The 144,179-nt window shown below is 44.2% G+C and overlaps 6 protein-coding genes across 7 annotated transcripts in view; 4 read left to right on the plus strand and 2 right to left on the minus strand.

Moving 5' to 3' along the window:
* Nucleotides 1–793: 793 nt before the first annotated feature.
* On the minus strand, nt 794–4,209 carry tmem26b (transmembrane protein 26b). The gene is given in 9 exon segments (XM_035533528.1): nt 794–1,008; nt 1,011–1,040; nt 1,922–2,007; nt 2,461–2,465; nt 2,759–2,860; nt 3,106–3,217; nt 3,702–3,727; nt 3,729–3,876; nt 4,034–4,209. Coding segments are annotated over 9 exon segments (900 nt in total).
* Nucleotides 4,210–5,372: 1,163 nt separating this feature from the next.
* Nucleotides 5,373–17,721, plus strand: cabcoco1 (ciliary associated calcium binding coiled-coil 1). Of its 2 annotated transcripts, XM_027009388.2 has the most exons (8): nt 5,373–5,466; nt 5,772–5,866; nt 6,051–6,220; nt 6,381–6,528; nt 8,396–8,468; nt 10,528–10,641; nt 11,627–11,773; nt 13,271–17,721. In XM_027009388.2, exons 1-8 carry the CDS (start codon nt 5,380–5,382, stop codon nt 13,352–13,354), a joined length of 918 nt encoding a protein of 305 aa, XP_026865189.2. In that variant the 5' UTR covers nt 5,373–5,379; the 3' UTR covers nt 13,355–17,721. The 2 variants fall into 2 exon arrangements, with proteins under 2 accessions (XP_026865189.2, XP_026865190.2); XM_027009389.2 differs by lacking the exon at nt 10,528–10,641.
* Nucleotides 17,722–23,063: 5,342 nt separating this feature from the next.
* On the plus strand, nt 23,064–89,830 carry arid5b (AT-rich interaction domain 5B). The gene is made up of 10 exons (XM_027021639.2): nt 23,064–23,122; nt 23,409–23,663; nt 29,880–30,114; nt 44,091–44,321; nt 66,243–66,364; nt 67,403–67,604; nt 70,075–70,127; nt 72,804–72,901; nt 83,187–83,382; nt 85,830–89,830. Exons 1-10 carry the CDS (start codon nt 23,102–23,104, stop codon nt 87,972–87,974), a joined length of 3,558 nt encoding a protein of 1,185 aa, XP_026877440.2. The 5' UTR covers nt 23,064–23,101; the 3' UTR covers nt 87,975–89,830.
* A 24,796-nt stretch (nt 89,831–114,626) lies between these two features.
* On the plus strand, nt 114,627–116,046 carry adoa (2-aminoethanethiol (cysteamine) dioxygenase a). Its single transcript, XM_027021672.2, has one exon. It carries the CDS (start codon nt 114,895–114,897, stop codon nt 115,654–115,656), a length of 762 nt encoding a protein of 253 aa, XP_026877473.1. The 5' UTR covers nt 114,627–114,894; the 3' UTR covers nt 115,657–116,046.
* A 2,358-nt stretch (nt 116,047–118,404) lies between these two features.
* Nucleotides 118,405–120,983, minus strand: egr2b (early growth response 2b). The gene is made up of 2 exons (XM_027021680.2): nt 120,595–120,983; nt 118,405–120,275 (listed from the first exon to the last, which is right to left on the minus strand). Exons 1-2 carry the CDS (start codon nt 120,770–120,772, stop codon nt 119,203–119,205), a joined length of 1,251 nt encoding a protein of 416 aa, XP_026877481.2. The 5' UTR covers nt 120,773–120,983; the 3' UTR covers nt 118,405–119,202.
* Nucleotides 120,984–141,149: 20,166 nt separating this feature from the next.
* Nucleotides 141,150–144,179, plus strand: part of nrbf2b (nuclear receptor binding factor 2b) — a 3,556-nt gene continuing 526 nt past the window's right edge. The window contains exons 1-4 of the mRNA XM_027021682.2: nt 141,150–141,290; nt 141,922–142,006; nt 142,164–142,204; nt 142,493–144,179. The exon at nt 142,493–144,179 is cut by the window's right edge and continues 526 nt beyond it. Coding sequence (XP_026877483.1) covers nt 141,261–141,290; nt 141,922–142,006; nt 142,164–142,204; nt 142,493–143,122 — 786 coding nt within the window. The 5' untranslated portion in view covers nt 141,150–141,260 and the 3' untranslated portion in view covers nt 143,123–144,179. The remainder of the gene's footprint in view (nt 141,291–141,921; nt 142,007–142,163; nt 142,205–142,492) is intronic.

Genomic DNA, 144,179 nt, shown 5'->3' on the forward strand with positions numbered 1-144,179 from the left:
TCTGCTAGCATTTCGTTCCATACAGCCTGTGTCCTACCTGGAGGAGCTCAGTAAACAAGCTTTATTGGAATCCTGATTCAGGCACTTTATTGCTTCTGGCAAACTATAATCCAACAACAGTGTGTCATACAGTTTATACCAAACCTCCCACACACATATTAAGTGAAACATTAACTGCCAATTAAGTGTTACGATATAATCAAAGGTCTGTTTTCACCTGTGTTTCCTCAATGCAAAGAACCTTATAGCTCTTTATACACTTTACACCCCACTGTTAAACTATTTTATTTACTCTCCCTACAGCCAGCAGTAAAGTCAGTAAGAGGGGGGATTCTCTCTCTCTCTCTCTCTCTCTCTCTCTCTCTCTCTCTCTCTCTCTCTCTCTCTCTCTCTCTCTCTCTGTTTTTTGAAGTGGTAAAGGGGGTGACCTGCGGCAACACATGACAAAATGAAGCGAATGCAATAAAAACACAATACGTCTCAACAGACAGAAAGGTTCAGTCAAGCAGAGTACATTTTATTCTCAGTAGTAGAGATCAGCTACTACAAAGTAAAAGCACCTATTTCTGCTGCAGCAACAGCCACCAAAAGCAAAGCATATGAAGTCTGTGATCAAAGTAGTCAAACAATGAGAAGTTAAAGTAATTATATATCATGTATTTGACATCTTGCATTGTTCTACTTCTCTAACTTTCTCACTCTGTTCTCTGTCATAAAGAAGTAACCTACATCTCATTCCCATTTTATCACCAAGGGCTTTTGACAGAAGGACCTGAAGGTTCATCTTGGATACTCATCTTGAGTCCCAAAAAATTACCCACAGCCGGTACACGTTTAGGGCTACCACTATGAAGTTTTTGATGGTAAAGCAGACCAGCATTTGATGGAAAATTTGAAAACGGATCATGAGACTCAACCGGACGAATAAAAATGGGCCATCCTGAATGAACAGAGCCTCGGCAACACTCCAGAAGTCTGTTCTGTGTTTGGAGAGAAGAGAATCACTCTCTCTCTCTCATCTTTTGCTTTTGACTTCACCACTGTGGATAGAAAATGGGCAAACACAAAAAGCAGATGCATCAAAAAGCAACTGGGGTTGGTTAGCAAACTTTGTTTTTCACATAGACTGGAGACTTTAATCAGATGAGACTTTGTTTACAAAAGACTTACAGAAAATGTACAGTGAGACTTGACTTTGGATAAAATTAATATTCCCTCTCAGATTGAGATCATGTTAGCTAGCTAATTATCTAACAAAGTGAGCATGAGTTGTCTTAAAAAAAACAAAAAAACACAAAATTTCCACTAATCTCCGACCAGTATAAAAGAAAGTAAGCAGATACTTCTGAGACAATAGTTTACAACAGTGGTTGGCTTCAACTAACCTAAAGGCTGTCCTGGTCAGTGTGGTAGCAAGAGAGCTAATGTTATTTTATCACTGTATATTGTTAGCAGTTGATTTACTTCATTTGAGTGTCCTGCTCATTTTATTGACTGTAGTCCAAACAGTTACACGTCTTTTTCTCTTGTCTCAACATGTTTGTCCCTAAAAAAAACCCTGATGGAACTGAACTGGTCTGACTTGTTTGAGACTTGATTCAAGACTTAAAGGTTAAGAATTGAAATTTGTATTTTGTATGTAGGTGTGCCTCTTTCTAACATACATGTACTGAACATATTACTTACATTTATGTATTAAAATATGGCAGCGGAAGCTCAGTGGTTAAGGTAATTGGAAGGTTGCTGGTTCAAGCTGCCAAGTTGCCACTGTTGGGCCCCTGAGCAACACCCTTAACCCTCAGTTGTGCAAGTTGTACTCAGTCATAATTATAAATTGCTTTGGATAAAAGTGTCAGCTAAATGCCATAAATGTAAAATGTTATGGTGTAACTGAACATGCAGTATTTGCATGAGTACATACCTGTGAGGTGAAAGGGGAACTGTAACATACTCCATGTCCATACGGACAGAATTATGTAGACCAACTCTTGGTTATCATTTTTGTTACTGGGAGGATTAGAAGGGGTTAGAAGGTCATTAGTGAGACCTGCTATATGGTCTGCTTTTTTTAAGCCATAAGCTCAAATCATCTATCATGGAAAAAACTAACATTGAGACTTGAAAGGTGTGTTTTTATAAGGACAAGGTTACTGAGATTTTTTTATTGTAAAGTACTGCACTGACAAAGTATACTTTAAGCAGACTTTAAGCGGCAGGATGTAACAAAATACATCCGCAATATATGGGCATTAGAGTGAATCACGGCTTGGATTGAAATACTAAGTCCACATAAGAAACACTACATCCAGAAAACTACACAAATACTGTTCAAAGAAAATGGAAAATTAATTTGATTGGCTGGGTATGGATCTGATGGAGGGTCAGGATCCAGTTGCTGAGACATACCCATGAGAAGAGCCATATAAGGACCTGCAGAAAAATATGAGCAATTACACTTACAGGTCCTGAATACAACAGGGACACACAGTCACATCACCAAAATGTCTCCCACGGATGTTTGGTCAGTGCTAACCAAAAGGGGTCACTGTGTGAGACCAGAAGAGTGTCCCAGCAGCCACTAGCTGCTTTTACTGAATGGCTGGAGATTGAAATTACAGTCTGCAGTCATCATTTCAGAGCAAAGGGAAATAAACTTTGTTGCTGTATTTTACAATAGTCCCATACAACTACAGGAGATGCAAAAGCTAGTTTCAGAGTCTACACCAGTCTGTGAAAAATGTCTGCATAGTGAAGGCACCTTGAATGAAGGATCCAGTGTTCCATTTCCATTTCCATTTGATGAGTTGGTCAACTTATTAAAAATGTCCTTGATGCTCTCTGTTGAATCAAGGCTACTACACTGAAATGATATAAATAATGAAAAAAAAAAAATCTAACAATCTACCCCAATGCAGGAAAATGTCAGAATCACACTTTATAAAAAACAATACACAATATTGCATTTCACATGGTATATTCAGCAGTGTTAATTGCATATGTGAATGTTTTATACATACTACTGCTGGTGCAGATTTAATCTGCCAAGAACATATGATCTAATTAGTACATCTAAAAGAGAATTAATTTTGTTCTAGGAGATCGTACCTTCTCAGCAGTGGACTGAGTTTGCTGTTGATGCAGTTCAAAGTGATGGAGATCAAGAACCCAAATGGTGGGTATATTACTGACAAGGAACAGGAAGACTGAAGGAGAGAACCTGTATGGGTCCAAGTCACTTACAGCTAAACTGTCTTCCCCATTACCCAGCAAGGGCCCACATTCTCCTTTTTCATGCTTCTAACTACATACACTATACATTTGTTTCAGTGCAGTTAATGAACAATTTACTTTAGTTAATGAATATTATGCTATAAGATTAATGTGTAATTATAAACACATTACATTTTAGTCATTAGCATAAAGAAACAAAAGAATGCTCTGTGTTCACAAACAAAACTCACTTTAAGAGGCAATAAAGCTCTCATAGCTTTATTTATACAATAACTATTAATAAGGTAATCGATTATTTTTATGCATAACGTATCCCTTTACAAAGCCCATTGATTTGTTTATCCTACAGTTCTTTGTGTGTACTGTACCAGTACTAATGTAGTCTACACCAAATAACTTTATAAATCACAGTGTTTTTAATGTTTCACTATAAGAAAACTTTTTCTATCTGAGACTAGACTGCTACTTACCACTAATAGTTCTTCCCTTTTCTCCTGTCTCAAAGTTAAAATCAGATCCACTATGAGGGGGAGAAAAAGGATATTGAGAAGCCAGTACAGCTCATCCTTTTTTTTTAGCAGTGTCACTCTCCAGACACCAATGAGAGAGATTAAAATAAAGAGTGATCTAGTGATCACTGCACAAATTTACATACATGAGTGCACATAACAGGGGCAACTGACATGATTGTGCGCTAAATGTATAATGCAAGTTAATCTCTGTAAAACGCGTTAAATGTGCCACAAAAACTCAGAAATGAAGTACTGTGGGTTTTATTTTAGATTTAACCCCAGACCCCTACCCCATTCTCGTAGCGGGCAAGGGGCTGTTCCCTTTCATATGTATCCGGACATCCACGGACTCCAGAAGCCCTACGATGTCTCTCGGAGAAGCTTTCGGACTTGCCACCCTCAGCTCGGGATGACCTCCTCGCTCTGATTGAGAGATACCCCTCACTATTTTCTGATACTCTTTCATGTACTTTTGCTGTTCAGCACTATATAGATGTAGGCTCACACCTGCTGATAGAACAACATCCCTATCGAGTAAACCCCGGTAAGCTTGCTTTGTTGGAAAGAAAGCAACATATCTGCTTGATAATGGTTTATCCATCCACAGTAACAGCCCTTGTCTGCTGGTTACGAAACGTGACGGAACCTTTCGCTTTTGCACAGATTATCATAAAGTGAATGATATATACATTCCCCCTGCCTCGCATGGAGGATCTGCTAATTTCGTGATTGAGATTGACCTCCTACAGGGTTACTCCTCAGACACTTCAGCTTTTGCCACCCCTGATAAATTCCCACAGTACACGGTTATGCCTTTTGGTCTCAAAAATGCACCTTCAACCTTTCAGTGATTTAGGAATATTGTGCTGGGTGATGTGCCGAATAGTGAAGCCTACCTGGATGATATAGTGGTTTATACTCGTACGTGGGAACAACACCTGCAGACTTTAGAAATGTTTTTTTTGGAAAGTTGCGAGACACTTTGCATGTTTAAATCTAGACAAATGTGATTTGGTAAGGGCAAGGTAACATACTTGGGCAAACTGGCTGGCCATAGGATGGTTCGTCTTCTGGATGTCAAAGTCCAGTCAGTCTCGGAGGTTTTCTGGGTATGGCTGTTTTTACAGATGTTTTTGTAGAAATATTTCTGTAATTGCGACATCCCTAACAAATTTACTCTGTGAGAAAGTTCCCTTTGAGTGGTCCCCTATGTGTCAGGATGCTTTTGATGCTATTAAAGCATTATTATGCCATACTCCTGTTCTAGCTCGTCCCTTTATATTGGCGGTTGGTGCTAGTGTCGCAGGTGCTGGGGCTGTCCTCATGCAGGATACCCGAGGCTTACAGCACCCCGTGTGTTATTTCTCAAAGAAAGTTGTAAAACACCAATTAGCGTACAAAAAAGGAAGTGAGAATGTGGCATCTGATGCGCTGTCCCGGTCTTAGATTTATTTGGTGTTTTAGAATTGTTGTAGTTGTTAATGTATTTCTTAATGTGGAACTTCTGGGGAGGACTTTTGTTTTTGAAATTCTCCTGAAAACCAGCAGTTCCCAAATCAAACGCTCGATCCGGGTAGGTGCGTGGTGGCCCCGCCTAGTCGTTACCTGGGCAACTCTGGTTGCCAACATTTCTGCCATGGCTGGGCTTGAGAGGGCGAGAGAGAGAGTGAACTCAGCCGAAAACCCAAACATTGTTCCTGAAAAAAAGGATGTTCTGTCAAACGTACGTAAGCTTGATCTGAAGGACAAGTACAAGTGACGTTAATCGACTTAATGGCGCTGTTTCATTGACAGTAACAACAATGTCAATGCGAGTCAGTACCTGGGCAGCTAGCTAGCCATGGCCTAGTGAAAAGGCTTTCACATTAATCTGTGCTTTCAAACATGTAAACATTACAGTGGTTCATGGCAGAGCTTTTTTTTTTGGGAAGTATTGTATTTATTTGTATTTTTATTCGGCTAAAATGGTAAAAATGAAAAAAAGACAAGAGGTTAGTGTCTTTCTGGTGTAGCTGTTTTGTATTTCAGGAAAATGGAGCCGCTGAGATCCTTCCCCAGTGGACACTCTTGCCACAAGAACAAATCAGATTGCTGTGTGGAGTCTCCGTGGACGAGGTGCAGCTGTGAGTACAGTGTCCAACACATGTAAAGTCCTGTCCCGAGGGCTGCTCCAGATATACACCATGTAAGCTGTGTGTGTGGAATTTTAGGCCTAATCTGTAACACGAACTTTATGATTATCCAGTAGGCTTGTATTTGTTTAGTCAAAACGGTTTTCTAATGCAGTTTTATCTCTCTTGTATTTAGGCAATTTGAGGATGTACTCAATCTGAAAAAGCATCAGACGTGCTTACAGGAGGCAGCGTTGTTGGACTGCTTTGTTGCAGGATTTTGGTGGGCCAAAGAAATGAACTTCACTTGTCAGCAAATCTCATTTATCATGGCCGTGTTACAGCTGTTACTTGACAATATAAATGGTAAATTTAAAATTGTTAGAAGTTTAGATGAAGATTAATGTGATTTAATTAGAAAGTCCCAGTTATGTATTCTTGTAATGAAGTACAGTGTCACGTTGCAGTACAGACTCAGTCATCTCAGGGTTATTGGAACACATTTCCCTGTTTTGCTGTGTTTCAGATAAGCAGATGTCGTTTATTGAGAATTTCAAGGTGCTTACGCAGACACTGCTTGCCACCAGAAAGTCAACAGCTTCAGTAGACACTGATGTTAATCCATTATTTAACTCAGATCAAATCAGATCCATTACAGACTACTTCAGGATCGGGTAATATTTCTTTCTTAATAACACATCTCTTAATTTAGCATACTTCTGAATAGCCCGTAATTATCTTTAAGTTATGTGTTGGCATGATGAATATGAATGAGATCATTCTATTTTTCCTGCTCCCATAATTAATGTCTATAAGGTATTTTCTCCTTTGCTCCTATAGACAACAAGCAAATTGGATACTTTTTGTATCCTCCATAATTAATACTATGCATAATGCATAAACCAGAGAACTGGGAATCATAGAGCCAATGCATCACAAGACTGTCAGTTTTAGAAGCAAAACATGTTCCTGTAGCTCACCAGTTAGACCAGGTGGAGAGTGGTGCTAGTAACCCCAATATCATCAGTTCAAATCCCAGGGAACAGACATGCTGTCATATTGATAACAACGTACATCTTCCTGGATAATACTGTCTGCCAAATGCTGCATATGTAATTTGACTTTTCAACTTGTTTGAAAGCCTCAGGACACTGGTTTTATGTTCATCTAAAAGCACCCACTGGGTCATTCCTGCAGTGTCTTAATGCTGTCATTGTGCTCAATGAAATGGCCTGTTTGCTGTGCTGGCAGATGTTGAATGTAGATGAGAGACAGCACACGCCAGTTCTAGTCTTTTAGCAGACCTGCCATTAATTTGATATGCTGTGGACAGTATTACTGGACTTTTAAAGGGACCTAAAACATTTGGCCTTCTTAATTTTGACTAATTTGTTTTCTGTCTCTATAGTAATCATTTTGATTATTATAAACATGGCTAATTAATAATTTAATAGTAAATGGTTGTTTATTATGTGTTGTTCAAATATGAGTCATATTTTACATGTTTTGTAAGCTTTTAAAAAGATTTATATGCACCTGGAGAGGGAAATACTGTAGTGATTTTTACATGTTTTATTTACATTTCCAGGCAGAAAAAATTGTTGTGAGGGATATTCTCCCACTACATATAAGAAGCATTATATGTTCTGTTGCCCAGTTGGCCTAATTTGTAATATCTTCAAAAACTTTTACATTGAAGATTAGTTTAGTTAATATTAGCACTTCCTGAAAATCACTTCCTTTTCTGGTGGGTTAAAATACATAAGTATGAGCTCGCTAACTCTGTCAAGTTATTGTGATTTGACCCATCACATCAATGGAGAACATATTTCTGCAATATACATATTTCTGTAATATTAGCATCAAGTACAGGATTGCCTCACACAACTACACAACATGAGAGCTTCTTTATTAAACTAGGAATAAAAACAACAACAAATATAGGTGTACATATAGCATCTCTAGTTTGCATTTATATATATATATATATATATATATATATATATATATATATATATATATATATATATTAATATATATATATATATATATAAATATATAAATATTTATATATATATATATATATATATATATATATATATATATATATATATATTAATATATATATATATATATATATAAATATATGAATATATATATATATATATATATATATATATTAATATATATATATATATAAATATATAAATATTTATATATATATATATATATATATATATATATATATATATATATATATATATATATATTAATATATATATATATATATATAAATATATAAATATTTCAATCACTTCCATATTCTGAATAAGTGTATATATTATGCAGAGTATGGAAGTGATGGAAATTTTCTATTTATTTACAAATAAATATTTGCACAGCAATGTAACATTTTTTAAGTGTAGGTGCAGAAGAAAGCCTGCCTCCCAGTGGGCAAACCACAGAATTTATATACATTGTTATTTTTAACAAAATGTAAACGTTTCTGTAAAGTCCTTCTAATTATGTTTTGTGCTTTAGTGTTTTTCAGCACTACAAGCTGTATGAGTTCCTGTTCAATCACCCAAGAGATGAGATGCTCCTAGGAATGGAGGTCAGAAGTATGGTTTATAGTGTGTGTGTCTGTGTCTCTGTGTGTGTGTGTGTGTGTCTGTGTCTCTGTGTGTGTGTGTGTGTGTGTGTGTGTGTGTGTGCGCAGAATCCAGGATTCAAGCCATTTTTATTTTGCCTGCTTTTGTAGATCCTTTTATTTATGAATTTTATTCAGTTGATAAAAGTGCTCTGATGTTTGTTTTTGGTACATCAAGCACACTAATATGCCTAATGGAGTTATGAATTAATGCTTCTTCTTCTTCCACATTCATCGTGCATCCCCTCTGATCCAATAAAGAAAAAATCTAATCATTTCTAGCTAAACACTGTTATTACACTAGTATGAGGAAGTGTCCTATGAAGACAGGAACCTAAACAGAGTTAGTGGGAAGGGCAGTGACCTATGTAGAGAGAGACCAGCCTTTCCTGTGTTTGTTTCCAGTAATATGCTATCTCTCATCCACAGTCTAACGCAGCCCACTTACAAGGGCCTTCCTTTTCATTTAATTCATTTATTTTGTAATACTGGGTTGCCATGGGCTGCCTATGACACAAACCATTGCTGGAGTGCCCAAGATACGCACAGACTACAGGACAGGTTTGACTTTTATGGGAAAACGAGGAAAAGGTCACATGGGATTAAATAACTACATCCTCATTTCTTGGTTTTGGGGTAATTCACAGTGAAAAGTGGAATTATTCTTATATTGTTCAACTGCTTTGAATAAGGCTAGGTTTCTTTTTTGTTTGTTTTTATTATTTTATATTTTCTGTGCGTTTCAGCGCATATATAAACTGATAAACTATCTTAATTATGCCCAGTGAAATGGAGAGTGAGTCACGGGCCACCGATAAAATGGCTTGTTTGAGTTCATTTGTCATCATTTTAATCATCGTGCAGCCATTTAGGAACGAAGCCCCTTTTAGACGCTAAGCGTACTTGCCCATCGGTTACTTCTACAATAAGCCAGATGCTCTGTGGGAATTAAAGCAACAATCATTTCTTTTGCGTGTAGTCTCGGCATCAGAGTGCGCGCTGGCTCCGTCTCCTGCAGGTATTGAGCAGCATTACTGAGAGCTGTCATCGCGCGGGTTCTGCCTCGCAGCTCATTTGTGCACCCATTATTAACGCGCGATCATTATATTCCGTACACATTTTCAAAATGTAAGACAAGAGGAAAGCATATTGCTAATATTTTTTAGTCCACGTGTCCATTAATATTCATGTTGTACAGTTGCTGTCTGTCTCGTGGAACATGAAGTGGAAGCTTCTGAAATAGGGGAAACTCAGATCTGTTTAGCGACCGAATGGTGCTTTAAACCGCTGTGAGCAAATAATGATATTTGCTGTTGAGCATCCTGCAGTGAAACGGGATCAGAAACCAAATCTAGGTCAGGCACTGCACCACAGATAGAATGGGTCCCGAATGTCACATAACACAAGCGCTTTTTATTTGTTTTGATGGAGAGTTCAAAGCTCCGTATGAATATTAATGTACTCATTTCTCTCCCGCCCTCCTTCTCTCTTTGTCTTTATTGGAAACATTTTAGTGACTCAAGATGTTTAACAAATTACACAAAAGCAAAACAGAACAATGAGCCGCAGTGAGCGTTCTATTTTTGCCGCATTAAAGCGATGCCATTAACGTTAATTCATTTATTGCGGGAGATGAAAAAGCATGCATCATGTCAGCGGGAATAATGCGAAGCAGTGGTGTAATGAAGGAGCATTGTTCTTCCCCTCTCCCTCTGTTTGACATTGCAATTATCCCCAATATGTAAACCATACTGCCTTTGTTTTTCTTATTTAGCTGAGTTTGGGATCTTGCTGCCAAGTGAACTGTAAAAGCGTTCCAGCCAAATGATGAGAAAATGTAACTCGCCCTAATCCAGGCCTAAATCTCTCCCAGCATCCTCGACTAAAATAGTATTAGCGTAATAGAAAACGAACCTTCGGAACATCTTTATCCTTATGTTTCACGGCAGCGCGGACATGGTCGTGCTGCCGTATGGACTTGTGCTATTACTGATGTTCGCTGTCCGTGTGTCTGATATTGCAGAGAAACGTTGAAATATTTAATTGCACCGATTTTGCTGCTCCTCTAGAAGAGGGCATGCCGGCTGACGTGTACTTCCGTTACATAGCTCCGCCCCACACCACGCCCCCCGACCAGGTACGTTTTTTCCTCCCGTGAGGCTGCGCGAGCTCATGAATGTAGACATTGGAACGTGACGCCAGGTGGACCTCGCACTTGTAGTTAATGTTAATGTTTTTTTTTCGGGCTCGTGATATGAACAGTGAACGAGAAAATGTGTTTCACATGTGAATCATTTCGAAGAGGAAACATGAATTTGGTTCCAAGTATGAGTAACATTTTTTCCTTTTCGGCTCACACGGAGCGGTGATCCAGCTGTAAAGCACAGGCCGCGCGCTCCGTCGCGAGGGAAGAGAGGCACTGTACTTAACAAACAATCCGCTCTCTGTCCTCAGGCCAAAATTCCACTCAGCCCCCCCCCCCCCCCCCCCCCCCCCCTAAAAAGCCCTCTTTGATATATAAAAGTGTTTTGGTTTTTTGTTTTTTTTTAATATAAGAGGAAAATACTGTGTTGCACTCAGGAAAGGTCTAATATACAGCACGCACAAGCTGATTCTCCCGAAACAAGCATGTTATGAAAGGACACCTGAAGTACAAGCCACTGGAAACACTGTTCTGTTGTCCTTTGACGTGCAGTTTAAAGCAGGGCCACAAGTTGGTGCTCTACTTCCTTTAATGACTTTCTTATGAGATCTTACATTAGAACAGATTTTCTCCTGTGTCAATGCGGTATTTTCCTGTATTATTGCCTTGGGTGTAGTTTTTCATGGTTGTTCAGAATCTTATCCAGTAAAGCCACAAGTATGGTATGACATGCAAATGCTATTTTCCTAGTATCAAGTTAATATTCCCATAATAGATGGGATATTTACGTTATGTATTTCACACTTTATTGACCAGTTTTCCTGTATTATGGGAATGATTATAGTTTAAAGGTTAAATAAGTTGCAACATGTGTCAGGTGTGCATTATCACTTTTACATCCTTCTTTGTATGTTATTCACCATACATGGCCTTCAGCCTGGAGCTGTATGTAGTGTATAATGTAGTCAAATGCCTTCAGGGGCTGGACGATCGTCTAGAGAAGAACGAGGAAGATCCTGGTGAAGGCAAACAGGGCAAGATGTGTGAAACCCTGCAAGGCTTCGGCGCGGAAGATGTGCAAGAAGTGCTTGGGGAAGTAGCCAAAGAGATGCTGGCCAAGCTGCAGGTACTCTCTGTCATACAAGGAGACCCTTCTCAAATGAGTATAGTTCTCCTCCTGCTAAGTAACAGCTCCCATAATTACAGTAACGCGAGAAGCCTTGTCTATATATTTAAGATTGCTCTGGCACATGTTTCCTTCTGAACAAAGTATGCCAATGAAGAAGATCCTCAGATATCGGAGAGGATGTTATATAAAGGGAAAGGACCAAAGGGAGACACTGCAGGCTATGTACAAGCATGATATTACTGCCTATATCGGGTCTGAGCTCATAGCCTCCCACCAAGTGATTATGCCAAAAAAAATGTAATATTAAAACTTGAGTAATGTTCTCCATCTTAATATCATTGGTATTCTCCACATAACATGGACTACATTAGACAGCTCTTGGCAGATATTCTGATTAATTTTACGGTAGACTTAAGGTGGAATCGAATTACTGGGTGTGCTGCGTTGCAGAAAACAGCCCTGGTGGATTGCTCAATTGTGTCATCCCTATCGTGGGTTTTCACAAGCCAAACAATTTGGTTTAAGAGAGTATCACATAGGCAGGAAAAAAAGAGTGGGGGTGGTTCATTTTGACAGGATTAATGATTGTAGAGACACTTCATGGTTCATGAAGACCTTTCCCTCCCTCTGATAATGTATTTCATATGGTGGGCACTCTGTAATTCGAGAGGCCATTTGTAGCGTCTTGTGTCTGAATGATCTGCTGTAAGATTGGTGCTATTTCCATCAATTCTCCTGAGCTTACCCCACTTTAATGTCTGTGGAAGGTCAATTACATATTTCACTCAAAGCTAAATTTAGCCTTGTGCGAAACGACTGGTAAGACATCCCCCCCCCCCCCCCCCCCCCCGCTTAAGTAGATCACACTGGCTGGCTGTTGTGTTCTTTTTTGCTGTTCACATTTGTAGATTTTCTCTGGGGAAAGTGTTAAGTCATTGAACAGTGTGCTTAGTATCACAGTCTGCTCCATCTAGTCTGAAGCGTTTGATTTTGATGCGGATTAGATCTGCCACTAGAACAGCTCCTCTTTCTCTGTTGAGCGAAGTTTAATAACATCCGTTTTTTTTCCCCCTCTCTGGGATATTTTAGTTGCGAAAGTTCCCAGGGGTGTCATAACTCATGTGGATCTCATCATACCTTATATGGTAGAAACTCTGAAAAAGGCAATTGCTGGAAATGCTGTGGGTGACTTCCCAACCATATTGTTACCATTCCAGATGTGCACTGGAGGCATTTAATAGGCCTGTGTGTACAATGAGAATCAGGAAAACAAAGTTTTGCCCTCCCTATTAAAGATTAGACCCTTCATTCAGAGTTTGTAACTTTTTCCCTGTGGTAGAACATTTTTGTAAATTGTATATACAAATACATATAGTATTAAATTTTGCACCATGTCAATTCACTGACCTCAGTGTCATCAAAATGTTTACCTCCTGATTTCAGCCTCTTGGCTTTGGGGTGTTATGGATGCATGCATTCTTGTGTTTCCAACAGGAAGATTTCGCCGAGAGGCTGTGCATTGAGGAGGAGACATACACCGCCAGGCTAGAGGGTCTTAAGCATGTGGCGTACAAATAAGGCTGTCGAGGACCGGGGGAGATGTCTTCTCCCAGCTCCTCACTAATTAAATCACATAACCATCCCTTCCCGTATTCTTTATAAAGCAGTAGAATGAAGCATTACGAGATGGTTGAAAGCCCTTACATTCCTGAGGGCTTACACAATCAATAGAATATAATCGTGATTTAGTGAAAATGTGTGTAAATGTGTGGGGGTTTTTTTCTCTGCATACTTGATTTATGATTATTTTTATGAAGTATGAATTGAATGGTTTGAATTATGTCAGTCCCTCCGATGTTGACAGCAGCTTGATTACACTACTTTCAGAGAAAGACATTCATTCTGGATTCATTAAAAAAGCCAAGGTAAAATGCAGAGCTAGAATATCCCTTAACAGCCAGTGAGCAAACGGAATATCTAATTGAGTGGTTTATATAATGTTTGTGTGTAGCTTTTCCCACAAGTCATTAGCTGTCTGAAAGTAGCCCAGCACTATGGCAACGCAATGTAACTCACAAGCTAAATAGCTGAGTTGCCATATAAAGTGATGTATTATTAAAGCTGAATAGTGGCTTTTCCTCAGCATTTGGGGAAAAAACAAAAGCAGCTACTTACAACTATAAATACACCCCGTACCCTAGCTCGGAGATTGCTGATAAAATGCTTTCTCCCATTCTCTTTGGTCCCATGTTTCCCTCCATTTTCTCTACACAGTTTTTCCCCCTTTTTCAAACATATTGTCCAGTCCATATGCTCACTGGGTTGCCTCAAAGACACTTTATTTATTTCATACCCTTACTCTTGCAGAGAGGAGAGCTGTCTAATTTTACCCCACAATATACATTTTTAACATACTCTGATTTATGAAGTGAATAAACTTTAACGTGCATGTTTAGTCGACACAATATCAGTTTACGTTAATATTCACCCATGTTTCTTGTCACACTCCTTTTTATGCCCTGTTGATTTAGTTCCTCATTAGATGGTGGCCCTTTATGTTGACACAGTGGGGCAAACCGAGATGCTTAGCCTGAATTCCTGAAGAACATGTTCGTGCAGATTGTTGTTTGGAATCATTCTTTTTGTTCCCAGCCTGATTGATAGAGTTGTTACTGAGCCAAGAGCTCAGTGACCTTTTCCATAGTTCACTGAGCAGATGAGCGTCTGCTCTCATCTGCTCCCTCTGCTGGCAGGTGAAGCACATTACATGTGTATATCACCTACCACACAGATGGATAGCTTTCACTTGCTGTTAACGCTGATAAAAGAATGTTATGAGAGAAGAGCTAGGTTTGTGGCCATTGTCTTACGAGCAGTAGGTTCAAAGCACGTCTGAAGAAACAAGCTCTGCTGATGAAAACAGTTCCTTTTCAGTCCAGTGTGTAATCTCTGTCTTCAATGGCCTGCTCCTTTGTGGCAGGGTAAACATGTTTTATGTGACATGTTTGCATTTCTCTCTTGAGCAGTTGGTACAGTCTTGTTTCTCGTCCCTGCTATGGGGGATGTACTCAAGAGTCAAATGTCAAATAGAAAACTCTGTTTATAATATGTTTGCTGTAAAAGGCACATATGTGGTAAACCATGAAGATAATCAAAAGTAGATGTTATTACTCTTTTAAGTATTGTGTATCTTACTTGAGCATTCCTAGATGTTATGTGACATCAAGATTTATGTTTTTAATCAAGACCAGAAATCCACATGAATCAACTGCTTGGCAGTGAAGACCTCCGTGTAAAATATTTCGCAACCACCTTACGTCAAACAACAAAGACTCTGTTGCTGACACTACGAGATCTGGCCTATCATACTTAGCCCTTTGGTGTCCTAAGTAATAGAACATGATGAAAAATACCAAGGTCAAACTCACGGAAAAAGCTCTTGTACTGTTTATCTTACCCAGCTCCCACTGTATCGGCATTCATCAGCTTTTAAGATGTTTTCTTGTGTCTGCACCGGTTTAGGCTTTGCTCCCAGATTCCATCCTGATCGTATTCAGAATGCTGTTAATTGCGATCAAATGCCTGTGTGTGTATACTTCCTGCTGAACGTGAGCACATGTCTATACAGCTCTGTGAAACATAATCCGCTCCTCTCTCAAGTGCTTGCCTGTGACGGGCTCAGGTTTGCCGGCAGAACAAGACCTTGGTAAAAAATGAGATGGCCTCCAGCTTCAGCCGTGATAATATGCTTAATGTCAGAGGGTGTGGAACAGCGTATACAAGAAAGAACGTTTAATTGTGTTTACTTGTTCTTCTTTAAGCAAATGATTACGAAATACCGCTGTAATTCGAAATGTGAGTCACAGGCTTTATATGCCTGTTGAATGACTACAGCCATCTGGCAGCCTCAACACAATGAAGTCCAGAATACTGAATTGTAATAATTTTCCTTCCTGTTGAAAGTAATTCCAGTGTTGGATTCGGCAAACAAATGAGAAAACAACATACTTTTTTTATAGCTCTTTCAAGGACTGCCTATTGTCAGCAGAAAATAACTCACTGTTGTGTTGTGGTATAGTGTAACATTTAATATGTTTTAAAGTGCAAGTTGGATGGAAAAGCTTTGAGAGTCCCTCACTGGTCATGGACCTGGGAGCAGATGTTAGATTTTCCTTGAGCAGAGGAAAGTTATGAGGGCAATCTGGAATGCCTGACTGGTAGCCTTTTGACTTTCCACACATTCCTAAATTACCATGTAATTTAAAACTGTGTTTTCATTGCAAAATACTGGAGAGCTACAGTTAATTCACTGCAGTTATAGCCATGCTGCTGAACACAAAAATAATGTTTGCATTGTTGGGGGAAACCAGGCAAAACTGCTGTTCTGTGGTGGTAATAAAAAGTGGGACAATCATGCCGTGATATAAACTCTCTCTGAGTGAACGGGTTTGGCCCCGATTATTGCACTGGTCTCATATCCATGCAAATGCTACAGATTGCTTTGTTTCCATGGAACTTTCAACTGCCGCTCCCCGTATCATTTACATAAAAATAGTTCCTCTTTAGTAACTCGATACTTTAACACTAACAACATGCTTCCTCTGTTTCAGCCAGATTTTGCAAGAATGCAGCCCATAGTTCAGCCTCATTATCTATTATGATAGTTTATATTCGTCTTCAGTCCTCTAAGGCGCCATTAATGTTGCTTACGTAATGAAATTTATTGAGTGTACAAATCATTAATTCCACCTTATACAAGCTGCAGTAAAGCAACTCCACCTCTGCCTTCATTTGCTCCTTTTTCATATGTTCATTTTTTCCCCTCTAACTTGAAGCGATTTAGCGGTGGCCTTAACTGGCGAGATCCTCTGCATTCATATTTACTCGTACTTATTTTAAACAGAAGAACAAGGGAGCACAAGAGAGACAAAACAGTTGTGGAGGTCAGATTTTATTGACATTCTAGTCCCTTTCAATTTATAGCAAAAGAATGTAGTGTGTCTCCACAGAACACAATGAGAAATGTTCCTGTACATGTGAAAAATGTCATACCCACTTGCCCCTGGCTGCAGCCCTGAAAGTGCTGCTGTGTAAATGATTGGATACACCTCTGCTTGCTCATATATCACTAAGAAGGTCAGAATTTTTGAGGTCAGGATCTTGTGAGCAGTGCTTGGTTATGCTGATAAGATAAAATCACCCATTGTATTTGAAAGCATCCAGTAGATGTGTTATATTTATTTGAGCCAAGAGTGTACACTGAGCACTTTATGTTTCCTGTCAATAAACCAGAAGCCCATAAAAAGGTCATTACAGCTGGAGCCAGACAGTAACTTTCTTTGTACTGTGATTAGAACACAGTGTGGCGCTATGTCATTCACAGTGCATAATGTGACAAAACCTTAAGTAATTACAGTAAGTCTGTATATAAAGGACATGACTTTTAGGTGATAATATCAACTTGCCAGGGTTGATATCCAAGTACATAACTGTACCACATAAGTAAGTTGAGCTGTTATGTTTGACATGGCCTCTGATCAAGGCAAGGAATACCCCACATTTGCACTCCTGCTTGTCAGCAGAGATGTGGGAGAATGCTTGAAGCCTTTTCATCCATATTGGTGAGATCTGTGTGTGGGTGTTTATTCATGTCATAACCAGGGACACCAGAGATGGATATTTGCTTTCAAGAAAAGTGGAAATAGTATATCAGGTTGGCTGGGACTAAGCATAGAACCCAAGCAGGTAGAATTGACAATATAACCACCTGAAGATTTTGAGACCACAAGCCCTGACTGTGCGGTTAGCTACACGAACCTCTTCCTGTGGCCTGTACTTTGCTTAATCCATTTACAGTTACAGTAATGTTAAGATTTATATAATGTAAAGCAGTCATGTGCCTCTGTGACAGATGAAACGTGTGTTGTATAACAAGCCGAATAATGCATTTTTAATATCAATCCTAAAAGCACAGGGGCTCCTCTGTAATGAATTGCATTATTACATGCAGGAGTTTGAATTATGCAGAGGCTTCAGTAGGGCTTGCACTGTATGGTAATTACTATATCCACTGCCTGTACAGTTAGCATATTCAGAATATGATCCATCATAACCATATCATAAAAAAATAAAACAATGTCTCCAATTAGCTTCATTTCAAAGGAAGGGCCTTTAAGCAGTAATATAATAAAATCCAATATGTGCCTGAATGATGAAGAGCAAATGCAGCTGTAGGAGCAGACACACATATTGATCTAATATTATCAGCCTGGTGTCATATTCTTCAAGGCACACATTGATGCTTGTCAGCAAATAGATCCATCTGCAGTGAAGCAGAGACCAGAGGGGGCACCAGTCATCTGGAACAATGTGTCCTCTACTCTATTAACCTATGATGTCCATGAGTCACAAGGGTTGTTTTCACTAGTTGTAATAATTGCCCAAGACTAATATCTATACTGTCAGTCAAGATAGTGCCATTTCAGTCCACTCCAATTACTGATCTTACATATCTGTTTGTCTACAATTACAGTATTTACTTGCTTTTGGTTGATTGTAGTTTAATGCATTAAAATAATTTCCAAATAAGAGTTCACAGATTAAAATAACTACACTTAAATGTTTTGCTGCTTTTATTGTATCCACTCAACATGCCTTTTGTTATATCATTTTCCTGATGCTATCAGAAAATCACCAAGGAAACTGGTAAAGAAAAGATTGAACTCTTCTACATGAGTATTCAAAAGAGAAGAGGCATGGCATAATATTCTCATTGAATTCCTCTGTCGATCCACAGATTAAAGCCATCCATCCATGTGTTAATGATAGCCCTCCGTCAAGTTGAGCTGATGACTATTACTTTCCAGAGCTTTGCACATAGACCAAGCCCCATTAACAAGACTATTTATGTTGTACTTATGTGTGTTTGCATTCGCCAAGCCATATTGTCTCAAACTGAGGTATTCCTCTCTTGCAAGCAGCAACCTGCCATTGGTTTCTCAGAAACTTGCAAACACACATCAATTTCAAGCACAGATACAGAGTTGTTACTGGCTGTAATATCCTGTGGGATGGCATGTTGTTCTCATCATTATTGTATGTGCAATAGCAGTGATAAACCAAATCATAATATAGAATTTGATGAAAACAGAATGATTTTATCTTGAGAGGGGAAATTAGTCATGAGTTTCATGTTGCTGAACAGTCATTCCTCTTAATGACCAAGATCAAGAAGTAATGGGGCAGGGGGGATTAATACAAGCACATGCATCTTTCACATGAAACAGCGTTGCTGTTTGGTAGGGGAGGTTGGTTTTACACTGCAGGAGAGTATTCATCTGTCCTGTAGATTATGTTGTATATGGCCTGAAGATAAGAGTGACTGGTGAAAGCCTTTGAGGAATGTGATGATACTTCTATTTTTAGGGGGAACTGATCTATTGCATTTACTGGCTGTTGTCATTATGCTTGCCAGTTCCATACATCATCCTGTTTATTTGTCATGGCATCCAAACCAAAAAGGAACAGATGGGGCTTATAAGAATGATTGATAAGTGGTCTTAACATCCCAGCCATCTCTGTTTTAACAGTAAATTGGTGCAGCGAGAGATTAGGGAAGATTTGACTCTCATAGCTAATAAATAAATAAACAACATGAGGATGAATCCAGAACATGGGCAGTCTGTTTTCATCTGATCTTTTCCTTATATGGCCTTCTCTGGCCTGGCAGCCTGCTTTGCACATGTGCTTTAAACATATATATTCATCTGCTACTCAGATCTGGTAGGCTGGTTTTTTGGCCCAGCTAATGACTGCTCCATGGATGGCACAATTTCTAGAACCAATTGTTTGTGGGCGAGCAACCGAAAATAGGCATTATTCATTTCAAATTATCTTAGCATGCAGGCATATAAGCTACTAATCTTCAGTGGTGTCAAAATAGCAGGACACACACGGTGATCAAATTTACACATAAACGGGATTTCTATAGAAACGTGAGATAAATGTTTCAAAGGATAAAATGCCATAGAAGAGTTTTTCTTAAGAGCACGATAAGCAAGCCCTTGCGGTTTTAAATGTCTTCACCTGCAATACAGGTAATTAATCTCAAATGAAATGGCTGTGAGTGTACATGCTTACAGATACGTTTAGTCTGCTGTGCTGTTTGGGTGGAACTGGGATGATGGGAGAGGGGGAGGGAGTGCAGTGTGTGATTCCTACCACCAGGGGCAGTGTGGAGCTTGTAGCGATTTGTCATTAATTTATCTGTTATCTCCAAGGGTAGAAAAAACTGCTGACATGGTTTTTGCTCCCACCCTGTGAATTACTAACGGTTAGGTGAGCAGCATTTGAATGCCCTGAAGCAATCTCTTTAAATGCTTCTACTTCTAATTCAAAACAGGTTTTTGAAACCAGAGAGGACAACATATAATTATATTGCTTTTGATAAGTAGGAACACTAATGCTTCTTGGGGAAATGATTCTTTACACATCCCTTTTCAATTTATATTTTAAAGTAGCAACACTGACATAGAAATAAAACAGTTTGTTTATTATATTGTATCCCCAAAAAAGAGACAGATATGTGGATCAATGGACTGTTAACTTGGAGAATACTTATCCATCTAGCATAATATATTGACAAACCAAGCGCACGCGCGCACACACACACAAACACACACACACACACAGAATTCAATTTTTCCACAAGCTCTCAAACTGCAAATGTGCCTTGCAGCTCAGAAAGAAGGATTAGACTATCAATCTACTCTACTCATATTGTCACCAGGCAGGAGAAATCCATGCTGCACGGCAGATACTGAAGCACACAGTCTGTAAGGCAAATTTTTCTAAACATTGTTGTCATTCTCATTCATTATAATGACAGGCCGAGCAATCTGGAGGCAGTACAATATTTAGAACTGCTTGTAAAGACGGTGTATCAGCTTTTTAAGACATAAATACCCCAAGCAGCTCGACTTCCATGTACTAAAATAAGAAATGTAACACTTGTGACCTATATGGAGCATACCTAGAAGAACAGATATACAGAGTATAAACAGTTTCATTTTAAAATCTGACATTATTCTGGTAGCTAAATCTCGGTGTACATTCTTTGTGCAAATATACAGTAAATCAGTCTAATATGTAGATACATATCAGGCCTGCAGCTTTTTTTTCTCAATTTCCTTGTAAACAATTCCTTAATCTCAAAATACCCTGGTCCACATCTATCGAAGCATTTAGCACATTTGTAAAACTGTTTGCACATGCAATTTCAGTGCCGTAGTCAATGATTACAGAATCATGACAAATGTCTCGGCCAATCAATGGCTCGCTTACTCATTTCGTTCCAGGCAAATATTTCTCGCATGTGCCAAATGTGTTAGTAAGTCTGGCCCTAAGACGAAGCAGAGCAGCGGGGTCTTCACCTCCACGTCAGTGACAGCGTGGTGTCTTGCGTCTGTGCAGGATGATGGACGGGGGAGTTGAGGGGTCTCGGCATTAGCGCTCACTGTCTCAAATAGAGCTTAATGATTGTTTGACATGATGACTGCGCCATCTCTTCCACCAATCACAGGCGTCCGCCATACTATCCTGGCCACTATTGTAAAGTATCGTGTTACAATGTATTGACTATTGATAGGCTATTATGCCGTTGTCAGACCTAATAGACACTTCTAAAATATTCATATTTCTTACGTTGGGCTATGACTTTAACCTCAATAACCTGTATTACTGTAGCAATGTAAGTGATTTTACATAAGCCTGTGTTTCCTTAAAATAACATTTGTTGGAGCCATATATAAAGGCTTCTTTACATCCATTATTGCATTTTTCTACCACCAATACGCCCACCTCTATTGTTTTGGTAGACTATTCAGAAAGCCACTTTGAAGCCGAACCCCCGCCCCGCCCGGAGGATTAACATAAGCTAAATGCTTCATATTTAAGTCCACGAGCTCAGGACATACCGAGCACGCACGCCCTCGCGCCACAATGGTTAGCCTATCATCTCAAGTTTCTTGTGACTGCCATCCAGTCCATAGTTACAAGCTTCTCTCCTCGTGACTAGAGATAAAACATTGCATAAGGCATAAAAAGCTGACGTAAATGTTACATCCTGTAATTTAGGCTATAGGCTGCTGGATTTCCTCTCAATCTGACAGCCCCTACTTTTATAGAGTAATATCACTCTGAACGCACGGTGCAGCTCCGCATCTATCCAGCTGGGTACAGGCATACTACGCTTCATGATTGTGTTGTAGGTTATCTTCATGTCATCACTGCTCGAAAGCTCGATAGCAACAAACCTATTTCGAGTTCCTCCTGAAACCGCGAGCGTAGGATGTTTACACCCCTAGATTCGGTCACCACAAATTGGCATTGCGTAGTTATTCAACCCCAAACACAACCATCTCCATCGCCAAACATATAGGAGCTGATTAATCACATTTGTTACGATGAATATGCAGGCTACGTGTTTCTGAAACACGAGGACTGTACGGCTGTTTTAGAACCAGCGCTATGTTGCTCGAGCATAATGAAAAGCACAATGGCAGCAATTCAGAAAAACAATGTTTCCATTGCGCATTAGCAGTGAGAGCCTACGTAGCAATAAAAGATTTATCGACGAATAAAACGTTGCTGTTGTATGCTTTCTCAACCTGACCTCTTAGAGCCCAGTGCGTGCTATCGCGGAAGTACGTTAATTGTGAAAGAGTTATCTTACAATATTCGTGCGAAAATAGTTACAGTAGCCTACAAAGCCACTAGAAATAGGAAGAAGAGCGCCCCTGAATCTCTGCAGCTCTGCAGGAAATGCTCTTTCTATTACACATACAAACGTCCTCGACACAGGTCCTGTCAGGAACATAAAGCTATATTTGTACATTTACCGATATTATTAACAAATCTGAGGGTTTAAAAAGTTGTTTAGTATATATTATGTTCAGTCTTTGCTTATATAATTATGGTGAAGTGTCATTTCGCAACATAAAACATCGAGGAATTTTTTGAAACGATGAGGATTCGTGGACGGCTTGAAAGAGACTATTGTCCATATTGTATTTTGAATTTAATATGAGTATTTTGGACAAAAAATGTTCGGAAAATGATATGCAATTATACAATAATGCTTGAAAAAATATTAGATCATAAAAGCACACATTTTTTGTCAAGTAAATTTCTTCAGCGTCGATTTCATATTGACGGTTGGCGAACTACTGAACGCGCAAATATTGTAGCCTTGCAGGACCGTTAGCAATCCATTCAAGCCAACAAGTTTGGAGAGAATGTTGAGTTTAATCAATTCAGAACGTCGAGATGGAGCTCAACTCACTCATGGTATTATTACCCACTCCGCTTATGCTGCATTTTACTCAGAAACAAATTGGTTGCGCACGTATATTTAACTGTATGCTTTGATATTGAGTCAATGAAAGAAACTTTAAAACTTATTCTTTTATTATAGAGTATTATATTATCAATGTGAATATGTTTGTGTCTTATACGTTGCGTTTTTATGGTGGTGATGTCTAAAATATTTTCATATATTTCTATGACTTTGTCTTTGTAACGTACTTATTATATGTAAATGGTTTAAATGAATTACTTATTGCTGTTTCCGCAGTGGGTAGGCTCTCCTTGTGGTTTGCACGGACCGTACATTTTCTACAAGGCATTTAGATTTAACCTTGAAGGCAAACCAAGAATTTTGTCCCTTGGCGACTTTTTCTTCGTAAGATGTAAGCCAGAGGACCCGATTTGCATAGCAGAGCTCCAGCTGTTATGGGAAGAAAGAACAACTAAGCAACTTTTATCCAGCTCCAAACTTTATTTTCTCCCAGAAGATACTCCCCAGGGAAGAACTGTCAGTCACGGAGAGGTAATTACATATTTTTCTTGTTTCCTGCTTTCTGTGGGGTGTCCGCTTCGTCGTAACGCGTTTGATATAATTTAACACTGGTATCGATGAAATATGAGCTTTATGTTTCTTTCTGTCTATTCCGCTTTCTGTTCACTGTGTCAATGAGACGTAAAGTGATTTCCTTTCATTTAAGTCATTTGATCGCGTTATTCATACCATATTGCCCTTCACGCGAAACCAGAGCGCATATGTTTGATAATAGCCTGTACTCTATAGACTAATGCCACAGCTCTCGCCTGCCGTTGGCGTATCAGCGCTATCATATACATTTAAAATAGCAACTTGATTGCGAAGACGATCGGTGTGGTTGTGTAAAGTTGTCACAATATCTTTTGCATGTCTCATCTGATACAATAGTGCGGAAATTGTACAAGGCAAGGCAGATCAGACGTGTACGCGCTGGGCTGTGAGGTAATACAGTATTTCCACTGGTGTGATAGCCTACATATTGTCGATTTAGCAAAACGGGCAAGGGCGAATATTTCACGCATTCTACGAAAGCTGAATGCGATACGACGCCGTTTGAAGGTTTCCAGTGGCAGGCTGTGCAAACATCGCAGAGACGTTGTTAAATGCCCCATGCACACACAAGATTAGAAGTGCTGGACGTGGACGTTTCCCAGCGCGCGCTCAAACGCTTTCGGTCAGTAAGAATTGATTAATAATGGCACGCTGATAAAGACAGGGATGCCTTAAAGGGAACGAGCGGCATTTCTGAAGGTTATTATGGCAAAGTGCTACACACTTGTGCCGTATTACACATAGACAGCGCATATTCAAACAATTTGCGGAAAAGAAAAGCGTGTTGTTTTTTTCACGGGGATTTAACCCGTCATGTGCTAAACATGTTCAGCTTTTCTTTATTCGTTGCGCCTCCACAGTTGTGTTGCAATACGCAGCGCTTTTCTAGCACAGCTGCCGGCTTCCATGGCTAATGTAATGAGCTCTATACCTGTTTTATCTTGCACTCCTGCTCTAATCAGGGAGCCAGAACACAAAAAAGACAACTCCTCTCTGTTGAACTTTTATTGTACTTTCCTCCCCCGAGGAGTCGAGTATCAAATTTTCTTTTCATAATAAGCAACAGGTTTTATGTGAAGCCTCGTCTCAAATAAATGTCAAGGTTATTTCGCGAAAAAATAATGATGAATGTTACGAGTAGGCAAACTGTCGACTGTATCGACCTTGGGCGCTCGCTGTTTACACAATGTAACGAGGCGGAATTGGGGAAACATTAAGAGTTAACGCTCTGTTTGTTCAGTTGATCAGAGTCTGTCCTCTTTCCAACTTGACACCAGCACAACCCCCCCCCCCCCCCTTTCCCTTGCGACCTGCGCTCCTCCCCCACTCACGAGCAATGCCAACTATTTGCTTTTCAAATTTATTACGCATACACGATTGCTGATCTTGAAACGGCAAAGGAGATAGGATTACAAGGCCAAGGACGGTATTCGGCTTTAGACACAGCCTGCTGAACAATACGGTGCTGGAGTATGGCGAAATAGATTTTTATCTGTCAGCTGCTTAGGAACTATTTTTAGGAAGTATAACACGTTTAGTCGTGTTATGTGGCCCGTTCGTTCTAGTTATAGACGGGGGTGTTTAATCCTAAATGTGGAAAAAAACGAAGAATTGGGGGATATGCATGAGTCTATTGTACTCAGTGTCCTTTATGTAGTTGTTAAATGAGACATGCAACATTTAAATAACAATGAGATTGAGTGTCAACCTAACCACCTGCAGGAATATGAGCCCCACAACGCCTCTGCCTTTCCAAGGCCGATGCACTCAGCAGATTGTCCAATTAAATTACATTTGCATTTTCACAAAGTAATCCACACTTCTCTGCATAAAGTCAACTTGGTTACAAAAAACAGGCAAGTAACTGCAGATGATGAGACATTTTCTGCGTTTTGCATTGCCCAGGGACATCATATTCTTGTAATGAAGGGTATGCAACAGTGTTTAAACCGTTCCCCCTTGAGAATTTGTGATGGATTTGTTTTTAGCCACAACTGCATTCCGTCGTGAAGCATTTACAGCAATAGAACCGATAATCGTCTTTTACTCAAAACGACAGCCAATGTGCTAATGTTTAGCGAATGTGGGTGTACGCGATCAGTAAATAGCTATGATTGCCGGGATAAAAGCGGGCACTGTGTTTCCAGATGCCTTTTTGTTTCTACACCCAGGTGATGTAATTTCCCCTCTGGCTGCAGTTAGTCATTCATTAGGAGGATAGCAGTGGCGGCTGCAACAGTGCAAGGCCTGCAGCGCTCTCTCTCTCTCTCTCTCTCTCTCTCTCTCTCTCTCTCTCTCTCTCTCTCTCTCTCTCTCTCTCTCTCTCTCTCTCTCTCTCTCTCTCTCGCTGGCTGTTGGCCTATAGAATTTAACACTTAGTTTGTGAGCCTAGAGAGGGCAACATTACACTGTCGTTCAGACACGTGACGTTCTTACTTTGTTGAGCTGACTGTATATGCTCTCTCAGGGCTTCCTCAGCATGCTGTCCCCCCGTCCTGTCTAGGCTGTCTTGATATTCTGCTTGGTGCCTCTTGTGGGACCATCCTGCTTCTATAATCATTTCTGTCTCTTCTCTTCTGTCCTTCTGGAGTGGATTTCTCCTGAAGCATGCGATTGTGGGTTTTTTGTGTTGTTGTTATTGGTTCTTTTTTTGCTGTCATTTTTTTATGTTGTGAAAAATGTTTGTGTGCGCCCCCTCCCTTACCCCTCCCCCACTCGATTATTCTTCAGAGCGAATATGTCTAATTTAGAAAGAACAACGTTTATGGTGAGTGGAGAAGACTACTCCCACAGAGGGCTTTTCCCCCTCCTCCGTATTTAATTGGCGCCAGTTGTGCTGCAGCTTTGTTGCTTGGTTGCCTGTAATACCAGCGCTTTGGCAGGAGAGAGAGCTGCATCCACGTTGGCAATACTTTTGAATTGCACTTATGTGACATAAGGGCAGAACTAACTGGGGTTTGCGCATTATAAATAGGCTCCCTATCAGATTCCAGCCAGCACTTTCTGAACACTTTCTCTATCTACCATAGTTTGCATAGCCAAGCGTAAACCTTGGCTGTGTGGATCGATGGTGGTCATACATTTAGCGACCGATCCAAATGTGGACCGAGCGCCTCTGTGTTGTGTGTGGATCTGGAGGACAGTGGTAATACCTAATTAGTCACATCTCTTTACTGTTGATTTGGATGACAAAACAGCTAGGCTTGTGAGCTCAGGTCCAGACATCCTCACTGCCTGGCAGATGGCCATGTCTGTATTTTGAATGCTAGGGACATATTTATACTTCAAATGAGATCACCAGTCTCCTGCTTTTCTTTTTTTCTTGAAAGGCAGCATTCTTCGGCATGAGCTGAACGCTTCACGGCAGCTGCAGAATGCGGCAATAATATTAGTTTGTTACATTGTGGGCGTCACAGCCGATGTTACACTGGATTTTCAGGCATCCTTTTAGGTATGGAGTTTCTCAGTAACCGTGGTGGCTGTTTGTTAACCACAGGGCCAACAGAGAGAAAAGCAGGATTGTCGTCTTGCTTTCCCCCAATCCTATGATGTCTGGGCACGGGCATTTGCATGGCAGGGCTCAGAGATGTAGTGTTTCAAGACAAATGGGTTTCATTTGGTTATGTGGTGTCATCATATTTCACAACTAAGCCATTCTACAGGCGTGTTGTCCACTCACATCCAAATTCGCATGTTAAGCGGCACTGGGAGTAGGTTTCAGTTGCACATTTGGTAGTTATTTTATGCCCGTTCTAGTGATGTTTCCTCGACACTGATGGGGCTAATTTCAAAAGTGTAGGTCCTTGGTATATGTACCACAAGATACAAATCACATTTGTGGTGATAATCCTGTAGAGAAGTGCAATACCACTTTGACAAGGTCTTGCCTCAGGAAATCACTCACTTTGTAGGTATTAAAAAGGGAAGCTCTAACATGAAGTAAAGTTGTTTCACACATATTAGTGCAAGCTACAACTGAGGACCATTGATTGCAGTATTATCCTGATTTTGTTTATTAACTTGTTATTAACTTGAACTGAGATCAGTTAAAAAAACTATTCACTCTACTTAAAACTTTCCTCTAGATCTTTTAGGCACATTTTGTCATGTTAGCAGCTCAATAATTGAATAGGCTTGTGAACAGGTGAACAAATCTGGAGTGACCTGGGGAATTCTTCGCCTGACCCCTCTGACTCAGTGGAGTGAGATGGGCTCAGTGTGATGGTGCTTCACTTAGTTCCTTTGCTGCTCTGAGCAGTTAATGTCTCTGCCCCCCCCCCACCCCCCAAGAGGAATTACAAGAAGCCAAGTGTTATTAATGTGGAACATTATATTCTGAACATCTGTGTATGTGTTTTATCTATCTATCTATCTATCTATCTATCTATCTATCTATCTATCTATCTATCTATCTATCTATCTATCTATCTATCTATCTATCTATCTATCTATCTATATATATATATATATATATATGTGTGTGTGTGTGTGTGTGTGTGTGTGTGTGTTTGTCTCAATAATATGTATAGGTATATGTATATTATATATTATATATGTTCTTTCATTTCAAAATATATAAGGCAGTCTTGCTGTAGTATTCCAATCAAAGCCTAGGAGCAGTGTCAAATCTTCAAAGGATCCGTCTGGGCCACATGATCTCATAGTAAAGTTTGCTGCGTCGCCATTAGGATTAACAGTGTTTGACCCACTTAGCTTTATAGGGGCATGGAAACAGATGCCTTTGCGCTTAAGTGGTTATTATGCACAGAGCTGCACTCTCCGCCACGGTACTGCAGTAACTTTAAGGTGCGTAATGTAGAGTGCCCGCAGGGAGGCCGTTTCCATTTGTGGGGAGAATGAAAAAAATGTTGTTTAGACTGCTGTAATATGCGGACGTTGAGGAGGAATGCTGTGTAAACCTCTTGGAATGCACTCCCCTCCCCCCCATGGAAAATTAAAGCAAATTAGAGCCATTACATTAATATCCTTGCTGGTTTTATTAAGGACTGACCCCACTGACATTGTTACTGAATGTTGGTATGAGACACAGTTATGAAATTTGTTCATTGATTACAGTGTTTTGTGGGGAACTTTAATGTACAAACTAGTAGATGTTTGAAGATATTACTTGAACAAGACTCTGGTGTCCATATGAGTCTGTTTTACTCATAACCATGATGCTGTTTGTTTCAGTAAGACAATGGGCTCTTTTGTTTGGCAGCCCAGAGAAGAGGCACCACCCCCGTGTTTCAACATAAAACTGTGCTAATTGCATACGTTCCGATCAGGAAAAGATTATTATTGTCTACGCATGCAAAAAAAAACAAAAACCACACTTAAAGAAGATTGGCTACATTCAGCCACTGTAAAGAAGGCTTTTCTCTGTGATCTGGATTTGCTTTTATTGGGTCATGTCTGGAAAATGTCACATGGCCAGAAAGATGTTTGTGACTGTGCAGTGCTACTCCAGTAGGAGAGAATGTTGGAGAATAAGTCAGAAGTGCTTGTTGTTTGGCCCTGGGAAACACTGGAGCATCCAGCTCCGTCCCCTTTCTTTTCTAGGTGCTCCGTTGTCCTCTGCCAGGTTGCGTCCTCCTCTTGCTCTTTTCTTTTTTTATAAAGAAAATAAGGTCTGTTGGTTTACCAAAGCAGCGAGGAATTAGCAGCGCTGTTGCAGGGTTTGATTAATAGTAGGCTTAGTAAAATAAAAATATCTATTTTGAAAAAATAACCCTTATTGCGAGATAGGATCATAGACGAGATAAGTTATTCAGACCAGTCTCTAGCCTTTTGTATTATTGGGATCCATTTGTTTCTGTGCCTCAGTCTACTTTCAATTAAAGCGTTACATGGTGTTCTGCTGGTGTAATTACAGCATTTTGCGTGCGGGGTCTCACCGCCTACAGACTGCTCCATGTCTAAGGAGTCCACACAGTTCCTTTTGATTGCAATGTTTTCATCTGATGCCGAATTTATGAGAAATAAATGCATGCATCCACGCTCAAACACACATACGATCCGTCTCACCGCCCAGCCCCACCGTACCCCACACCCGCCCACCCCCACCGTACCCCACACCCGCCCAGCCCCACCGTACCCCACACCCGCCCAGCCACCTGCAGCCTGCCTGACGTCCCGTCTTTCTCCCGGCAGGATGAGGTGATCGCAGTGTCCGAGAAGGTCATCGTGAAGCTGGAGGACCTGGTGAAATGGACGGTGTGGGACACGTCGTGCTGGACCAAGGGCCTGCGGGCCGTGCCCCTGAAGGCATCCATGCTGAAGGAGCTGAGCAGGACCGGGCAGAGGGAAACCCTGCACCGCTACCGCGAGTCGACCCTCAATAGCGGCCTCAACTTCAAAGACGTCCTGCGGGAGAAGGCCGAACTAGGTAACCCGTCAGCAGGCTTTTCACTTCTTTTGTTCTTCGGTAAATGGTCCACATATAAATGGTGATTTGGGGAAAGGCTTTGTCTGTTGTTCGAACACTTCCTAAAAGTATGCTGTCTTCATCTTTTATGCTTCTGTACTGTTCTGAGCTGGGCCTTGGATGCCGGGCCGATGAAGACTCCAGCGCAGCAGTATTTGGTGCTATTTGGTGCTGTTTGCGCCAAAGCTCTCTTAAGAAAAAGGAGGCCAATCCACTGTGGCTTTCTGACAGCAATCTCCGACTGTAAGCACACGTGCCAGATCCAAATAAAGGACTGCAGATAGAGAGCGCACGGTGCTCCGGACAGTGTGTACCTCCCGATCTTGGAAAAATATGCTCCCTGAGATCTGCAATCAATCATCGGGATCTTTTAATCCTTCAAATATTTGTGCCCCATTTCAAGTGGGCATTAACCTGCATCGGAGAGCAAAGTCATGTTTGTAGTTGGCTGTGGCGAAAAGGATTTGTCTTCGCAGATATGAACACTGCACTCCTGTTTGCTTGTTTGGCCAACACCGTCGTCGATGGCAGGGGAAAGGAGTGAGTTTTTATTTCTCTCTGTGTGAAGAGAGCGGCCAGAGACCGACACCATGGTCGCTAAATCAGGCACGTTGCCACCTCCTCATCTGTATTCCCTCCATCTTGCCTCTCTCTTCTGTTTACATCTCTCATTGGCACTGAACAATATGGTGTCTAAATGTTCATTAATTTAGTCACAGACTATTCTCAGTGTGATTAAGCTTCTTGTCTGATTGCACTGTTAAAAGAGTGTTAAAAAATTTCCCAAGTGAAAGGTTACTGTTGTATTTGCTTTGCTGCGGTGTCGAGTGGCAGTCTGAAACTACACGACATGCATTTCTACATCTGTAACATGCCTCGGTTATTGTGGAGTCCTTCACCGTCCAGCATCAAAGCCTCACTTCTTTACGGCCTTATAAATATGTCATTTTGGCTGCATTCCTGTGTGGCAGACATTCGCCGTGAGCCAAGAAACGACAAAACAAGAATACCCACAATCTCTGGAAGCGTCTTATTTCAGTGCAGGAGTTGGTAGAGAGAACTGTCCATTTGTAGTGTGGAGTGTTTCTTCTTGCAGGCAGTTTGAAGGGACATCTAAGAGAGCTATACTTACATATTTCCCCATTTAGAGGATGGACTAATTATACAGCAGGGCTCAGATCTCTTTTTCCCCCCTGACTTTGCCAGTTGCTAGAATTTGCATACAGCTTTGTCTCTGTCCATGGAAGCAAATGTTAAATTGTCCTTGAATTGGCTGATGTATTAGTTGCCTGGGCTGAGATTAGATAGCAGAATCAATAATGGATGCTTTGTCACATAAGCTTTACATGGAGGCTACAGCTGCAAATGCAAATCAATAGGAGGGCGACCAAAAAAGCTCTGTGATTTATTTACTGTCACTCTTCTAACCTTATTATTTGAGCATATTGCGAGTGCACATTTCTGTATTGTTAATAAGTCGGTTTTTAATGACTATATTAGCCTTGTTTGTGTTGTCACGATTCTAAATGCACTTACTCAAAGTGCCTCCAGATCCACTTGGTAAGCAAAATATTCTGGCAGAGACCCAAAGGCCATCTCTCTCTCTCTCTTCCTCTCCCTCTCCCTCAACTCCCCCTCTCTCTCTCACTCTCTTTCCCTCACTCTTTCTCTCTCTCTCTCAATTTTCTTTGTTACCGAGAGAAAGAAAGGATTCATTCAGAGGCAGAGCTGCTCTTTTCAGTAGCAGAATGCAGCCTTTAAAAGCAGCTCTGCTGATGGGAAATAAACCATTAATTGAAACTGCCATATAAATTAGACATGTCGGTTTTGGGGCTCAGTTTTGACCTTTGAGAAAGTCTATTTACCTTTCTGAAGAGTTGAATTAGTGCAAATTGCTGGTGACATGGAATAAACTAATTTGCCTTTTAATTTGTAATCACAAACGGCAGCAAGGTGCCTTTGGATTTAGGTTGATGGCTCTTCCATCTGCTGCCTTGGACAGAGCATTTCAATGGCACTTAGCTCAGGTGAAGAAAGGGAGCACTTGATGGGAAGATTACCTCCTTCATAAGTGAAACAGCACAGTACATGCATGGAGAGAGAGAGAGAGAGAGAGAGAGAGAGAGAGAGAGAGAGAGAGAGAGAGAGAGAGAGAGAGAGAGAGAGAGAGAGAGAGAGAGAGAGAGAGAGAGAGAGAGAGAGAGAGAGAGAGAGAGAGAGAGAGAGAGAGAGAGAGAGAGAGAGAGAGAGAGAGAGAGAGTTTGGTTATAATTGAAGCCCCTAAATAAAAAAAGCAATTGTTCACCAGCAGATATGGGGAGTGTTTAAATAATTAAAGGAGAGGCCTTTTTCCAGGGCCTTGTGTGTGGATGAAAGCCTGCTGGAGAGTGTGCCAGAGAGGGAGTGAGAGGGTTCCATAACACGAGCTCCCTCCAATATCTGTCCAGAGAGATCATTTGCCTTTAAAATCAGTTTGGGCTGCGCTCACCATCTCGGCCGCGATTGGCTGCCCTGTTTGGCGATTGATGAAGACTTTTGGAATGCGTTGGAAGATTGCGTGTGCTGATCCAAAAGGGTGGGCCTTCCTGCCATAATTAGGTTTTTAAATGCTCTGCCCTGCCAGGTGGATTTAACAGCGCCGTGAGAAGGGACCGTTATAATTTGAGCCTTGTCTCGGAGGGGATGGGAGGACAGCTATAAAGATTTTGCCATATTAGGCTACAGTCGGCACACTGGGGGAGGCCGTGCAAAGTCGTAACGCTGCGCTCGGGACCAACGTAAGTCTAGTTAACGATGGCCTGTTTCAATTTCAATCATTCTCAAACCCACAGTGTTATTTCAAGGCCTTCAGAAATCTCCAGCTTGCTTCTCCTACCTGTCCTAATTCTGCATTGACACGGCTTTGGCTGGATCATGAATGAAAATCCTCCAGCAGTGGCTTCCACTTGCTAGCATAATTTATCATAGATAATGATCTCTGCAGAGTGGCACTAAAAGCGTTTCTGTATAAAGAGTCGATGTGGTCCAGTAATGGCAAACACAGTATAAGGAGACTTGCTTATACATGCTTATATTTCTTGTATGAGCTGCCAAGTTACTGCCTTAGATGAGAGAGGGAAAAAAAGAAGTTTAATGACTTTCACTGAAGCTGAACACAGGAGAGGGAAAAAAGAAAAGAAAAACAGCTTAAAAATTGACTTGATGCATTCCTGATCTTGTAATTAAAGTATCTCCCTTCTGGCCTTGTTACATTCAGATGAAGTTTGACTTTGTGTCTTAAGGATATATTTTCCCTCATTAAATCCCCAGATGATACAGATAGCTTGTCTCCTTCAGCTCATTACACTGCACGCGAATGGGATTCGGGTTACAACTCTAACAGGAGGAATCGTCCGTCCGTCCGTCCGTCCGCCAGCCTGCCAGTGTGCCGAGCTTTAAATAAAAACATTCCAGGCCGACTCGGACTTCATCCGTATTCCGGGTCGCTCCCCTGCGACTGTCGAGGAGGGCTGGGTGTGATGTCACCGGAGAGTAGGTGCTTGTCCGTACACAATAGACCTCTGTTGTCATGTTTATAGGTAGTTTCGAATCACGCCCTGTCTCCCGATGATATGTGTGACGGAAATGCTGCTCCAGAGGTGGAATCCAACACCAGGCAGGGGATTTCGGAGCTTAACGAGGGTTAATTTGGAGGAACGATGCCTAGCGTTTACATGGAGTGTGGAGGTATTTGAGTAGGCCACAGCTGAGGGAGGGCAATATATTTGAAATGTCTTCTCTTTCACAGAGGATAAGATGTACCCTCACAATTGCTCCACCAGCAGCTGAACAATAGCTCCTAACAACCTGCATGACATATTGTGCCCACAAGTACACAGGGAGGGGTTTTCTCTCTTGGTTAAGTGAGATAATATTAATGCAGTCTGACAGCATGGTGGCGGTGTAAATCGGAATATTTATTTACTTTGTTAGATTGAGGGAGATTGAGTGTTAGATCGAGTGTTAGCTTTTGTTAGATTGAGGGAGTGGTGTGAAGGGTTCTGGGGTTTGGCTTGTCAGTAATGTGATACCGGCTTAGTGTTGGAACCTTGACTTTTCAACAGACTTGGAATAAACTTGCGTGCTTAACCTGATAGAGGACAAAAGGAATTTATTACAGTTTATGGACTGCTCTGAACCTTTCCATCCTGTCACCCTTGTTTATCAGTATCAAGCAGTAGTCATTTATTTGAATATTTTTAATATTATTTATTTGGAATATTCTGAATTGCATTTTGAGTTTGAATGATAAATTGTGCATCCTGACTCTTTGATACATATCTGCTATTACATGAATTCTTCCTGTATCTTTTTTAATGACCATCTGTCCATTCACCACCCATCAATCCCTTCCCCAGCATCTGTACATCATTCCTGTATGTCACTCCGTCTCCACGTGCTTCCGTAGCTCAGCGCTTCCCTCACTGGGCTGGACACACCATAGTTCCTGCATCTCTCGAAATTAAGCCGGAATGACACGCTCGCCCCGTATCACGCCGGGATTCTGCTCTGGTTTGCAGCGACAGGCCTTAGTCGCTCCTAGCCAGCTGGTCGCCCACGGCAGCAGACAGAAGAGAGGGCAGTAGCTGGAATGGGGCCCCTCGCCGGATCTGAACGGACGTAGGAGCGTTTCAGGACGCTCTACCGCTCTCGGGGGCCCCGGCAGGACCCGGCAGGCCCCGCAGATTAAACGCCATTCACATCCAGAAGCTTCCATGCCACCTTTGATTCGGTACAGGGGATCTTTTTGATGTTCAGTCTTCATACATTCTAGAAATGGCAGCCCACGCAGCATTTGTGCTGATTCAGGCTAATGCCAAAAGAGGGTGAAAGGGAGAAAAACAGATTCCATGCTAGCGGTCGCAGTCAAGGTAATACATTCTGCACCGAATACAAATTATTGTGGTACATGGGGATTGCATGCAGGAAATCATGTCCTGTGTTCAGGTCTTGTATAACAACGCGCATTATTATGCAGATACTCTAAGCATATTTCTTTGTTTCAAATTATGTTCTTTCAGCTGCGGTGTGGACTTTTCCCAGTTTTTTCCCACAGCAAAACAGATTGTGGTTATTACTATTAAAGGCAGTCCAAGGAAATGAACAACACACTGGGATACTGTGTTTGTAGTCTGTAACCAGCTCAAATAGTCCTCTCATTTTTCTTTCAAATCTCTTAAAAACTGTATCAGGTCTCTCTGTGCGCACTTAGCCTGCCTCATTTTTTTTATAGTCATCATGTTTTGATTATTGGCAGACCCATTTGGACGATTACAGGGCTTATTGTCCATTATAACCCACTGATCTGCTCATATCGTCATCCCCCCTCGGACTAAACCCTGGATCAGCGCCAACCCTTCTAAATCGTTCAGCTGGGGATTGATGTGGAAAAAGTCTGTTAGTTTGCTAATAATGGCGGTGCAAGGTTTTCTGTGGAAATGTTTTTTCTCACACAAAAGGAAAAGAGAACTGGTGGGGTGGGGGGTAGAAATAGTGTGTGCCGTAATCACGGGCTGGTTTCAAGTCCTCCCCTGTTTGTTTTCTTGTGGGTTTCCTCCACTTGCAGCAGGACAGAACTCCCTGAGCAGGGCTATGTGTGGCGGGCAGATAGCGGCCAGGCCGGCGCGGCCTCACAACAATGCGCATGGCTCCCGAGACTGACCTTTGAGGAAATGAATAGTTTTATTGTCTGTCCATTAACTGAGGCTGAAACAACAGTTAAGTTATTGATGTGACTTTCTCCCTCTCATGACATGAAAATAGGTCCCCAAAACAACCCGAAACTCAGCTGGGGGGGTTCTTTGTGAAAGTTACTGACATGGAAAATCATTTATCTGAATACATTATCGCATTTTTGGACTCTTTTTTTTCTTCTTTTCTTTTTCCCTGCATTTTTTCTTTAAATGGGGGAAATTCAATTAAATGTTAATGCTGAGCTGTCCTGTTGTATTAAGTAGCCCCACCACCTCCAGGCAACCATTGTGGTACTTTACATTTGAACCTGAGGGGGCTGCCTGTGTTTGTCAGAACGCTACAATGTGGCTTTTTTCTGGTCCGTGGTGCCAAGCCCCATTCAGTCAGGATGACTAATCTGTTATTATCACCAGCCAATCACTTCATGTTGAGCGAGCCGTGGGGGTAGGAGTTGCGAAACCCGAGAAGCCTTCTCTTCTTAAATATTAAACGTCTTAGAAATTTGTGCTTTCCATATATCTGGGGCTAATTAATCCACAATTTGGTGGTGGGATCAAATCCTTGCACCAGTCCACTTTCTTCAGTCATAAAGCACTACATGCTGCCCCAGTTATTGTGTGTGCATGAAGCATTTAATTATTAACTAATTAAATTAATCTCTGTTCCTGCCGTATCCTAATATCTAGAAACGAGTTGGGTTGGGTTATTCAGGCACTTCATTTAAAAATGAAGTTGTTCTTTTTTAAGAGGAGGCTGTGGCCCCTCCCCCACTCCATGACGAACGTTGCGGACCCTTGTGAAGGAGCGGGACCCAGGGAGGGGAGGGGCTTCCACGCAGTGACAAATGTCCTTCCATACCCACATCACCTAAAGCTCTCCGGGCCAGAGCTGTCTGGTCTGGCTTGACACCCACCTGCCCGGGCTCTGCACGACTGTGCCAACTAAAGATGCTCGTGATGGCAGGTCTGAAGGCCACAGCCAATCAGCTGCCAGCCCTCGGTGCCTCGTACTGGCGGGATTGACCTTTGGCCCTGTGTGAGCGCATGGGGCCGGCAGGTAGCTGGCCACTCACCATCGGTGGCAGTGGCCTCATTCACTTTGTCCTGGCGTCTGACTCCGTGCGGGAAGATAAATTCACATCAACGCGGCATCTCTCAAACATAAGGTGGCGGGCGCTCACCAGGCTAGTGAACCGCTCACTACCACACTTCCTCCCTCCACCCGCACCATTCTTCCCCGCAACTGGAACACAGAAAGGGGGACAGTATTAGTGTATCGACTTTGATCAAGCTCCACCAGGCTCTGCCGTGGTGAGAGATCAAAAAAGAGAATCCAGCTAAAAAAAATCAACCTCTTGTTTACTTTTCACCTTTTTCTTCCACGGGCCATTCAAGACGCCTGAAAATGTCGGGGAATTTTTCAGTTTGCATGTCTTGTGTGTGACAGCTTATACAATTATTGACAATTTCTTCTTTGGGCAGTGTCTGAAAAGGCCTTGTCTATCAGTAACTGGATGAGGAAATCGACACAATGGTGCACTGATAGCGCACATCTCCTTATCCCTTCCTGGCGCCTAATCCACTCCTTTGTGTCACATTCTAAATGCATTTTAATTGGTTTCATCGAGCAGTGCCATTCTTCTCTGCTCTTCTGTCAGCTGAGTGTAAATTGTAATCATTTCTCCCACTCATGTGCTAAAATAGAACGTTGTCATTGTTTAGAGCCAGGCTTGCCACAAAATCCAACATGCTCCCCATTTTACACTAAAGGAGCTTAAGATAATTGTTTTGATGCCGACGTCACTTGTGTTTGTGCTGCTGTGTTTGACACATGTGTCCTGAGTTAATACATATTTAAATTGCTTATTAGTTTGGGACAAAAAAAAAACTATATTTGGTTTTGCGTCATGAAATGGAGTGGAGTTGTAGATAACTGAACAGCGTGCTAGATTTTGTGTTTGGCCAGGGATTAACTCTCAGATATGATCAGGGTTTAACACAATTCAGCTTGGGTCATGTATAGAGATTCATTACCGGAGCAAAATAATTAATATCTTATGCTCTGTTTAATGACCTGATTGGAAATTAGTTCAATTTAACCTTTTCCTGTTGCTTCTAAAAGTTTTATTAGTGTAACTGTTTTAGCGTATTCAGTAGATAATAGTTAAACAATATAATCTCTCAAAACCTGCAAGTCATAAGACACAATTTCTAAAGAAATAATCTATTTTATAGATGCATGTCTCATTACTTCACCAGATCTTCAAGCATTTTTGAAGACTGGATATCAAAGATGTTTCACTTTAGCAGGGTTTAAACAATTCATAGGACTATGCCTGAGACCTCAGTTCGAACGCAATCAGAAATAAATATGATTCCCGTAACCAGTGAATCCCTGCTTCTGTCATTCTGCTGTGTGCCCAGATTAAATGTGCTTGTTGTGTTTCATGAAAAATACTTTTCTAGAATGCAAGTCATCTGTTTCATTTGGTGTTTAGGAACCTAGTAATATGCGTCTTTAAAGGGATTTAGTGAGCTTTGCTTTGACTATGGACTAAAGTAGCAGGCTTACAGCCTTATAGTTTAATTTGGAATTCCAGCTCAGTTACAGCTGTGGCAGCACAACTCAAAATTTCATCTTAATTACAGGCCTTATCATTGTAACTCAAAAGCTGTAGCAGTGCTCCACAGAGGCTGGAGCTCTCTACACTAAAACGTGAGATGTAGAGTATACTCAGATAAAATAAGACTGTCCTGTGTTACAGGCACTTCACTTGTGTTCCCTTGCAAATTCTCCACTTGGTGCACGTTCAAAACCACTGACCTTTTACTGGAGTGCTATCTGTGATTGTGGCCTCATTTTATTACAAGGATACACAATGGATAGGCAGATGTATGACTAGAAATAGCATACGTGGTTTTTTTAGTCTGTGGAAGAATTTAAAATGACCTAATACAGTACTGTGCAAAGGTCTTTGGAACCCAAGGAAAATTGGAGCTGCCATCACGTTACCCTGTTTCTATGGAGAGATGCTGAAAACACCGGACTCATATGGAAGACACGGCCAGCTCAACAAAATATCACCAGGTGACATACATCATCAGGCATGCAGTTTATGTGGAGATGGGGGGAAATATTCTAGGACCTACTTCACTTGGGGATATTTGTGTCCGGACAGGACACAATTAAATAAAAAGCAGCATGTTCTGGAGGTTGTGGGAGGTTGTGGGACGTTTTTGGCTCTACATGCTCATGCACATCTTGAGGAGACTATGATCTCTTCCACTACTGCAATAATGCCAGTTTACCAAGTGGGTGAGAGTACCCACCCCCTTCCACAACCAACACCCCCGCCACACACACACCGCCTGTAACGGAGCCCAGGAACAACAGGCTCCTGCTGGATTTTTCACGGCCCGTTTTCAATCGAAAGTCTCCTTTGGCTTCGGCGCAAATATGATATAGTTCGAGGAGTCCCCCACTACCGCGTGAAAGGAAGCCTGCTGGAAATATAATGGTGGCGAACAGAGAGAAACGTCTGAATAGGGTTGTGACGTTCTCCACCTCTTAAGAATCAGGGCCCGGTGGAAGGGGAATTAGAGTCATTTAAATATGAAAGGCTTTATATATTTAAGTAATGTGAGACCATGGCAGGCAATCGGGGACACAGGAATCCTGCACACATGGTTTGCTGACGGCCCCATACCTGGGAAATAAAGACAAACAGCTTGAGAAGCTGATGTCCTGCTGATCGCTGTGTCCTAGCTTTGTGTGGAGGTTACACAGACAGACGACTATTCACCAGGACAGGCGGAGGCCTTTAAAGGGTAAAAGATGAACCGCCGTGTGGGCGCTAGCGCCGCACATAGCCTTGACTTGCTATATTTGCTTGAAACAAATATATCCGTCCTAGTTTGCAGTCTCAAATATTTCGGGGCTGGCGTCGTATTGTTGTGCTGCCCAGATTAGTACTGCTGTGGATGGCCTGCAATTTCCTGCTTGTTTGGCATTCCAGCCAGAGAGTTACTAAAGCAATAGTATCCCTGTTAATGACCCAGCAGGGGTGCAGAATCCAAGCTGTTTGCCAAACGAGCAGTACAGTGTTGTTGGTTATAGGCTGTGGCTTATTTCTGCATGATAGCAATTATCAAAACATAGATTACATCAAGAAAGGCAACACTAAAACTACTGCACCTGAGGTCTTGTCTTTCAGCGTTCCATAGACCAGCAAAACTGAGCCCCCATTGGTTCTCGGCACTGTAATAACTCGGTAATAACACACCGTCATGCAGACACCTCGATTTACAGAACACAAATGCACATAAAACACGGCTAGCACATTGATTCATGGGTTTATGACCGAAGTGTAATTGTGTTAGCCATTATTGACGAGAAGTCTTCCATTAAAACAGTTGCCTTGGCAATGACACACATTTTCCCTTCGCTGCTGCCTTTCACGACGTGCAGCACGTTAGTATCAATAATAACACACGCCAATAATGTTCGCATCAACAGCCGTCTGTTTTAATAGGCTACAGTAACCTGGACACCTAATAAGCAGCTTCTGCCAGGAATATTATATTCACAGTGTGTCTCTCTCTCTCTCTCTCTCTCTCTCTCTCTGTCTCTCTGTCTCTCTCTCTCTCTCTGTCTCTTTCTCTCTCTCTCTCTCTCTGTCTCTCTCTCTCTTTCTGTCTCTTTCTCTCTCTCTCTCTCTCTCTCTCTCTCTGTCTCTCTCTCTCTCTCTCTCTCTCTCTGTGTCTCTCTCTCCTTCCCATTTTCACTCACTCACTCTCTCATGCTCGAATTGATATTTTGACCCGCATGTTTCAAAGAGACAGGTAGCTATTAAAGCTCATTTGTCAAGCCCGATTCATTCGACAGTGAGAATGTATTGGGCCTGGGTTGGTTCAGAGGGCGGAGCTCTACTGGAATGCACCTCAGCTCCTCTGTTTGACTTTCTGGGAATCCACTAGGCCATTTAGAAATCCTTTGAAGCTTGTGCATGTACATTAGTGGCCACCGTTCACTGGAAGTTGTTTTTCTTGCAGCTTAGTCACTGCACCCAGGCGTCTGAGGGGAGAAGGCAAAGCCAGCGCCCAACAATGTCTTAGCGAGCGCTCAGGTTTCCATCGGAGATAATCAAAGGTGCTTTTGATGTTGCTGGAATCCAGCGTTATCCAGATATTTGTAATTGCTGGTGAGACGGAAAGCTCTGTGTCAGGCAGACACGTGGAGTTCGCTAACAGGCTGACAGGTGATGTGGAGAACAGCCTCTGTAAACTTCCCTAACAAGCTCGGGCAGGTACAAGAGCAAGTTGCACGCAGGTATGGATCAGATGTTTATCTGGGTCACGTTGCCTTTCATACTCCATACATCATAATTACAATATGATACGCGCTAATTTTTAGTTAAACAAAACAAAAGGTGTAGGTTATAATTGATGGGTGTCTGTGCTTTTCCCGCGTTGAGCTGCTGTTTGGGCCAGATTTGTAAATTGACATTCTTCACCGATGGGAAATATTCAGGTGAACAGTCTGTTTCATCAAAACCATACCACAACAGGAGCCCTTTTCCAAATGAAGCCATTTCCCAATCTCTTTCTAAGATTGATGTCTCAGATCCTAAAGCCTGTCTCCTAAAATTTTACGAGGCAAAATAACATGAATTATTAAAATTCAGAGGCGTTTTACCACATACGTGCCCGTTTTATGTTTAATTGGCCCTTTTTGGCGGGGGCGCGGAGTGGAGAGGTGTTATGTAAATATATTCCCACAGAGGGCCATTTGACATTTTGTGGAGCACTTGAGCTGTAAACGAGGAGAACATTGCCATAGTTAAAAGTGTGAGTCTCTTCCTGGAGATCTGATAAGACACGTGAGGATTAGTCATGCGGATACGAAGGGTTGATCCTGTGACCAATCAGAGGCTACCTGCCACAACACCCCCACCCTCCCCCAGCTCACATCCACCCTACCACCCCACAGTTCTGGACAAGGGACTCTTGTCATGAGTATTAAAGTAAAATTGCATAATGCAATTTCCAGGGCCCTCTAATGATAGTGCAGCCCTTACCAATTAAATAGCAAAGAGATAAGAATGGCTTTCTTTGGGAAAGGTTACATGTTCTGAGAGAAATGACTGTGTGGCAGGGGAGGTCTGTTTCTTCATCATCCACTCCTCTGGCCTCGTCCCTGGCCCGGAGAAAAATCTAATCAGCAGATTGTTGGCAGGATCCCAGGGTGATTAACACAGGCCAGGCTGGCCCAGAAAAAACGTGGTCATTTTAAGACTGACTTCAGATGTGCTGACTGCAATTAAAGGGGAGTAGAAGAAGACAGCAAAGAGCGAGAGAGAGAGAGACAGAGAGAAAAAGAAAGAGAGAGAGAGAGAGAGAAAGAGACAGAGAGAGAGAGAGAGATGTCAGTGAGAGACAGAGAGAGAGAGAGAGAGAGATGTCAGTGAGAGACAGAGAGATAGTCTCATGTCAGGGAGTAAATTAATTATTTTAGTCATTAATGTCGCTTTTTCAGCCTATAATGTTAACTGCGGAGACAAATCTCCACTCAGTTAAAGATCCGGATGTATGTCTTCACAGGGACGTGTTTATGCATTCGTGTCCCTGAAGAGGAATATAGGACATATAAAGAAGGGAACAGAATATTTCCACCAAATCCAGCCTTTCCCTGCCACGTGTCCCATTAAAGTAAAGAATGGATAAGCCACAGAAGTGGAAGAACTCTAATTTTGTGGCTGAACTGGGGGCGTTATAGTTGCCAAACGCTGCATTTTACTAATTCTGGAGGGCGCGCACGCATTTATCACCATTCGGTAATTTGGTGGACAGAAATAAATGCGCCTGCGACACAGTGGGTGGAGTAGCGCAGCAGGGGGTGTGGCATTTAAAAGCCGCGCATGCGACATTGGGTTTGAACCATTTTGCCTTAACACAGCCCTTGCACTACCGCGTCCTCGGACCTGCGCTTATCGCAAACGCAAGAGCAACATAGTATTTTCAAGCAGGCACTTAAAGAACACAGTCCAGTTTCTCACAGTGGGAACTCGGCTTTCTAGGGAATGAGAGTGGTTAATCTGATTGGATGTTGTGACCACCGTTGACTGTGTTCAGTCTAACCCTCTTTTTGAAGTGACCCTGCTCTGCGTTAGACTTGTACCTCTGTCAGCTCTCTTCCCACTCATGTCCATAATGCTTTCTGATGCTGCTTCCACATCATACATTTATAAAAGCACAGTGTGTTTTTATGTTTTGCTTTTGGTCCTTTTTGTCACCCTGGTTCTCCATTTAGGAGCTCAAACATATTTTGTCCCAAACAAACAGATTTGTCCACCAAAGTGCAGCAGTGGGCTTCGGATCACCATTCAACTCCAACCACCAGATCCTTCGCAGGCCCGCCTTTACCTCGTCTGCCTGCCCCTGTGTCCAGCATCCTCAGTGTCTGCCTCTCAGCGTCCACCTGGACAGGGCTGCCTCCGGACAGGCCTTTGGACTGAACCTGTGAATGTAAACTCTCTGTTCGACTGTCTCACGGCGTTTTTTCTTCTAAGCCACCAGCATGTGTGAATGGCTCTGGAGTGCTGTGGTGTCTCGTGGTGTTGCGAGAGCATGCGTTTAAGTTGTGCAGGCGTTTGGGACTGTCAGCAGTGCCGTGGCTCTTCTGTTTTCATTGTGGCTGAGGGGATTTCGCAGTGGAGGTGGAAGACAGGCAGGCTCTCGCTTGGTGCTCTGATGGCACAGGCTTGAATGATGTGGCATCGTGCCTGAAGTCGTTCGTGCCGTCACTGCTCACAGCGAGCTGTCATGTTGAAGAAGTGGTTTGGGCTGGAGTAAAAAACTGTGTCTCATACGGAAATTTCAGCTCCGGCAAAAGTTTGCTTGGCTTATCGTGTCAGAATCAGCTTGGTAAGAATCGGGTTCTAGTTGAGGCGTGAGGCCTCGGGTGAGTTAAGCAACGTTCAGACCACAGGAGCAGGAGATGAGTGTCAGTGATGACGGTTTACACCACAGAACTTCACACAGCGTTACATGCGGTCACCTCCCGGCCAAAAGATGCAAAGCCAGAACACTCCACACATAAGCAACACTCACCAAAGCAACAAGTGCACTTCCTGGGCTCGTCAGTAGGGCAGCGGCAAGGAGTCAGAGGTGCCTGTACAATGTCTCTGTCCATGTGTGTGCTTGCAGGTGACGACCGGGAGGAGAGGAGAGTCCTGGTGCTGAGTTACCCGCAGTACTGCCGCTATCGCTCCATCGTGGCGCGGCTGCGTGAGCGCCCCGCCGCGCTCCTGACGGACCACGTGGTGCTGGCCCTGGGGGGCATCGTTTCTCTCACCGGCAGCACACAGATCCTCTACTGCAGGGACACGTTCGAGCACCCCACGCTACTAGAGAATGAGAGCGTCTGCGACGAGTTCGGTAAGCACCGGCTGCACAGACTGATGGGGTGTTGGCAGCGTCCTGCAACGGTGTTCACTGGCAAACTACCAGTCGAGGGAGTGAGTGAGTGAGCGACTGAGTGAGCGGCTGCCTGGGATAAATGAATGAAGGAAGCCATAAATTGATGGTTGGATGACTGAATGAAGGGGGGAACAAACAAAAGAATTGAATGAAGACCGACAAGCCAAATAAACAATCATGCTTCATCTCTATCGCCTGACCAGAGCTAGTCCTGCTGGGTTTCTTTGGTAGGATAACGAGACATGCTACTAGCAGAGGAATGGAAACCAGCAACTGCTGCAGCTCTGATCGCGCTGCCCGTGACTGAAACAGACACTCGCTTGCTTTTAGCACGGCCGGGCCGTCGGCCGAGAGCCAGAGGCAGCCAGCGATGTCGGGGAGGTTTTTTTACACCCGGGGTCAGAGCCGGTGCAGCGTGGTCTGTCAGCCACATGCTGCAGACCCCAGGCCGCTTCTACAGGGTTGCCGCGATGATGGAGGAAAAGACACCATCTGTCCTCCTGTTGGCTGCATGGTCCAAGAGCTCCCCACACTCGTGTAATTGCACGCTGACGGTGCCGGCCCGGGCGACCTGTCTTTGAAATTGAAATCGCTGCTGACACACCGAAGGGGTTTTTATTAGAGCTTGAAGTGGTGCTCCAAGAACTTTCAGGTGACGGATTGCAGGTGCACTCACTTACTCGTAATCCGCATGTTACTGGCTCGCTGTGGGTCACGTGACCGCTAGACTTGACCCGTCCCAGACCCGATGTTGGAAATAGTTCTCAGGGTTTACCGTGTAACTGTATAATCACACTATAAACATACCCAAAACTCACTTTTTTCTTTTTTCTTTTTTTTTTTTTTACAAATTTGACAAAGAGAAGAAACAGAGTGACTTCCAAGAAGCTGCTTTAGAAATAACAGCGAGAGATAAGGTGATTAATAATGCTTTGTAACTCTAACCTTGACAACCAAAATCCAATATTCTTTCACTGAAAAACAAACGTGTAATTTTGCAGGACCTCGGCGTGACTAAACCATTAAGAATGACGTGAATGTTTCATTTGTGGTGCTGTGTCTTCGACGGCGTACTGTAATTCAGCGTTGGACCTGGGGGCCATGCTCAGGGACATTGAGCCAGCAGCTCATGTGCAAGCAGGCACCCAGATCAGGCTGTCCTTACCAGCCGAATCGTGAGGCGCTGCCTGCTTTGCACACTAGAAAGCAGTACTAGCCTTGTTTGCATAATGATTTGTAGCAAGAACACATTTTGCATGAACAGCTCACAATGTGCTTAATGGTTTATCTGTTCTGTATAGAGGACGCATGAGCTGGCTGGGAACAGCACGAGATTCCTTTAATTACTTGAAAATATCTAATCTGCCATCTTAATTCTGGTATAAACAGATTTTTTTTTCCCCCTGTGTACACGTGGTGATTGTTCAGAAATCTGACAGCTTGTAGATAAGCGTTTCATACTTTGATTAAAATGCCTTTTCTTCCAGCTGAGGCTTTAGGCAGAGCTCAAACACACTGTAATAAGGACCATATAGCAAGCTGGAATTTTATTTAACTTACAAGGGCGTGTTATTTATTAGGTACCGAACCCAGCCGTGTGAAGTCACTGCTCACACGAGGCTTCCCAAGTGCTAGCCCACTCACAGGGGAGAGCGTCTGTGCTGGCCGCCTCGAAGCTCATCAGAGACATGAGAACGTCAGTGTGGAGAGAAAAGAGAACAGGAACAAGGGGCAGCCACCGGACACTGTTTCTGCCCCTACAGGCGGTCAGTTGCTGGAAAATGTTTCGTGTTTAGCCTGGCCATTAACTTTCTGAGGCGAATCACTAGGGTCCCAACGCCTTGGCACTGGAGCGGGGCGTCCGACAGTTTTGAGAGGACTCCAGACCTTCGCAGCGGAGAAGCCGGAGTAGAGGGGGATGTTCCAGGAGAGTGTGGCAGGAGTAGTGGTGCTCACTCTCGTCTGCACGTATTTTTAGCGAGTCGACTCTGGACGTCCACTGCCAATTGCAGTTTCATCTGCTCTGTGTTTTAACGGAAATATCCACAGGGTTTTGCCTCTCTCTCACTTTCTCTCTGTCACACACACACTCTCCCTTTCTCTTTTCTCCTTACTTCCCCTCTCTCTAATTCTTTCCCTCTACCTCTCCCTCAGTCCCTGGAGGAAACAAAGGCTGGTAAATTGACTAAAGTCTTATCCACACATGATTAGGTTCTGAGCCAGGTGGATGCAAGCCGCGTGCCCTGTTTAAAATTTCCAGTTAATCCTGTATTAGAAATGTAATTAGTACAAGCAGGAGTGTGTAATCATAATGCATTATATTGTGTGTGAGGTGTTCAAGTAAGATGAAGAAGCCCCAAAGCCCTAATCATACACCTAACTTCAGCAGGACTTAACCCTGACCTCAGCAGGACCCAACCCTGACCTCAGCAGGACTCTGTTCTGTTCTCAGCAGGACTTAACCCTGACGTCATCAGGACTTAACCCTGACGTCAGCAGGACCTACCTCTGACCTCAGATTAATTTAAACTTCACTGCAGTCAGATGGAACACTGACCTCAACAGGACCTAATCCTGACCTCAACAGGACCTAATCCCTATGCAGAGCACATGACTCCTGCTATCCTGGACAGTCACGTCCCATATTCCTCTCTGCCAGCAGCGCATTTCAAGCTTCTAATGTTGAGTGGTGAAGAGACGCCACCAGCCCTGTTCAGGACTTCCATAATTTGCCCAACTCCTCTCACCCCCAAAGAAAGAGAGATGCTCTGACAAAAGCTCGGAGAGAGGGAGAGAGAGAGAGAGAGAGAGAGAGAGGGAGAGAGAGAGAGGGAGAGAGAGAGAGAGAGAGAGAGAGAGAAGAGTGTGGTTAATGGTGGGGAGGGAAGGGGGGTTGGTGGAGAGTATTTGTACGTGGATGCTCTGTAATGGTCACACTGTTTTTCTGCCCTCCTGATTCATTTCCTGTCTGTGAGGAGGTTTATTTTTAGGAAGTCGGTATTATTATGTGGGCATATGCTTAATGATTGCAGAGTGAAGCAGAGCTCTACTGCATAATAACTGCATTATGGAGTGAAGAGGGGAAAATGGCTTACATGTTTTTTTTATTTTTTCATGTCAGAGACAGAAGACATTAATGTTCTCTGTGTTCTCTGATTGTTCCCATTGTGAGGACACATGTTTTGTGGCAAGCGTGATGTCCTCTCTCTCTCTCTCTCTCTCTCTCTCTCTCTCTCTCTCTCTCTCTCTCTCTCTCTCTCTCTCTCTCTTTCTCCCCTTAAAGCTTTATCTCTTTACACTCAAGCCTTGGGACTGTTTAGCAGGTCAGGTTAAAGACAGACAGAGCAGAATGATTATGGCTGTGAATAAAACCTCTCCACTTAGCATGGTGGGATTTGTTGTGTTTTTTTTAATGTATTTTTATTTTTTGTTTTTTGGGGGGTTTTTTGGTCCCCCCCTTCAGCCCGATTGCCGTCCCAGCCCCTTCAGCACGGTGTGACGAGAACGCGGCGTGTATGATTACCCCTTTGATTGGTGCAGAGCAATGAGGGGGGAAATTAATGATAGCCTGTTGTCTAGTGGAGTGAGGAGGGGCCACTCACAAAGGAGCCCATTGTGGTTTAACTTCAAGGGGCCTCTTCTGTCGCCGCTGTTGTTCAGGAGTGTTCATAATTTGCGTTTAAGTAAATAGATTGGCGGGGCCAGTGGTGTGGTCCGCCGCGCACGGACGAGTGCGTTCGACGTCTGCCGCATACACTGCAATAAAAGTGGGTCATTTATTTTCCTCCCGTGGACAAAAAAAAAAAACGTGCACGTGCATGAGCCGTTTCCAGTCATTTCATAGATCTCTGAGACTGCATCCATATGGGCGCGAGTGCAACTCCTGGAGATCTGTAGACGTTTAGAAGAGATGTTAGGGTGAGACTATACTTTGCAAGAGTTCAGCATTTGTGTGTGCATGTGTGTGTCTGTGTGTGTACGTAATAATATTTCGTCTGCATTGTCAGGACTGGAGATTGCTCTGTAAAGGACCAGGCTTGAGGCGTGTGAGGAAGTGGGTGCTGGCTCCTTCTCTGAACATGTAGCTCACGGAACATTTGAATAATTAGATGCAAGGAAAAGATTTATCATCCTGGTCATGTGTGGAAGAAACGTTTTGGAATATTGAGACACACTGTAGACCCCTGTGCTGTTTCCTGGAGGTTGGGGGCGGGGCAGGGCGGGGTGGGCGGGGTTACCTATTACCCAGTTCCTTCTGCAATCAGAGCTGGTCTTCAGGCTTGTGCTTGAATAAACAAAGCATGCTCTCAAATCTGATTCAGCATTAAGACTTTCAAGAGAATTTGATGGACTACTCTCTCTTTCTCCTTCTCTCTCTTTGGCCCTATTTATAGCGACAATTTCTCTTTGACTGCAAATGGTATGAAATTCCCCCCATGTTCTTTGGTAATTAAAGTCTGGTATTTTGCTTGCTGTTTGTGTCCCACCAAATAGAGCCTCTTTTCACTACAGTGGGAAAATTTCCCAAATTCCATGACAGCCCTCATTCTCCCTCTCTCTCTCTCTCTCTCTCTCTCTCTCTCTCTCTCTCTCTCTCTCTCTCTCTCTTTCTCTCTCTCTCTCTCTCTCTCTGTTCCTCTATCTCTCTTGTGCTAGCCTGTATTTGGCTGTGCTGGATTTAATGCAGGTTATTAATGCCATCCAGATGTTGGAGTCAGATCTATTTCAGCACTGCACACTGAACACTTAGGCAAGCTGGGGCATTGCTCCATCTACACAGATCCCCTATTCCACTCCAGAAGGATTGCATGAGCAGTTAGGTAAACACTATGTAAAATGATGACTGTTTTCTGTGTACAAACCGTACAATTAGCCGTGACACCAGCCTTTACCCTGATCGTTTCCGTTAAACAAGAGAAAAGGCTTTTGCCATACCGCTAAGTTATTTGTACCCTGCAACTCTTTCTCTGTCTCTCCCTCTGTCTTTACGGGCTGGTTTGGTTTGACATGTGTTCTCAAATGCTGTTTTCTCCATTAGGTTTGATGATTCAGGTCTTTTCCCCCCCACTCATTTCACAATCTGGATTGAGTTACTAAAGGTCATGCATTTTTTAATAGCCCATATGCCTCATCCGTGTGTCATATTAAGGATTCAAGGCCAAAGGCTGACTCTCTCGATCGGCTCTGTTTTCCCCCGCCTCCATCCTCTGCGCGTTCGAAAGAAAAATACCTCTTAGAATCTGAAAACATTTTACCCTTGAGTGAAATTTGCATAATTGTCCAGATAAGTACAATATTTGGTAATGAATAACATGCAAGCCGGTCGGGTGCACATGGCTGCAGGAGCAGTGTTCAGAGTGGGGCACTGGCAGGGTGGGGCTGTCCCCTTCATGTGCTGTGTGGGGCTTTTTTGCTGCTGCGACTCTGTGGTCAGTTTTATCAGTGTGAGAATGTTATACAGTGCCAAGCTCGCTGTTGTCGCACACGGCAGATTGTCCGGTGGTCTCTCATCCCGCGCTATCCTCGCCTTGCTAGCGCCTTGATCACAAGGTCATGTTGGACATTCTCACGACTCTTTACACCCGTAGGTGAAATCTGCTTTTGTTTGTTTTGCTTTCACAAAATGGTGGCGATGTTGCTATATGGAGGGATGGCCTTTGACCCAGTCCCTGATCCACGTCATGACCTGGCGGGGTCATTTCTACTGCCTGTTCCGTGCCAGACTTTGGATGTTTGTCCGAGTTCCCTGACTCCTGCTTCGGTTTGTGTTGCTGCCAGCTTGGGTATGCCATGCATTCATGAATGGCAGAGATTTGGTCAGGCAGCCTTCCCATATGACTCCTGACAGGGGGACTTCCCCTCCAGAACTTTCCAGCAAGTGTTTGTAACGCATCACGTTAAATTAAAACCAAATTGCCATTATTTGCCCCTAATGTTGCTCAGGGCCTGTGCGTCTTTGCGTTCTGACAGCTGTGAGTGGTACGAAGTACTTTATTAAAGTGCTGAGAGCCTCTGAACACACACGCACGCGCGCGCGCACATTCCTTCGCTTAAACGGCCACCTCCAATCCCTTTTTATCTGTAAGCCATGGCTCTGAATGACATCATCACCACGAGACCAAAACTGTCTGTCAAGTGAGCAGCAGAGCATTGAACGGCCTCCTGTGGCCAAACGCATACAAACAAAGAAGCAGCGCACGAGAGAGAACAAGCGACCAGCATCCAGCCCGAGCGCGTAGATTTTGCGCTTAAACGACGTTGTTTTTGTGTATAATGCTCCTGGTAGAGGTTTTCAGGTTCGCCCTGCTGGAATGGATTATCTGTTAGGCTTGACATTTGAGGTTGCGCTGATATTTTTAGTATCCTCCTCAGTGATTTGGACTAATTACGCTACTGGCTCCATTTCTTTATGAAAGCTCGTTCTTGGCAATACGCCCTTAGGAGAAGCGCGAGAACTCGTTTCTTGCCTGAAACACAACTCGCCTCGAGTTTGTCGCCTTTTTCCTTTCGTTCTCTTCGCGAAAGTGGCTCTGGAGTTCTTAAGTAACGGCATAAACATAACCACGGTGTGCATTGATTTGGCAGGCTATGCAGCAAAAGAAAATATTAAGGTTGGTTTTAGGCTCGCATATCCCCAGTAGACTACTTACAAGCGAAATAAATTATTCATGCTAAAAAAATCTTCCTTTCACTGCCGCCTCTGTTTAGTTTATTTATTGTTACGACACTGATATGGCGAATTTCAGGTGCATATATAGAGGAATTACTGCTATAATGTCACTTAAAGACCTTTGCAGGTTAATTCCTGTCTCGAGGAGCTGCGCTACCTGGGCTGCGTTTCCTGCTTCACGGGCCTCGCTGACGCTCGCGCTAGGGACGTTTAATGAGACTGGCGGTGGGCGCGAGCCAAAAGCTCGGCAAACTCTCTGATGAAGCCTGTAAAGCAAGCAGGCTTTCAAGGACTCGTTATGCGTTGCGAGACCATCGGGAAAACATTACTTTCTCGTTACTGGTCTGCTCAGTTGCTGTTTTCCTTCTTCTTCTTCTCCTCTCTCTCTCTCTCTCTCTCTCTCTCTCTCTCTCTCTCCTCTAAAGTCTTTTACTGAAGGAATGTAGGGGGTTGGTCAGAAACTTGGCCCCTGAGTAAAAGCTTTTTGCTTGCGCATAATAGCCAGGCGGATGGTGATAGATGGTGTCACGTTTAAAGATGTCATTATGCGGGCCTGCCACAGGCCATGTGAAGTCATTTGAAATTGTAATTTGATATTTTGGATAACGTAGGCTTTTTTCACGCTGCATGGCCATATTTGATCGCATCAGTTCTCTAAACAGTAAAACCCATACAGATGACCCCCCCCCCCCCCCATCTCTCTCAATATTTTTTTCGTCTTTGCCCTAATTTACCTCTGCTTGTTGTGTTTGGTCCGTAGTAATTATAGGTCATTGGTCTTAAGCACAACATATAACTGGATTCAAGTATAGTTAACTGTAAATATTTTATGTTGCGAATAGTAATTTCCTGCATGTTTACTTTCAGCGTGTTTATCAAAGTATTTTTCTCTTTAGAGCAACTCCGTGAAATTGCAACAAAAGTGAAAACAGATATCACGCGCAGCACTTTTTAATTTGCAGCCGACGTCTCCGTGAGAACAACAGCGGATTGTCTGTTTGATTTCAGCTGCACCCTTTTCATTTTCTCTCAAAAGAAAATTGCAGTTGAAATCCCCTGTGAATGGATTAATGCCTATGTTTTATCCTCTATGGAGATATATGTGTGTGTGTGTGTGTATAAAAACACGCATGACTATGTATTTTCTACATGTATTTTTCTTCTTGTTTAGACTTGTACATTATGTAATGTTCTTGAATGTCACACAGTGTGGTGCTCTGTTTAGAGTCTCTGGCTTTTTCACATCAAATTAAACCCTTAAAAGGCTTTTCTCCTGTCCAAACAAAGGCCCGTGAACGCTGCAGCCCACAGCTAAGCTGTTCAGAAAGGAGCTTCAGAGGCATGCGCTTGTCACTCACGCGAGCCTGTCACTATTTATAGTGCCGAGCCCTCATGAATCATTTTTCTCCATCGCCTGTTTTCTCAGATTCATTTTATTGTGTTATTATCATAGGAACTGGTACAGTCTCGTTTTAGCTGCAGTTGTACTCTGTCAAGAGCATAGCTAATTACTAACTGTCACCAAAAGTACTAATTGAGAATTAATGTTATTCTCTTGGCTTGTTTATCAGTAATCAGGACATGTAGCGTTGCCACAAGTGCTGATCATGTTCTGGACTATGTGTGCTAATTTATTTATTTTTATCTAGTTGCAATTTCTGAAGTGGCTCCCCCACTCCGGCAAGGGCTGTCTAGTGTTTGTCTGATGGAGAGGTGGCAGGGTGATGGGGCACCGAGCCAGATTAAAGCCTGAGAGGCCCCTGAGGCTCAGAGATGCAGGCCGGGTTAGAGCTGAGGGCACACGGAGAGATCGCAGTTCATGGCCCCTCTCGTAGTCTCTCTGACTGCCATGTGCTTTAATGAGGAGTGTGGACACTCAGACCTCTTCTCTCCGGTGTCTCTCACTCGCTCTCTCTCTCTCGCTCACCTACACACACACACACACACACACTCACACTTGCTCAGTCATGCATGGCTAAGAACAGAGAGGCATTAGTGTCCACAGCTTTGCTGAACCTTTGTTTAACTCACTGAGCTAGCTGAAGAGGTATCTTTAAAGTCCTGTTCTGGCAGCACGCTTTCGCTGTTACTTTCTATCAAGGCTTACAGTTTTGTTGTATTTTAAGATTGACCTATATTCACATGGTGCGTGAGTCAACTTGGCTACTAAAGAGCTGCACACTGTAGGACCAGCAGGCAGTATGGAGACGTTGGAGGGACGTTCAGATGTTACAGGTATAACCTTGTCGCATCACACATGTTCACCACTGAAGAAGCCCTTTCTTCTTTAGTTCTTTACTTTTTATTCCATTGCTCCAGTGCTTTGCTGTAGTAAGGCCATTTCTCTGTTACACACACACACACACACACACACACACACACACAATCTATTACACACACACACACACACACACACATAATCTATTACACACACACCACACACACACACACACATAATCTATTACACACGTATAATATATTACACACACACACACATAATCTATTACACACGTATAATCTATTACACACACATAAAATCTGTTACACACACACACACACATAATCTATTACACACACACATATAATATGTTACACACACGTATAATCTATTACACATACTTATAATCTATTACACACACACACACACACATGTATAATCTGTTACACACACACGTATAATCTATTACACACACACAGTCACTCACATGTATAATCTATTACATGCGCACACACGTATAATCTATTACACACACACACACGTATGTATAATCTGTTACACACACACGCACACACACACTCACTCACACTTACATACACACGTATAATCTGTCACACACCCACACACACTTGCAGCGCTGGTGTTTGTGTATACCAGTTATGTATCCAGTATGCCTATGGTCCCTGTCTCAGGAAGTGTAACAGACTCCCTGCAGGTTCTTCCACACTATGGGTCCTTCAGTATACTTTTTTTTGGCCACAGTAGCCTTCTGCCTGTCTCTCTTTATGTGTGTGTCTGTGCCAGTGATGGAAAATTAAAACGTGAAGCTGTTTAATTCCTCCACCCTGTTCTTTTCTACAAGTTTTTGGTTACAGTCAGAGCAGATACGATGCCCGTGTTCCCTTCATCTCGTATCACTGCGGCTGGAGACAAACACATGCTTGTAAAGACATTCCTGCAGTTAGTTGGCATTCCTCACAGTACCGTGACTCCAACGTTGTGTACGCTGTGAGAGCTCAAGCCTTTGTCCCTCTGCAACAAGCATGGCCCTCTATTGTCTCATAAATCAATGACGAAAAAAAAAATTCATTTACGCCTTGCCAAAATCTCTCCCTCTCTTTCACTCGCTCGCTCTCTCATTTGACTTTCCCATTATTGCTCCAAATATAGAAGTCATTTTAGGCAAGAAGATAGTTGTCCTTTTCCTCTATAGTGTGCTGCACATTTGCTAATAATGTAAACATTACAAATGGCTCATAATCTGCGTTATTGTTGTGACAGGCGTCGCGTTGTGCTGACTGATGTATCTCCCTAAAAGGTAATTAAATTTTATGCTGAGAAGTGTTCTGATGGGAGCAAGCGAACAGGCCGCATTATACTGGCGTTGCAGGGAGCTCCATCTCTCCACGTCCTGGGCTCAGCTCTCGGGCTGCGTGAGGAAGCGTGCACTAGCCCCACCCCCTGGCCCCGCCTCCCCCGCCCCCACATCCAACCCAGACGCCAGACACGACTGTCATAGCTGGGGCTCATCCGCGCCCTCCCAAGCTTTAGGTTGCATGCACACTTTTCTCTGCATACCACGCTGACATATCAGTAACCCAGGGGACGCATTCACCCCGCGTTGTATTTCACTGTAATTAACTGTCATTATGTCGAGTGGTTTGGGCTGCTCTGGAAATTAAAAAAGGGGTCTTCCATCCCAAATAAGAGGGTAATAACCCTCCAATTTGGTCTCTGAGCCATTTGTGTTTAATTTGTATTGTATAGGTTTGATATTTATTGGAACACTAACTGTCAGAGGCACTGGATTGACTTGGGCGAGCCTTAATTTGAGATTTGTGTAGCGCAGGGCTATTCATGCAGACATAATGAAGGACCGTTTTGACGAGATGTATACTAGCGGCCTTAATAACCCACTGCTTCAGTTAAAGCAGCCGCTCGGCATGTTGTGCCTCCCCGGACTTCGCCAGCGCAGGATCCGCAGCCCAGTCGTACGTCATTTCGTGGATGCGAGCGTGAAGGGACTGTCTGCCGTTTCAACAAGGTCATTTGAAAAGCACGTACGGAACAAAGACGTCACGGGAAGCTCTCGCCGAAGAAAAAATTCAGCAAAGATTCCAGTGGTCTAAATGAGATTGTGCTGATTTGAGAGATTAGTGTTTCAGGTGGGAGCTGGGTCCTGCTCCTGGCTCTTTGGGGTAGGCTTTTTTTGCTTTTTTCTCATGTGACCTTTTTTTCCGGCGTTTGCACTCGTATGCCCTTTGAGAAGCGAAGGTGAAGCGGCACTGGGGCGTCGCGCAGCACAGCGCACTAAATGAGTCCAGGTCCTCAAAACAGCACCTCTGTGTACAAAAACCAGGGGGTGTGGGGTGGGGTGGTGAGGGGGTCTCCTCCAACAGCAACATAGAGAAAGGAACAGAGCTGAAATCGTCAGCAGCACTGGCCTGTTTCTAGCCTCAGATGGCTGGAACACTGCTACGCCTTCACCACTCCCAAGCCCTTCGTGAATGCCCCTAGGGTAATTTCGTTTTGTGAGAGTAGCGTTGTGCTCCTTCGTTACTCTGACATGCGATGATTAAACACTCCTGGAGTGGTTGCAGTTTTCGTGGCTCTCGTGACAAACTATTATTTTACAGCTCTCCACAGTTTAGTCATTTTAAAGGTCAGCGCCCAGACCTCGTGACATATTCTCTGTCTGCCCGGCTCCAGCAGAGTTCCGCTAGAATAAACTTTACACAGGCGGTAAGATGCTTTATTACTGGCCAAGTAAGTACATTACTCTCCATGTGCTGAATACCAATGCTCTCTCTCTCTCTCTCTCCCTCTTTCTCACTCAGTTTACTGTCATCCGGTGGCTTATCAATTGAATGTTTCCTCTGCTGAATTCCTGCAAACACTTATATACTGTGTCAGACTGAGAGGCAGCAGAGCACGTTGAGGCCAGTACAGTGGTAATATTGTGTAGTATTGTACCATAATCATGGGATTGTAAGAGCAGGTCGTGTCCCTCTGGACGTTTAAGGAGAGGCCCTTCACTATAACTCTGTTGAGCCGAACAGCAGAGCTTTTTAAATATTCTGAATTTAAATACAGATACTGCTTTTTCAGTTTCCATCTTGAAGTTAAGGTGTAGCATAGCATAATATGCCTTTTTGATGTATTGCTTTAATATCGGTGAGGTTACTACCCACTGAGATTCCATCTGTTTTGTTGTGAAGACGTTTTTTTCTATGGGAATGAATGAGCAGAAAGTGAAACAATCGTTCTTTGAGTCGTTTAATCACCTCTTCCTGGAGCGGCTTACGGAGCTCTGGCATGGAAGTGGAACACGAGTGCTGAAATTCAAATGGTCCTTTTTAAGCGCTGCCCTTATTTCTCTCAGCGCTTACAGGGATACCTGACATTGACTGTAATTGTTCTTCATAGACTATAATTAATTCCCCTATAAACAAAGTAATATCTTAAACGAGAAGTCATGAGTTGACCCAGTAGCTTGCGTTCCTTTTTTTTCAGCCTCATTAGAATGTTTTATTTATATTTATGCAAACGCACATGGAATTATGCAAATATACCCTGTCAGCCAATGGAGCGGATCCATTCCTGGGCAGACGCTTTGCCTATAAGACAAATGGAGGCTGTCAGCAGCCGTGAGACTGTCATGCTGCCAGGCCCTCCTGGTCCACAGGGGCTCAGCAGGTTAACTGCTGACCCATCGCACCAGTGGGGGAGCCGAACTCGCTGATTCAGATTTTGACAGTGATATGCAAATGCACCCTCTCGTGAGTGGTGGAGAAGATAGAGGAGGAGAGGGGAGGGAGGGGCTAAGGAGTCACGAATTGTTCAGGTCATGGGGATGGGAGGGGTGGGACCCTGGCACTAGGAGTGCTCCCTTGTTATCAGAGGTCCCTGCAGACCTAATCTGGGATGACATTAGTGGGCATGGGTCCATCTGGGGGGGGCCCTGGGAGGCTGAAGCTCCTTGTGGAGGAATCGGGGCAGGCTTTGTATCCATGGCACCCTAGTAAAGCCCAACGCTATGCTATGCTATGCTATGATTGTTCAAACGAGAGCATGTGATCCCTTGACTTAAAAAAGACTGTTTGTACAGGAAGCTTTCAAGTGCCATTCCAAAATCCTCTGGCTTGTTAAGAAGCACGCTAATGCCATTTTAAAAACGTCACAAGTCAACATGAGCAAAAAACGATGCTGATGGCCGACACGGCAGTGTGAGAAGCCCAGACACCAGAGCGCCTCTCTGCCCACGGGAACGCGACGGCTTCATGAAAAACAGAAAAACGGGGCAATGTTTTGCATGGGAATGAGAGGCTCACGGAGATAGCAGAAACAAATGCCTGTAAATTATCGCACAATTACTAAGCGTTTCCTATCTGGAGCAGTAACCTGTTCCCTCTCCATCGCTGAGTCCTAAGACTGTAATATTCTGTTTCTCTGAGCGAGCAGCATGCTCGGATCTGTCCTGTCCAGCCTTTTCAAACAGTTCACCTATATTGGGGGGGCGCCGACTTCAAAGTTCTGTTAAGTGTATGGTACATATACACGTGCCACCAGTAGCCCAGTTGTCATTGGGATCCAGGGACCAGCCAATCAAAAACCATACATGCAGATAAGAGGAGGCTCCTGCTCTTCTGAGGCCTTTCTGTCTCCCACTTCCTGGGGCTTTCAGGTCACCTAATAGGTTTAAAGTTGAAGAGTGGTTCTCCTCTCTCACGCAAGCAATGACAGAGCTTGCATAAAACCAGGCTGCGTTTGCGTACGGATGCGGGGACCCCCCGGGAGTGTGCCCCTTCGCGCAGGGGCCTCAACCTTGCGCAGGGGCCTCAACCTTGTTTGCGTTGTAACCAAAGTCGTTAATGATTGAGGCACAACAAGGGCTGGTGGTATGGCCTCCTTTTGTGTTGACTTTGACAAAGAGCACGTGCTGGGCCGTGTAATTATATTCAGCGCAAATCAAAGTTTGAGAGACAGGCAGAAGATCTTTCATATGCTGCTCTATCTCCCTGGTAATCGTAGCCACCGTGGAATTCACATTATGTCAGCAGGAGGGAACAAACTGCCATAGTTACATTCACTCTCTCTCTCACACACACACACACACTCACACACACACACACACACACACACACACACTCACACACACACACACACACACACACACACACACACACACACACACACAGACACACACACACACACACAGACACACACACACAGACACACACACACACACACACACACACACAGACACACACACACACAGACACACACACACACAGACACACACACACACACACACAGACACACACACACACACACTCACACACACACACTCCCTCTCTCTCGCTCTCCCTCTTTTGAGAGTGACAACCTAAATTGGGTGCATGTAAAGAGAATAGTTAATGACTTTAGGGACTTTCTCATAGTTAAAGCCAAAAAAATATAGATTCTGTTTTGTGGAGGAAGTCGGCCTTTGGTGCGGCCTGCGTGGTCACTCTGCTGGGTGCTGGGTGCGTTTATAGCCCCATTTGTGCTCTAGCTATTTCTGCTGTGCTAACCAAAGTGCTTATTACAGAAACCTTAAGAGGCCTAATCTCCATAAACATCCTATCTTATTAGGATCTCTTGTCGCTCTGTTATCGTCTCCAGAAACCCGTGCAAACAAAATAACACACTCAATTACACTGCTGAATGGGTTACTTCTGCCTGGTACATCTACAGTGTCAGAGTTGCAATATACAGAGGTGTGACTGTGGGTGTGTCTGGGTGTGTGTGTCTGTGCACATGTGCATACAGCCGCAGTGTCTTCTGTAACTGGCTCTGTCCCTGCTTGGAATCACAGACGTGGCTCAAAGCCCAGCCCAGGGTCCCCAGCCCAGGGTGCCCAGTGCCCAGTACCCAGGGTCCCCAGCCCAGGGTGCCCAGTGCCCAGTGCCCAGGGTCCCCAGCCCAGGGTGCCCAGTGCCCAGTGCCCAGGGTCCCCAGCCCAGGGTGCCCAGTGCCCAGTGCCCAGGGTCCCCAGCCCAGGGTGCCCAGTGCCCAGGGTCCCCAGCCCAGGGTCCCCAGCCCAGGGTGCCCAGTGCCCAGTACCCAGGGTCCCCAGCCCAGGGTGCCCAGTGCCCAGTGCCCAGGGTCCCCAGCCCAGGGTGCCCAGTGCCCAGTGCCCAGGGTCCCCAGCCCAGGGTCCCCAGCCCAGGGTGCCCAGCCCAGGGTCCCCAGCCCAGGGTGCCCAGTGCCCAGTACCCAGGGTCCCCAGCCCAGGGTGCCCAGTGCCCAGTGCCCAGGGTCCCCAGCCCAGGGTGCCCAGTGCCCAGGGTCCCCAGCCCAGGGTCCCCAGCCCAGGGTGCCCAGCCCAGGGTGCCCAGTGTCCATGCTCCTGTGTGAGCACCAGGCGCACCCCAGCAGGCACCACACATCCTGGGCTGGACTGCAGGCAGCATCCCTGCCATATAGTGGCCCTTTTCTCTTTATGCTCCCTACGCTTTGCCCCAGTAACGTCACTTCTGATGCAGATTTTTCGCTCTGCGTTTTTTTCCGCCTCCCTATGGATACCAGACCATTTATTTTGATGAATTTACCTTGGAACACAGTGATTGTTTTCCGTGTGTGATATTCCACACTTTTCTGTACAGGCAGGAGCTTCATGTCTCATGGGTCTTCAGTGAGAACTGTTTGCATTATGTATTTTTTTTATCACCATTATGAATTGAAGATTACAGTCATATGTAGATATGAGTCCATTCATTTCTGATACTTAATTGTCTGATTTAATCAGTGATTTTTAGACTGCTCTAGTTTTTTTTTTTTTAGAGCCAAATTGCTCTTGCTGCTTCATGAATTTATTTCCCGACAGCATTAAATTCCATTGGAACATAAGTGCTAACTATCCAATACATTAAGCGCCAACGCAGAGGGCCAACGCTCAGTCAAACTGCACTGAACATTAGTGTCTTCATTTGGGAGCGGAGCGGAAGAGAGGGAGGGAAAACTAGAGAGATGGTGGTGAAAAGAAATGAGATTTATGAGAAAGCGGTTTGGTGGATATTACGCACACCTAGGCTGGAGTGGATACCTTTGCAGTCGCCAGACCCCCTGACAGGACACACACACACACACACACATTACTAATATGCTGTCCCATGAATCATTTCTGAAATGCAAACTGTGGCCAACACACGGAGCGAATGTGGAGCACTGGGATCGGAGTACTGCGCACTCCGTTCATTTGAGCATCCATAAACCGTGCCAGGGCCTGATGCAGTGGGGTGGACCCTCCCCCAACTGCCCTGGCAGGTAGGGAGCCTGCAGTGTGCTGGGGGCCGCCGAGTGAATGCAGCCATCTCGGATTAAGGCAGGCCTCTCACATGAGTGTTTATGCTGTAGTGTAACGGGAGGTCGTCATCTTAGTGTGTGCTGTGTGTTTATTTTATTTTAACCTCCTCCCCCAAAACACCCTTGTACATAGAAACATGTACACACACATACACACACTTCTCACCTTTACTCTGAAGCCAAAATTCGTCATATCAGTGTAAAGATGGTTCCTGTAACGCACCATTCAGTCTCCTATTACACTGCTAATATAATCTGATATGATCACAGGAACAGCGCTGTGCATGCATGCCTTCTTCATTTAAGTATTTTCAGTAGGATGTTGAATTTCCCTCCTTTGAGATTTTGCCATATTTGCTATCTGTTTGAGAAAGGAAGGGGTTAGTGTCCTGTAGAATTGCCGTGTCTGTACTGTGTGTGTGTGTGCGCGCGTAAGAGTGTGTGGTTTTGTGAGGTCATTATAGCTCAGAGTAATACCTCTCAGTGACACTAGAGGGCAACTAGCTGTCAATGAGACGGCTCCTCTGACATGACACACATAAATAATTCAAGGAAAATCTCCAGCAATGCTGACATTTATTCCCATGGTTCCCCTCTTTAATATCAGAGTGCGCGCTAACAGAGGTTTTAAAAGATCAGAATCATCCACCTCATGGATTTTGTTTAAAATAAATCAAAATTTAAAAAAAAAAATGAAATGTGAATCAATCATAATCAGGATTTGTGCAGAAGTGTGGAGAGAGAGAGAGAGGGAGGGAGAGAGAGAGAGAGAGAGAGAGAGAGAGAGAGAGAGAGAGAGAGAGAGAAGCTGAGTCACATTGGATTATTTTAGGTACAGATCAAATAACTGTTAGTCAGAAGTTAATAACGCAGCTGAAATATGCATATGGGTCGCATTGCTGCGCAGAGCTGCACAAAAGCGCTTCTGTGAAACAAGAACAAAGGCACATGGAGCCGTTGCCGTAATTGGATTCGTCATGTTGCATTTTGCACTCCCCGCGCAGTTTGGAGGCTGTACGTGTATATGATGCTGGAGTCCCGCGCTGCGAGGGCAGCGTGCTCGCGCAGGCTGTCCAGGGTTATTTACCACTGGGGGCGATGGCGATTAAAGATCTGGGTGCTCGTAGTGATATTTTAAAGCAATGCGCGCCAGTACGGTCAGCTAGGCGTTACTGATTGTGAGACGCTGAGGTAGAAGGGGTGAATGCATTGTGCAGAGGCTAGCGTGAGTTACAGCTGACACAGCATTCTGCCCCCATAACCAGCAACCAATGCGGTGACACTGCCAGCTTCAGCACGAATAAACAAACCAAGCAACAAATAAATAAACAAACAAATGAATAACAGCCACCGTGCGCGACTGATGTGCTAACGGCGAGCTAGGTGTCCTACCATGTGTGATTTATTTATGTGAGTATGCGCGCGCGTAACCGCGGTCCTCGCGGTGTGACTGTGCCGCTTACTCCCTCTTAAATTAGCATTTGACCTTGGCGCGCGCGTCACGGGCGCACTCGCGCCGCATATCCCGCCTCGCGACATTGACTCATTGTCCGGCCCCCAGTCTGTTTGCATCGCAAACCCATAAACGTCGCCGGCCCGTCAGCCGAGAGAGTTTCTCCGTCGGTCTGAGATTCAAAGACGGAACAGTTGCCGTCTCATATGGGGCTTGAGAAGCACACAGCATTATTTAGCGAGGACCGTATCATTTATTCATCGTGTATGTTTTGCTCCTTCTGCGCCTCACACTGCCATCTGCTGTATAGTGTTGTATTAAATCAGACCATTTGTGGGTTGGGAATAGGTGGAGATTTATTTTCTCCTGTCTCTCTTACAGATGGCGAGCTGTGTGATATGTAGATAGATTTGAAGGGACAGACCAGTCCTTCCTGCTCTAGTACATTGGTATGAATGTTTCTGTCATGTACATATTCATATAATCCATCTAGCCCAGCCATGCTTGCATACATATTATGAAGTGAATGATTGGGGCTGAGGCACTGATGATGACAGAGTGCAGTGTGGTTTGGGATTGGTCCAGTGGGAGGCTGGGACATGAAAGGTTCCCTGTGTTGCCAGGTTAAGTTCAGGAATAGCTGATTTTGACAGGCCCCAGTGGTCAACCAAGTGGCACTCCTCTATAAAGAAGGGTCTATTTACAGATAAAAAAAGATCAGTGTATATTAGTCATAACATTCGTCCTTCCATTTTTCAGTTTATGTGTTTCTGTTTATTTAGTTTATGACCTGATTTATTCCTTGTCTTTGTAAAATGCTATTATAAACGTGGCTCTGACAAATTACAAACGTGTCAGTATAAAATATCTGATATTTCTATGTGAACTCTTTGATGGCACTGAAATTAATTGACCTCCAGAATAACGTGGACAAATTTGCTGCTAACCAGAGATGAGAATCAGAAAAGTGCACGAGAGGAATTCTCTCTTCTGCATTATAGATGAGGTTGTCGGAGCACTTCTGCAGTGATCGCAGCCACGTTGCATTTGTGTGCTAGTTAGAGCACTAACACAGCAGCGCAGATGGGACTTCAGAAAAGACTTCTTGTACTAAATCCTGAACCGAATAAAGGGCTCAGATCATGAATGCAAACACCAACACTCAAATGCTAATGCAAATACAGCTACCAAAGAGTATTTTAAGATGCATTTTATTAACATTGGAATGTTGTGTGTCTGGTTATATTTTCTGACTGCTGAAAAGTGACAGATTAAGATGTTTGTAGCCTTCTAGGAAGGAGATAAGAGGCAGGGCATTTTTCACATGCTGTTCTGTACTCGCCTGTGTGTGTGTGTGTTTCTAAAGGGGGAGGTGGTTGAGTAACACTCTGTGAGGCAATTCATTTAATTTGGTTTCCTTTGAGACTTCCCTTCAGCTTCAGATGGTGCAGGCCGTGTGTTTGGCAGGAGTGTCCACAGATATGCTTCAGACATATTCGCTCATGGAGCAAACACAACCGCAGGAATGCATGAGCAGATATTCGATCTGCTGGAGACCTTGTAGTGCTGCATGGTGGATTTGGACGAGAGATGGTCCAGCACTGATGTCCACCTCAGTTGCGTTCGCAATCCCGGATCAACGTTCCAACAAATCCGCAGCAGCCAAAAGCCGCCTTCTATGGACCAGACGTGTGGACAGAACTGAGTTACTGAGTCAGAGTGATCAGGCTGTGGTATTTGTCACATGGCTACTTGCTGCTTGATGGAGTGGCAGAAGGTGTGGAAGAGGTGAGGCGTGTGTTGTGTGTGTGTGTGTGTGTGTGTGTGTGTGTGTGTGTGTGTGTGTGTATGTGTGTGTGTTGTGGTGGAGGTTTCGGGGGTTTCTCTTTCTTCTGTGGTGGAATCACTTTTGGCTTTGTTTGCCTGACTTCTGGAGTGCTGTGTGTGTGTGTGTGTGTGTGTGTGTGTGTGAGTGTGTGTGTGTGTGTGTGTGCGCGTGTGCGCCAATAGTACAGTGAAGAAGGAAAACTGCTGTTATGTGAGTCTTAAAAAAAGATCAGTGAAACGCAGGACAGTCAGTTGTGTGGAGGGTGTGGACTGAGGGCTGCGTGGTCCTGCCGCGGTGGGTGTCGGGGCCTCTCTGTGAACCCTTCACACGCACGTGCTGAACCTGAGGCCTGATGGCAGCCTTCTACCCCACGATGGGGCTGCCCAACCACGGCCCCTGTCAGATGCCCACACAGGCTGCAAGCAGCTGAGCTGACTGGAGCAGTAACACAGGATACTCTCACTCTCTCTCTCTCTCTCTCTCTCTCTCTCTCTCTCTCTCTCTCTCTCTATCTCTCTCTCTCTCTCTCTCTCTCACTCCCTTTTCCCCTCCTCCTTTGGTGTAGTTTCACAGTAGGCTTTAAGATGGTGAAGAAAGAGGCAGATGTCTGCTGCTATCCATGCGATCCTACCACAGCCCCCCTTTACTGTAAACACCCTATTAAACTCAAGCCACTGCTCTTTGTAATACATACATCGGAAACAGTGTCCCCGCACCGAGCAGCTCACCGCAAAGACCAAACAAGCATGAAGAACAAGGGGGGATGCATTCCACCAATCAGGAGTAGCACATTATTCAAAGGGATGGAATTCAAATTATGGTGTGACTTGTGATATAGGGGTAGCAGGGGGAGCGAAAGAACCGTGAGAGTACATTAATCTCAGTGACAAAGACAAACTGATATTTGAGAAAGAAGCACTCCGGTTTCCCAGACTGTCCCAATTACCCCAGCGAAGGACGCAGTGGGACCTGCGTTTGATGTCTGCGCAAATGTGTTTGCCACAAATGTCATAATTGGGATGCATAATAGGGAACACATTATGATGTACATGTATAGGGGTGTGGATGTGTAAAGATGTGATTACAGGTGATTAAAGGTGACACACACACACACACACACACACACACACATATACACTGGATGTTTCCTCACTGTATGTTTTCTCTGATTTGGCCAATTCTCTGTAACCCTTAGATGGTTGTGTGTAAAATCCCAGTAGATCGGCAGTTTCTGAAACACTCAGACCAACCCGTCTAGCACAAACAACCAGGCCACATTCAGTCACTTACATCAATTTTCTTCCCCATTTTCATGTTGGTTTGAACTTCAGCAGGTTCTCTTGACGAAGTCTGTATGCCAAAATGCTCTGAGTTGCTGCCATGTGATTGGCTGATTAGATATTTGCATTAATGAGCAGCTGATCAGTTAAATGTATTTATTTATTTTTCGTTTGTTTGTATCAGAAGGCCCACCCATCTCAGGCTATTTGATTCGTTGTCATTTTCAGCCTCGACACACAGACTGGTTTAACAGCTCTGACAGTGAAAAGCAAAGGGGAGCTCAATATCTTGTCTCCCAGCAAAAGCGTGTGAGGCCATTGTTTTGGTCTCCTGTTCGGATTGAAACATTCCACCTGACAAAAAAGCCTTTTAATGAAAATGGTCTGAGGTGGTGTCGGGCCTTAACACACACAGACATACGTGCACACACACACATTCACACACATACACACACACACAGAGAGTGTGTGTTCTTGCGATTGTGAGCAAACATGCACTAACTTTACTCCCAAATGTTATTTTGAGAGCTGGCATGTTAGGAATTTTCTCAGGTGCTATTGAATCTCACATAGCTATTGACGCCTAGTTTCACAGCTTATACTACTGGGATATTTTTTACACTTATGTTGAAATAATGTTGGCAGAGAGCAAAACTAATAATAAAAACAGTCTATATCATAAGGAATGTAAGTAAATAAAGCTAAGATAGCTAAGCTGGTAATATCAGGCTGTGCTTTTGGTTAATGGGTGCCAGATTCAACACTGTCTCCATGGACTATATGTAGACTTGGATATCGTCCAAGTCCTGAGGGAAAAAAAAAAGTTGTTCACAAAATATTCCAGCAGCACCGTATTATTTCAGACAAGGCTCGTGCCTGGTGCAGTTGATGTCCCCATTTATAGAAGAGCCTCATCATTACTCTATTTTGGGTGGCGGCGGCTCATTTGCCGCTGTCTTGCGGTTGCATGGGGCCCGTGTGGCTGGGAGCGTGCGTCAGGCGCCTGCAGGGCGAGTGGGTGTGTTGGCGTAGTCACTGTCAGTGGCTGCCGGACTGTAAGTGGCTGCCTCCTGCTCTCCGCAGCGCCCAACCTGAAGGGCCGGCCCCGGAAGAAGAAGCTGTCCATCTCCCAGAGACGGGACTCCCAGGGCCAGGGTGGCTGCACCAAGGAGCCCAGCGGCATGGAGCCCAAGGTGCCGACGAAGGTAGCGTGTTCGTTATGCTGTTTACTTTGTGTCTGGCCTCAAAGGATCAGACTATCTGTGTCTCTGTCCATCTCTCTCTCTCTCTCTCTCTCTCTCTCTCACTATTCACAGTTGCTGTTTCCTGTATTCTCCATAATATTTAATTAAGGAACCACTGTTGAGCCTTCGGAAACGTCCACGACTGTGTCTCCTCTCGACATTTCAGTGACCTTTGTTCACACTTGTCATTTCCTGTGCTTTCCTCTGCCAGCACAGGCCAAGCCATTTCACACTTCCTGTTTCTCGCGGCCCTTCTTCCAATCGGCAGCTTGCTCACTGCGCTCCGTCTCAGGAGTTTGCCGGATTGCAGTGGAGGGGCTCAGGCCTCGGCTATCCCTTTTTTGGATTGTCCAGTGCACATCGGAAACATTTTGCACCGTTTCTGCTGACAGAGAGTCCCACCGATGAACCGGCAGCCTTAACGAGCATTTGATCGCAGGCTTGCGCGGACGCCGGTTCCAGGTTGTGTTTATTTAGCGGCGACACAAGCCAGTGTCTCCCCCACTTCCTTGCTTGCTCATTCACGCGTCCCTAGCAGCCTTGATGGCTCCTTTCGGAAAATAAACGCGCCCGATCGTCCAGAGCAGATGGCTGAGCAGACGCGTGTGGGCCTGCGTTGGCTGCCGTGTGCCACGCCGGCACCTGGGATCTGACTCCAGATCAGGCTCTGTGCGCTCGTCCGTCGGGTCAGACGCCCACTGTGAGGGCTCTGCTGCTTGAAAACCGCAGAGATGGTGGCGAGAATTTCAGCGTCTCTCTTTTTTCCGTAGCAAATCAAAGCTCCAAATACACAAGATGTTACTGTAGCTCTCAACCCTCGGTATGGAGATTTTGCCTGCAGCACAAAGTTGTTCAAAAGAAGTTTAGTAGTTTAGGTTAGAATTTATATCCACATTCTTACTGGGTTGTTGGGCGTTATGTCGTGATCAGTGGAATCTGGTCTTTTATGAATATCACCCTGGTCCTCTCTAAACCTTCCATATCGCACTTTGCCGCCAGGCGAAAGCGGACACAAAGATGGTGGTGGCCAAACCCAAGGGTAGCGGCGGGTGCAAGAAGGCGACTGCAGAGGACAAGGCCAAGGATGAGGCTGGCGAGGAGTGCCGTGCCGAAGAGCAGGCCTTCCTCGTAGCGCTCTACAAGTACATGAAGGAGAGGAAGACCCCCATCGAGCGGATACCCTACCTGGGCTTCAAGCAGAGTGAGTTTCCCTATGACATCCTCTCTCTCTCTCTCTCTCTCTCTCACTCTCTCTCTAAGGACCCAGCTCCGCTCTGCATGGCCCCGGGGCCCGTTTGCTCACGCGCATGCCTGCTAGGCTTGGCCGACACTTGGCATCGCATATTCACTGACAGGACAGCTGGAATAAATCCGAGGAGGCCAAGAGTATCAGCTTCCCCCGATAAGCCAGGCCTCCGCATTTTCGCCCTCAGACGATGCGCTAAACATCATGCCGCACTCTGGGAAATGTCTGTTCCCTCACCGGAGGCCATTTTGGTATTCTTTTGAAGAAACAACACCAAAAGCAATCTTGTAATCTACTTAGCTCAGCTGTAAAGTAGGTCGAGGTAGCTTAAGAAAGTGTGGAGACAGCCACTACCGGTCAGCCCTGCCCGTTCCTGTTTGATGTCTTCAGCTTCTAACTCTGCAGTCGTGACGCGACAGGGACATGCAGCTGAGCATCAGACAGCAGCTCTAAACTGTGTGTGAAGAGTCCCCTTACTATCTAAACTCTGAAAGCCAAAAATAGTAATTTTCATCCTCATTTTTCCCCTTGATTTCACTGCAGTCATCAGTGAAAACGTCCTCCAGTTCATGAAGATGGTTAAGTGCGTGCCATATCTGACCTGAATTGACAAGCAGTTTATGGCAATCCTAATTACTCCAATTCAAGTCATCTCTGCGTGATGGAAAACCTTCGAGCAAAAAGCCATATTGCTCTCTCCGTTTCTGTGTTTCTGCACTCGTATACAGAAAAAAAATCTTTCTGCTATTTTGTATTCCTGCAGTCACACAACGCTGGGCCTCCTGTTGTTTTAAACAGTGCGTTTGTGTGCTGTGAATAGGCATCAATAACTCATTGATAGTCTGCCAGACGGCATCATTTTATTTCTGTTGTATGCTGAGACACCTTTATTGTTACTGTTGCTGGATCAGAGTCTATTGACAGACACGCACACACACACACACACACACACACACGGGCCGCTGCCGTGGAGATGCCTCCGGGGCTTAGAGAACAGATAAACAGCTGAATGGGACATGCACATAGTCATCAAAAAAATGAGCCCCAGTTTGTTTTCTTTGGCTCAAAGGAAGCGCGTCACTAGACTGCTGATCACTCTGAAAAACAGAATAAAATGTTCTCTTTTTTTAATGATGTGCAAGGCAAAGAAAAACACTTGTTACATGGAGGCTGAATCACGCCCCAGATGGGGTTAGGGTCAGTTACAGAGAGGAGGGGACATGTAGTACTGTAGTGCCGTATTCCTGTGCTGCCCTCTGCACTGCCTGGTATCATCATAATTAGACTTTCTTTCTGGAAAGAAACAAAAATAAGCAGAATGGCAGAGGAATGGTGTAAAGGGAACTGTGGCTGCAGAGCAGAAGGGAAATGACACTAGCAGTATGGATTTTAAAACACAAACACAAGGACATCAGAATGGCTGTTGAATTTCAGAGAAACTTTAATATAAGGTGCTTTAAACATTATAGTCCTATTGGAGCCTGATATTTCATATCAGTAATGGTCCTTGAAAATGGTGAGATGTTACATCATATTTGAACAATGTTTTAATTCAACTGGTTTGTGAGTTAATATATTTGGAATAAAGGTATCATAAAGCTTACTTTTCATAGGATGCCCCAGTAAAACACAGAGTATATGCAGTTCCATTAGGGCCAACTTCACATCAAATATTTAATCAAGGTTTGTGCTCACATAGCCCCCCAAGTGTGTGTGTGTGTGTGTATGTGTGTGTGTATGTGTGTGTGTGTGTGTGTGTGTATATACGCTCTCGTGTGTGTGTGTTTGTCTATGTATTTGTGTGTGAGTGTGTGTGTGTGTGTGTGTGTGTGTGTGTGTGTCTGATGAGAGAGAGATAACGCTGATGCATGTAAGTCTGTGTGTTTGGAGAGAGCTGAGCTCTACACTATGGGCCTATTGTCATTCACGGGGGCTAAAAAAGAACTCACAACCTAATCCTGCAGTCCATCTGAAATTGCTGCTGGGAGGAGGTGAAAATCAATAGCGCAGAAACATGGGGAGAGGAGCACACCGCTCTGACACACACAGTAGGCGTCGTGCACACGCACACCTGTGCTGACGGAATCTTGATTGATAAGTCTCTTCAGCAGAAAAAAAAACTTCTCATTCGTTTCAGCTCATCTTTAACTATACATGTTTCAAGTTTGTTTTTTTTGTCACATACATAGTCATACACAGTATAACTCATAGTGAAATGGTTGTAGTCCAACTCCACATCACTAAAACCACTAAACTAATTGTATTCCCGCCCCCATTTCCTAGAAGGCCCCTGCTTTGCATATAAGACTTTTTGACAAGCACACGAATCATGTTTCAGTTCCATTTGAAGTGTGCTCGATTGGAATGGCATGTGAAGTTCTGCTCCTGTGGTATTGATCTATACATTTATTTTTCCTCCTGACAGTAAACCTTTGGACTATGTTTCAAGCTGCTCAGAAGCTGGGAGGATACGAGTTGGTAAGTATTCGTATTATCTGTTTAAAGCCTTCCTGCACGTTGCCCCGGCGGCTGTGCCTTTGCCCTTTGGCTTGGTTCAGTTCCCGCAAAATGGGCGGGAACATTTTGCGGCTTGCCACGAACCACATGTCTGCTGGAGCCGTGCTCGTTCCCAGCCCGAAACCCACTTTTGACTGTTCCTTATACGAAATTTTCAAGTGGAAAACATGTGTAACCCTGTTTGCTGGGGAAGGAAACTGCTCCGGCCTACTGGGTACCCACGTTGAACCTCTTGAGGGGCTGTTGTTCTGCGAGTGGTGAACTGGGGGAATTTGTTTGGCAGCTGATCTGATATCTGCACAGTAATAATATGGCAAAAACATTAGAGCCCTTTCCGTTTAATCAGGGCTGGTTACCCCGGGATCCTGGGTGATGCGGTGCACTGTTTTGCTGTGTCCATGCTGAGGCAGGAGGAGTGGAGGAGTCTGGTTGGAGTAGGAGCAAACAGGAAGTCCCTTTCATTCTTTTTCTCCCTCTTTCACTCTCGCTCTCGTCTCTCATCTTTTGATCTAGTTGGTCAGGTTTTTGAGCTGCAGCTATGGAGGAGGCAGCTATGCGCGTGTCCCGTGATGAAATTAGTCCCACTCTTAGACACCGCGAGGCTGCCGCTTTCTCTAACGCCAGTCAAGGCGGAGGGGACATGGGGGGGGGGGGGGGTGATGTCACTGGAAACATTTCCATGGCGTACAGCGATGAAATGATTATTCCTCCGTCGAGGATGACCTCTCTGTGGCAGCGTGTAAGACCATGGCTCCGGGCCTCGGCACTCAACTGGCCCCATTCACAATAGCAGTGCTAAAACCAACAGCAGTCAGGGGATGTTAGGAATGAAGCATCTTTATGGCGAGCAGAGGGGGCCAGCAAGCCTGCCTTGCTCGGACGCCCTAATGACTGCGAGCGCCTCGTTAAGTGCTAAAGGAGACGGTATGTTTCTTGCAAACTAGCCTAGCAATGCCACATATCTGGGTTTCACTGATGTCTTAATTGTGTGAAACACAGACCTAGATTTCAATGGACAGCTGATATTACATCTCCATGACACTAACAACCTAGCATATATAAGGGTTGGTTAGTTATTTGGTGTCCTGATGTACCCTGCATAAATACTGCAACTTAGTGACTTGGGGTTTCAATAAAGCATGTACCTCTACTGTGAAAGGCTGCTATTAGCTGCTGGGAATGGCCATTAAAAATCTTTTAACCCCACGCAATAAGAATGCACTGAGGGTCTCATGAATATCAGTGCTATGTACATTCACTATGCTAATGGAGTGTTGGCAGTCTTGTGGTTCACTGGGTAAACGGGTTAGACTGAATCAGGTGTTGTACAAGAGATTCTGCATAATTACATAATCATTAGACACAAATGACCTTGGAAATGACGTCTATTTACATGCGTAGTGAGCTAAAGAGGCGACGCTATGACAGTGTTCCAGCGAAGCCACTTTGTCTCGAGTCGGAGTTAAGTTCCCAGTCATATAGGAGCGTGAAGACATGAACGCGCTCAGGAGAATGTAAAGAGCATAATTATCCTCTCTCTGCGCTTTTCCCAAAAAACAATTTCGAACACGTTACGTGAGCAATGAGAAGTTATCTGCGGTCTGTATAAATGTTATTTGGTTTGAATTGCTGAAGGGATTCTGCAAAAACACATTTCAGGCGGTTTGAAAACAAAATTAAGACTTAAGTCGCGTCTGAATTCAAAGAACAGCATACTCATAATGTAGCCTACAACCCCATTATTCAAAGCAGATGTTTGACATGCAGACCTGCCCAGGTTAGTGCGTTAACACCAGCGAAACAACAGCATCCAGTCTCTTGAGGATGGCTCCAGGTCATGGTGACGACACGGTCGACTCTGCGACGCTTGCTTATTTGCACCGGAAATGATTTACCGCGGTAATTTGACGATGGGAAAGGCAAAGAGATTTACGGTACTCCCGTGGGAACGATAATAAAATATCTTTTAACACCACTTATTTTTGCCGCTGGTCGCCCGAGGCAAACCAGCGGTTTCTACCCAGAACTATTCTTGATATATCATCTAATCTGTGATCAAAACCCAAACAGAAAATAGCTAATCTAGAATGGTCTAGACAAGAAAGAATTGTTCTTAATTGTTTTTACCATTAATCAGTACTTGAACTTTTCAAAGCAGGGAACTTTTCAGTGGTCTTCATAACAGAATTTGAAAGTGTTTGGATTAAAGCATGGGGAGGAAAACGCAGTCACCTCTACCACTGTTAAATATTTGCACATCGCTCATCCGCATTCCTGTTGTCATTATTTTAATAATATTAATAATAAGAAGAAATGTAATATATAGTAAATTATAGTAAGTGTAGTAAGTTCCTAGACGTGCCGATTCCCGCGGTGAGTCGAGTCCAGGGGGGAATGGCTAGCCTCGTTGAATGGCTGCACTTCGCCATGCTCGCCGCATAAAACGGAGTCTGAGTCATGGGAACTAAGACTAGAGTCGGACTCAAGTAGCCTGCTACTGCTGTAATGCGATGATATGCCCTGATGTATTGCATAGCATCAATAAATCAAAGGCAAAAAATAAGTTTTGAATAGCTTTCTTATTTCTCTTGCACTAATACGTTATTGTGTTCAATCATTCACTTTCCACTTTGACAGATCACAGCACGCCGACAGTGGAAAAATGTATACGACGAGTTGGGTGGTAACCCGGGAAGCACCAGCGCAGCCACGTGCACGCGAAGACACTACGAGAGGTAAATCCCACATGCACGCGCTGCTGCCATGTCCGTTTATGGAAGGGTCGCCAGATTCCATAGATCGTCACAACCGCTTTAAGTGCGCGAGGCAAATGGATTTCCTGTGCGGAGGCTCACGCGTACAGCTTCTGAATGAGTCATTTCCTGACGTCACTTAATAAAAGCAGTCAGTTAATGAATCATTTATAATGCGTTAATGAGGGTGTGGGTTACAGTTAACACTAACGTCGCAGGATATCGGGTTCTCTGGCGTTTATCTTTCTGATGTCTTTCTGATGTGCCTTATCTCCGTGCGTTAGGGCCTAATGATTTTCTGGAGATAGGAGATTGTCTCGTGCTATCATTAGCTTGGCGTGACATCAGTTGAGCAAAGAGGAGGTGGGGTGGTGTGTTAAATCCTGTGGGAAACATTGCGATCTATCGCTAAAATGTTGATGACTTAAAAGAGAGAAAGGAAGTGTTTAAATGTGTGTAGCGCAACGCGCAGTATTGGTTGTGGCATGGATGTAGTGGCGAAAAGGCTTCTTTCACGTCTTTGAAAAGCAAAATCCAACGCGACCTTTTAAGGTTCGCGAGGAGTGTGCCGAGATCGGAGGAGAGCGTGCGGCATCTGGCCAGACGCCATTCCTAACCTGGTGCTCGATCAATACCCGCAATAACACCTGTGCGCAGTGAATAACACGCTGCCAAAAGCCAAAGGAGCATCCTTGACTGAGCGAGCGGGCGCGTGCTGATGTGAGCGCGAGTAATTCATCGAATTAATTCCTTCCAGCAAATGTATCCGTTCTTTCCGGTCGGTCCTGCACCGAAAGGCCGCTCTGGCCGCGCGCGCTTCCCCGGCACGTCCTCAGTCTCGCGCCACAGGATCTGTGCGTTGTTCCGCGAGAAGCTGAAGCGGCTTTCTGCTGCAAAGCGGAGCGAGTGATCCACAGACGGGAACGAGGGGCTTTAACACGGCTACCTCGCTCATGTGAAACAAACCGAACACGCCTATTTCCCCCTTTCTGCTCTGTTTTTATAGAGGTTTAACCAAACTCTTAAAAGCACTTCGTTAAGTATTTAGGGACGCTTTCTAAGGCGACCAACTCGCTCGTGCGGTTTGTGTCGTGTGGTTTTGGAATTGGAGAATTGTGTCAGTTTTGAATTGCTAAAAGTTACATGGTGACATTACATGAAAAGAAAATGGAGAACCAAAAAAGCAGTTTTTGGATTTAAACAGGCATGTTTGGTCATTTGATACGTAAGCGCGAGTTGAAGCGATGTCATTTAAGGCAATAAAAGCGGACAACCCACAAAATCTGCAAATCAATATTTAACATCCTCTGCAGTACTGGCAGTCAGACTCTCACTCATCTTAATGATATTTATTTAGCTCTATCATCAGGTTAACTATCTGCTACTTGGAGAAGAGAGGAGGGGTGAGTGGAGGGTGGGGTGGGGTGGGGGAGTATGAAAAAAACATAGATTGCAAATTGGGTCATAAAAATGACATGAATAACCTTGAGAGAGACTGCAGCATTTCTCCCTCCCTCCCTGCTGCTTTTTAATTATATAGGTCAGTGGCACTGATCAATCAGGCCTCACTTATTTATTTAATCCTCCTCCTCCCAGAGAGGTCTTTGTTCCAGAAACATGCCGCCTGCGAATTCCGCTCCGCAGATAACCACATTCCCAGGCTCTTATCTGGAAACGTAGTATCTGGTTCAGGTGACTTTATTGTGGCATGTAAATTTATAGTGTCCCTTTTTAAAAGCTCTCCAGTCTCAGTTCTTTAAATGTCCATGAGAGGTCCAGGTCAGGAAGGACACACTGCCCACGCTGCACAATGTTAATGCTCGTGGACTTAAGTAACAGCATTGCGGTATTTCGCTGTTCATTTAAAAAGATCAACGTTAAATTGGTGTATGACAAAGTGCATCGTGGCATTTAGAGAGAGGGAGAGCGAGAGAGAGAGCAAAAAGAAACACGTCAGTTCCTCCCAGCGCTTTATTGATTTCTCGATCCCCTTTGGAATTAATGTTTGCTCTAAATTCAAACGAGCCACGCTTCACTGAATGCCTCCTTGAACTTCTAGCCAGTATGACAGCATTTTAATGCAAACCCTTTAAGGAAATTTTAATGATCCGTCTTTGAAGTACCATCGTTTCCTCTGAGGGTTGCATCAGCTACTTGCGTCCCTGGAGAGGTCGCAGCTTCTTTAGAGATTTCAGGCAGTGGTAAACAATAGCAATATTGCATCCATTATCTCCCTGTTATCATTATGCAAATCGTCGAGCATCACTTCACAATCTTTAAACCTCACTGCTGTGAGCTCGTTTGCCCATGACATCAAGAGTGACCTACTCTTATGAACACGCCAAGTATTGATCAGAATCTATCGGTGATAATCGCTGTATCTGTGTTTATAATCTTGATGAAATCTGTGTAATGGAAAGGAGCTTGGTGTATGAGACATGGTTGGCGTACAAAGCAGAGAAATCCTAATTAAATCCTTGATTGATCTAATTAGTTTATCATAGCGATTTGCATGGAGATTTGCAGCCTCATTGGCCCCAGTGAAATGCCGTCACTTCTGTTCTTGCTCGAGACAAAAGCATCTGATTATTAGCGGCAGCCTGACAGTGACTAATTGTGTCAGCCATGTTTGCTAATAAAGATAATGTGTTAGGTATGTTTTTTTTTTGCGCTGCTGGGAGAGGACGAAAGGGTTTGCCAATCCTTGGCGTTAAAACGGTTGAGTCAGCTAACTACAAGTGCCCCGCGTTCCATCGAGGTGTCATCCATGTTGGTCAAGTAGCTTTAATAGATTTTCTCATTCAGACTGCCCAAGGACGTGTAACCGACCCATATTAAACATTTACTAAGGTTAGTCTTTGCTTTCATAGGTGCATGGCCTGCCTGGCTTCACGCTCAGGTTCCCCAGCTATTTATAAAGCATAGATGAAAAAGGCCCTTCGCAAGGCTTTGTTTGGGAACGGGGATTTTTCCTTCTCATTAGCCGTGGCGGCATTGATGTAGTTTCATGTTTATTTGCTGGTCTTATTTATGCTTTTATCACTTTGGATCATTCATAAAAAGGGAGAGAGTGAGAGAGAGAGAGAGAGAGAGAGAGAGACACACAAAGAGCAAGAGGGAGAGAGGCCCATGTTTGTTTTGGACTGAGGAAGTCAGCATGTTCAAAGGAGCTGGAAGCAGAACGCGTAGGGCTCGGGCTCTAAATCATGACTGAGGAATCTGGCTCTCATTTGGACGGCCGCCGAACAAATTCCGACGACGAGATATTTTCTTGCCGAGGATTTCTGAGCATTCAGGACATACAGTACAAGAGCTCGGCAGTCATTACATATTATTCATCTGGCTTCATAATTGAAGTTGGCTTTTGGAAGTTAACGAGTTTATGCCTTCAGGGAATGAATGAGGTCATTTTCAGAGTAAAAGGCAGCAGTGACAAAAGGCCCACTCTGGCTTTACTTCGCCACCCTGTTTAACTGTGCAGATCCAGATTAGTTCAGGGGTCGACTTCTCCACAAAACCTTTCAGGGTTCCAGCAGAGCTGATGCAGTGTTCGGTTTTCCTCCTCACTCATACACAGTGCCCAGTCGCACTCTCTCCCCGTCCGTCTCTGTGATTAATGCAACGTTTGCCCCCTGCAGAGAATGAGGCGAGCTGCTTGCATTCTTTCTTTTTTTTTCTTTCTTCGAAGTGCACTGGATTTTGTGCCATTTCAAGGCTCGGGGTCCGGCGGCGTCTGAGCAGGGTTCAGAGGCTGCGGGGGCCCAGGTCTACCGCTCAGCTGTTCTCTCCATCACGCTCAACCTCAGGCCACGGGTTGTTTGTTTTACATTCATTTAGCATCAGAAGGAAGTCGCCAAACTGACATCTACACACACACACACACACACACACACACACACACACACACACACACAGACACACACACACACACACACACAGACCAGCTTCATGAGATTTCAGAGCCTGCCTCACCCTGAGAGACCTGTCTCTTCCAGTGAACTTTTGGGCGACGTCTTTAATATGCAGTCATGTTTGATCCTGAACATGCCATCCCCCTACTGATGCCAAAGGCTCCGGAACGAGATGAATGGGAGAATAAAATTGTTGGTGTCAACGACCGTTTGTCTTAGATATTATTGTGCTGGGACCTGGAGTGTAGGAAGGGGGAGAAAGGGTTTTTTCTCTCTCTCTTTCCTCTCACACACTGCTGCTGTGTGGGTCTCAATGACAAGGGTGCTGAAAATAGAGTTGATTAGGTTGGTATGTGCAGTTGTAATACTTTACTCCCCTCTAAGTGGGCTCTCAGTGCTGGGAAGCCTGCCACCTTGTGCACAAGCAGGAGAAGTACACCATCAGTATGAAGCATTGCAGAGTAAGAGGGCCGGCTGAGAAACCGCATCGTCCAACGTAATTACATTCATTAGGACAAATACAGACACACTGGTAGACTCCAGCCACCCTAAATGTTAATAACCCACCTATACAGTAATTGAACTGGTTACACTAATGGCTTCAGTGATGACTGTTAATTCTGTCATCTTTACTTTAAGCTAACTTTTTCCATTATGATTTATGTATTGAATTAGTAAAAAAATAAAAATTAAAAATGTTATTATTATATTCACACATAAGTAGCAGCCTACATATGGTTCAAATGTCAGTTTATGTAACACCTTTTATGACTGTGATAAATGTGCACTGTATATTTGTCTGTTACTGTGGCAACATTCAATTGTCCAGCAGTGTTTTTCCCTCTCAGATGTGATCTTATGGGATTACGTAATGGTTATATAAACTAACAAAGCTGTTTGCTCACGCTATTTTAGACAAAAGCAAGTGGAGTATTGATTGTAGGATCTTGTGGGATGTAATGGCAGAGACAGCATTCCCAGTAGCACTGTGAAATGCCAGTAATTTTGCTCTGTGGTGCAGAGAAATGAAAAACAGGGCCTGGACTTAACCACTCAGCCAGTATGTGCATTTCTTTACACATGTGTGAGTGGTAAATAGAAATTAAATTTGGCTTTGAATTCTTGGGCACAAAACTGGAAAACAGAAAATGGGAAGAAAAAAAGCCTATGAGGTCATTATTTTGAGGGCTATGAGTGTGTGACATGAATTCAGAACGGGGCCATTTTTCGCTGTCATCTGCTTCAAGGGCTGCACTTAGCCAGATGCTGGCTGCCTATTTTGAATCTGACCTCCAAGTTTGCAGTCTGTGAGCCTGTGCATGCGGGGCTACTCACTTCCTAAACAAGGCCTGTGAGGCGTGGGGTGTGGAGGAGCGGGGTGAAGGTGATTGGTTGGGGGGGGGCTAGACCCCACAGTGTAGGAAGAGCGCCACTAACCTCAGCCCAGTTTCCTGTGCCACTAACAGCCACACACTCCCAGAGGATGCTACACACACATAAGACAGCCAAAGCCACATGGCCCTGGGCCAGCATAGTGGGCGGGCACTGCCGCTCGCCGCGCCCAATAGGTATAAGGGTCTGCCTGTCATTTGACTTCTGTTCCAGGTTGGCACGTTAGCCCAGGCCTTTTCTCAGCGGCCTACTTGTTCTGGAGAGCCCGTTGGAGGATCCCCATGCCTCTGTGCCTTTTTGGCCACCTGCAGCTCCACCCGAAACAGCCACAGCGGCAGCAGAGGGAGAACACAGATGCTCAGAGACATTGTGCTTTTTAAGCACTGCTATCGCTCGCAACCAGTGTTTTTTGGCACCCGAAAAGCATTTCTCAGGACCAGTCGCCATGGAAATGGGTGTTATGTAAGAGGCCAGATTAGAGGCCACAAGGACAGAGAGGTGCAGCAAAAGAATCATATTACCCACTCAGTGGCACTCGCAGGGGAGATGGGCACACACACACACACACAACCGCATGCAAGCACACACACACACACACACACACACACACACTCACACACACACTCTCTCTCTCACACACACACACACTCACACACACACACACTCACACACACACTCACACTCTCTCTCACACACACACACACTCACACACTCACACTCACACTCTCTCACACACACACAGACACACACTCACACTCTCTCTCACACACACACACACACACACACTTGCATACACACACACACAATCACACACACACACACACACACACACTCACACACACACTCACACTCACACTCTCTCACACACACACACACACACACACACACACACTTGCATACACACACACACACACACACACACACAATCACACTCACACACACACACACACAACCGCATGCAAGCACACACACACATACGCACACTTTTTAGGCTGCCATCTCTGTTGCAGTGCCCTTATCTGTCAGCGTTATGAAGAGGCCTTTATTCTCTCCACGATTCCTAAAGTAATTACGCGTTTGAATTAATGATGGAGAACTGTTATGCATAAAAGAGTCACCCCATTGCTGGATGATTTCAATTTAGACAAATTCATGTAGGCATACTAATCATTCAAAGGCCATGAATATATTTATTTGGCTTTAAAATATGCAAATGTGCCTGATTTGTCTGTCTAATAAGATCTATTCATACATGTATTCAAATTTGCGGCATTACCCTAAGCATGGTCTTTTGGTCACAGATTTATTTATACACATTTTCAGTACCTAATAAACACTCTCTAACCTTGAGACATTGGCATTTCTAATAATGACAGTACCCATTGATTACAGAATGGGATCTGTGTGTTCAGACATTGAACATGTTACCGTCAGGTGAGATGTTGTCCATATGTGCCTGTGCTGGTAACTACATACATAACTTGGTTACAGAGTGCATCAGGTTAATTGAGCAGGTCTGCTGCTTTTTTGGTGCTAATGGTCATTTAGTGACCTTTGACCTCTAGGCTTTGGGCTGACCTTTCGAAGGTCCCATGCACACCAACTCAGTGGACTCCCTAATATGTCCTCCTCCACCAAATCATTCCCACCATTCGTCTTTAAAGCTTGAAACTGTTGGAGCACCTCAAGGAGCACAGGGAGGTGCAGAGCTCACCCTCTTGCAGTGAGGCCTTAGGGGGACAAGGATACCTGCGCATGCACCCGGATGCAGCTTCTGCGGGGCTTTGGCAAGCAAGCGGCAACGTCCCGCCACACCGGGACGTCCTGGAAGCACCGTTGGCCACGCTGCATTTTTCCAGGCCCAAGCGGGACCCAGCCGAGCAGAGCGGCCCATGACGATGGATTTAACATAACCGAGCACAGTTTGCGCTCAGCCTTGTCCTGCTGTATGCTGCCGCTGTGCTTCTTAAAGCCCCACCGCCTCTACCACGTCCAAGACCGTGCTCAGTTTTCAGCGTATGAGACCGCGATTACCGAGTCCAGCTCTTGAGTGGGTGATGGTGGTGGAGGTTGTGGGGGACAGGATATCAGAAGGGAGCTCATGATGACATGAGTCTACCCCACTGTCTGTGGGGTAGCCGTGCAGACTGACTCTAGTGGACTGAGCAGCTCAGCGCTCCTGCCCTGCCCTACTGCTCGCTGGCAGGCCGCTATCACCGTTAAGTTAAACTCATGCACAGAGATGTAATCATTCACTCTGGAGATGGTGTGTCGACAGCTGGGGGGAGCAGGGTGGGCCAGCATTGCCCCCAATTTCCAAGTACAGTAAATGGAATACTTTGTGTAGCCACTGGAAGCTTTTTGTGTCTGCAGAGCGAGTTCATATTAGAAGCATCATGGCAGTTCTGGTTCATTTCCTGGTGAAATGGATTTGTGACTGAGATATGGCTTTTCCTGACAATCAACAAACTCCTTATTTATTATTTAGCGTACAAGGCTGAGTGCAAAGGCCAACCCATTGGGCCAGTCCCCCCACAACTCCCTCATCATCTTGTGTTTTTTCTTTTAGTTTGGTTGCCCCCCCCACATTCCCCGTATCCCCCCCCTCGTTCTCATAAAGGAACGTTTAATTGCAGATTTCCTGTTCTTGGCATGATGCCATGTACCAGCTGTATGGAATGTAGCTGCTATGCTGCTGTCTAGTTGCCAGCAGCTGAGGTCAGTAAAAACAACAAAAATACAAAAACTGAAGTTGTGCAGACCCTTTCAGCCTCTTAGAAGCTCCACCCCTCCCCTCCTGAGGAAATATGCTGTTCTAACTTGGAAGGAAAAGATTTTCTCTTGTATTTCTTTTCTGTTAAGTGAAAAGGGAAGGTACTGGTAACTTGGCATATCCATACATGGACATGTGCTGAAAATGTTGTGTGTGGGGCTTGCTTTTGTTACTCACTAACCTCACTAGAGGGTATTTCCATTCTTATCTCAACAATCAAACATGTGAAACACCCACATATAAATACACAAATTAAGTGGTAACAATTGATATCAATGATACCCTGGAAAACAAGGCAAAATGAGGCCAGTGTCAGCATAATTTTGGCAACTGTACACAAACTACAATGAGGAGATATAAGAGCTGCTCACAGCGTATGGGGGCATATTGGAGATTTCAGAGGATTAGCTACAAAGATAAGTCATTGTGCACATTATTATGCCTCCATTATATAAACATGAATTGAAACATTACAGTGGGAATCAGGTATTTGGCGGCTGCCCGCTATTTTGATTCGACCGCGTGGAGCGAGCCGTTTTCCAGTTTTAGCAGCTGTAACATGTTTAAACTCTTTTGGTAATGGGATCTGAAGATGAATGCTCCCTCTGGGCTCCTGCTTAGCTTTGCCGTTGGCTGGCTGCCAAACCCCAGCCAACATAGTTCTCCTGCGTGCCCCCCCGCCTGTCACAGCCCCTGCCTGAGCATGCTCAGTGCGACCCTGCTCCAAGAGGCCTGGGTGGCTCACTGTTGAGTAAACACCCGGCCGAGCAGAATAGCGGAAATGAATTCCTCCGGAGATGCCTTGCAGATTTTATTAAATGAGGGGAAAAAAGGAGATAAAGAGAGAAAGAGAGTACGAGGGAGATTTCCAGTGATACGAGCTGGAAGGCGAGAGAAGGAGAAAAGCAGAGGCTGCTAAATAATTGAGACAGAGCAGCTGCCACAGCCAGCGCATCTCCAATCCTGTCACCTCCTTTTTGGTGTGCCCAGATTACAACGCACCAAATGTAAAATGTATTTTGATTATGGCTGCCGTCTTCCAGGTGGATATTTATAATTCCGCATGCCTCTGACAGCTTCCTCCCGGCCTCATTAATCACAGCGAGGCACATTATAAAAACTTCGAGCCTTGCAAGCGGAGCGGTAGATTACAGCGTATGTATCACCCCATCCAATTACCAGAGCCTCTATCAAGCTTCTCCATCATCAGGAGACAGACCGGAGCGGATAGCGCCGGCCGGGGTCTCCGTGTGCTCAGCTCGTGCTCGGCGGACAAAGAGCAATAAGCCCGTACTGCGGCATTTCGGATGTAAATCGGAGCTGTGTCCACTTGGCTTTAGCTGGGCGAGGTAGGTACAGGTTAAAGGTCAGTAGTGCAGAGAGAGAGGACTGTGAAAGGGGGCACCCATGTGTCATCGCTGCCAGGAACTGGACCGCTTTTAATTGGGATCAAGTGCACTCTCCCCCATTTGTCCCAGATGCTTCATTGAGGATGAGGTATTTGAGTGTGTGTGGGTGTGTGTGTGTGCGTGCGCACACATAGGTCTTCTGAGCAAATTCTATAAATCCTATAGAAAAATATAAAAACATGTGGGGCGCTGAGAGGTGGGACTAATGACAAGCCTGCTTTAGCAAGTGCAGCAGTGCTCTCAGGAGGACAGAAGGAGGACTCCCTCCCCCGTCAGCGAGCGAACGTACACATGGTCACTGTGACCAGTTAGCATTCTCGAACTGGTTTGACAGTGTGGGGCCATTCGTTTTCAAGGATTCTGGGGCTTTGCTGTAAAATGGAAGTGTGCTGACCTGAGAGAAAATAGCCAAATACAGAACATGGGGGGGAAAAGGTCCTAAAAAATAATAAATATTTGATCATTTGTTTGCTTGGAAAGTGTTGTAGATAATTCCAACGTCAGCACAGGTAGTCATTGTGAAAATATCCACTGTGTTACTTCTGAAAGCAGCTGTTGTGAGTACACAGCTCTGGGGAAATCAAGATCTCAGCATACTAAATATTTTGACTGAGGAAGCAGATGCATTTTCCTGGAACTCCTCATCCGTCATTGTTCCAAAGAATGAAGACAGGGTTGTTTAATGTGGCAAGAGAGCTAGGCGGAATACAAAAGCATTCCCTGAGTCAGTTTGTGGTATTTGGGCCAGAGTGCTAAACCTGTCTCCCTTCCCTCTTCTCCAGGCTAATTCTGCCCTACGAAAGATACACGAAAGGAGAGGAGGACAAACCACTACCCCCCATCAAACCCCGAAAACAAGAGGCCGGCTCCCAGGAGGGAGGCACCAAGACAAAGGTCCCGGCCACGAAGCGCCCCAAAGATGACCAAAATCCGAAGGGCCGGAATGAAAAGGATGGCACAGCCAAAGTCTCTGAGCCGGTCAGTCTCCCATTCTCACAGCGAATCCCAAGAAGCATCAGAACAACTCTTTCTTTTTCAAAACAAGCAGCAGAAAGAGGGTGGGGGGACCATGACAGGCCACTTCAGACTGACTGCCTTTTGTCTCTTTAACAAATAAGCCGTCAAAGGCCTGTAAGAATAGTGCTGTCAGGAGCAGCTGGTTTTAACATAATTATTTGAGCTGAATCGTAGGCCCTGACCGCTGTGCCACAGCGTGGTAAATCAAATGGTATTTCCCTGCCTCACTGACTCCAGGCGAATTTTTACGCTTTGCCTGATTCAGTTATACTCTCCCTGTGAACCTCTGGACTAGAGAACAGTGGGTGCGCTCTCTCTCTCTCTCTCTCTCTCTCTCTCTCTCTCTCTCTCTCTGCCTTCTAGTTTTGCTGCACAAATCAAGTGAAGGAGAAAAGATCGTGGCCAAGTTACTGTTATTGACAAAGCCTCTTGTGCAGAGAGCGGTACTACGGGAGGCTGCGGTGGAGATGCCTGCTATCAGATCTGATCGGCTGTTCTGTGCCAGATGAGCAGAGGCCATATTTTAGTTCTTATATAAACCGCAGGCTTATTTTTATCCACGAAAAAAAGCCAATAAATCCATGGTGATTTGCAAATGTCTTTCCAGTTAAGCAAAAACATGAAACAAAAGGGGATGCGAGCCGCGACTCTACGAGGGGAATGAAAATTGAGTTATTATTTTCACATGAATAACCAAATGATTACAGAGAAGATGAAAGGAGCGTTTGAATTTTTCTCTTGAAGTGTCAAATTTCGACACGTTTCAGCGCCGCCGTGCTGCGCATATTCATTTGGGCCGTGCGTGGATTGAGTGATCGGCTGTGGGGCAGGAACAATGGGAGCTGTTGTCGGGGCTGACTGCTTTTCCAGTGGCATGCCCAGCTCATCCGTCTGGTATGTTCTGTAATTTGAAAGCCCTCTCCAGATAATTGATTGTACATTGTACAAGGGAGAATACAGGAAAAAAAGGAATTCTCCATTTGAGGCAAAGCCTAGATAGGGTAAGATTTGGGGGGGTGGGGGCATGACATTTCAGCCAAAGTTATAGATCTCAGATGTAAGAGAGGTTTTGAGAGGCAGATGCTGGGATTTGTCTCATGTATCCCATGTCAGTGGAATATAATCAGGGCATGTACAAATATAGGCATGCTTCTCTGGTAAGAAGCAGAGCATTGTCAGCACTGATAATTCAGTCCTTCCTCAGGCACCAAAGACAATCAGGGCTATTGAGTGATACATGCCTTTCCAACCGGCAGTCACACCCCATTACGACTGTGTAATCTTGGCTGTTACTCACCAGCCTCTAAGACCCCCATTCGGCATTGTATTAAGGGCACGTCGGAGCAAAGCCCCTCGGGCCGGAGACTCGCTGATCCTGAAGGTCAGGGGTGATCGGCCTCACAATGCCTAACGGGTGCTCACCCTTCTGCTCAGCAGAATAGACTTACAAAACGGTGTGAGTGTATTCAGCGCCACTCCATCTGATAGAGTGCCATAAGAACTGTGCAGAAGTATGTGCGAAATTGGACACCAGATAAGGGTTTCTTTCCTTTTCCACATCAACGAGCAGTACCTGCTGTCGGGGCATGGCGGAACGCGATACGCGCACAGGCTGTTATTCGCAAGTGGTTGCGTATTTATCTGGGCTGAGTAGGCGAACGTATTCAAAGAGATGAGCCAGCATTTTTCCTGACATGCACGCGTTTCACCCGCCGACACCGTTAATGAGCGGGAGGAGCCAGGCCTCCGTGGGCGCATGTTGTACCACAGACCTGCTAGTACAACACACTACGCACGTCTGGGGTTTGCCCGCCCTGCACTGCCTGGACAGAGGCGTGGCACAGTCACCTGTGCACATCTGCTGTCGCTGCCACTCTGAGCAGCTCCGTGTAAACATCTGACTGTTTCCTTCCTTATACAGCATTTCTCTCATTTTGGATCTTCTCTGTTTACAAGTGAAATGGAGGAGGTGGCAGAGCTGCTTTATGCAACCTCACCTTATATTCCATTTATAGAGAGTGTTTTTTTTTTTAAGTTAAACTCTAGAGGAGTGCACTCCAGAGGCTAGCCTTGTCGTGTCAGTTAAACATTCAGCTGTACAGTCGACAATCAGGCTATCCTTCAGCTGGCAAGGATTCACACAACTTGTTTGAACCTTTTGAGGCCATAGATGTCATCTGTTTGTAAATTGAACTCACGTTTTGTTCCTGGTGTTGGCCACAAGGGAGTGGATTGTGCCGAGTTCATCCCTCGTGGAGGGCCTCTGTTGAGAGGTAATTTGTGAGAAATCCACGGTGAACCTGCATGAATTTGCATAAAGAGTACAGTATGGCTAGATCGCGCAGTGCTGCAGCACAAAGCTCGGTGATTAAACAGCTTTTTGTCTCCGTGCATGTCTGTGTCTCCAGGGTGTGGAGGACGTAGAGGACAAGGAGCAGCCCCAGGAGGAAGGGCTGGCAAAGCAAGCGACACAGAGGCCCCAGCTTCCCGTGCAGCGGGAGGCCGAGGTGAGGAGTCCAGCCGCAGAAGACGGAGGCGATGTCCCACTGGTCATCAAGGAGGAGGAGGAGAAACCAGCACTCCAGAAAGCTTCCTGGGACGGTGGCCCACACGAACCAGTCCATAGAAGCAAGCACGCATCACTTCCGCAGGACGGCACGCCACTCAAATCAGAGGACTCAGAGGTGTTTCCTGTCGCTGCCTCGATGCCACTTCGCCACTCGAACCCCCGCCCTCACGCACAGGACCAATGGCAGCATGGGACGCCAGAGTACAAGGCACCTGCACATACCCTGGGGAACACTGAACAAGCTGCCACAAACGACAGCCAGAACCACGTGGGAATGGTGCTGCCCACTCCAAAGCAAAGACCCCCACAGCCCATCTCTGTGCCAGAGGTCCCAACAGAAAGGGCTGAGCTCCCCACCAAAGAGGAGACTTTCAGCTATCACCCACTGCTCTATCCTCGGGGCAACCCTGGCATCATGTCTCCCCTAGCCAAGAAGAAGATGCTGTCCCAGGTCAGTGGCACCAGCATGCCTAGTAGTTTCCCCTACGGTCCTCCACCCCCATTAGTCAACAAAAAGGTGTCAAGCAGAAGCACGGAGGAAACAGCTGCTGGGCAACTGGGCCCTGAGGTCCCTCCCACCGCAAACGAGGCGAATGTGGTGATCAAGCGTCCATCCGTCATCCAGCATGCTCAGAGCTTCAAGCCTCGAGGCAGCGAGGACAAAAAGCCTTCTGTGGAGCCCACCCAGAGGGAGGTGGGTGGTGAGGGGGAGTCGTACCCTTCAGAACACCCCCAGAACCAGCCACTCCACCAGCCCCAGCCGAGCACCACAGCAGAGTCCTACATGACGAGAGCCAACTCTCACTCCAGCATGGAGAAGTCTGTACAGATACCTCGTCCTGGGCAGGCACCTAGCTTCCTCAGTGACTTCTACTCCTCTCCACACCTGCACAGCCTCTATAGACAGACTGAACACCATCTGAGCAAGGAGCAGCTGAGCAAGTATCTGAACAGAGAGACTTACCCACGGGACTGTGAGACCGCACATGGTTTCTCCCAAAACCAGCACCCTGACAGCGGAAGCCTGACTTACTGCGCCCGTTTGAACCAGAAAGAAAAGGGCCCTCCCATTGAAAGGGTGACAGAGGAGCAACCAACAGACCTGAGCCTCCCAAAACCCACTCCACACAAATTGCCCCACTCCACCTCATCTCTCTGTGGCCTCCAACATTCCATGATGCAACAGGATGTTAAAAGCACTCCTCTGTTCCAGGCTGGCAACAATCAAAGCTCAACCCTGGACTACCACCCCAGAGCCTGCCGTGTCCCTCCAATGACTGTTTCCACTCCCAAGAAGGTGGTGGAACCCCCATCCAAAGCACACAATGTCCGAGGAGAAGAGACAATGAGCTTCAAGATAGAGGAGATGGCTCGGCCCATCCTGAGCAGCAAAAGCAGCCCGCAGAACGTCGGCGCCGCACGGCCTCTGAAGAGGAGCCTGGAGGAGCTGGAAAACGGACACACGGAGAAGAAGATCCGGGCCGTGACGCCCATGCACTGCTCCACGCCGAGAGATGTTGTGGTGAAGGTGCGGACCCCAGAGCCCGATAACGAGTCGATGAAGCCGGCAGAGCCGGCCCACGCCGTGCACATCAACAGCTACGTGGCCGAGGGACACAAGTTCCCACTGCACTCGCCCATCTTCCCAGGGCTGTATCCCGGGGCTTTTGTATCTCAGGTACAGGACATGTGTGACAGCCTGAGCCCCCACGTCCCCCCTGGTTACTCTCATCCACTGCAGTACTTGAAGAACCAGAGTGTCCTTTCGCCACTCATGCCCCCCTTCGCCATTCATTCCATAATGATGCAGAGACAGTTGCTGGCCCAGGCGGCCAATCCAGCCCACCTGTACAGACACCCGATGGGGACATCGTATGGGGACATTCTCCACCATGGCCTCTACCCCATGTCAGCCCTTAACCCCCAAGCTCCTTTCAGCCCCCCTCAGCTCTCCTCGGTTCATCCTAGCACCAAACTTTCCTAGACTGAGTAGCCAGACATGCCGCTAGCTGGAGAGGCTTAGCAGACACTCCAGACTCACACCCAAATGGTCCCTCTTCCCAGGAAGCATGACCATGCTGTCTACCACACGGCTAGCATTGTTCTCTAGACACTTTGAAAAGAAGTCTGTTTCTGTTTTTTTGTCTCTTCTTTTGCCACTTAATTTTAGGATTTGCACATTTCTTTGAACATGGTCCATCTGATTGTGTCTTGTTCCCAACACGTTGTTTGCAGTTGTCTGTTGTCTGGTTTCTCTAAGTGTTGCCTTGGCATGAGCACTGAAGTTAGTGAAGGGTATTATGTCCCGATGGAGGAGAAGCAGCTCTCACTGAACTTCCAGGGTGCTCAAAGGATATAAACAAGGCGGGTGACAAATCAAATCAATGCAATCGTAGCAATGCTATTTCAATCAATCTGCAGAACTCCGGTTTGAAACACTATCAGAACATAATGCAGGAGTGCTGCCTGGTGAACTGTTGTACTTTTTACATATTAATCCTTACTGTGCATCTTTTTTATGTATCAGTGTGGTAGTATAGTGTGTTCATATTTCAAGCCTGCAAGGGTTAAACTAGTAACATCTGAAATTTTGTTTCATCCACAAGAATCACAAGAGATCAGAACATTGCAGTTTGTTGTGTTACACAGTTACATGTAAATAAAACTAACTAAGCTTTCCTTGAAAGAATCTTAAACTTTGACGATAAAATGTGAGTTAGGTTTCACACGCTTTTCTGACCACCATCCACTGACATCCCCTTCGGTTCCTCTCAGTCAGTGAAGCTCCTCCTGTTTGCCAGGGCAATGTGGAATGTGTTTGTCAAATGTAGGGCTGAGGTGTTTGTACATAACCTTAGCTAACTGAAAACACTTTGTGTCATATTCACTGGCTACTGTAATTTCTGGCTGCGCTGAACCGTGAGTTCCAGTACGGGATTGGAAGGCTTTGCTTGTGACGGGATGAATTTCCACATCCGGGACTACTCTCTCATGTCAGAAAGTGGCTTTTGTCTTTACAGGCATACCCTTGTGATCACAGTTTACTCAGAGGAATTCCTTTCAGGAGATTTACCCAAGTTTAAGACCAGGGATGCAGGGATGGTGTGGAGGGGAATTTTAGAAGCACTTAGTGAAGCACACACATAAGACCCCTGCTGACTGTTTCTTCTGAAAGTTGTATAGCAGTGGTTGTCCAAAGTTGTTTAAAATATGTTTGGAAAAAAAAACTGTATTGGCAGTGGTCCGTTCATAACAATTCTGTGTTAAATGATGTGTAACACAAGAAAATAGTTATCAGTAGAAAAAAATATATAATTTCTTTGCACAAAGGATTTTGGAAAAGTACCAACATAATTTGAAAGTGACACAATCTTCCTAGGGGTAATCAATTTTTTGTATGTATTAGTAGGAGAAATTAAACTTAAAATTTCAAGAAATGTATTTGCTCCAACAGTGTTTGGAGTAGCACTCAAGGTTGCTATGTAACATTTTTAATAAGAAATAAACGTTTTTATAACTTAAGAAAGTCTATCCTTTATCCAGTCCTGCTGTGTGTTGGCTGTAGGGATGGGCGAACTAAATATTTTCCATTATCAAGATGATAACAATATGACATCAAAATATGACAAAAAAAATTATCTTTTATATGCTCTTAAAAACTAATAACTCGTAATAAATCTTAACTTTCAAAGTTAAAACATGAACGTGAGCAAATTGCAGTAGGAAATCTTGTTTTATTGCATTTTGTTGTGCAAATGGATGTTTACACTTGAGGTATCTGTGCAAGCATGGAACAAAAGTAGAGGTATTTAATCAGATGTTTTAAATAAACTCAAGAACTTGGAAACATTTAAATAATTACTGTTATGTTTTAATGTTTAATTACTGTAATGCAACTTATTTCCCTGAATTCAAAAAGTGTGTTTTTCCATCAGAATAAAGTATTACTTGGACAGGATTAGTTTTCCAGACATTATGTCTGCAAGTAATTTTACAGAGAAGGAAGTGACTACCGGTTCTTTATTTAAGATCAGAGGTGGCTACTCAACTTTGCATTGCAGATACACATTTACATTTACAGCATTTAGCTAACGCTTTTATCCAAACACAACTTGAGCAATTGAGGGTTGGGGTCTTGCTCAGGGCCCCAACAGTGGCAGCTTGGCAGTGGTGGGGCTTGAACTGGCAACCTTCTGATTATTAGATGAGTAGCCCCACACAAAAACTCACGACTGGTCAAAACATACCTTCATGAAAAATAAATGAAACATAATTTATCTGGACTGTTATTAACCAGCAGAACTGTCAATGCAAAATGTTGATATTTTGAATATCAGTAGGCTACATATATGTGGTAGAAATTACCTAAAGCGCCCAGAAGTGTTGCTCCTGAGAAAAGGACTTTGGCAAGTAAACGCCAAAGCATATAACACAAGTAAAGCGAGAAAACTCATTTTCCGCAAGATGTGAGAAATATTTACTCACATGGCAATTTGCTGGGGATTAGAATGACCTGGGGTTATATTTATCAGTCTTTTTATAGCAGGTAAAAGGCACCAGAAGCTTCCCTGATGCGGGAGCACACAGTCTGTAAAAATGACTGGCATGATGGATTTGGATGCAACTAAAGTCACTGAGGAATGTGAGTAATAATTGCGTTACCCCACCTCTCTGTGTAAAACTAATCCTGTCCGAATAGGGCTGGCTGTGAGAATTATTTCAGCGCCGTGTTAAACGCTTTGGCTTGTGCATCCCTAACTAGCATGTCCCCTTTCACCTGCTCATACTTGCAGGCATGTGTGGTTTTCAAGTGGTAAAACAGATTACTGGTGTTTCTACCTTCAGCAAATACAGAGCAGTTTGCTGGCCATGGTTAGAATATTTGAGTCCAAACCAGTTCCAAATGACCATCCAGCCTCCTCTTTGGTTGGCTGTTGAGGTCAGCTGACATCTCCCTCTGCATTCTGCTTGGTTTTACAGCAAAATAATGTTGATCATCGGACTTAGCAAAGCCAAGTTCCACGTGTTGGTATTGTAACACATGCATTTGGTCCAGCACAGAGAGAGAGAGGCTACATGGAAGCACTGAACCAATCTGCCTACCACATTATCGCAAATATCTAAACGTAAAGCTTGAACCTTTTGCTTCTAATAACAAATGACATTGAGGGCCTTTGTTTTGCTTTTCTTTTGTTTTCTTTGCATTTGCCAGTTGCAGCTATTCGGGTTCGTGTTTGTTTTGTCTCATGAGCTGGGCTGTTTGTAATTCGCCATTTTTTAGTTTGTCACAGTAGCCATGACATGGCAAAATCTATATGGCAGCACGTCATACCATGACATGAAGGTCATGTATGATGAAGTTTAATACCGGTATACCGCCCAACCTAAGTTGGCTAGAATCAAATAATGTTCTTTCAAAACACAAATACAACCCAGCAGCCACAGAACTGATACAGAACTGTGTCTGTCCTACTAATCTCATGACTTTCATAACTTTCTCTTCCTTTTTTTTTCTTTGAAAGTGATAATATATGCTGTATGTGGTACTTGATTTACATAAAATAGACTTCACAGAAGGGTGAGGGAGGCCTATTTAAGGTTGTTATTTTTCTAAAGCGACTGCAGGAGGGAAAAGTCACCCCTGGCTTGATACTGTACACACCCACACACAGAAAAGGCCGTGTACTAGAGCACATCTGCTCCAGTTTACCATCTACATTATAAGTGTAATGAGCGCTGGGAATTTCGAGGCCCCATAATTAGAATGTTTGTCTGGAGCACTTTAAGTACCTCTTTCAGTGTTAGATTGTCACAGCCAGCTGCGCTGTGGAGGTTAGAGTTCAGAGTTTGGCTGTTATGGTTGTTGTTTTATTCTTTTCTTTTCTTAAAGTACAGTAAAATTACTCAAGTAAAATGGCTGACCATACTCTAATATTTAATAGACCTTTATACTTACTATCAATGACCTGCTCCATGAAATTATATTTTAAGAAGCACTGGGCAAGCTCTCGATGCATTAAGTTATTTGAGTGTTTAACATTCTTTAGGTCATGTATTTTAACTGTCGTCGTTTTAGCCACCCTGCTATTTTTTCTGATCCACTCCATATTTAATCAAATCATCTACCACGTGTGAGTTGTAAAGCAGACGTTTCAGTGTATTAAAACAAGTGTGGCTAGGCCGCAGCGAATATTCAAGTGTAGCCTACACTTAAAGTACTTTTAATAATACACTCAATATTTTCAGAAAAACATGTCAACCTTGAAAGTGCACTTCATTAAAATGTAAAACACCCCGCAAATGTTTTCCTTGCGTTTGATGCTCCCTCTAGTGGTTGAATCAAATTTAGTCAGAGGATCAACAACTTAATTACAGGCTGCTTTGCAGTGCGAGTTTGGATTTAAGAGGCCCAGAAAGGCTTTTTGAGACTAAGCAACCCCAAGGAACGGAGCTCTGTGACGCGTCACATTGCACTACGAACCGATTAGCCTGCCGATTTATTTAGCAGCAGCGTTACACAACCTCGAAAACAGCATATTTATACGAGTATACTGCAGGCCCGCAGCCACGGCGCGCTAAATAGCTGTTTAGCGGTTTCTTGCATTCACAGGACGACACTCAGACAAGAGCCACACCATAGCTGCTTCCTGCCTTTCAATGTTCTCGTGATTAAAATATACATTTGTTGTGCAACGGGTGGAAATAACTCTTTCCTGCCCTGCATCACAGATCTTCCGGAGAGGAACTCTCGATTCATATTTATCCAGCACTTCCGTTGACCTGTAAATAGCTTCATACGTGTCGATTATTCGCGATTAATCCATATACACCTAACCCCGCTGTTTTCATGGGATCGCAGATTTATTTGTGCATTTTCTGATGAACACCATCGTTCAATAACGCTGAAAACTTAACGGTATCGCTGTCTGGTCCTGCCTACACCTTACTGAAGACCCATTTAAAATGTAACAATTTATTGACCCGAAAATCAAATGTAGAATTATTCGTTAAATCTAGTGGGAGCGTGCGTAAAACCACCCAAACAGACATTCCTACTAGACAGAAGGCCGTTACTCTGCAACAACGAAAACAACTTTGCACTGGAAATGTTAAAACCAGAAGACAACATGTTGTCTGACAACTCCATTCCAGGAGCTTTCAAGAAAGTATGAGACCTTGAGTGCAGCGATCCCTAGAGGTAAACAGGAGACACTGCACGCACTGACAGCCCTGCAAATATCCCATTACACGCCCTCTGGGGGAGAACAGGAAAGCGTCCAAAAGCTGCATATTTTTAGCCAGTGAAGTCATTCATTAACTAGCAGCATGTTTCTGCAGGGAGGCAGAAACAGTTGAATGAAACATAAAAACAACCACAGCGGGTCTGCTAAAAACATAAAAATGTAAGTCAGTCACATGTTATATATCCATTATAAATCACTGTGTAATTGTTATATAAATTACAGAACAAGCCGTTTTCCTGAAAACGCAATTTCCCCTATCAATTATAAAGAAGTCCGTGTGTGTGTTCACGTTATTGCTGGAGGAATTCAAGATTACTGAAATCCCAGGTGGAATTTGCTTCGCTTGTCTGACACAGTCGGCATGCAGAATGCAATGGAGCCCCTACACCGCGTGCTAACGCGCCTTTGTTTGCCAGGCCCGAGCGGCACAGCTGCTCACGTGCTCACGTTAGCCCTTGTGCACTCAGCAGCTGTGCTCCAGTAATCTGCTGGCATGTGCGAATACTGCACCGGCTATTCATCAGCGATGCCCACTACGGTCATGTCGTCCCCCAATTGTCTTTATTCAGCGCTGTTTTTCTCCAGTCATAAAGGAAATCGGGAGCCTTTGGTTGCTCGAATACAGTCCTCGTGCCTTTTCGACTGAGTTTTGTTTAGCTGAGTATGGGCCGCGAGCGCTCAAAGAACGACACAACAGCTGCTGCCACGCCGCTGCACGTCTCGAGCGCAATCTTGTTTATTTAAAATCTCCACGAGCGTTGTGATCCCGTTCTCAGACTGTTAATAAATCCAACGCCAGTAAGCGAGCAGCTTTCTCCTTTAATGAAGAGACTGCCGTCGCAGGCGATCTCGAAGTATTGACTCAGGATAGCCGCCGCAAACCCGCCAAGCACGAAAAATAACCTCGCGGGAAATGCCAGATGTATTGTGCACAAAAATAGCTAAACCCTTAACAAGCCAAGTAAGTATATCAAGAAAAATCTGAGGACTACGAAACATAAAATTCCTACTGAAAAAAAAGTGCTTGTTTGGTGTTGGCGTTTTAATCGCTAATTAAAAAAAAAAAAAAAGTAAGTCTATAAACATTAATTTCTGTCATTTAGCCTTAAACCTGTGACGGGGTTTAGTTCATGTGAGTATATAAGGCTTATGAAACTGGATAAAAGCCATCCAGTTATTTTCTTGTAGACTGTAAGTGTACAGTCTTGTGTGCCCAACAGCTTGTTTCAGTACAGCAGAGTTTTTGAATTTTCTTGGAAATGTGCAATGAGGTGCAACACCACCAGTTACCCAGTTATTATTACTGACAAGTAGAGATCGACTCTCATTGGTGTGTTTGCTAAAACCCTCAAATTCACATTCCGAAAGTCTGTTTTGCATCAAAACAAAAGCCAGGTGCTGTGTTGGACTCTGTGCTCTAGCATTGCTCCTGTCCTGCACAGGTGTAGAAAATGACACCTTTATCAGCTGTGCTGCAGGGAGCCTGTACAGCTGAGTGCGGTAGCAGGCCAGCTCCCCAGACCTTGGGACCTATTCAAAGTCAACACTTTTTCTGTTCACCCTAACTGCTGATCTACTGCCTCTGTGTGTGTGTGTGTGTGTGTGTATATTTGTATGCGCTCCTCTGAGATACGACTTCAGTCTTCATGAGCTTGCAGCTATAGCTCCAGATGCTGGTCTGGACCCTGGATGTTGGTGGAGGCAGTGCATGAATCCTTGCTGCTGCCAGGGCTATCAGCATGTCTGAACCCGGGATAATACTGGACACCACCATGATGGAAAAGGCAGAGCAATAGGGCAAGGAGTAGAAATGATTTATTATACACAGAAAAGAACGGTAGATGTAGGTTTTTCCCAGAAAAATAGGGATCCCCTCATGTCTCGGTACAATGTGTATAAATATGAACCTGGAAGTGGCAGGATTATGTAATATGCAGTGTTTCCTCTGCCGGGGTGCATGGACCAAGTCACTGTGCCTCGGTGAAGAGGGTGTTATGTAAAGAACAAGTTGTGTTTGATAAGGTGCCAAATTCCTGCTGATTTTCCTTGTGTGGCTGTTTGCAGCAGAGAAGCTCAGCATGTCTCATTTCTTTACAGTTCTCACATTTCTAGGAGTCCGTTCAATCTGCGGTGAAATTCATATGAATGGCTTGTTGTAGTTCAGTACAGTGAATTAACAGTCTCCAGAGATGGGGCCTGAATTTGTTGCAAATCTTTGTCAACCCTTATTGGAGAATCTGGAGCCCTGGCATGTGAGAAGTCAAACAGAGAGGCCAGAGATGCCCCCTTGGGTTAATAACTCTGCCTCTGCTCCCGAGGAAGGTGTCATTAAGAAAACAAAAGGGCAGAATCAGTGATGGTGGAGTGGAGGACACCATCTTCCACGGTTACACTCAGTGCCAGGATCATGGCAGCCTCCTGTTTCCAGGGAGAGAGAGGGAGGTGGAGTTTTCATCCTGCGTCATACCTGCTTCCTCATTTACCACCAGCCCACCTGCCGGGACAGCGCTGCAGGGAGCCGGGATTGCCCGCCAGCCTCCAGCAGTCGCCAGCTGCTCCAGCGCAGGAGGACTTACACACAGACACCTACAGCAGCACTGGGTGGTGCCGAACAACCAGGTCCTTCCTTATTACTCAAAGGCTGGACAGTATTCCTGACTGTTAGACTTGTCCGGGATTGGTTTAATCAGGCTTATAAGTGACTTCCCCTTAGGATAAGGTTGTAATCGTGTGAGTGTTGAAACAGCTGGAGGTGAGCTTGGCTGTAACAGGGGAAGACATGCTCCGAGGAGTCACATAATTGTAAAAAATAAGCACGCAAAGTTCTGCCTCACATTCTTCCTCACCATTACAACAAATATATAATGAAATATAGTACAGTACTCTGTAATGTCAAATTATACATTTCATTATGAATTATATAGTAAATCTTGTTATATAGGTCTTGCCAATATAGCCAATGTGTGACATGATATTTTCCCAATTACATGTTTTATATTGGAATGTACAGCTGTATTGTTTTAGAATTGTTTATTTTATATGTATATATATATATATATTTCAATTTTGGCAAAGAAGTGGGGACTAATTTGATGTATATGTATATATTATTGCCACTGATTTAAAGATTTTATTCAACATAATTCTTGACTTCTCTGACTGAGTACAGCCAGAAGTGAGGAGCCACCATGTACTGTAGCACAAGATCCATGTGGATGTTACTGTGTCTGGCACACCACTCTTGGCCAGGGGCCCCTCCTGCATACCTGAGAGGTCGTATTGGCGGCCCTTGACGCTGTCAGAACCCGAGCAGGCCGCGGTGCCGTCACCCGTCACTCCGGCCTCCCATTTTCACAGTGAGTTCTGTAACAGTTTCCAAACAGATTTGCAAGTAGGCTGCAGTGACGCCCCAGTCAGTGTCGCGAGGCAGACGGCCAGCAAAATCTGAAAGGTGGCGAGGCTGACACGGCGGTCCAGAAGGCTCGTCATGCGTCACTTCAGTCGCAGTCTGGTGGAGTCGAAAACATCATCTCTGCCCACACTGTTTGTTTTTAACCATTTCATGCTGAAACTTTAGTGTTTTAGAGCAAGTTCCCGTCAGTGTTTTGGCAGAACAGGATGCCCTTAAGACTGGGCTTGTCATAGACCAAAGTAAAGTTGGAATTTGGTCTCTGTTGTCTCCTTGTGGAGTCTGGCAAGGCAGTGGGTCGAGAAACTTGCCTCTTCAGCCAGTTAGTCTAAAGACACTTGTTCCACAAGCGTGTACCCTGAGTGCAAGTTTTGGTTTTATTTATTATCTTCTTTATTTTTTTTAATTAGCCTATTTACAATTTCAGTCCAAGGCAAAGTAATGCAGACAGATACATACAGGACTAGACAATCCCATAGCAAAAGAAGCAGTTTTGTAAAGGAAAATAAGAATATATATGTATAGTTATTAGGAGGGGTGGGGGTGGCCTAGACACCCTCAGCAAACCTACTGTTAAAAAGATTACACTCGTTTTTTGATTGGATGATATCATGTATGTTCTTTGACCTTTGTCTGGATCTACCTAATCAGCACAGTAAATCAGCTGAAACTTTAGATGTGCAGCAAAAATTGTCAAAGCACATCAGTAATGTTAAAACAAAGTAACACATCACTATATTGTATTTATAGTACTTAAATGCACGTATGTATAATTGCTACAATTTGCAGTCTGTCAAAAGTTCATATGTGGTTGTTTACAATAAGCCTGGCTCCGTCAGTAAGAACATGTTGCATATATACTTAATCCATCCAAAATTGAATTCCAGTGTAACCTATGTTTATTTCAGTATTGTTAAAATCAGTCATTTATTAGACTTCCTAGATCTTTCACTTATGGGTAGTTTTCTGTGCAGTAAAAGTACGCGAACTTTATAGTATGCTTTTTCACTCGTCTTTCCACTGCTACTTACTTCATGGCCATTTCCTGCACAATAATTGGTCTTCTGTTTGGGTGCATGCTTGACTGCTTGAGCGGACGGAACACACTGTATCCCAAGTGCCTCAAGTGCTTTTTACAAAGACTAATCAAGGAAAAAGAGAAAATACAGGGTCTTTTTATTACTGCACCCTCCTTGTTTCTGAAGGTTTGTGTGTGGGGCTGGAGATTGAAGTAGTGATATGTGGGGTAGTGTATTTGAGTCCAGTTACCTGCCAAACTGATAAACACTCTTATTTTGGTAATTAAATAATCTGTAAATCAGTAAAAATCAGTAAATCTTTTGTAAACTGAACCTTGAATTCACTTTGATTAGAGCAAACAGCCCGTTAAGGGCTGCTACCCCCCCCCCCCCCCCCAACACACACACACACACACACACACACACACACACACAATAGGTTTATATAACATTTCATACATGCTGCAATTCAAGTTTGTTTACAAATAAAGGAAAAATAGAAAATATTTATATAAAAATTCAATGGAATGATTAACAACAATAATAATGATGATAATAATAATAATAATTACTATTATTATTAAATTATAATAATCTATTTGTAACCAGCCAATGGTTACAACCATTGTAACCAAGTGTTTCCACTTGGTCATGTTCAACATGTTTTTGGCATGTTTTCTTATGTATTTGCATGGTAAATACATAAACGCCTCTCTTTGGGAAAATACAGAACTATTATTATACACAAACATTTTCTTTATTCATCTCAGTCATAGGATGAAATGTGTGTGCGCTGCCTTAAGGCTGAGAGCACTACTGTATGAGAGAATGTTAAATGGAATCCCAAATGGAGTTGCTGGCCCATCTTCAGCAGGATGTCTAATCATCTGGGTTCACTTTAGCAATAATATAAAAATACACATGGGGTGTGAGTGATATTTTAAAGTCGAACACTGCAATGTACCCTGGGTATGCGAGCTGCTTCCAGTACAAGCTTTCCATGCGCCATGACAATCGTACCTGATAAAAAACATTGTTTCCCTCACAAGTTCCTCAAGCCTTATAAAGTGTATCTGACGATCTGCACCAGAAGAATGTCCCGTTGCTGTAAAGCTTTCCTTGAGTGCAAAGCTACACGCTACAGTACAGCAATGGGAAGCGTGCATATGGAGCAAATCAAGAGTCGAGAGGAGGGGAGGGGAGGGGGGGCTCAACTAATCTGAAGTCCTGCAACAAAGGCGCAGTACCACAGTGCTGAAGCGGACTGCAGGAAACTAAACCCTGAGATGTGCCGGAGTGGGGCGCGCTACTCTTCAGGCATAAATAACGTCACGCCCCACTCTGCTTTGAAATGGAAATATTACCCCAAAACCCACTAAATGCAACTTTTCATCATTTCGGGACGTCCCTTTGGAGAACAGTTAAATTAGAGTCACTGGACACGAAATGTATTAAAGCCTGTTCGCGCGGGCGTGCGGTACACGCACGCACTACATGCCTGGTTTTGCCAAGGGTTGCAGTCACATTTAATCAAAAATGCTGGACTGAATCAGACAAGGGATTTTTTTATGTTGTAGCGTCGTCAAAATCACTTTGAATATTTCATTTTAAGTAGGCCTAGGGCATCTGTCATTAACAGTAATATTTTACAGAGTTATGTTGTGCAGTTTTGCTATAATTTGCCAGCATGCATTTTAAAACAGGATGTTTAATACCACAGAGCCTACAGTGTTCCTCAGATAACATGCTGTATACCGTGCATGTTCGATTGACAGCATTGTTCAAAGTAACATCAGATAACTATTTGCATAAAATCCTTTTGTATGTGAAATCAGATAGAAAAACAGCACAGCTCAATTACTGTTATTTGAGTAATTCCCCTTAAGGGTTTAGTTCTTGGATCTGACACATGTGGTCTGGAAAGCGTTCTCCGTTCACTCCCTCGCCTTCATGGAAAAAGTCATGCTGCCAAAACACTTATTCTTTATTATTGCCTTGCCTTTCATCCAGGCGTCCGTTTGGCCCCCAAAATTTCCCGATCTTTATTAGGTACTGTGGGTATGAGGGAAACGATTTACCATATTTTTGTCGGATTTTCAGGTGCCCCAATGGTTGGTCTTTGGTCTACGGCTGCTTGAGTTTGTTTTGGAGCGCTCTCCTGCTAATTTCGTCAGGCTATGTTTGACAGATGTTTTGTGTTTGACAGAGTTTGAACTATTATTTGTCTTATGCTGGTGTATAATGTGGTTTGTGGTTCGCTGGAAATGAACCGGGCGGCACTCCTCATGCTAGCATTGTTCTTGTTTCGTCGACGTGCAAATATTTTCTAAGTAAACAGCGAGCTCAATTGGAGCGCGCGTGTCCAGGTGGAGCGGCTGTGTGAGTGTCCCGGTGTGAACGCGGCAGTGAGCGGAAAGCACTGAGTCACTGGCAGGCTGCTTTACAAGATGTTCATTCAGCGCCAAGCAGCACAGGACATGAAGTGTTTTCCCACACTGTACGCCACAAAGCCAGGCTTTATCGCGCGTCCCTTTGATTGGGGAGAAGAGAGAGACAAAGAGAGCCTTGCAGATGTTAAGGTGCATTGCTGTCTTTTTCTGAAGGTTCTGTACCATCTAAAAAGGGTCACTTTCAAAGATTCAAAGATTTCTGAACGCCTGTAACTCTTCGGTGATTTTCAACAGTTGACAGGGAAAGACAGCACGACGAGAGGGGAAAAGGTTCCTTGTCAGCAGCTGAACGTAACAGAAATTGCATTGAGTGAAGCTTGGTGGAAATGTCATGACTTAATGAGAGCGTTTGTTATTCGTCCTCTTTCATATTGGCCTGGCAGAACATCTGAGGAAACCGCGGAACCATCTGAGCGTTTCTGTTTCTGCTCACTCCAAGACTCCGAGCGAGTCTTGGAGTAACCGTACTTGTTAGTCCGGCGCTTGGCCCTTTGGCCTCTGCTGCCCGCAGGAACCCCTCGTCTTTGTTAACTGTTTCCACGGATGTTATCATAATTCCTAACATGCACGACACGACAAGGAGGAGGCCTGTGGGAAACCGTTTCATTGAGAAGCTCCCGCGCCGCTGGATCTCAGTAGTAGTTACATTTCCGATCTGGAAAAATGTAAAGATTTCCTTTCAGTTAAGTAAAAATGAATCTAGCACATATCCACATGCAGCAGTAACTCGCTCCAACGCCACTTAAACAAAGTGTTTTCCAAACATAGAAAACTATGGATTTCATGAAATATTATATGGTCTGTAAAAGCTGATTTATTAGCCTCAGCAAGCCAGTGGCCGTGGGTTTGCGGGTTGTGTAGGAATATTTCTGGTGCCGGTAGGCAGCCTGTGGGTCGCTCATTTGATTCAGTCAGGTTCCCACAGCGGATAAATAAACCACAAAGTATGGACACGCTCAGAGCGATACACAGAAAGGCCACAGGAATGTGCCCGTTATACACCGACAGCCTCTCTTACCGTAATCGCGCAAAGTTTGGGTTGTTTTATGATTTCATATTTACGATGAGAACATTTCATTTAGAATGTCTTTTTGATGTAGTTGTTAATGGCTACAAGCGCATGGTTGGAATGCGGATTAGGGTTTTTTATGTTTGCATTCACATCGGTCATTTTAAAAGAGCGAACTGGAGAGTGAAAGCATAATACAGCATAACGACGTAAACCTTTGTTGTGCTCAATCTGTGCCTGAACACGTCATGCCTCACGTGCATAGCTGGCCAGGGCGCGACGCGAGTATCACTTCACGGCTCCAGTCACATCATTATCCAAAACCGAGTGCGCAGGGCGCCTCATCACTGGCCGTCTCAGTGTTCACACACACACACACACACACACACACACATGGAAATGGGTGTGTCCCTTGTTTACTTACACAATCCAGTCACTAAAAAGGCTTTATTGAACAAACACCAGCCTCTTTTCATTATGGATGAGAGATTTCCAGTGGGGTATCCAGTGACTGCGCTGGGTGTTTGGATGCCGCTTATGTTCGCGGAGCGCTCTGTATAACAGCACACTAACATTTCCGGGGCCCTCCGTATGGGCAAAAGCTATAAAGCAGCGGAGGAATATGTTAAGCTCTTCTCTTATATTACCAGAACAAGATGTACACGGTTTGAGTTACTGCATACCGCCAGAGAGAAGATTTAGAGTGAAGAACCGAAAATGTGCATATGACCTCACCCTGTTGAACATTCACCACGACCACTGCGTGATTTGGAACAGCTAGAGTGATTCAACTCAACAAATGAAAATATAGTTGTAACACAGTACATGTAATAACAGTATTTTAGCAGCGTCTGTAAAAGATAATAAAGTGCCATGTGGATGTTGAAGTCTCTCTCTATCATCAACAGGTTAATTTGACCAGGCTTGTTTTTGCTTGTCTCCCGCAAACCACTGCACCAGAAGGGCTTTCGCAAGCTGTGCTTGATTATTCAGAAATGCCACATTCCTCTGAACATTTCCCCTACAGTGGCAAAACGGACAGACCGCTGCTGTTTTTAGACAAAAAGCTATGTGTGAAACTCTGAGACCCAAACCAAAAATATACTAAAACAAAACATGTTCCGTAAAGCATGTTAAGTTTGTTTTTGTTCTGAAGTAACCACTAGATGTCACCCGGTCGACACGTTTAACTCTCCAAGTTTTTAAGTGAGTTTGCTTTCGTTTTGAGATAAGATCGCAACATCCGCAGTTATTCCACCTGATATTACACTTCTGAAGAGTAACTCCGGGGTTACAGACACACGGAACAGGCGATGTATTATATGAGTTATACGTGAAGTAACTCTGGGTTCATTAACGTGGGACACAGTAGGTCTATATGAAGCTTACATCCGTTTTTAGTTACAGTCACAGAATTGTTATTCTAAGAACTTTTTTAGCTGCCGCAGCACGCAGGTGATGGGAGGATTTGAACGGTTAGGCATCCATCACAGAGGTTTAATAAACGGTAGTAGAAGCTAAATTTGTAATTTATTTAAGATGAATTCACTGCTACCTTGAGGCAAGACAAATGTCAGCTTTTTGACTCATAAATTCATCATCATTATTCACCAATAAATCCAGTTATTGGCGAGTTATTTTGTTAATTCAGAACCGGATGTTTTTGCTGAATAACGCCGATCCCATCTGATATTTCACTGCCCTTCCTATTTAAATGAACCTACCAGGCAACCATGCATTAAGACAACAATAAAATCCTACCTGAATTATGTTGATATTCAGGTAGGATGTCAAATGTCTGCTTGTAAGACTGGTCATTTTTCAGCATTACCTAGAACATCTTACCCATGGCAAAAATGACCAGTCTTACAAGCAGACATTTGAAGACTGAACACCGTATTATAAGACAGGACAAGACTTCTCTAACACTGACCGCTGTGCTGAGGGGTCGGACCGGCCCATGTCGCAGTCACCGCGAGTAAGATTGTCTTACAAAGTACTCCTCAGCTCCTGCTCACAAAGGATATCAGAGCCACACATGTGCCATTTATGTTCCCCCCGGCTCCTTTCACTTGGCGAATCAAAAGGAAAGAGCTCACTGGCAGTTGTAGTGAGGGACCAAAGGAATGGGGTTTCTTTGCAGTGTCTTTGATGATTTGAGATTATCAGCAAGGACATGAGATTTAAGGACAGGGAACTGTCGTTCATTTTTTTGGTGGGGGGTTTGTTGGCTTTTGTTCTGCATCTGTTTTATAGAAACAAATCATCATCTTCCACATGCATTCAAGTATTTGTATTTTTTTTCCCTCCAGACCTTTAACGCCGTTAGCGTTCAGTTTGCTTTTGATATTCGTCTGCGATTTAGTCATCAGAAGGTAAATAATCTGCACGTATGTTGCTGTAATCTCATTTCTGAAATACAAACGGAGCGTTCTGCAATTAAGACTGTTGTCCGAAAGGTGGCGCTACTTGATAACCGTAAACTGCAAGACACCGCCGCGTGGTTCGGAGCACAAACACGTTTGAGTACCGTAGTATTGCTTCCAAGGTACATTTTCTATTACCGTTGCTCTGATTTATTTGCCAAATATACAAGTGCATTTTTCCAAGTATTTTGAGTTTATCGTCTCAAGTCGCGCCTCATTTAGTGATAACGTTATGTGGGCATGGGTGCGCCACCTAAAAAGCCATAGTGGCCTAAACCAATACAGCTTACAATGAAAAAAAAACAACTGTGTTTTAAAGACAGCTAAAGAAATCTAGATTGTTTAATTATTTATATTAGAATAGATTAAATTTTTTTGTCAATGTTGAAATGACTTGTTTTTAAATATAAACATAAATGTCAGACAGGACAGTTTGCTATTTTATTAGTTCTTTTAGCTAATGAAACTGAAACTAAGAATTCTAATTGTTTCCTATTTTCCTGTGTATTTTCTGGATTTGAGTTACCGTGGAAGTTCATATAGCCATATCAATCCTTACATTTGAAATTGTTATTTAATTTATCGCTGAATTCAGCCCCTGCTTTCACAAGCTCCGGGCAGCTCTGCCTCCAAGGCGCTGACTGCCCTCATGTTCATCCACACACCTCCGGCTCATTTCCTATGGAGGAGTGGGCCCCATCGCACCATCCATGTTTAACCAGGCACACGCCTTTACCTACTCAGCACACCAGGCTCAGAGAGACTCCAAGTCCCAAAACTTATGAAAAATGCTATAATAGTTCAGCTGTTCCTCAGCAAGGTCTTATGGGTGAATTATAATATCTATGATAGAGTGCCAAAGTACTGAAGTCCTTGCATTTTCGATGTAACAAACCTTTATTATGACTTTCTGATGTGCATCTCAGTCATCTGCAAATGTACATACCTAGAACAAAATGCATTAACAGGAATGCTCACAGAACTACAAAGCATAGGCCTGTCTTGCTAATGGCTGAGCCCTCGGTTTGCTAACCTCCCCAGTTCTTCACACCATGGTGTTAACCCAGCGAGGGCTTTCCAGATCGGGAGAATTCCATGCACTGGGGCCCTCAGAACTCCGTGCCCCATTCTCCAAACCGTCCTTGACTCCTATCGAGGACTCCATGCCAAGCGCTCATGCCCACGAGGGCCCTATGGGAGATCAGCTTTTTAGCCAGGAATCTAAGCGCATCTGTCTCATCTCTGAAGAGGCCCTCAGGTAATTAACACTAGCGTGGCAGAAGGGGGGGCAGGTAGCCAGTGGCTGGGACAGGACCTGGCGTACATGCCGATCCTCGAGAGAAGACCAGTTGCAGCAGGTCTTTGTAGCGCTGTGCTAATGAGGCCAGTGTTTGATAAGGACCTGGATCAACCTGGCACCTGCTTGAGGAACCGGCTCTTAAAAGTGCTTCTGAAGTTTTCCTCTCATTTTTTTATTTTATTTTTTTTATTTTTTGAGGATTAATGTCTTTTTATTTAATTTTAACATTAAATAGAAGGGAAATCTTTGAATATCAAGAAACATCTTCCAGGGTGGTTTTTCAGATAATTCCTAGACAATATTCAACAGAGTCACTAGCATACTAGTACACCCCTATAGTTACTATAGTTAGTTTTCAGAAGCAACTACTGTAGCCTCACAAATGTGATTTTTTAGACTTTGACAATAATATATTAATGGTTTTTAAAAAGTACAATGATTCTGCCTCTTAAGATGTTTAGAATGATAACATAATATGATTTTCATATCCAGAATTATAAAAATGATAGAAAACATCTCTCTTCATTTGTTATTTTTGAAACAACCACTGCATTCTGGTATTGTAATGGTTAGACAGCGATGAGAATTTGGGTAAATGAGTGTCTACGAAATCATGTAAAAGGGCCACCAAGGGCCTGCAGTAACTGCGTACAGGAGTTTCCCATCAGCATTGACTGTAAACTGAGGACAGTGAAGTTGCAGCTATTTTAACAGCAATTCAAATATTCAAGCTGTTTCTCTTTGTACTCAATCTTAAATATATTTGAAATCTTGGAGAATGTCTGATGTGATTTGGCAACCTGTAAAAGGAATGCATTGCCTTGACCGTGATGAGTGAGTCTTAGTGCTGTTCTCAGAGCAGTTGCAGTGGGCCGTCCTCTGCTGCCAGTGAGGCCCAGGTTTGGCAGTGTGCTGCGTGGGCAATATTGGCACCCTCTGTCTCACACGACAAAGTTCAGCACGTAGGAACAGCAGCACTCGGCCGTCCTACGAACCCTGGAGACCTGCACTGCTCCTAGGAGAACACTGTGAAAAGGCAGGCAGGCAGGCAGACAGACAGACAGACAGACAGACATATGACATGCCAGTAGTAAAAGAACAGTAGTAAAAAAAAATTAAAAGCTCGCAGGAGAGGCAGACTGGCTGGGGAGAAAGTCACCTCGGGCGTCGGGGCTCGAGGACACCAGTGCATGAATGCAGGAGTTCAGAAGCAGTTCCGTTCCCTGCCGATACCCAGCGGAGCCTGCGTCTGTGTCTGAGGATTGGAGCGCGCATCCTCGTTCATGGCATTAGAACACAGCTGGCATCCTCAAGCACACGACCTGCGGCCCGGCAGGCTCGCTCGCTCACTCTGGGGTGCACTTTCCGCTTGTCTCATTTACCGCGGGCGTTCCTCATGCGACATACGCTTGACTGATTGTACAATTCTGTTTTATAAAAATCAGGCAAATTAGGGTAATTATTATTATTAGTAGTAGTAGTATTGTTGTTATTCCTCTTATATATCTTAGACAATTTTCCAAAGTGCTAACTTACCAAAAGTCAATGTTTGGTTAAGCTCAAAATGAAGACTTAAAGGAGCAATAAGTCATTTTACCACCAAAAGTCTACAATATTTATAAAAGTCTACGATATGTATGACTGATTACCTATCATTTTATTATTTTGTTTTAGAAAAGATTCTGAAACATCCAGGCCACTAGGTGTCAGTATAGTGACTTTCATAATGCGAAGACTCATTCAAGAAGAATCATTGGAAAAATGACTAATTGCTCCTTTAATAGTACAAATAGGTGTGTGGGGGTGGGGCAGGCAATAGGGAGGACCTAGAGAGGGCCTGTGTGCACATCCCCTGCAACTTGTGATTTATTCTGACGTAGCAGTTCAGAACCAATTATGCTAAGGCTTACCATGTCTATAGTACCATGTCTGACGAAAAATCGTTTTTTACTATAGGATAACACTTTATTGTGATGTATATTCTCTGAGACAGTGACTGGGCTCTCGGAACAATCTCAGAAGACTCAGGAAAACAACACGCACATAATAAGCCTGTTCGGGGGAGGACCAAACCATTTTGTCACGGAAAAGAAAGTCTTTGTGCCCCCCCCCCCCCCCCCCCCCCCGCTTGCTCCTCCCCCACACACTCACACCCACCTCAGCAACACTTCAATCCATGCACCACTGAATCGGGCCACTTTCACTGTAGTAGCGGTTTGAGATGGTCTCATCACGCATCTCAGTATGATGACCAAACTCTATCAGACACAAGAAGGATGGTGTGAACAGAGATGATTGTCGTGGTTTCCATGTCACTGCCCCAGTGCCTCCGCCAGCGCAGACTTTATCTGGCGCTGAACCTGAGGCAGCCTGCGTACACAGTGATGAAGTCTGCATACATTTATATTTAAATGCTAACAATATATCAAGTATTTAAAGAAAAATACGCTTGATATTATGGTTAGGCGGATACTACAACCTCTACACCTTAGAGAGAGCCGACGAGACTCCACACAACTTGGGCACTGAGAGATTCTGGATCCATTGGTTTGCCTTTTTTGTGTGGTAATGACTAGAGAAAATATGGTTTCTGGTTAGTCGCACTGTGCTATTAGTCATTCTTCTGTTAATCAGAGTGCAGTGATATTAATTTTAGCTACATAAGCAGCTTCAGCAGTGGCATTAAAAGGGCAGCCTTTGACCTTTCGAGGAGAGAGTTGTGCCTGGCGGGTTTCAGATCCACGTTTAGAGGCCTGTGGATTCCCCCTGACTGCTGCATGCCCTTCTGCTCTTTGCTTGACTCACTGCCCCCGCACAGACCTCACTGGTGCAGTGGGACCATGAGGTTGCATCAAAAAACAAACCTCGCTCTCTCTCTCTTTCTTTTTCTCTTTCTCTCTCTCTCTCTCTCTCTCTCTTTCTCCCTCTCTCTCTCTCACATTCTTTCTTGCTTTCTCTCTCTCTCTCTCTTTCTCTCTTTCTCTCTTTCTCTCTCCCTCTCTCCCTCTTTCTCTCTCTCTGCCTTTCTAACTCTCAGCATTTTCTTCTTTTCTCAGCCTTTGTTTCTTTCTGTTACTTTTTTCTTTCTTTCTTTTTGTTTCTATCCCTCTCTTTCTGCCTCTCTCTCTCTCTCTCTCTCTCTCTCTCTCTCTCTCTCTCTCTCTCTCTCTCTCTCATCAGGGCTTACCTCATAGTTCTGTAATATTGTTTTCATGCAGCCTGCAGAGCTGCAAGTCAAATCCCCTGTGACAGGCCACTTCCTGTGAATAACTTGAAAGAAGTGAAAAGGGATATCATGTGCCACAAATAAAAGGGGAAACCAGCACGTCTGATTTCAGAAGTGCCCTTTATGGAAGACGGAAAGCACCGCTGCACTTAACATGAAAAGGGAATGTTGGCAATTCATGGATTCAAGCCAGGGCAGTAAAAATGTCAGCATGTATAAAGGAACTCTCAGCTGAGCACTGGGGAAAGTTACTTACTCCCACATGCCTCACTGCAACACTACGTAAACGCATTAACATTAATTGTACTTCAGTTCAAATGAATCTGCACATCTGTGTTCCCTTGCTGACAGTTTTGTAATAATCCACCATGACACTGCCATGCAAAGTGTGAACGCGGGATGCGCCTGGTGAAACACTGTTGTGGGACAGATTAGTCAGATGTAGATAGGGAACAATACAGAAGTAAAAACAATGAGTAATAAACAGAGAACTTCTCGGTTTCACATGAAGAGAGCTGACAGCTCCAAAAATTGCGTGGCAGGCTGGATAGAGGGATAGACATTCACACTCCATTTTGGGTTTGTTCTCCATTACAGTAGACTTTACTCCAGTTATGGCAAGAAAAGGATCCGTGTGCATGCAGGAAGGATCCGTGTGCATGTAGAAGTCTGAACAGAGGAAGGAAAGGATTCTGTCTGTCCTTCCGGGTGCCATTATAGAACATTTTACAGCACTTTATATGAATTCAAACATGTCGGATGAAGTAATATGGTCGCCTACTCTGATATGATGGCAGGAAATGAATCATCACCTCAGCACTTTTCTTATTCAGATGTTTGCGTTACCATTATCCCCTCCCCTCCCCCTCCCAGTACAGCGTTTGATTAGAGTCACGAAGTGTTGTCCACTTCATTGTTCCAAGTTCATGTCTGTTTCCTGGGAAACCTCCATTATTATTTGACAGTCACACACATCTGCTCTCACACAAGCACACTGAATAACACACAGACACACACACACACACACATCTTCTGCCTAACCAGCTGAAGGAAGTGAAAGGACCTCGTGGATTGGCTTCAGCTTTCATTGCCGCGCTCTCCATCCTGTCCCAAGACTCCTAACAGGAGATGCGACAGCCGAGCGGGAAGGAAAATGCCAGGAATGCCTCTCTGTGCCGTGGAGAAACCAAGCGCCCGCCGGTGGTCCTCTGAGCTGTCGCCTCCAGTGGCTGTGTGTGGAAGGCCACTGACCAGGGCAGCACGCCCGGCAGACGGAAGCCGCCAGCTGGATGAAGTTCCTCATACGAAGGGCCCCGTTTCAATCTTGGTCCTTGACAATAACCGGGAGACAGGACAAGGCCATCAGTCTCCATTATAGGACAGTGTTTTCTCTCACCTCGGCCCTCGCTGTCGTGTTCTCCTCAGGCTCCAAAAGAGACGCTGTCTCATACATCATTTTCCTCACAAAGCTTGAAAGCCCCCCAGAGAGAGGAGACGGCTCCTTCCTGCCCACCGGCCCCTCCCTCATGTCGGTCCACCTCCACGGGGGCAGCTTCCGCTGATGGGCGGGGGAGGATTAGCATAGCAATGGCGAGGGTCCTCAGGCTATGCAGGGACTGACACTGTAAGTCAGGGGCCGCTTCCCGGCAGGGCCCTTAGGTCCAGGATGTCCTCTGCACTCATACTTGGTATCCCCGTGTAGACACACAAGCTCGGGCACATCCAGGCCTTTCTTCTGAGCTCTCCTTCCACTGCCACTGCCCCACCCGTGCACGGAGGGCAGCAGGTGCTTGGAGCTAATTCAGAGCCCATACGTGTGTGTCTTAGCAAGGTGCCCCAGTGAGGATGCAGGTCATACTAAGGTGGAGCTATAATTATTTTCGATCATGCACTCAAGAGGCTAAGCTTATAGCTATACAATGGGTGCCATATTACAATAAAACTACCCTTAGATAGGGCTTGATAATGGTTTAAAATTCATTTTATAATATCGTTTAATAATCAGGTCAAATGATTAATAAGTAGTATTACATATAACTAAGAAGGGCAACAGTGACATGCAGTTCTTGTACCATTTTACACCAAGGCCACCATTATAAAATATAAATTAAGACATTATAAATGACTCTTTCTGTCTAAGAGCTCATCCTGTGGGTGGTTAAATGATAGTAACTTATTAACAAATGTCTGATTAAGCTGACAGCCATAATGCTGACTGATTGAGAAGGGGAAGCCAAGTAACTAACCAGCAGGATCTGAGCAACAGTGTAGCTGAAGGTGGATTCACTATTCAGAGGTCAACAGGTCACCGTTACTCTGTGTGTGTGTGTGTGTGTGTTATAACAGCTCATTAACAGGTCTCTGTTACCTTGTGTGTGTGTTATAACAGCTCATTAACAGGCCGTCGTTACTCTGTGTGTGTGTGTGTGTGTGTGTTATAACAGTTCATTAACAGATCTCTGTTACCCTATGTGTGTGTTATAACAGGTCATTGTTACCCTGTGTGTGTGTTATAACAGCTTGTTAACATGTCACCGTTACTCTGTGTGTGTGTGTGTGTTATAACAGCTCGTTAACAGGTCACCGTTACTCTGTGTGTGTGTGTGTTATAACAGCTCATTAACAGGTCTCTGTTACCTTGTGTGTGTGTTATAACAGTTCATTAACAGGTCTCTGTTACCCTGTGTGTGTTATAACAGCTTGTTAACATGTCACCGTTACTCTGTGTGTGTGTGTGTTATAACAGCTCGTTAACAGATCACTGTTACCCTGTGCGTGTGTGTGTGTTATAACAGCTCATTAACAGATAACTATTACCCTGTGTGTGTGTGTTATAACAGCTCATTAACAGATAACTATTACCCTGTGTGTGTGTGTTATAACAGCTCATTAACAGGTAACTATTACCCTGTGTGTGTGTGTGTGTGTGTGTGTGTGTGTGTTATAACAGCTCATTAACAGGTAACTATTACCCTGTTTGTGTGTGTTATAACAGCTCGTTTACAGGTAACTATTACCCTGTGTGTGTGTGTTATAACAGCTCATTAACAGGTAACTATTACCCTGTGTGTGTGTGTGTGTTATAACAGCTCATTAACAGGTAACTATTACCCTGTGTGTGTGTGTTATAACAGCTCATTAACAGGTAACTATTACCCTGTGTGTGTGTGTTATAACAGCTTGTTAACAGGTAACTATTACCCTGTGTGTGTGTGTGTGTGTGTGTGTGTGTGTGTGTGTGTGTGTGTGTTATAACAGCTCATTAACAGGTAACTATTACCCTGTGTGTGTGTGTTATAACAGCTTGTTAACAGGTAACTATTACCCTGTGTGTGTGTGTGTGTGTGTGTGTGTTATAACAGCTCATTAACAGGTAACTATTACCCTGTGTGTGTGTTATAACAGCTCATTAATAGGTAACTATTACCCTGTGTGTGTGTGTTTGTTATAACAGCTCATTAACAGGTAACTATTACCCTGTGTGTGTGTGTTATAACAGCTTGTTAACAGGTAACTATTACCCTGTGTGTGTGTGTTGTAACAGCTCATTAACAGGTCATTGTTACCCTGTGTGTGTGTGTGTTATAACAGCTCGTTAACAGGTAACTATTACTTTCGGCCCAGGACCATCACTCCCGCACATGGCGACTCTATGATGCACTAACTGATAAAGAAAACACCTTTTACACCTTCAGTAGGTGGTGCCACATCCGCTCTCATCCTTTCTAATTCAGGGCTTGTAAAGTCGCTTCCGGTTCAGGGACCGAATATGAAACCTGGTGAGGTTCTTTCTCTCTGTGATAGAGACCATGTTGCTAAAGGTCTGTAGACTCAAGCAGCTTCATCCTGAGTGAAAATATCAGTGGTCATGGGGGAGGAGGGATGCTGATAGGCACAGCAAGAAGATGAAATCTGGTGATCAAAACTACACAATTAGAGGGATGGAGAATTCCTGCAGACATCTGGCAACCCATCCTGCATCACTTATTTGTCTTTAAATTTGAAAGCAGTACTATTACTCTCATGTTTCTGATGTCCGTGCAAATGGGAGCTGTAACAATTGATGGACTGGCAGAATAAAATCCAGAATGAGTCATGATGCCATGCAAGTTTATTCGTTGTTTCAAATTAAGACTGCAGAAACATCATCTGGTGTCTTATCCACTGACAGAGTTGGGGATTGGGATATATTTTGTTTTCTTTTTAATTATTATCATCCAATGGCCTTTGACCCATAGTCAGCAACAAGATGAATTAGTGACTTGGAATTCTCTGGGGCTGAGATGTGAATGTATGATGGCCAATATAAACAGAGATGTTATTTTTCTTTATGTTAGGATGTTTTGTATAAACAAACAATAATTTTCAGTTAAAAATCTGCTTTAAAAGTAGATATAATATTTTTGCATTACACAATCTCCAAAATATGAATCTGTTTTAGAACAACCAATCCATGGTGAGATCCTTCTGGAATGATGTGGCCACCTTTAACATGGCTAAAAGCTGTGTGGTAAACTGTTGTGTTGTTCCATCACAGGACAATCCAATGACAGAAAAGAGTCATTTGTTGCTTGCCAAACCACTGTGGAATTCAGACTTCAGAAGGTAAACCAATGACGAAAAACAGACGTATGTATCGCATTCAGAATATCCACTTCTTCATAATATACAGATTACATAGCAGTCAGACAGCAGCTGCTCTATGTAAAGAACAAATATTTTCACTCGTTTTTGCCTTTTAGCAATGCAGATTTTTCTCTGAGCCAGAATGAATATTTATAATCCATAGAAAGTGAATATTCCTTTGGTCTTTTGAAAGAATCACTTGCGGAGTTATTTGTTTAGTGGAGAAAAAAGAGGTTTCAGTATGGAAAGAACTATGCATATACTAAGAATCAAGCCCGAACAGACAGCAGATTGAGCCGAATACAAAGAACGTTCATTATGGGATGTGTGAGCACTTGGTCTTTTCGTCGTCTGTGGAGATGGTTAGAATCACTCAGCTCATTCAGAACTCTTGGCTGGAATTCTGCGAGAAGTATGAACTCTAATCTACGTGACTCCTGTGCTATGTAAGTCATGCACATTTTAAACGTCAGAGAATAATGTTGCCTTTATCTGTCCCGGACATTAGCCGTGGAGAGTGATCGCATCTGGCTTGGAAAAACTTGACTATTGTCAGCTAATAGACACATGCTACTCTCAGATGTGCTTCTCATAACAATGGGTAGACTGTAAGTGAAATGTTGTATATATAGTCTAGATCAAAAAAGTTTTTTGTTTTTTTTTTACATAGTGAAATCATGTGTTATCATATGAAATCATATGTAATATGTTAAAGGATCATAAGTGTACGATCAATAGGATTTTTTCCAAAACTGCCTTATTAAAACGACCTGCGGAAAAAGTCTGTGTTCATGGCAATGCTTTATGAATGGTTTGACATATTCCATTTCTGTGCCCACTGCTGAACAAACTGTGGAAAGTGATTGCCATGTTGACAAGGATGTTCCACACCGTCAGCTTTCAACTCAGGACAGTGAAAACTTCTCCTCTGCGTATCATCGTAGCACATTTCCACCTCCCAGCTGTTAACGGAGAGAGGGCCTCGCTGAATTAGCCCAGCCGGAAGTGTTTTGGAAGTGCCTCCATTCGAGGCAGGTGAGCAGGCTTCATTATCTCTCAAGAGGACAGGCTTTTGCAGAGCCGTGTGAAAGGACACTTCACCGAGGCCGAGAGCCAGGCCCCGCCAGCCACACTTCCTCACCTCACCTCTACAAATGGGTGTTTACTGCCAGCATTGCTTAATGAGATCAGACTGCAGTGCAAGCTACATACATCCTGGCCATGTTGTGGTCATCAGTGCTCAGTACGCAAACAATAGCGTGGATGTGGACGTATGCTGACACTCTTAAAATTATTGTATGGTGTTTAAGTTATTTGGGCTTTTCAAAATAATTTTTTTAAAATTCCCAATATAAATGTATTAAAATGTTGACATGATCTGTCATCATCATTTTCTTTTCTTTTTTTTAAACATTAATGTTGTGCACGGGATGTTGAAATATGTTTAATAAGTGAGTGTTATGATATCTGAACTGCTCTGTTTATGGGGGTTTTATGTTTGTTTCTGTTTTTAATGTGAGCCATACTTTACCTATGGGCAGTAGAGTATAGGCCCGATGTCTGTGTATGAAGAGGTTACATTGAAGAGGAGGACAAATATGATATAGAGGTCCAGTGAGACTGTGGGGGAAGGGACCGTGCTGAATAGGCTGTCTAAGCTCCCAGCCCGACTCATCAACAGACAGCGACGGGAGTGGCGTTTCTGGGTATTGTAGTGCGAGCACTTCTGAATTTATGATCATACTCAAACTACAGGCATTGGTCATTTTCTTTCACTTTACATGAATCCAATTTCCAATATGACAAAAACTATTTCCGTGAATATATATATATATATTGACAAGGCAATGTTTTTTTGCTGCGATGCGTAACTGTAAATAAACTTCGAGTTCCATGGTGCACCATCGGCGTACGCAGGCGCCGTAGCTGCGGACGTGTAGATGAGCCAGACGTGAATGGGGTGGTAAACGAACGACTATGCGGGGCACAACTATAAGCAAAAAACAATCAATATTATATCATGGGATGCTTGAAATTGTAACGTTGAACGCAGCCAGCGGCATCTGCTCCGCGGTGCTGCCTCGCCTCAGAAAGCAGCTGGACGATTAAGGGCCGTTTTTGATTTCCAGCTGGTCGGGGGTTTAACGCCTGGAGCAGACATCTGACGGTAACGTTTTTAATATCGCCAATTTAAAATGCCACGGGACAACAAATCTTCTCTTATACAGAAAATAGCAAATCAGGCGTACGTGACGTTCAAGAGCTGCCGCTCTTCTGCTATTGGGGAAAATAAAGTCCTTCTAGATAATAAGGCAGAACTCACCGCCCTGTTGACCGAAATCAGGGCTTCAGACTTGAAAATTGCGCCGCCGAAAAAAGGCTCTAAGTCGAGCCATAAACCCCCGGTCACCTACATGCACATATGCGAGACGGACGCCTTCAGCATGGGGGTGTTCTTGTTGAAAAGAGGGGCGTCCATACCGCTGCACGACCACCCGGGAATGAACGGGATGCTGAAGGTCCTGTACGGCAAGGTTAAAATAATGTGTTTGGACAGACTGGAAAAGCCGCCTGCTCCAGGCGCCGAGGCTGAGGCTGTGTTCGACCCGCCGTTATCACCTTTCCAGAAGGATGCGCTTTCGCTTTGCGTGCGCAGATGTACCGGCGAGTTCACCGTACACAGCGAGCCTTGCGCGCTGAGCCCCGTGAGAGACAACATCCACCAGATCGACGCGGTGGACGGGCCGGCGGCGTTCCTCGACATCCTGGCACCACCTTACGACCCCGCCGGCGGGCGGGACTGTCACTACTACAGAGTTTTACAGACAGTGGCTAGAAATGTGGACAAGGAGTCGGATCAGAGCCGCAGAGAGGAAACGTGGCTTTTGGAGATCCCGCAGCCGGATGGGTTCTGGTGCGGGGGCGAGACTTACCCCGGTCCCGAGGTTTCCGTCTAGGAGTGCGTATACCGGAGCCAACGTCAAGCTCAACCACTCTTTAGCTCGTTTGCTTATATTTCCTGGCTTTCAAAACATGGTTTTGGCCCCAGTACACTTTTCTGGCAGTAGTTATTCTTCCAAAGTGTTCAGGCGTCCCTGAACGTTTATCTAGGTTATTTGTTTGTCGCCCGAGATTTGGGAACATGTTCTACTTACCCGCGATTTTAACGTTACAATAGACTGCTTTTCTCATAAATACTGGATCTAATCCATCTTTAAAAGCATAGCCTTTCAATTTATCTACATGGACTATAGCCTGCATAGCCTCTAAAGCTTATTTGTGCTTTATTTATTTAAAACAAATGTACAATCAATTATTATTAAACATACATTTTAATTGTTTATATCATGGCTTTAAAATGCAATTAAAATGATTATACTACATCTATCATTTTCATCTGTTCCTTCAAATATTCTGTATTTTCTATAGTAAAAACACATTGCAGTATGTGGGTTGGGAGTATGTTCTGGACTGATCTGTAGCTCATGAAAGATGGTGGAAGTCCTTGACGTGCCACACGGCATTTTTGGCATCCTGCTCAGTGCATGTGCCGTACCTGCAGTATGTAAATTAGTTTTGCCTTCAGCGTGTTCGCTGGGACTTGCCAAAGTCATGGAGAAATCCACACTGTTCACTGCGTGCGTGAACCTTAAGTGAGCAAACTGTCTTTCACGCCAAAGTCTGATTTGTCATTGTGAATAGTTTGTGAGCTGTCATGGTTGTTGTGATGTTATGGCGACTGTATACACAGTACTGAAGGGAAAAAAGGAAGTTAATTATGCAACAAGCTCCGAGGAGGAAGTCCTGTACTAATCCCTGTGATAGTCCTAGTCATATACTAATCCCAGTGATAGTCCCAATCCTGTACTAATCCCCGTGATAGTCCTAGTCCTGTACCAATACCGGTTATAGTCCTAGTCCCATACTAATCCCTGTGATAGTCCTAGTCCTGTACTAATCCCTACCTGAGATATGTCTTTCTGTCAAAGCCTGATGGACTCGTCTATGATTCTGAAGTTATTGTCTTCTTGCTTGTAGAGTTTTTATTGGGTCTCCTATCTTTACCAGTGATGTCACAGTCTGGACCTTCTGCAACATCAATGATAAATTCACAATATCTTTGACTCATGGATTTTAGATTTGGGAATCTGGAAAAATGTCGCGACCACTGACAGAAGGATAATCCCCAATTTTAATTCTGTAAATCTTACTTCAGGTAACATGGAAGACAGTATTCCCAACACACATTTATTTTCCTGATTAAAGATTTATATCCCTAACTAAGTTTCCTTAGGGTTCCGAGAAACTTAGCAGTACTGTAAACTGGAAAAAACTAATCTTTATGTTCTGACCTCTTTGGATTATGCTTCATCTTTCCACAGTTTAGACCATCTTTAGTATGCAGTAATCCAATTTCAGACCTTTAGTCTGTAATTGTTTGTAATTGGCCATGTGAAGATTGCAGTCAGTGGTCTCAGGGCATCTGTGTCAGGTCACATCTTGAGCCATGGAGAACATTTTGTTAGTAAAAAAGGACACAAGCTGCATTGGATTTATTAGCACACTATAATTGTTTTACAGTAAAAATCGGAGCACAATAAAGAGGCTTGTCAATCAATTTAACAAGCAAAATGTTTACTTGTGCGAGGCACTGAGACAAGGTTTCATTAGCCCTGCAACAAAATTCAACAATCCTTAAAAATAAGACAGTAAAATCTAACAACATAATGTGTACAATAATACACAGTAATGCCCTATATGTAACAGCCATAAACAATTACTCAAAACATGAAAATTTCTTGGTGAGTTACATAGTTAGAATGTGTTTAGAGAAACAATGAGAAATAAATACTTTTTTATATATGTACATAATATCCAAACACTTTTGTGCATTTGAATTTTGTATAAAAATGATTCAGAGCATAATTTGTTCATTTAGCTTTTTAAAGCTTTGAATTTCTGAAAATGATTTCATTATCTCAGACTCTGTTGCTCACAGTGGCACATTGTTATGTATATGGATGTCATCAACAATACAGTTTCCTGCTGCAGCCCAAGGACTGTCCCCACCTCTGCAGATCAGATTTGGTGTTATCTTTTCAACCACAATAACTCAAGGCTTGCCATATAACTTTCATATGTGATCACATCCATAGCCATGGATTCGTGAAGCTTTACTCTTTTGCATGGCTTATTTTGGCATTTGTCTCTCTAGGATAACTTTTTTTTTTTTTTTTTTTTTTGATATTGCGTTCCCCATGTGGAATTACTACACAAAGACTCAGAACAGATGGATTGAAAGTATTTTCACAGCATTGTTTACAAAGAAGAGAAGGCAATATCAACAACCCGCTTAGGGCAGAGTTAGATATGACCTTAAATCTTCTTCAGTGGAAAAAATCTTTTAAAAATATGTTCAGAATTTCTGGGGACAACATGTTCTCTAGCTCCTTTCTTGAGTGTTATAAAAAAATTTGGTGTTGTCACTGCATTGTTCTGAACGGATGTTGGGACGAATACAAATAAACCCACATGCACATTAAATGTTATATTATACTTTAATCCATAGTGTGTGGGGGGTGCTTGTCCTTGTGAGATGGTGAGTCAGAATTGACTGATTAGAAAATGGGAATTCCCCTTCAAGTTTTAGTTCAAAATGTCCTGCTTTTATAATAACGAAAATTAATTGTAGACTACAACAAACATGTCAGAATTTAATTTTTATTATCTTTACGGTGACAGAAAGTTAAGCCAGTAAACTGCTGACCTTCGTTAGTTATTTCAGTCCAATTACATATCAGTTTCAACATTTACAAAACAAGCGTCACGTCATTATAAGTTCGGTTATTCACATTTCTTTTAACCACACTTGATCACTTGCAACACGAAACGATTTGTACAAAAATATATTTTTGAAAAATTTTCTTATTAAAGGACCACTGTACAATTTATTTAAAAGCCTCATTGGGTGTGTAGCTATATACAAAAAGAACGGACAAAGGCACAATAAAGGGGTAAAGATAGCTAGTTAGATTCAGCTTGCCAAAAAACACATTTGAACCAGTTCCAAATTATTGCAAGTTTGCGATTAGAGCGTTTATAGCAGTGCAATAAACTCTCCTGCTGCCAGGTCTGAGACAGGGGCGCAGAAACCCTCCGCGTGCGCCCATTACACAATGATTGTAACCACTCAACAAAACGTACATTTTACTTCGTAATTAGAATACGTAGTCCCACATGCTGCAGTTATTTCATTAAATTATTCCACCTAAATATATATAAACAAAGTGCGTTTTGTCAGTCGACATGCGGCTGAGACAGGTAGAGGAAAAACAGTTGGAAAAAAACGTGCCAATTGAGGACGCGTACAACTAGTGTCCCTCACTCGTGTCCTTTGGCAAAGTGGTTTACGTTTTCGTCAGATACCCAGTTTTGCTTTGAAGAGTGGTGGGTTACACCACGGCTATTGCCTAGTGTTGATGCTGTTGTGCTATGCTGGAGCTTTATTGGCTGGAGGAGCAGACCACTGACGTGCCGATGCTGATGGCGCGCTCAGTAGTAGAGCTGCTAGATGGCGCGGAGGACTTTCTCTCCTTCTGTCTCAGATGGATCTTGGTGTGTCTCTTTCTCTCGTCGCTTCTTGCAAACTTTCGCCCGCAGAAATCGCAAGCGAACGGCTTCTCTCCGGTGTGCGTGCGGATATGAGTTGTCAGGTGATCGCTGCGACTGAAGTTTCTCATGCATATCCGACACTGGAAGGGTTTGTGTCCTGTGTGAATTCGAATGTGTCTGGTTAGCTCATCGGATCTGGAGAACCGCCTGTCGCATCCTTCTGCGGGGCAGGGGTATGGCCGCTCGTGGACAGGGGTCTTGCTGGGTCTGTTGGGGTACTTCCTGGGTCGGAGGATCGGTCTTAAAGGCAAATTCTGGGGGCTGTAGGCTGTGGGCAACCTGGGTCCTTCAGACATTGGTCCACCTAGCGTAAAGTTCCTAATAGTGTTCAGTGGCGTTAACGGAGGGGGAACCCTAAACGACTCCAGCGGACAGGAGAAGGGCTTGCGGTCAGGAATAGTTTGCATGTCCCTCTGGCAAGTTGGCTGAAAAAAAGTGGCATACTCTGGGATTATCGGGAACAGCCCAGCATCGGTGTTCGGCTTGGGAGAGGAGTAAGACGGTGGCGGGTAGGACATGGGACAGGTGGAGGTTGAAAGGAAGGCAGAGGGATCTTGGTAGACCTCTCCACAGCCTGGGTATGACGGAGGAGGGGAGTAGATGTGTTCCATGTCCGCCTGGTTTTGCGCCACTGTGCAACTGAGCGTGCTAGAGAAATGACTCGGTGAGACTGATGATGAAGGAGAGGACGATGCCGAGGAGGGCTGGGTCATGCCCAGAATCCCTGCACTAACGATGTTGATAACGCCTTCTGGATTCCAATTGCCTGGATACTGGGAGTCGATGGAGAACTTTCCCATGTAGGTAAAAGTCTGGTTGCGAGGAGCCGTTGGCTGCGCGAAGCTGGAGTAAGACAGGTCGACGGAGCGCTTTTCTGTGCTCATATCCCCGCTGGTAATGCCATCTGCAAGAGGAAAGTAAAATGTGTGGTTACAAAAACGGCCCACATATACGCAAAAAAAGAGAATTTGCGTCGTATTTGCATCCACTACTTTGCTGCTGGGTTTGCTGTGGTTGCGTTAAAATGCAGGTGTGTTTTGGCGTTAAACTATTTTACGCGCCTAAGAACAGCTCAAATCAGATTCAATGGAATGTGCACATGAAGCGTGTGTCTGCCAGTCCGCAGCGGTGTTCACACTCGGCACCTGAAACTTTTCCGTCCTTTAAGTCACTTAAGAGCACGTGACGACAATAGCAAGCAGGGAACGCGCACGAAAGCTTACCTCCTGAGGGTCCGCTTAGCTGGTCGTAATGTCCTCCTAGATCACCGTTCTGAAATACAGTCACCGATGGTGGCAATGATGTGGCAATCTCGTCAACCGAGTAGATGCCCTCAGAGAGAGGATGGCCAAAGCTGCCAAGAGTAACGGGGGTTTTCTCTAAAGTTTTAGCGGTCATCATTAAGTCTTTAGAGACTCGCTTCAGAAAGCTTTACAACGTGCAGATATTCTGTTTGCCTGCGAACGATCTCTGCTTCCCCCAGACACAAAACTTACATCTGCAACGCTGTCACTAAACTTTGGAGTAGCGTTCACCCAAATAACAACAAAGCAAGCCTCATCTGGCCCGGCCTGTTTCTTGAATGACAGATCCTAGCGGGGCTGGTAGTGGTAGTATGTATTTATGGAGCGTCTTTGAATGTGCCGTTACGTCACTGACCATACAAGGACTGGATGTCAAAAGAAGAGGAGCGCTGCGAAAGCTGATTGGCCTTGGGTCCAGTGACGGCACAAAATGAGACTTGTCAATGGAGAACTCTTTTTCTTAAACCAATTGTAATAGGAGAATGAAATAAAGTTATTCGCGGCCAAAATGAGGAAAGGTACAATTAGAATGTCTCGAAACTAAAGGGACCGATCAACACAGCGAAAATGTAATCACACATTAGCTTGAAAATATAGTTCCTGAAATCGGTGGTTCGAATGTACCTATCGTTCTGTATCAGGAATTCCGGTTTAAGATCACCCATACATGGGTTCATCCGGTGAAAGAACAACACCCATTCGAGCATATATGGGACTTATTCCGGAACATGAGCATCGGAAACTGACGAATCCTGCCGAGCAGAGAGAAGCCACTCAACTGCCATCTGAAAACCACAATCAAATGAGACGTACAATCACGGAATTTCTACCTTTGCTGTCTTACTGTCGGAAACTGTGTTCGATCTATTTGAATAGCCTATGTTTTTGGAAACAGGGAAACGTTTTTAGTAACTATACTCTATAATTAGCGTGCAGTTGGAACATAGGTTTTTATTGATGCTATATTTATTACTGGCACACTATCATAACATAATAATAACAATAACAACAACAATAATAATTGCTGTTGTTGTTATTGTGGTTGATGTTTATAAACAGTATTTTGCCTGATTGCCCTCTAGTGGTTTGCTATGGAAGATCTGTTTAAAATAAATAGATCAAAATTATACAATACCTGGGTTATGCAGCATCATATACATATTTGTACTATCTGAGAATGACGGCTCAGCTAAAATGATCGTCGTTGTTCCTGCAAACCAAAGATCAGTGTCTCACATTCGCTTTCTTTGTTTGCATCTCTTGACTTGTTCCTAAACTAAACAGACTAAAAATTTCCAAATGAAGCCCAAATGACCATGCATCTAAATATAGGCCTAAAATGTTCCGCTATATTCCGCGCTGAGGTTTACGATGCGACACAAAGCATACATGCGAACTGTGTTTAGGGTGAATTTCCCGCGTGGGTTTAGAAAGTTTTCTCAATTAGAGCTGTGGAGGAGTGGGGAGACGAGCGGCAAAGTCAATGCCAAGATAGAAAACATGACACATATAAATTAAGTAGCCTGCCGCATTCACTTGTTCTACATACTAGACAACTGCATATGTGCACGTCGTCCCTGGCCTTTCATTCAGGTGTGCTTTCGCACGGGAGTCCCTGGTGGTGAAAATAATAATGTTGGAGTGGATCCTGTACTCACAAACTACACAATAACTCGATAGAACTTCATTTTTGCCTACAGTATAAACTGAAACCCAAGCACTTAGCTTTTCTCAAGAGAATCCTCAAGACACAACGTTGACAATAAAATAAAATTAAGAAAACCCCATCACACACTTTTGCAGTAAACCGTAAATCGCTTTAAATCAAATAAACTGCCCTGTTGACTGAATTACTACTTTAACTACTTGGTGCGTTTTACCCATATAAAGCATAGCAAACGTATAATGGCGATTAAGGCTCTTATTCTGTAATTACAGCGAAAGTCAAATACTAGATAGGCCTGCTAGTTAATTCAGCATTACTTGCAAGGTTTGTTTCGAGCAACGACGTTCATCTCCGTGTTTCACAAATATACGCTGTCTAAGAGGGAAAACGTCTATATTAACTCTCGGGTACAACATATAGCTCTAGGTTCTTATTAGAAACCTTTTCAGTGCATGTAGCCCAACAGGAGACAGACACTTTTCTCATAGACACGGCTGGCCTGTAACTTAAGTCAATGAATAGCCAAACGAAAGAAACACCAGTGAGCGCAACAGTGGCGAAGACCCGTTTTGCTTGTTTTCTTGCCGTTGTTTCCCTGCCTGGCGAAGGTATTGCCAGCACCGCGTGATATATCTCGGCCTGGATAACCCCGAGTATATACCGCAGGCTCCTGACCTTTCAACTCTGTCGCACAGGGGGCAGTGATGCTTGCCTCACGTCGCACTGCCGCGTAGGGCGTGCCTAGAAAGCTACTGTCTTAGCTGGTGGTTAATGTTGCCCTTTTGCACTGAGCTGTGATTGGGGTTGTGGTTTACTTTAGGATTGGTTCAGCTTTGGATACGGTTAGGAGATGCTGAAGTGTTCTCAGTGCACTTGGGTGTAGGTATCCTCTCACGATAGGTGGATAACCCAATCAGCAGTGCTTTGGGCCAACAACTGCAGAGATTTGGGATCAGATGTGTGGTCATCTCTCTTTATTCCTGTCTTTTTACGGTTTTGTTATGCTCTTGTACAGGAAACACACGCATGCATGTGTTAGGAAGTGTTTGTAATCTTCTGAGCGGTGGGGTCTAAGCGTCTCATACAGGTTCCCAGAGCTTGATTTCGGTGTTAACCTCTCATTCCTTAGCTTAGACACAGAACTACAGCTATGTCTGCGTTGGCCATGTTTCTAGCCACGCGACCTTCTTTTATCAGGCAGAATAACGGGAGTCTTTACACTTTCCATCATCACTGCACCTCTTAAAAACGTAGAACCTTTATTCACTCTGCTCAAATCCAAGGCAACCTTTACTTTTGGCTGGTATGAAGATGTTGTGTAACAATAAAATGAAGGGGAACAAAACAAAATGGGAGGAAGGATATATGCTGAATATGTTTGTAATTCTCTCTATTCTGTCCATTACAGAATCAGGCCAAATATCTCCCACTTTATGTCTGTTATGAACCTCAGCTATGAATAAGGACCAGACGTTTCTCATAGGCAGCCCACACATTTATTCCTCTCATGTCTCTGATCTAGTGTCTGCTCTTCACTGGTCACACAATTCTGTTCTTTGGGATCAGAAAAGGTACCAGCTGACCCCAGTACAGTCATGAGTCCTACCACGGAAGCTGTAACAGTAATGAATGGCACTTCTGTGCTCAGTCAATGGCAAGCTTCACTTTCACGCTCACTTTTATGTGACTTTAAAGACATGACACTGTGTCCAAAAGAAAAGAACATTTAAAATTATGTCCAACATTTCCTCCCCATAAACATAAGGGAAATAAAGTGAGAATAAAAGTGAGGCCAAGTTTGAAGTGGCCTGACTCAGTTTAGTAGCTTCTGTGGAAAACAGGTCATATCATAAGTTACGATATAATTTAAGATCAAGATGAAATAAGATCAGAGTGAATCTTTGAAGTATTGATATGTGGATAGTTTCTAAATAGGCTACTGCTCCATTTGAAGGGAAATTTCACAGCTATACTCAAATATACAGTTATCTGATCTATTGATGGATGCCTAACCGAGTCTAGAGCACAGGAAAGCACTGAAGTCCACAAATATCACCAGGCATCCTGTTGCCATTCGACTGCATATATTTTCGTTGCCTCCCATGCGAGCACTGGTTATTTTTGTATGGGTGTTGCTGTCATCATCATGGTTGGTGATCAGTTCATGATTCTTAATACAACCCAGTACACCGTGGCGTCATAACGATTTTTAACCATGTTACAAACGGAACCATCTGTTGTCACGGCATCGGGTGCCGCGCTCGTGGGCTGGTGTTGCTCAGATGGTATCAGATACCAAACAGAGCCAAAAACAACTTGTTTGCTGTTCTTAATGTGGTGAATTTGAATTTAGGAGGGTCAAGTCAAATGAATGAACGTTCAAATATGAAATATATATTATATATGAAGGATATTTAAAGTGTAATTTTTCTCTTCTTCGGTGTTTTGTGTGATCTGTAATTAGTCTGAGAGTGATCTAGCCTCATACCACTCTGCCTTCCCCATCCTGACCTGCCTTCCTTTGTCAGGTTTGACACTCAGCCCAGTGATTCATTCAGAGGTTGTGTTTGCGTCGTCACCGAGACACCACGGTGAATATCGACTGGAGAGTGGCTGCGCAAATCACACCGGCCGCTCGATAGCGGCTCGCTGAGACATCGACGTGTCGCGTTTACATTCCCTGGTGGAGACGTTCTGGGTCATTTTTCAACCGTGGTACAGCGGTGGGGAATTAAAAAGCTATTGTGACAGACAGCTGACAGAGCATCCCAGGCCTGGCAGATTAGGGCGGCGTGCCAGCCGCTGTTGATGGGGATGCCCTCTGAACGTGGTCTCGGTACATGCAGGTCCGTAGTGAGGGCAGGACGAAGGAGGCCAGGCTGATTTTAAAGCCTGTGTCAATTGCCAGGTTTTGCAGAAGGAACCTGCCATAGACCCTCAGCTGCTGCTGGTGACATGGGGGTGAAAATGGCTACACCACAATCCCCCTGCGTTCGCTGTGGGTTCTGCAGGTACATTACTGGAGCTAAACGAATCTGCCCCGAACAAACGAGAGATTAAGTAGGGTGCTGTTATCAGTCTGCAGCCACGGGGCCTGAGCCCTCCGCATTTTACAGCTGCTGGAATTACAAACTCCATTGTGAGACCCACACCGCAGTTCATTCTCAATGGATAATTGTGGCCGTATGACAACCGGGACGTGAGGTGCCGGGCGAAACACAAAAGCGCTCAAGTCTGGCCAGAACAGTGACGAGCTTTAGCCACTAACTGCCGCTGCGGGATGCCTCACATTTTCGGGGATTCTTTGCATCCTCCCCCACCAAAGAAAGAAGGAAGCTTCTTGAGATGCTCTTGTCCTTTGTTGCCCACCCACGCATGCAAAAATGTTTGCACGCTGTGCAGAAGCGGCCCGTCCTGATGCGGTGGGGCCCGGCAGGCCGGGTGCCCATTGGCTGCTGCGCTCTGGCGGTCCCTGCCGGGAACGATGGGGCTCAGTGTGCTGACCGCCCACGCCGGGCGGCCGCTGAATTCAGGGGCTTTCTCTCCTGCATGTGCTCAGGGTCACGCAGGGTCGAGCGACTACTGCACACGATATATCGAGTGACCTTTTCTTTCTTTGCTTCTGCTCTTTTCCTCTTTTTTTCTTTACAGCTTCTTGTCAAACGCGCACCTAGACTGCCGCGGTGTTGTAAGGCACGGCAAACCAGCACAGCTCGGGGTTACGTGTAAACTTAGCTGTTAGCTCCTCTCCGCCCTCCTGTTCAGCGTTACAGACAACATTCATAACACTCGTAACCAACCACATTCGTCACCACTCTACTAGCAAGCCAGTAAAGCGAACGGTTGACCGTTGTATTGTGATTCACTATACCCAGTCAACTAAAAAAAAAAAAAAAAAAAAAACTTCTTCAAGGAGGCACAAAGGAGGTCACTCACATTTTTTTAGAGTAAGAAAAGAGAGGAGGCCTGAGACAGCAGGGAGAAACCGCAACAGGAGCAGAATGCTCCGCATAGTCTCCCGAAGAGCTGATCAGGCGGATGACAGGGCAGCATAAAACAACCTGTCAGGAGCCGCCCACCAAATTCAGATGAGGTTCCTCGAAGGGGACGGACAGCAACCTGCTCCAGCGCTGGCGAAGATCTGAAGACGAGCCGTGGGAGAGGCCTCTGCAGTGTGAATTGTTCTGTCTTTATCGCGTGGGAGGCTGTTTTTCTTGGTGAATTTGTGTAGGTGTGACTTTTCTATAGATGCTCACCATCAAAGGACTTTGCAGTTTGAGCCTGTGACATGCGGGGTGAGCTTACAAACAAGGGAGAAATTCCCTCTTTACTTTTTAGGTTAAATTGTTTGGTGTTGGTTCTAAATAGCTGTGCAAGCACATATTCTGTTAGTTTTTTTTTTTTTTACATTCTCTCTTCAGTTTAGAGAGTTTTAACTGTAATCGTTCTCAGCTTCTCTGTCATTAACGCCTCACAAAATTGATTTAACAAAGCTTTGCTTATTTGTCTTTAGAATGCAACAGTTTTTCCCCTGACATCTCAAAATAATTAAACCAAAACTCTCAATCAGAATTAACTTTACCTTTATGTTTTTTTGCCCACTTAAGTGGCTCTATTAATTTCCCTCAAAATTGTGATAAATCACAAGGCACCATTAAGATTATTTGAAGTACTCAGACAAAAATAATTGCATGCAAAACAGTCCTAAACTGAAATGACGGCGCAGTGCTGCTTAAACAGGACAGATCTCTCTGTCTCTGCTATTGTAATGTGTTGCGTTTCCACATTTTCTGCATTACCTAATTGAAGAGGGCAGTGCTCTCAGTGCAGAGTGTAGCACCTGTACAGACACATCACACACGCCTACAGTAGGCTACCTAAAAGCACTCTCTCTCTCGCTCTGTCTCACACACACACACACACACACGCGCGCACGTTAAAACCCATGGAGGAGAAGTGTTGCAGCGATGGCGTATGCTGTACTCACATTATCAGGGCTTGGAGAGAAGTGGCTCTTTGTCGTTTCCCATCACATGAGTGGACTTCTTCAAGAGTATTACACTACTCCAATAACACACACACACACACACACACACACACACTCTTCACTCACACACACGCACGTGTGCACGCACGAACACTCAAACGCTCACATACACACGCACGCACGCACACACACTCGAGATACCTTGCGTTCCTCATCCGACCTGATCGTGTTCCAAACTGGTTATCTATATTCTACCAAGGGGCTTTATGGGGAGGTATCCCTGCTCTCTCACCCTCTCTCTCTCTTTAAGTGGGTGTAACAAAAAAAAAATCAAGGAAACTCAAGACAATAGCGCTTCTCCGATAGTGCGCTCCACATCTTTGACATTGAAATTGTCATGGTAATGTCGTATGAGAGGTGTGAGGGCTCGGGGCGGTTTGAGGGAAGGAGATGTAGGTGGGGGTGTCACTCATGTCTCACAGAGTAGTGTGCACATTGTCATTCTTACAACTAAGTTTTAACAGAGCAGAGAGACGGGCGCAAGACTGAACGTTTTACGCCTAATGTTGTTTTCAGTTACTTTCATGGATTTTTAAAGGATGGATTCACTGACAACAAAAAAAAAACTGATTTCAATGCTCTTTTTACTTAAAATGAGAAGCATTTATACTGCTGTATACAAGAACAGCAATATAATGGACAAATCTGTTCTGCAGTTCTGTTTTCAGAAATGTGGTTTGTGTGGCATTTATGTCACTGTGCTGTGCGCGTGCACACACACACACACACACACACGCCTGGCATCACCGCCTGGCCTGAGGCTCGGACACAGGAACTGCCTTCCTCGCTACGGTGCGCACTCATTCTCCATCTCTGGCCTTTTCCCTCATCCAGCAGTAGCAGCACGAAGACGCGACTCTCGTTCTGGGGGAAGAGTCAGAGCTGGGGTCACGCCCTACCGCTGTGTTCAGAGAAGTCCTCCCAGACACAACAGGGTCCCATTAAGCCCCATTAAGCTCTGGCCAGATTTTGGGCTGGAAATGACGGTGAATGTGACAGAGGAGACCTTCCACGAGCAACAGTCAACGTATTTATTTATGTCCACAAGCAACTCCATTTCTATCAATATCCAAGCGACTGCCAGTGTAGTTTTGATGTTATGACACTTGAAGTGTCAGGGCCGGCGTCTCATTGTACCAGGCCTTCTGATGATATAGTAGCAAATGAAAATCAACTCACTGACAGAATGAATTAATGAATTTTTTAAAGAAATGTATCAGCAGAAGCACGAAAGCATCCGGATCGCGCACGCCAAGATCCCATTTGGAGAGTCGACGCGGCCCAGTGTGAAGCTTTATGAGGGAGAATCGTTGGGCAGCACATTAGGCAAATGGCACTATTAAAGGCATTGATCTCTACCTGCGACGGGACTGATGGGGCCTCCGTGTCCTGCGTGGCAGGCCGTTCTAACGAATGGCTTGCGCTAAATCGCCCGTTAATTGGACGCCTCTATTCTGGCAGCACGGAGCCCCGTTAAAGTCATAGCCTCGTGCAGACCCAGTCAAAGTTGACCCATTAGGAAGCCGATCGATCATCGCGTGCAGTTGCCGGTAATGAATTGCGTGCCCGGTGTCATTAGGTCTTTATGAACCGGAGGCTTACGAATATTAAACAGCATCATTAAAAAGGCTCGTAATGTTCTGGTCGGGTTAATGGGGGGGGGGGGGAGCTCAAGTGGTCGGGTGCAAAAATGTGTTGATTTTGATTCATTACATAAATGAAGAGAGCAATGTTGATTAAAAAAGTTTTGTTATTGAACTGCTGCCAACAATGAAAGATAAAGCTGTTTACAGAGAAAAATAAAGATTCACAATTTATTTTCTATCTGTTTTACAGACTTATACACACATGCAGACAGAGTGCTTACTGGGTCACCAGACACTAAAAGGTACCACACATACCAACATCCCTGTCATAGATAACAGATAATATTACACATAAAAGACACTGAAATGTTTAGTTGTTTAGTACAGTGCTTATCTTTGACTTCTCTCTCGTTATGAGACCCAGGCATACTTATGTGGGCAGTGAAAAACACCCAGTTTTGACTTCGGCTTAATTGCCTACTTCAGATCCAGTATCTCTCTCTCTCTCTCTCTCTCTCTCTCTTTTTTCTTAGTCCTCCTCTCTCTTATCTCTCTGTCCCTCTCTCTCTCTCTCTCTCTCTCTCTCTCTCTCTCTCTCTCTCTCTCTCTCTCTCTCTCTCTCAGGGTAGTGTCTAAGCAGCAGTTACAGTGCTCCAGTGGAGAGGCTACAAAGGCCCAGCGGCAGATCCCTTTCTCCCCCAAAGCTGATACCACCTGGGGGGGGGGGCAGCCCCTCTTCTGAACAGCCGGCACTATCCAAATGATGATTAATCACTGGGGGCTGAAGTAGGGGAGGGGGGATGCCAGGCCCTGACATGGCCATAATGGTGGTCAGCAGGGCCGGGATGACCGGTGAAGGCAGTGGGTTCGAGCGTGCCTGCGTGAGTGGGTGGATGGCCGAGGAAGATGGACGACCTCAGAGAGAGCCTGGCGGTTTGGAGTCCTGTCATTAACAAGAGAAAAACAGACAACTAAAAGGAGGGCAACTCTCTCTTTCTCTGTCCCTATTTGTGTGTGTGTGTGTGTGTGTGTGTGCGTGTGTGTGTGTGCGTGTGTGTGTATGTGCCTGTGTAAGCATTTGAGTAGTCTAAATGACATTTATGAATGTTATTCGGCATTATGACAAAGACATAATTGACCAAAGAAATCCCAGCAACCAACTCTCTAACTTTGTGATTTTGCATGCTTCTTTCAGCACTGGGAATTGTGTGGGGGGGGGGGGGGGGGAGGGGGGCGGAGGTTGCAGAGTCTTACTGACAGTTACAAATGAATCCGCGATTCATTATTTTCCAGGGAATTCCGGCCGCTCCAGATGATGATGGAGACGCAACCATAACTCGTGTCTCTGCCCATTTGGATGGAGATGAATCACGGAGTCTGAACCGAGACTCCGAGCTGACAATTACATCAGCGCGGCTATCGGACTCTCTCCTTCTCCTCACGGACGGATCCGGTGTGGAGCAGAGCGGGTAATAACGCTCGCGCAGAAGCCCATTAAGAGCGGTCTCGGTAGAGAAGCGCATTAGCGTGTCGGAATATTCCCCCCCATTTGCGTAATTTTATAAGCTGTTATTGCTTCCACAATTCTATTCTTTAATGGCACTATTAATGCGGAAAGTTTATCAGTAAATGAGGGTGTTTTGGCCTCGCAAGCTTGTATTTGTTTTAATCCGGGGTTCAGTTACCTCATTCCCTATTCCCCTAATGACCCATCTTGGTTAATTAACCAGAAGAGGAAAGAACGCTGCCATTTGTGTAGTTTTCCTTTGTTCTCAGTCCCAGACTCTATTTGGGGTCTCTGTTGTTGATTTAAGACTGAAGACAATGAAAGTGTTTGATGATAGTCTCACTTGATCTATAACGGCATATATGCATACATGTCATTAATGATGTCATATGTGCTTATCTCTAGGCTACAGTATAAATAAGTGCCAAAATGTAAATGATATTTGCATTACAAATCATCCAGTTATAGGCTATTACATAAAGGGATCTCTGACTCAAAAAATATGGACTGTATTACTGACCTAAAAGTTCATACAGTACAGTTTCTTTTTATGAGCAAGGCTGCTTAGAATTCAACAGTTATCTCATTACATCTCAAACATAAAATGCTTATTTTCTGTGTTAATCCTGAGAGCAGAAAGTCAAAGAAACGTTTCAATGAACGTCCCACAAAAACGCATTGGTTGCAATAACAATTTGGCACTGTGCTGAAATTCAGAAATGTATAGTCTTCACTTCTCCATTCATACCATCAGTGGCTTTACTGAGAGCTTGAGGAGGAGGACGAGCCATTTCCCGCAGAAACCACCGACACACGTCTCCATCAGCAGAAATAAATTCAGCAGCTCTTGGAGACAAAGGCAGGATCTCTTCACCAGTCCGGCTTGGCGCTGAGGGGGCCCGCTTTGACACTTCCTGCCTAGCTTAGAGACGTTCAGCGCTGCCCCGGGGACGGACGGTGTGGCGAAGATTAGCCGACTCAGTGTGGGCCCGGCTGGCAGGACGCCTTGTTGTCCAATCAAGGCCTCTTCCGTCATGATCACAGCGAGTGTCTCTGCATCCCTTCTCCAGGCTGCGGGGATGAAGACGGAGCACCCCACGAGATAATTGGACATGGCGCGTTACAAGCAGAGAACAAGCTAAGTGGAGCTGGCCGTCACAGGAGACAGATCACGTGCAGGGACCCGGGGCGGACCGCTGTGCTTCCTCTCTGTAAGCACGTCAGTTCCTGCTCCCGGTTGAACATTAACGCGCGGGCCAAAGCCTGGTCCCTCCGGCCGCTCCCCAAGCTTCCAGAGGAAGTGGCTGCACAGGCCTGGAGTGGCCACACAAAGCCATCCATCAGGCACTCTTTGTTTTAATGAGCTCAACAAGATGCCAGTGGATGTCAGAGAAAATTGCCCTGTTTGTACTTTTAGACTGTATGAGAGACATTCGTGCACTGGGAGGAGAATGCAAAGGTTCGGGGTGTGGCAGGAAGCCGTGATGAACCAAGACCACAATGTTGATACGACACGCTGTCCTGCTGACCTGAGAAGAAATTACCAAATGAATAAAGGGTGAATTTTCAGTGGGTCTGCACAAGTCCACTGCACGAGCCGCATGCACAGGGCTGGGAAGTCAAAGTCTGATCCTGTTCAGCTTGCTTATTTTCTCGAGTGTCTCTTCACTCGCTGTTGCCGCTACAAAATTGCTGCTGCCACACGCCAAGTGCAAAATGGCTCGTGTGTGTGTGTGTGTGTGTGTGTGTGTGTGTGTGTGTGTGTGCGTTCTCCCACATGGTCCAGTTCTTATCTTTTTCCGAGCTTGTCCCAATCCATGCATAACTCCCAAGGCACTGCAATGCACTGAGCATGGTAAAAAAAACAAAAAGGCCACAAAGGAACACATATACACTGGATCAGGCCAATAATTCTCCATTCCCAAACTTTCCATCTCTTTCTGTGTCCTATAGAAAATACAAGCACCACTCAGTCTGGCAGCTGGGATATAATAACAATTCCTGTCACCCTTTCAGCAGTGCTGGAGTTAGAAGGGCTTCTAAGTTTTACTGGTAAAATATTCAATGTCTAATTTTTCAAAGCCTAATTTATTGTCAGTTTCCCAAGATGCCCAATTTATTTATGAAGCACTTTTTGCAACAGACATCACAAAGTGTACAAGTGTATGGGTCCGGTTTCCCATCAAGCTACTAGTCTTGGGTTCGGCTGGGGACAAGCCCTGAGCACCTGTAAGCTCATCCTCTGTTCCTTTTAGCTTTTGACCTCAGACCAAACACAGGTTTTAGTTCCCAACCTCAGACAAGAGGATGTGATTCTGATGGTGGCTGTGCAGGAATCAAAAGACATTTCGAGTAGCAGAAGCAGTCATGGAGGAAATATTGCCGGATTGATTAATGTGCAAAAGTTAGCTTTGGATTGAGCTGCAATAGAATTACTACAATTGGCAGTATTGCAACATCTATAAAGATGCCGGTGATTGGAAAGATCGTTACAACCGTAAATTGTCTGGCAGGGATATGAGAAAAGGCACTAGGCAATTTATAACCCCTAGTCCTGCTGGGGAGTGATTGAGCCAAGGCAGTTTTGCTTGGGAAAACCATTAGTATGTCTCTCCTATAGACGGGGTTTAATTCACTGTGGTTGTTAAGAGGATAGGGTAGTTAATATCCCCTGGAGTCCATAATGAATATTAAACACAAAAGCATATCCATAAGTCTAACAATGGAACTGATTTCAGAGCCTGAAGGATTTCACGCTTGGAGCTACAGGATTTGAAGATTAAAAATCAAAGCATGTCACTGACGTTATCATATTTTTGTCTTTCGAAAAAATTCTGAAAATCAATTTCTGCTAAATGGTTATACATGCAGGACAGCTTAATTTGATGTGATGAGTGTAATCTGGATATGCGGCATATACAGCTAAACAGTGCTTAACTTTGTGAAGAACACACCAAAATTCTTCACCCATTTTCTCCTCTCAAGCAAAATGAGGCAATAAAGCATGTAATAACATCAGTAATGCCCTGATGTGGAAGTTTATCCTGTAATGATGTTTTGGCCTCAGACTTCTGTTTCTCAGCAATTAAAAACAGTTGAACTCAGCCAGCTGCCTCGGATTTCTCGAAGCGGTGGAGGGAGTTTGGTCCGTCCTCTGGTGACAGCAGATCTAATAAATACCATCATTCTCTCGCTCACTTTCCCACAATTCATAGAATGCAGGTGCTACGTAAATGAGACATTTATCTTGTGTGATCTCTAACAAGAAAAAAAAAATGATCAAAGGAATTATGAAATATGAAATTACGAATTCTGAAAGCATCGGGCAAGGCAGCGGTTTCACTGGATAAATCCACAAAGCAAAGATTTGTAAACACCAGCTCTCGTCTTCCACAGACCTCACTATCTAAAGCGCCATGCGCGTTAACCTCCTCCTCTACATGTCTCTGTCTCCTCAGACTCCGTGGGCTCTTCCTTACACTTCACTCTGTCTTCAACCTCCTTCTTTACATCTTGTTTGTTATCTGAAACAACCGATCGGCATTCGACTTGATTGGTATTAGCAGTCCGGGACTCGCGTTGACTAATTCACTCCTACTCTGATGTACAGACATTAGCAACTGCCCTTTAATGCCTCTCTTTTTTAGGCTGGGCCCGGTAATGCCTCTGCATCCCACTCATTTGCAGCTTAATGAAAGACTTCGGCGTCCATATTCCCAGTTCTCCCAGTTCCCCCAGTTCCTCCCACTCGCGCCCAGTGCATTAGAAGTACTTTAGGGCCGATATTGTTTCCTATCAGTTCAGTTCGGGAGAAATGCGAGCTCTCGCGCGGCATTACGAGGCCGCTAATGAAATCATACAAGGTGTTTACGTGTAGCGTAATCGTGCGGCTTATTAAAAGTGAGCTTACCTCCAGGCTTTTTCTGCTGTGGGGTAGTCAAATGACAGTCACTAAGGCTTGGGGTCAGGGGTCACGGTTTGATTACAAGTCATGTGTCAGTCTAATTGCTGGGCTAATATATGCATGAGCAGGCTTCTGGGTCTCTGGGGTGAATGCCACTAACAGAAGTGTAGAGTTGGAGCAGTAAGAACTGGTAATATTGCAGTGGCAGCAGTCTTGAGTGGGTGAGTTTTTGTTTTTCTGTGAAACACACCCACACCTGACATAAAGTCATAAAAACAGCAAACAGAAAAAATTTACAAGCCTTTTTTAACAGCTAAACTTTTATAGACTGTGTTCCTTTGCTCCTATAAATATGTATTTCCTTGACCAGATAAAAAAAAATTCAACCGAAAAGCTTTTTTTTTCAACCTAAAAGATTTGTTTCCTTCTATAACATGACATACTCATTCTCTTTCACCCAATGCCTCCTACCAAAAAGATCTTTAAAAAAACAGAGCTGCACAGTTACCTCCGTAATGAGTGGTACTTGTTTCATGCTGTCTGTCTCTATCTAACCCTAACCCTTCTAGCAAGCTTCTTCTATATTCATATTCAAACTCTAGTTTTGTAGTGTTATTATATACGTACAGGTTTGATATGTATTAAACATTCAAATTGTAAATGTTATGGAGCATGGGCTGATCCAGGTGTGGAGTGTTTGTGTTATACAGGTCTCTGAATGTTTCAGTTACCTTTACATTGCACCATGGTCACTGAAAACTGCAAGTCTCATGCACAGCTTCCAAAAGAAATTTCAACTTTGAGCTGTGTTTCTCAGTAGTGATTTGGTTACTTTTTTAAAACATGCAATGTACTGCTTAAATGTTCTCATTGAAATACTGAAATGTTTAACCTCAAACTTGGGGCCTTATTATCTGTCATTCTTAAGGCTTTAGTGAGCATCTCCTGTTATCTCCAGTGTCTGTGCCCACTGGTGTCTGTGCCCACTGGTGTCTGTGCCCACTGGTGAGGTTAGAAATACAGTTCCCCTTCACCCAGCCAGTGCTCACTGTACTGACAATATGTACATTAAGCCGTTTACAATCAAACACTGCCGTGCAGTGACACAGAAACACATTCTAGGATCGTTGGCATGGCGACACATCAAACAGCTAGTGGACGATTTCTGATCACAAATCTTATTTAAGGTTTAGGAAACTCCCAGCAGTGCAGACGCTGATGGATGTCTGTCAGACGTCTCAGCACCTGTGGGAGGATCGCCAGAGACTGATTCCCTCCAGCCCTCAACAAACAACTCTCTATCTATCTATCTATCTATCTATCTATCTATCTATCTATCTATCTATCTATCTATCTATCTATCTATCTATCTATCTATCTATCGATCTATCGATCTATCGATCTATCTATCTATCTATCTATCTATCTATCTAGTCATTTTCTGTCTTTCTGTCCATCACCTTGTTTGCAGTGTCCAGCATCACAACCTAAGGAGTCTTCTACTCTAACACTAAGCTAAGCTGTCCTGGGACGAGACGGCCCTTGTGTCAGACTGCTGGAAATCTGAGACACTGGTGTGGAGGTGTTGAAATGGACAGCACATTTTGCATGTGCTAAAAATGCCCAGATCACGTCTACGGGGTCGTTGCATATTGTTGTGCACCTTGTGCACAAGTATGTACTTGTGCCCTGCTCACTAAAACTGTAAAATTATTGCTCAGTGAGAAGCACTCTTCTCTCAGAGAGCAACACCATCCAAATGAGATTTTCTTTCTTAGTTCACAGTGATTTGACACAAACGCATCCATCTGTTTGGGGAATGAGATTTATTCTGGATCCTAAGGAATATTTTCATATTCATATTTCTAATATGTCATTACCATTTGCTTCTGTCAGCAGAGTTATGACTGTAATAATATCTACAGTTCTGTAAATGTATCTTTCCCAAGTGCAATATAGAAAAGCCATTTATGGAATCATTAGTTTTATGAGTTACGTTCAATGTACAGGTTTTATCCCCCTGCCAAAATGGCAAAAGAACTCAATGTGGAAATCTTTGAATGCTATGAATTTGAGAGTGGGACTAGTTAACATGTAAGAGATCAGTTCATAGTGGATAGATAGTCAAATTTCAAATGCAGTGAAATGGAAGAGAAAGCGTGACTCATCTTTCATTATCATTGCAAATAACTCTCAAAAGTCACTCGAGGTCAACTGTGATTTGCACAATAACATCGTTGTTATAATAAACCAATTTGCTTTTTTTTGGGCAACTCAAATGAAATATAATTTCAAACATGCAGCTAAATGTTTTGAGATTCTCTCATTCTGCTTTTGGATGAGGGTTTTACTGACAGTACAAGTTTAATGCACAAAATCAAGGAGAGTTTTAGCATTTTGACAAGTGTGTTTACAAATCCCAGTCTGAGTTTGTGGTCAAACAAAGTTCTGTCTGATTACTAATAACTGCCTGTCTGTCACCTCCCAAACTGTCTAACGGTAGGCCACTTCTCCTTCTCACATCACATCTCTCAGATCTTTGACAGCAAAACCTGACTGACTTCTACTTTGCTTAAATAAAACTTCACGCTCAATAAAAACAGAAAAGAGTTGGTTTCGCCTCAGAGCCCAAACAGAGATCATGCGACGTAACTTTAAGGATGAGGTTTAATTGTAGATAAGTGCTTGTGCCGTTCCCACAAGATCCAGCGCATATTCTGGGTTGTGGGCGGAACACCTGACACCACTGCAAGACCCAGAAGTGGTCTGCAAGCTTAACATGTGTAGTGTAAAGGAAGGAATATTTGTCGAGCACATTAGCTCACCCAGGGGTTCCTATTGTCTGTGAGGGAATGGCTTTCAACAGCTCGATGCACTCCCTTTCTCTCTTTTGGGCCTGCGTGTGTGGGAGGCTGTGTGGGTTTCCCCACTCTGAAAGAGCACAGGAACCTGCCTCCCCAAACGGCCCGTCTAAGCGCAATCTGGACGCCAGGGCAGAGGAGAGAGGACAGGACAATGTGTAGAGCGGAGGAGCTACATCGTGGGCTGGGGGTTTTTGCTTCCCGAGGAGTCCCAGGGGGCCTCGGGGGCGCTGAGCTGGCTCGTCGATACTTTTCATGCAGGTGAAAGGACACACGATGTCTCCACCTCCCACGCCCGGACACTGGCGGATTCTGGACGCGCGAGCTCCCAACTGTGGGGCAGTGAGCCAGATAGCGACGTGGCAGCCGAGGCACAAGGAGCGCTTGGGTAGCCACGCAGCCCGGCGGCCCATCACCGACAAGCACGTGCTCAGAGTTGAGGTTTATTCAAATTTGCGCTATTAACCAAGCATGATTTCCCCTTTTTCTCAAGCTCTGGTTCATGAAGCACAGCTCACATCCTTCCATACTGCATATTTGTCTCTTCTTTCATTTTCTTTTTCTTCAACCCTTTCTTTTATCGCTTCTCTGTTGCTTTATCCACTGTTTCCACAACTCTCCTCATTACACTTCCTCCCTCTCTGTCATCACTTTAATATGTAATATTAAATATCAAAATATAACGTATATGAAGACAAAACTGACCTCCAGAGAGGGACGATAGTAGCAGGGACAAACACCACCAACCAACCAACAAACAAACAAACTTACTAACCGTGTTTTATTTCAGCATTAAGTGAAAGACAAAATTTAGAAAAGTAGAACAAAGTAGGACTCAGCACTGGAGATTCTGTAAGATATTTATTTCAACACCTGTGCGATGGCTTTCTATCAGTAAGACGTCTTGTTTGGATCTTGTTAGTTACAATTTAGATTAACCACACTGGCTGTGTAGATCATACAGTATACACACATGGAGTATGGACATATGGACACATGGACACATGCAGTACAGACACATGGACACACGCAGTACAGACACATGGACACATGCAGTACAGACGCATGGACACACGCAGTACAGACACATGGACACATGCAGTACAGACACATGGACACACACAGTACAGACACATGGACACACACAGTACAGACACATGGACACATGCAGTACAGACACATGGACACACACAGTACAGACACATGGACACATGCAGTACAGACACATGGACACACACAGTACAGATACATGGACACATGCAGTACAGACACATGGACACACGCAGTACAGACACATGGACACACGCAGTACAGACACATGGACACACACAGTACAGACACATGGACACACGCAGTACAGACACATGGACACACACAGTACAGACACATGGACACACGCAGTACAGACACATGGACACACGCAATATGGACTCTGTAAAGAGGGAGCACATTCTGCCCTGTAGAGAGGACAGCTCCAGCTCTATTCCACTGTATAGCTTTTCTTTTTTTTTCAATGAATTATGACTCGATTCACATTTGTCTGGACGCTCACTGGACACCCACAGAGCTCTGTCTTCTTGAACACATTGTGCTGGGAACAGGACCAGCTATGCACATGACTCACTACATCGGGATATTCACGTTCATCCCGGGGAGACAGTCAGAACAATTTCAGCCTGTTAAAGTCCACAGAATTCGCATGTGCCTGCTGATTAGCAGTGACTCCCTTTACTTAAACGGGTTCAGGTCGGGATCGTGGCACACGGCAGAGCTGCTGGCCTGCACAGCTAGATGTGGTGAACATGGATCTTCACTGATGATACCTGCAAAGAAAATAAATTGATAAGATCAAAAGGAGAGAAATGAAAGATATCCTATCTTGTTCAGTTATCGAAACTGTCAAATTGTCATCTGTATAGTTCAGGTTAGGCAGTTTTAAAGTAATCAATCGAATTAGATTAGGAGGGTCTGTCTATGATACTCCTAAAGTCCCAAGAGCAACTGGTGAGTCTCTGTCTTCGCTCTTGCTACTGCAGAGTTTCCAGATTAGTGTTAGTGTAGTTTTATTATAGGTACTGAACCATTCAAAGTAGCTACAGCATTATATGCCATCAGATTCATTACAGAATAGTTAGTGAGGACTTTTAGAGGTTAAAGCATTCTTTCTTATTCCTAAAGTTGCTGTCTTTTTTTTCATTATGACAATGTATAAATATGTCTGAAGGGCTCTAAGATATGAGTCACCTGACCGTACTGCCGTTACCCTACTCTCTATTAGCAATAATTATGGGACACTTGGCCAAAGTACGCAGCACTGACCAAAACAAACAAAGTACTTGAGCTGATGATATCATCTGATAATAAGCAGCAGTGCTGAACGACGGGGAGAGGTGGTTTGGTTGGAGTTTCCAGGCTGCACAGAAGCAGGTCCTGTGAAGAGATCTTCACCTCTGTTCTGTGCTTTTAGGTCTCTTATAGTATCTGATGCCTTCTGAGTTTGTGTAAAGAGCTTTGTTTGTGTATTAAACGTTCACTGTTCATTCATGTTTGAACTCTTAGTATGATGTTGGAAAATGACAGAAAACATCTGAAGTCATTATTAATCTTTCTGAACTACTTATATGGGTATAATCCTTAAAAAATAAACTTAAATATTATATGTTTAATAAATAAGTGTTTATTCAGATACAAATTTTTATTTATTATTATCAATATCAAACATAAACATTAGACAAGTCAAAATAATATGCTTATAGACAACAGGATGCACTAATGCGTTTCATATTTTTGTTAATGCAAAAGCACATCAAAATCCCCCGCGTTGAAGTGACATCTTCTGTGTCTGTGTACGTGGGGGATTTTACCATGTGTTACAGCATGGCGTTACATTTATGACATTTAAACTGTACTGGCTTGGTGTGAGCTGCTACTGTTCCTGTACCCACATATACACACATAGATATGACACGTCAGAGTACTTTTATTAGGACAAGATATTTATTTGTTATGTTACTAAAGAATGACAACATCCAGAATTATGTTTAGTACATCATGTCCTCTGTATGACATAAGTTTGCATTTGAATACAAGAATTCTATTCTATTACTCTATTATCTGGCTTATTCATTACACTTAGCCTAATTGTTTTCCACAAAATTCATCACTGCCACTGGTCCAAGGTTACACAATAAAATGAAAAATTGCTATATTTGTGCTCTGTATTTACACTTTCCAGTTGCATGTTTTTACCTTATTTTCAATCTGTATTTATTTAATATCCTTGTGCTGTTTCTGTGCCAGCCACTGTTAAAGTCACTGGGTAAAAGTTACACTGTAAACAAATTACTCATTTGATTTATTGCAGAACAACTGCAGTTCCTTGTTCAGTACTTGTACTTTTTGTCCGTGGTCATACATGAGTTGTATTTTAAATTTTGCAGAACTGGAAAAAAAAAAAAAAAAGCTCACCTTTTGTGAGTGTATGACTTATATGTTCTGTTTCACAAGCCCTAGTACGTTCATGTACGCTGAATGAACCAACCAAACCAACCGTACTAGGCAAGAAAATGCTTTTGATTGAGAATCCAAAACGCGAGGCTTTTCTTGTGTCTAGATTGAGATCTAGATTTAGATTGTGAGCTTGTTTTTTATTTTGTAAAGTGGTGATCTGGCGCCCTCCAATGGTAAATTAGAAACACTGCCCACTTCACCAATACATAGGACAATCAGTAAAATATTTTTTTATCGCGATTTAACTTATTTTCCTAAAACGTATTTATTAAATATAATAAGTACCACTTAGCACAAAGAAAAAAAAGAAAATACGAGAATCCAAATAAAATATTAAAACTAAGCCGGAAGTGACGCTATAGCGGCGTCATGTGTTTTCCCGCGAGAGGAAGTTGTTGTTTCCGCTCGTCTCTCGCCGTCCGGTGTAAACGGAGCCCCTGGTCCCGGAGCGCGAGCGCGAGCGCCCGACACTCCCATGTAGTTTTTAGTCGTGGCTGATAAGGAATGGAGGTGGTGGACAGTCCTGTTAACCTCGTAAGTGTCTGTCTGTTGGTCAGCTTATCTTAGCCCGGCTTAGCTTATTTTAGCCAGCTAGCGTTAGCCGAGTGCTCGTGGCGGAGCGCATGAACTGAGACATCGCGGTTTGTCCGCTGACATACGAGGCCGCGCTTTGGCATCAACTACCCCACAACTAACCCCCCCACCACACTACCCCTTAGCACCTGGGGCTTTGTGATGTCGAGGCTTTAAGGTGCTCTAAATAGCTAGGCTAGCTAGCAGGTGTTAGCTGGGCCACCTGGCGGTTTAAAACACGAGCGTGTCCTTCACGTTGGACTTGGTGTCGGAGCTCGCGTCCTGCACCTGTAGGTTGTAGCTCCCAGAGGAGGCTAGCTGTGTGGGGGGACGTGTGTAGCTTAGCTGGCTAACTGGGTATCGGCTGCATCATTTTTCATTCTGTTGTGCATCGTTTTAAGATTTGGGACTCCGTTATCTGGCCTTTCATTGTTGGCACGGACTCGTAGTGCAGTAGGTTCCCAAGTCTGGGATGTAACCCAGTCGATAGTAACTAGGCGTAAAGAGACTTAATAGTGCATTAGGCAGACCAGACTAAAAGTTGTGGTGATCTCTTGCTGGTGCCCGACGACATTTTGCTCTCTCCTCTCAGGCTCATCAGCAGTGCAGGAAAGCAGACCGTTTGCTGGCTTCTGGCAGATATGAAGAAGCCATCACTTGCCATAGGAAAGCTGCAGGTTAGTTACTGCTTCAGAAACCAAAGCTCAGGGTTGAGCTGTGTGTCTTACAGGGTGGATTCACACACACGGTATAGTGGTGATGCAAGTCCTCATTTCCTGCTTCCTGTGATGGTTCACTGAAGTGTGGGGTAACGTGTCATTGTCCATGTTTCAGAACTTCTGAAGGAAGCCATGAAACTCACGGAGTGTGAGCAGGTAGGCCCAACCTTTCCATTCCTCAGTGCAACCTTTCAGGAAAGTTGCTCATCCCATTTCAGATAGGGGCACAAATAGTAGGTGTAATGTAATTTTAGTACCAAACGTATATGAGATGAAAGTATAGATTTATTGACATAAACAGCTTTTTTTTTTTTTGGTTTATCTGTTGGTAGGATGCAGTCTGTGGTTTTTATCAGCAGTGGACTGTAATGCTGAGATGTGTTGAGAAAAAGTGGATCTTCTGTGCTGAGTGATTTATTGAGGCTGTGTTTGTGTGGCGTTCAGGCTCGCCTGTCCCTGGAGCTCCAGTGGGACAGTCACTTGAAGCAGCAACAGTTGATCGAGGAGCGGTGGAAATGGAGCAGGCGAGAGGGCAAGCCCCGACAGCGGCAAACGCTCCCCACCTTGTCCTCAGAGCAGCCCCTCGCCCAGGTGCCTCGCCCCTCCGCCAGCCAGGCTGCCCGGCCCGACCCCACAACGGTGGCACCCGAGCGCGAGTACGACACCTGGCTGTACCTGCTGAAGAACAAGGGCGGTGGGCCGGAGCCGTGCACTGGCAGCAAGGCCCACAAGGACGACAAGACGCGCCTGGAGGAGCAGCAGACCACCATCGAGGACCTGCGGCGCCTCATCGACCGGCTGGTGGGCGAGAACGAATGGCTCACCCACGAGAACGAACGCCTGCGTGCTGAGAACGCCCGCCTGCGCAAGGAGCCCGAAGCCGACGCCGACTTTGTGGAGCGCTCGGAGCTATGGGTGCTGCCGCGCGCAGCCGAGGAGCGCAAGGCCAAGGACATTCCCATCCCGCACCTCCCACCTCTGGAGATGCCGCCTCAGGAGATCTCCCTGGAGGACCTGCCCGCCCTCGAGCTGCCCGAGGACATCCTGCAGGAGCTGGACGGAGAGAAGCTGTGAGCGGACGCCTGCCTGTGTGCGGAGTGGGGATTGGCGCCAAGGTGTTGGCCTGTTCCTGACTGTGGCTGCGCAGCGATAAGGACTGGCTCTTAGCCGCTGAAAGCTCGTGTTTTGCTAACGTTTCTGATCCTCTTTAATGAAGCCCCAACTAGGTACTGCAGCTATTTGATATAAAAGAAATATAAAACAGAACGCATTTTGCAGGACTCGTGCCTTTTTTGGAATATTTTGATTGTATTAAGTCCTACATGTTGAACTGACGTGAGAAGAATGTTTGTTTGTTGTGACTGACGGGCTCTGGGAGCACGTGATTGAGTCTGAGAAAACATCAGAGTATGACCTTAGTCAGGACATGGGCCCTACCGCACACACACACACACAGGGACGGTGAGCACTGTGAATTTCATCTACATGGTGTGTGTGTGTGTGTGTGTGTGTGACTGTGATCAGGCATGTGTTTGTGTGGCTACCAGACTTGTCATGAGATTTTCTGTTCTGAATGTGCGTGTGGGAATGTTTTTGGAATGTTGTGGAAAACCATGAGCACGCTGCTTCGTTGTTTCTGATGGCGTCCTGTCTTTTCCACTGTTGACGTACTCACTGGTTGGCTTCCCAATCCACTGCTTATCGCGTGTCCTGTGGAGGTCTTGAACTTTGCTGTTGTTTGCGTAGCTGGAAGGCCTCCGTCCAACCTCCCCCCTCAGTACAGAGCCCGCTAGCACCAACTACGGCCCTCTGGTTTCATCTCATTAGAAAATCTCCAGGACACACTAAAGTGTGTCAGCATGCTCGTGTTAGTGCTTTGTGGTCCTGCATAATCCCACAGAAGGAACCTGTCACCAAACAAGCCAGCAATAACACACCACCCTGTCTGATTACGCACAGGATGGCGATCGTACAACCACAGGCGTCGGGACACATTTTTGTTTGTTTCTTGTATTTGCAAGATGATTGTGTGGCATCGTAGAGTTTTGTGAACAGGAGTAACTGACTCAAAGGAAGGACCTGAAGCCTTTCATGAATGTTCAAGCCAGGATCTTTGTAAACTATCTCAAAC

This window comes from Electrophorus electricus, chromosome 14 (assembly GCF_013358815.1).
Source record: "Electrophorus electricus isolate fEleEle1 chromosome 14, fEleEle1.pri, whole genome shotgun sequence".
Lineage (NCBI taxonomy): Eukaryota > Metazoa > Chordata > Actinopteri > Gymnotiformes > Gymnotidae > Electrophorus > Electrophorus electricus.

Coding starts and splice junctions, on each gene's coding strand:
- arid5b (XM_027021639.2), top strand. CDS start 23,102: ATGGAGCTCAACTCACTCATG. Junction 72,902..83,186: donor ACGCGAAGACACTACGAGAG/GTAAATCCCACA, acceptor CCTCTTCTCCAG/GCTAATTCTGCCCTACGAAA. Junction 83,383..85,829: donor CAGCCAAAGTCTCTGAGCCG/GTCAGTCTCCCA, acceptor CTGTGTCTCCAG/GGTGTGGAGGACGTAGAGGA.
- cabcoco1 (XM_027009388.2), top strand. CDS start 5,380: ATGGCTGGGCTTGAGAGGGCGAGAGAGAGAGTGAACTCAGCCGAAAAC. Junction 8,469..10,527: donor AGATGCTCCTAGGAATGGAG/GTCAGAAGTATG, acceptor CTGATATTGCAG/AGAAACGTTGAAATATTTAA. Junction 11,774..13,270: donor AGATGCTGGCCAAGCTGCAG/GTACTCTCTGTC, acceptor TGTTTCCAACAG/GAAGATTTCGCCGAGAGGCT.
- egr2b (XM_027021680.2), bottom strand. CDS start 120,772: ATGATGACCGCTAAAACTTTAGAGAAAACCCCCGTTACTCTTGGCAGC. Junction 120,276..120,594: donor GCTAAGCGGACCCTCAGGAG/GTAAGCTTTCGT, acceptor TTCCTCTTGCAG/ATGGCATTACCAGCGGGGAT.
- adoa (XM_027021672.2), top strand. CDS start 114,895: ATGCCACGGGACAACAAATCTTCTCTTATACAGAAAATAGCAAATCAG.